At 32.7% G+C, this 144,179-nt stretch overlaps 11 protein-coding genes, 1 non-coding gene and 1 pseudogene across 19 annotated transcripts; 9 read left to right on the plus strand and 4 right to left on the minus strand.

Moving 5' to 3' along the window:
• Positions 1-4,497: 4,497 nt before the first annotated feature.
• LOC133789607 (putative invertase inhibitor) lies at positions 4,498-5,355 on the plus strand. Its single transcript, XM_062227401.1, has one exon. The coding sequence runs from the start codon at positions 4,498-4,500 to the stop codon at positions 5,353-5,355; it is 858 nt and encodes a 285-aa protein (XP_062083385.1).
• A 6,118-nt stretch (positions 5,356-11,473) lies between these two features.
• LOC133789351 (serine/threonine-protein kinase-like protein At5g23170) lies at positions 11,474-12,759 on the plus strand. Its single transcript, XM_062227203.1, has one exon. It carries the CDS (start codon positions 11,527-11,529, stop codon positions 12,679-12,681), a length of 1,155 nt encoding a protein of 384 aa, XP_062083187.1. The 5' UTR covers positions 11,474-11,526; the 3' UTR covers positions 12,682-12,759.
• A 7,080-nt stretch (positions 12,760-19,839) lies between these two features.
• Positions 19,840-22,907, plus strand: LOC133790286 (zinc finger transcription factor YY1). The gene is made up of 6 exons (XM_062227884.1): positions 19,840-20,133; positions 20,942-21,000; positions 21,127-21,326; positions 21,673-21,762; positions 21,968-22,111; positions 22,272-22,907. Exons 1-6 carry the CDS (start codon positions 20,048-20,050, stop codon positions 22,815-22,817), a joined length of 1,125 nt encoding a protein of 374 aa, XP_062083868.1. The 5' UTR covers positions 19,840-20,047; the 3' UTR covers positions 22,818-22,907.
• Positions 22,908-26,719: 3,812 nt separating this feature from the next.
• On the minus strand, positions 26,720-29,502 carry LOC133789352 (peroxidase 59). The gene is made up of 4 exons (XM_062227204.1): positions 29,241-29,502; positions 28,613-28,795; positions 28,349-28,511; positions 26,720-27,246 (listed from the first exon to the last, which is right to left on the minus strand). The coding sequence occupies exons 1-4, from the start codon at positions 29,472-29,474 to the stop codon at positions 26,822-26,824; spliced, it is 1,005 nt and encodes a 334-aa protein (XP_062083188.1). The 5' UTR covers positions 29,475-29,502; the 3' UTR covers positions 26,720-26,821.
• Positions 29,503-32,629: 3,127 nt separating this feature from the next.
• LOC133790288 (probable plastid-lipid-associated protein 12, chloroplastic) lies at positions 32,630-36,076 on the plus strand. Its single transcript, XM_062227886.1, has 11 exons — positions 32,630-33,015; positions 33,110-33,163; positions 33,276-33,350; positions 33,495-33,614; positions 33,783-33,974; positions 34,082-34,165; positions 34,263-34,355; positions 34,866-34,919; positions 35,012-35,091; positions 35,176-35,283; positions 35,829-36,076. Exons 1-11 carry the CDS (start codon positions 32,710-32,712, stop codon positions 35,896-35,898), a joined length of 1,236 nt encoding a protein of 411 aa, XP_062083870.1. The 5' UTR covers positions 32,630-32,709; the 3' UTR covers positions 35,899-36,076.
• Positions 36,077-36,550: 474 nt separating this feature from the next.
• LOC133790287 (uncharacterized) lies at positions 36,551-40,110 on the minus strand. Of its 8 annotated transcripts, none has more exons than XR_009873982.1 (6): positions 38,275-40,110; positions 37,852-37,916; positions 37,693-37,745; positions 37,526-37,595; positions 37,204-37,309; positions 36,551-37,080 (listed from the first exon to the last, which is right to left on the minus strand). XR_009873982.1 is itself a non-coding variant. In XM_062227885.1 (2 exons), the coding sequence occupies exon 1, from the start codon at positions 39,834-39,836 to the stop codon at positions 38,289-38,291; it is 1,548 nt and encodes a 515-aa protein (XP_062083869.1). In that variant the 5' UTR covers positions 39,837-40,110; the 3' UTR covers positions 37,765-37,916; positions 38,275-38,288. The 8 variants fall into 8 exon arrangements, 1 of the variants encoding a protein (XP_062083869.1); XR_009873983.1 differs by having other exon boundaries at positions 37,204-37,364; XR_009873981.1 differs by having other exon boundaries at positions 37,204-37,375.
• A 2,601-nt stretch (positions 40,111-42,711) lies between these two features.
• Positions 42,712-64,663, minus strand: LOC133790289 (callose synthase 9). Its single transcript, XM_062227888.1, has 52 exons — positions 64,474-64,663; positions 63,307-63,511; positions 63,035-63,132; positions 62,741-62,904; positions 62,313-62,409; positions 61,936-62,046; positions 61,712-61,834; positions 60,976-61,065; positions 59,813-59,910; positions 59,580-59,697; positions 57,622-57,747; positions 57,229-57,305; positions 57,078-57,153; positions 56,654-56,776; positions 56,282-56,384; positions 56,057-56,180; positions 55,779-55,968; positions 55,579-55,631; positions 55,370-55,430; positions 55,210-55,291; positions 54,965-55,014; positions 54,626-54,712; positions 54,434-54,519; positions 54,269-54,287; positions 53,471-53,562; positions 53,279-53,360; positions 52,983-53,146; positions 52,654-52,774; positions 52,453-52,550; positions 52,285-52,375; positions 52,040-52,200; positions 51,688-51,797; positions 50,726-50,857; positions 50,552-50,620; positions 50,276-50,453; positions 50,082-50,196; positions 49,505-49,624; positions 49,185-49,300; positions 48,990-49,073; positions 48,779-48,891; positions 47,864-47,916; positions 47,441-47,617; positions 46,817-46,864; positions 46,406-46,564; positions 46,107-46,220; positions 45,918-46,006; positions 45,238-45,396; positions 45,055-45,157; positions 44,181-44,300; positions 43,593-43,643; positions 43,288-43,470; positions 42,712-43,166 (listed from the first exon to the last, which is right to left on the minus strand). The coding sequence occupies exons 2-52, from the start codon at positions 63,506-63,508 to the stop codon at positions 42,930-42,932; spliced, it is 5,697 nt and encodes a 1,898-aa protein (XP_062083872.1). The 5' UTR covers positions 63,509-63,511; positions 64,474-64,663; the 3' UTR covers positions 42,712-42,929.
• A 1,200-nt stretch (positions 64,664-65,863) lies between these two features.
• LOC133790290 (callose synthase 3) lies at positions 65,864-80,063 on the minus strand. The gene is made up of 43 exons (XM_062227889.1): positions 79,834-80,063; positions 79,535-79,753; positions 78,886-78,986; positions 78,653-78,777; positions 78,481-78,574; positions 78,214-78,324; positions 77,960-78,076; positions 77,742-77,834; positions 77,162-77,253; positions 76,816-76,942; positions 76,364-76,501; positions 76,203-76,279; positions 76,032-76,125; positions 75,450-75,575; positions 75,252-75,369; positions 74,353-74,687; positions 74,216-74,268; positions 74,062-74,122; positions 73,579-73,660; positions 73,418-73,467; positions 73,246-73,332; positions 72,871-73,005; positions 72,681-72,775; positions 72,486-72,570; positions 72,241-72,401; positions 71,971-72,094; positions 71,766-71,866; positions 71,545-71,677; positions 71,311-71,462; positions 70,450-70,559; positions 70,220-70,345; positions 70,019-70,087; positions 69,694-69,883; positions 69,457-69,619; positions 69,220-69,339; positions 69,022-69,140; positions 68,857-68,940; positions 68,448-68,560; positions 68,089-68,318; positions 67,195-67,989; positions 66,798-66,848; positions 66,494-66,679; positions 65,864-66,391 (listed from the first exon to the last, which is right to left on the minus strand). The coding sequence occupies exons 2-43, from the start codon at positions 79,722-79,724 to the stop codon at positions 66,143-66,145; spliced, it is 5,862 nt and encodes a 1,953-aa protein (XP_062083873.1). The 5' UTR covers positions 79,725-79,753; positions 79,834-80,063; the 3' UTR covers positions 65,864-66,142.
• A 14,325-nt stretch (positions 80,064-94,388) lies between these two features.
• On the plus strand, positions 94,389-94,495 carry LOC133792835 (small nucleolar RNA R71). The gene has a single exon (XR_009874307.1). It is a non-coding gene; the product is annotated as a small nucleolar RNA R71 (small nucleolar RNA).
• Positions 94,496-105,808: 11,313 nt separating this feature from the next.
• On the plus strand, positions 105,809-113,469 carry LOC133790291 (putative E3 ubiquitin-protein ligase LIN; annotated as a pseudogene).
• A 3,489-nt stretch (positions 113,470-116,958) lies between these two features.
• Positions 116,959-118,679, plus strand: LOC133790292 (delta(12)-oleate desaturase-like). Its single transcript, XM_062227890.1, has one exon. The coding sequence runs from the start codon at positions 116,976-116,978 to the stop codon at positions 118,104-118,106; it is 1,131 nt and encodes a 376-aa protein (XP_062083874.1). The 5' UTR covers positions 116,959-116,975; the 3' UTR covers positions 118,107-118,679.
• A 15,274-nt stretch (positions 118,680-133,953) lies between these two features.
• LOC133790293 (delta(12)-acyl-lipid-desaturase-like) lies at positions 133,954-137,177 on the plus strand. Its single transcript, XM_062227891.1, has 2 exons — positions 133,954-134,109; positions 135,773-137,177. The coding sequence occupies exon 2, from the start codon at positions 135,784-135,786 to the stop codon at positions 136,939-136,941; it is 1,158 nt and encodes a 385-aa protein (XP_062083875.1). The 5' UTR covers positions 133,954-134,109; positions 135,773-135,783; the 3' UTR covers positions 136,942-137,177.
• Positions 137,178-139,269: 2,092 nt separating this feature from the next.
• LOC133789353 (uncharacterized) lies at positions 139,270-140,508 on the plus strand. Its single transcript, XM_062227206.1, has 2 exons — positions 139,270-139,513; positions 139,598-140,508. The coding sequence occupies exons 1-2, from the start codon at positions 139,271-139,273 to the stop codon at positions 140,291-140,293; spliced, it is 939 nt and encodes a 312-aa protein (XP_062083190.1). The 5' UTR covers position 139,270; the 3' UTR covers positions 140,294-140,508.
• The last annotated feature ends 3,671 nt before the right edge of the window (positions 140,509-144,179 follow it).

The following is a 144,179-nucleotide window of genomic DNA, read 5'->3' on the forward strand; positions in this document are numbered from 1 at the left end:
ATTATTTTATTCTTTATTTGGCATTATATACGTAATTTGTTTATTTAATTATTTATTTGCTAATGCCTTAAGTAATTAAATTAAGATAACTAAGATTGCTTTTTTACACACCCAATCAAATAGATAAAGTATTTTAAAAATAACATAAATAAAGTCATTTTCAAAACATTAAATAGTACTTAAAAATAAATAAATAAAAAATAAAAAGAAAAAAATGTGAAGTTTTATCATTTTTAATGGCTCTTTAGCATAATTATTTATGAGTGGTATTGACTAATAGCTAAATAAAGTACAGCTCAATCCACTCATATAATGGGAGTGCCCAAATCAAATTGATTCTTTCTTTACTTTGTTTATATAATAATAATAATAATACAATATAAAAATAAATAAAATAAATAAGTGGATAATCAAGAATTGATCACTAATTAGTGAGATCAGCCAGGCCAGGCAGGTCTTCCACTTTTTTGATTAAACTATATTTTAATTTGAATAGATAATCATCTCTAACATAATCATATCTAATTATATATAAACACACAAACCCTACCCAACCCAACCCAACCCACACATCTTTATCTCTATCATCTTCTCCATTTTTTAAATCAAACAAATAAATCACTTTTTTTAGACCAACCCTTCACTATCACTCAAAAGAAGAAAAAAAAATATATATACATTATTCAGATATAGTATTTTGGATTTTGTCTTAAAAAAATATATATACATCTCGTTACATAGAGTAAGATTGACGTACTTAAACTTCTAATAATTAATAATCATCGATAATTAATGATTGTCGATGAATAGTCTCATTAATCTTCAAATGAAACAAATTTTGGACTCAATCAAAATATTTCATATTTCCTGTTCTCAATCTCCAAATAGGTTTTTGATCGAGTACACACCGACACAAGAGCACTCTCAATAATTTCTTTAAAAATGAGAATTGTCTATAATTATAGAGAAAGTTATCAAAATTACCTTCCAATAGCTCTTTTATATCAATGCTCCATTTTGGAATTCCTTTACATTCTATATCTCCTTCTTTATATTTATAAATTTTTCAGAACTCCTTTAAATATTTTATTTTTCCTCTAAATTTATTAGTTTTTTTTATTAATTTCTATTATTTTAATTAATAAAAATGTTTAAAGATATAATATTTAAATAAATATGGTGTATTGTAAAAAAATTGAGGTAAAATTAAAAAAAAGATTTTAGTGATGTATTTCGAAAAATAAAGAAAAGGAGGTGAGAGTGTTCTAAAAATGGAAAACTAAGGGCTTGATTGGTATCCAACTAGGATACAATTTTATGATTTTGAATACTTGAAATTAGTAGGACTCATCATAATCTTTGATTGGTAAACTTTTTTTAAAAATAAAATTCAAATCTGTATCTAAAATTTGTTAAGGAAAATTGAAAACGAGAAAAGTTCGTTTTCTCAAGTTGGTGAAATTCTTTTCCTAAATTCTACGTATTCAGTTTCTGTTATTTTTTCAAATTTAATACCAACCACAGATTCAATTTTTTAAAACTAAAAAATAATTTACTGACATTGAACAAATCATATTTTCATAAAACATATTTTTAGTCACTAAATTCATATTTTTATTTCAGAATCCCACTTTTCAAATATACAGTTTTCTAATCACAAATCAATCATTCTCTACAACCTAAAACTTTTATCTAGTTGAAATTTAGGATATGTTGAAAGGGCAAAATAGTAATTTCATAATTAGAATCTACATTAATTTTACTGTAGTGCCTGCTGGGATAGGACAGTGGTCACAGCCAAGAATTACTGTTCATGCATCATACCCTCTTTGTTTGGTTCTCCATTTTAAAAGGGATTCTTGATAGAGACCCATCCCTTTGCTTTTTTAATTTTTTTTTTTTATATCTCAAATTTTTATTTATTCATTTATTTTCCAATCACTCTTAAATTCCATTCCAACTAACAAAATTGATTGAATTTTACATCACTATCCAAAATCTTGGTGTCACAACACAAGTCAGTCAGAACCAAAGAAAAACAAAACAAAAGAAATCTGCCCCACTTGGACTCCTTCCCATTAAAAGCCCAATAAATTATTGGTTTTGGTACATTTTGTAAAAATTTGGACCAAACTATTTTTAGCACATTTCAAAATACAATAAAAAAAAATTTAATTTAATTTAATTAATTATTTTTTAAAAAAGGGATATTATTATTCATCACCATTTCCCATCATTGATTTTTCCGGTGATGATATCTTCATTTCTTTCTGTTCCAAATTAACTTTCCCCTTTTAACCTTTTTACCACCATTTAATTACTTTTTTTTTTACCAAACAAAGCAAAAAACAGTGAAAAGAAAAAAGAATCACACTTAATGACAAAAGCTGCTATTAACATGAATATTAATGCCATGGGAGAAATAAAAAAATTGAAAAAAGAAGGCTGCAACTTTCATTGACTTTTCAGTCTTATTAACTTCTCAATCAGTAAAAAAAAAAAGTAAAAAAAAAAAACAATAATTGGTGAGTTTTTGTAGGTACATTTTGTACTACTATATATTATGTTCTATATCAAGAAAGTTTCATATGTCATTTTCAGCATTCAAATTCATCCACATGCACACACAGCTAAACATGAGGGTACACCCTACGCCTTACTGTGGGACCGATCCCATTTCTCCTTATTTATGTCTATTCATTATTGTACCATGTGAGTTAAAATTTGTATTATCCAAGGGTAAATAGTAAATACTATTAAAAATATACATGTATTGGAAAATTCTCTTGTAGTTCTCCTTAAAAGATGATTTCAAGTGTACCTCTGTGTGTTTTTTCAGGTACATTCGATTGCTAGAATTCCAATTTTTTTTATGTGGTTGTGTGTATTATAGTTAGGGTTTATATTTTTTTAGATTTGTATTTTTTTTTATTGATTGTTTGGATTTTGTGTTTTAAAAAATTTAGTTTTGAACCCTATATTTTGTAAAATGATTCAAATTAATAGATTCTAAACTCAATTTTGATGAAGAAAAAATTGAATATAACAACACAATTTTTAAGCAGAATGATTTTATTTTATTTTTCTGAATTGATAGTTTGATTAATTATTTGTGATTTCAGTTGAGAAAACTTTGACCAAAATTGTGTTTAGGGTTCTATTTGAACAATTTTACAAAATATATGGTCCAACAGGTAATGAGACAAAATACAGAGTCAAAAAAGAATAAACCCTTATAGTTATAGGAGACATCCCATCGATTTTTGAATTTTTTTGAAAGATTTAAGGTGTCAAAAACAATGTTCAAATATTTTTGTTGCAACAAAATATTTGAATCTGATTTCGACATCATAAATTATTTAAATTTTTTTTAAAATGAGTGATATGCTTGCAGGGGCTGACCCGTGAGCAATGGGGGCCCAAGGAAAATTTTGGTATTTTTACAATATTTATATATAAAAGGTATTTTTGTAAAATTACGAGGCCTTTTTGTATTTTTGAAAATTGGGGCCTTTTATTTGGGGGCCCTAAGCACAGGCCTATGTCCAGAGTTGGCTTTGTAACTACAATGTATATCATTATATAAAAATATTATGATTATAATTGTCAAGTTACCAAAAACACGAAGGGGTGTATACAAACAATAAAACTCATTATATTATAGGGCAACCGTTTTTATTTTTTTAATAAAAGAAAGAATGTATTTTGATATGTACTATAGATTTTGTTTAATGTATTTATATTGAAATTTAATATACTCTGAGTTCGGTTTGATATACTTAGACTTTTAAGGATTATTAATTAACCATACAATCAATTTAACTATTAACTCAATAATTGTGGTGTGAATAGAATATATCTCTTAACAAGAAAAAATTTGGTAAACCTTATATCGTCCATATAAATATAGAATAAGTGAGGTGATAAATTTTTATAAACTAGTCTTTTAAAAGTATGAAGCACGTTAGAAAAAATTATTTTGTAAAAAATTATATAAGCAAAGTAACATTAAAAAAAAAAAAAAACTATTTTACTAGACGTCCTTTGTACTTGTATGTGAATACCAATCTCATTACAATACATAGTAATAATTATGTAATATATTTACATATGATAAAATTACATTATATATGTAATCATTTTGTCAATAGTAATTTACATATATATATATACTTATAATTATATAATATTGCGTGCAACTATACGTGTATATGTAAATTACATCAACATGTACAAAATTATTTAAATGAGATCGATTTTTGAAGAAAACTATTCCCACTTAATTGAAGTAATCATTTGTTGTTAAATAGTATTTTTTTAGAAGTGCAACATATGAGTGTGTGGTATATATATATATATATATATATAAATTATAGTGAATGAGTTTCAAGTATATACTTTTTTTTTACATAAAAATGCTATCAATGACAAGAATTAATATATTAAGAATTGTTGGCTATAAAAATATTTGATGTCAAACAATTTTTGTCTATTAAAATGCACAACAACAAAAATCACCATTACCGGCGGAGGAGCCCGCCGGTAATACATGGTATATCCGCCGGTATTTGTTATTACCGGCGGAAATCCGCCGGTAAAGTCCCGCCATTAATAAACGGTCGGTATTATCACCATTACCGACCGTTTGACACTACCCGCCGGTATTGCACTATTACCGGCGGATTAATAGAGGCGGGCGTCCGCCGGTGTTGTGCAACGCTGACACCGTTTGACCGGATTATTACCGGCGGGTTCATCATGAGAACTCATATTTTTCCTTTCCTCAATATTTTACTTCCTCTTTCCTTCTCTTTCATCCTCTCAACTTTCCATCTCTCCCTAGTAGCTTCTTCTTCTTCAAATCTCATCCAAGGCACCTGCAAAAAGTGTTCCGACACCGACCCAAATCTCAGTTACAACTTTTGCACAGTCTCCTTCGAGTCTTCTCCCGACGGTCGCCGGTGCGCCGATCTCCGAGACTTGGGTCTCGTCTCGATAAGATTGACCAAAAACAACGTGACTTCTACTAGGCATTTCATAAAACACCTTCTCCACAATGACAATAATAAGAAGAAATTGGACCCTTATGTGAAGGCTTGCTTGAGAGACTGTATGGAGCTGTTTAATGATGCGGTGTTGACAATCAAAGTGGCTGTGAAGGATTACAAGGCGAAGCGATACGATGACGCGAATATAGGTTTGAGTTCGGTGATTGACGCTTCATCGACGTGTGAGGATGGGTTTAAGGAGACCGATGAAACCAAAAAGCACGTTGTTTCGCCTTTGTCGAAGAGAATGGCAGGCCAGGGCCTCCAGGCGGAGGCGGAGGGCTGGGCAGGAGTGACGCCGGAGTGACTGAGGGTATGGAGTGAGGAGGGTAGGGCGAACGGAGTGGACGGAGGGTTGGAGAACGTCGCGCGGTGGAGTGGCGGTGCGGTGATGCGGCGACTGCGAGTCTGAGAGATGAGGAGTGAAAAAAACTAAGAGTTTTTTAACACACATCTATAATAGTATTACCGGCGGGTCTCCGCCGGTAATACATACATCACCGGCGGGGTCCGCCGGTATTACTCCGCCGGTAATACAGCATCGGCGGAGGTCCGCCGGTATTACTCCGCCGGTAATACAGCATCGGCGGAGGTCCGCCGGTATTACTCCGCCGGTAATACAGCATCGGCGGAGGTCCGCCGGTATTTCACCGCCGGTCTTAAACTATTACCGGCGGGTTCCGCCGGTATTACCATAACCCGCTACCCCGGCCCGCCGCTATATCCCTTATCCCGCCGGTAAAATGGTCGCCGGTATTAAATTTGAAAAGTCAGTTACGGGTATTTTGTATTAGCGGCGGACCCAGTACTCCGCCGCTAATATACTGCACATTACCGGCAGAGTTAGTCCGCCGGTAATAATTCCGCCTCTAAAATCTATATTTCTTGTAGTGATGTCAACGGTCCATTACAAACACAAAAAAAGACAGAATTATAAATGATAGTAATTTTGTAACAAAAGTCAGAGAAATAAATAATATTTATTACTTAAAATTGAAAATGATAGCTTTGCTAATATTAGTTGCAAATTGGTATGGTTAGTTAAATTTTTTAAAAATGTTATGAAACTCTGCAGTGCAAATTAAGCAACAATAATTCCAAGTTGAAAATTGGATTATATTAGAGGAAATTAGATTGGATATGTAAACAAACAATAACCAATAAGAATATAAATAACAATTTAAAGATATATAAATTTATTTTAAATGACAATAGTATGATCTATTTATTATGGTTCTCTTGTGTTTCTATTGAGTTTCATTTAATATTATTAGTAGATTATCTTAATAAATTATATATATTAAGAGGTGGAACTCTCCTTCATTACAATAAGGGTGAGCTAAAAAGGGAGCCTTGGCCCATAATAATTTTATTTTAAAAGTATATAGTATTTTTTCTTATAATTTATATTGAATTTTATATTTCTTTTATGAGTAATGATAGAGACACTCTTAATTTGCACATTCAAATTATATACCATAATGCGTAAGCAATCTCAACCATGAATATTTTTAAGTGGGGTCTACATAGTATTTAATTGTATGATTGAGATTACTTACACATCGTGGTGTGTAATTTGTATGTGCAAATTGAAAGTGCATCTATCATTACTCTTTCTTTTACTATTTATCGTTGACTTGAATATTTTTGCTTTCGCAAAAAAATACTAAAGTAAAGAAATGGGTACACAAGACTCATTTCGTACTTAAGTTACGAGTTCGCATCTTTTTTTGATAAAAAAAAATGATTCAATCCTATCACAAACATATCTTTTACTGAATCGGATGGCGTTCTAGGAACCATGTCTTTGACTTTCGATTTCTTTTCGACCAAGTCAAAGATCAAGTGCTTGTTCATGTAAAGCTCTCATTTATAATATGAGTAGACTCTTGAAATAATATTTTGATTTCTCTAATTTAATTTTTATTAGAAAAAGAAAAAAAATAATTGGAAAAACAAATTGCACAAACATGTAACATTGTAAGAAAATTGTATTGAAGGCTATAAATTAGTAATTATAGTATGAAAATTAATAGCAAACAAATTTGAGATTAAGAAAGGTATGTTGTGAATTTGGATTTAGAGAGGTCACAAGTTTGGGAATGTGGTGAGGTAATATGATTAATAGAAATCTTCACCTCTAAATTTCGTCTCATTGGAAAATGCATGAATATATTTTATATTTTTGGATAATAATATTTTCATATTTAGTTTGATGAATAATTATAGTAGTGGGGTCAATAAACGGAAAAAAAAAATAATGTTAATCCTTGAAGCCTCACATGACGTGTTCCCTTATCCAAAAATTTCAAATACGGGCCCTTAAGCCCATTGTTTAATGGGCTAGTAGTTATCAAGAATTTGGTTTAAAATGGGCTTGGGCTCGGGCCCACTAGTTCAGCCTCATAACCCAGCCCAAGGTAGAGTATGAAGGTCCCATGGTATAAGGTGTTGAAATGGAAAAGAGGAAGAAATTTATGTTTTGAATGAGAAGTTGGATTGGAGTAATAAAATCCTAAAAAATGGTATTTTTAGAAAATATAAAACACAATGAAGAATAAAAATAAAGAAAATACATATTTACGTGGAAATCCCGAAAGAAAAAAATAACTAACAAGAGAGAAAATTCATTATGTCGAAAAAAAAGATACAAGAGTTTGGAGGATTGTTATAAAAACCAAATTTTCTTCTATATTTTATTTTACCACAAATTTCACGCTATAAGTTTCTTGAGCTGGGCTTTTAGAATTCGGGTCACAAACACAAAAGTAGTGAATTCTCTTGTCTATATAAAAATTATGAACACTCAAACTACAATGAGAAACTACAAATCCCCATATTTTAATGTCTTTGGTTTTTATATATAAAAAAAGAGTAGCTATTTTTATTTTTATTTTTTACAATAAGTTAATTTCGTATTGCATTTAGTATATATATTTAATGTAATTTTATTTATTTATATATGTAATCATATTGTGTAATTATGAAATGGTATTTTTGTAAAGATTTGTAAGGATGGTTGTACTTTATACAAGTCAAGTAAAAATATTGTATTTAAATAAACATAACAAAATAATTGATTTTCTACCAAATTCATATTTTTGTCTAGTTTAATGTACAATTTTATATCTAAATAAGTGTTTATTAATATCAAAATTTTAAAATAACATTTTACAAATTAGTCTCTCTCGCTAAAAAAAATGTTTAACAAATTATACTAATTATTCTTTTTGCAAATTGAGACAACACTCCACTTACACACGTTATTGCAAATAATTTTCAACATAAATTATTTTGTGAAAGTGATATTTTAAATGTCTATTTCTAAAATTAAAAAAAAACTAATTATGTAAGTTTTTATTTTTAAATTAGGTGTATAGAAAACATGGCAGCAACAATTTTGATCTGCATAGCATCATTAGACTATTTTTCTTCAAGCACATAGAAAAAAAAAAGGAACAAATTTGTACATGACTAGCTCTCATAATAATGGATTTATACTTTTTTGGACCCTGTATTTTTTTCAATTACCTGTTTGGACTCTGTGTTTTAAAAAATTCATTTTTAGACCATATATTTTGTAAAATGGTTCAAATAGATCATTAAACTCAATTTTGATGAAGAAAAAATTGAATATCACAACACAGTTTTTAGGCAGAATAATTTTATTTTTGTTCTGAATTGTTAGTTTGGTGAATTATTTGTGATTCCAGTTGATAAAACTTTAGTCAAAATCAGATTTAGGGTTCTATTTAAATAATTTTACAAAATATAGGGTCTAAAAAATAATTTGTCAAAACACATATTCAAAAACAAAAAAATCTTGAATAATTAACCAAAATAAGATAAAGAAATATATATTATTCTATCTTAAAGAAAAAATTAATAAAAAAAAGTAATAGAAAAGAGAGAAAGTAAAAAAGTAGATGATACATATATAAAATTCAAATTATTTTTCTCAATATATATATATATGTAAATATATATTCAAATAATTATTTAGTATGGTTTTGAAAAGAACAACAAGTTAAGAGAATGGAGAGCCTTGATATACTACTCCCTTTTTTGACGCATGCTTATGAGTCATGAAGATGCTTTAAAAGTGAAAAAGAAGATCACCTTCACATGCATGGTTATTACTTATTTCAATTTTGAACTGACTTGAGAGGGAACTACTCACTTCAGTTGAGACCTCCTTTTATACATCTTTACAAAAATATATCATTATGCAAAAAAAGAAAAAGAAAGTAAAATCCCAGTATAGAGACTGTACTACAACATCTCTTTTTGCAATTAAATATGGTATTTTTCTATATTGAACTGGCTTTTGATTCATATTATTACAAAAGGGTATAATGATATGCATATAGATATTACGGATAGTGATGTGACCGTTTGTATCGACCAATTACATTTATTGAAATTGAGACTCACTGTTTTAAAAAGCAGTACCATATCACTGTGTGTAATATTTATGTCTATATTTTAGATGCATATATCATTACTCGTAACAAAAACAATCAACTCTTGGCATATTCAAAAAATGAATGGCATGATACAATATTATGCCAAAATGTTATAATTAAATATGGTATTTTTCAATATAGAACTCGCTTTTGATTTATATTATAACAGAAGAGTAATGATATGTGCACCCGAAATATGCACGTAAACATTGCATAACAGCAATATGATAATTTTTTCAACCAATTATATTTATTTAAATTGGAACTTTTTGTTTTAATAAGCAGTACCATGTCACTACATATAACATTTGGGTGCGCATATATAACCAAAAACAATCAATTCTTGTCATATTAAAAAATTATGTCAATGTTGTTAGAACTTAACAAAGATAAGAACAGTTCAACATTATATATATATATATATATATGAAAATGTAGTTGCCATCCTCAACTATATATATTCTATTATTTTACATTATACATGTATATGTATAGACAAGATTTGATACGTATAAGTTAGTATTTCATTGAATGAACTTTTTAAAAACAGAAAAAAGAGTGAGTAGTGGTGAGACTCACCTCACAGTCACCACTAGGGTTTATTCTATTATTAGTGGAATAATCTTACCAATAAAATGATGGAGTGCATGTAAACATAGATTTGAGTCACTTGACCAAAACAAAACCACATAGCAGACATTTTTATCATAATTAAATAAGATTGTTGCTATTTGACACTTTGAAATATCCAACACTACATGAGGTGACACTCCATGATTGATTGACGATAACTCGAAATATTTGTTAAATTCAAATAAGTGAGACCCGATATTTAATTGCACCAATAGCATTGCCACTTGCCAATTCTCTTAAACAACTATATATGATTTTTTGGAATATAAAATAATAAAAATTGGATTTATGAAATTAAGGAAAGAAAAGGTTGGTGGGAACCCATGATAGAGAAGCTAGCTAGTTAATGGAGGGGACATCCCTCTTTGGTCAGAAAGAACCCTACTTTGGTTCTCTTCTTTTTCCTTCATTCAATAACATTTTCTTCTTTTTATGACCTTTATATATATATATATATGTATATATATATATAGCATCAATTATTATTTAGTGTAGTGGCATGAACAATTTTTCTAGGTATCCAAATGCATTATGTTATCTTTTCGATTTTATTTTTTTGTTCTTAGAAACTCATGATTCAACATTTAAGAATATCGATCGAACTAGATAGTAATATCTGAATAATTTGTTTGAAAATCTAGGGGTACGTGTGAGATTGGATTAGACTAAATGATATTCCCTTTTGCTTTATGAAAAGAAAATATGCCCCAAATATTTTTATATATATATATTAATTAATTAGAATTTTGTATTTTGATAAATTATTTTTTGTATATTGTATAATTATTCAAATAGGCTCTTAAGCCGATTTTAATCAACCTTTTTGGAATTAAAATTATAAATATTTCACCATATTAACAACTCACATAACAAAATACTTAATTTTTTTTCATTAAAATTAAATTTAAAGATGTATTTCAACTATTTTACAAATGGGTCAAAAATTTCAACTATTTTACAAATCATAAATTTCAAAAATAATTTTGTCAGGGTCAAAAATTTCAACTATTTTACAAATCATAAGTTTCAAAAATAATTTTGTCAGGGTCAAAAACCTACATTAACCTTCGTTAAATAATATTATTTATAAACCCTACATTAAGTAATATTATTATTATTATATATTTTTATATATATATATATATGTAAAGATATATCTCAATCACCTTTTGATGTCTCCCAAAACCTCTTTATTCTCTGGGCATCTCCAATAAAGCTTTTTGTTCAGCTTAAGATCACGTAGTACAACACAACACACACACACACACACATATATATATATATACATTACTATTATTATATATTAATAACCTTGATCATCATCATCATCATCATCATCATCAAGATCGACATATACAAAGGTTTAAGCTTTAATAATAATGGTTGAACCAGAGTTATTTGACTACGACGAGCTCTTAAAAGCCACAGACAACTTCTCTCCATCCAGACTCATCGGAAAAGGCAGCCATGGATACATCTACCTCGCCACTTTCCTCAAACTACTCGCCGCTGTGAAAAAACCTCTGAGCTACTTCCATGGCGGCCTCCGCCACGATCATAATAATAACTCATCAAAGATTATCGAGAACGAGGTACGAGTACTATCCTCCTTATCCCAAAACTCACCGCCGTTTATCATAAACCTCCTCGGAACGAGTCACGACTCGGTTCAAAACTTCCGAGTTATGGTGATGGAGTTCATGCCCAACGGTTCACTCCACGACCTGCTCCACCTCGTCAAAACGCCGCCGTCTTGGCCCAAACGACTCCAAATCGTTCTCCAAATCGCCACCGCGGTCAGCTTTCTCCACCGTTCGGGGATCGTCCACAGAGACATTAAGTCCGAGAACGTGTTGTTCGACTCGGACTGGGTCGCCAAGCTCGCCGATTTCGGACTCGCCGTCGCCGCCGTGGTTTCCGATCACGGAGCGGTGGTGGTTCCAGCGGGGACGATTGGGTACTTGGACCCGTGTTATACGACGTCGTCTAAGCTCAGCACCAAAAACGACGTGTTTAGCTTCGGCGTTTTGGTGTTGGAGATCATAAGTGGCCGTAACGCCATGGAGATCAATAAAACGCCGACTGATATAACCGAATGGGCTTTGCCGTTGATCAAGAAACGACAATGGAATGAGTTATACGACAAGAGAGTTCAGTCTCCCGATGATGACGTGGCGAGGGCGGTGAGGCAGCTTGCTTACGTGGCGGCGCGTTGTGTGTCGTTGGAGGAAGATTGTCGTCCGTCTATGGTTGATGTCGTTGATGGAATGAGCTCGTGTTTTGCGGAGAGACCAATTCGTAGGTTGTTTTTTCCCATTTGGAGTAGTCTTTTGAGAAATGTTATGTTTGTTCGGATTAAGGGGCAAAATGGTAAATTGGCAAAACGGTGTCGTCGGATTGAATGTGAAGAGGAGCCTCCTCCTCCTCATATTGATGATGTTCTTGTTTCGAAAGGGAATAAGAAGCTTGTGTTGTTGAGAGACCTACTTTTGGCTAATCATGATGATGATGATCATGTTGATGATTCCAATTAGGTATATTATTTGTTTATACACATAATTATTCTTATTATATGGTTAGAAAAAACAGAATGAAACACATTTTTTTTTTAATTTTGTGTGTATATTATCAAATTAGTATCATGAAATGGTGTAAATTCTTCGTCAAAAATTACTAATACAATCAATTAGGGAATTATGACTTATTAATTTATTTTGAATTAAAATAAAATAATAATATTCGTGAATTATTAGAACTATCGGTATTTTTTTTTAGTTTTTATTTATTTTTGAATTATTCTTTACTATATTCTTTAAATCATTATCCTATATTCATAGAATAGCTAGAGTTGGATTAACAAATCAAACCAATGAGATATGATCATAAAATTTTGTGTGTACATTGTCAAATTAATATCATGAAAATGTGTAAATTATTCGTCAAAAATTAATAATATAATCAACTAATGAATTATGACTTATTAATTTATCTTAAATTAAAATAAAATAATAATATTCGTGAATTCTCATAACTATCCGTATTTTTTTTTTGAAATTATTCTTTGAATTCTTTGCTATCCCTAATAAAGGAGACTAAATCATTATCCTATATTCATAGAATAGCTAGAGTTGGGTTAACAAATCATACCAATGAGATATGATCATAAAATTATTAGAAGATTTTTGAAAAAAAAAACATGAAAAAATTTGGTAGCAAGTCCAAACAGAAGATTCCCAAAATATTAGGTGGGCTATAAGAACATTAGAAACCTTTGTATATTGATGTGCTGTCATTCCATTTTGATGGGCTTTGATTTAGATTTATTTTTTTAATTTATTATTTCTCAAACTATATCTCTTATTTTAGCTCATTTTATAATTTATTATTATTACAAATATTATATTGTGTAATTTTTTATTTTTATTCCTTGTTGGTTTTTCTAAACTTCCATTCCATGTGGTGGGTTTTCTAAGATATGATTTTCATATTTTATTTTCTAATATCAAACTCAATTGGTCATATTCATTTGTTATATAGTAGAAAGCAAATAAAACCATTGGTATTTTATTAATTTATTGATATTGTTATCCTATTGTTTTTTATACTCGAAAGTTAAATATACTTGCTTATTAACAACTCATTTGTTTCACACTATCTCCATTTGAAAATTGTTGTTGACTTTTATTTTAAAATTAATATTTAAGATAAAAATAAAAATAAAAATAATTATTAATGGGTTATTATTAATTACAAGACAAACACTCGTATAAAGTCTCCATTGACCAAGTCAAAATCAGAATGTAAATTCATCGAATTGGTTGGCTCCCATGAATCAAGTACAATAGTTTTAATTATATGTTCAATTATTTAATTTATTAATTAATTTTATGGCCCACGAGGACGATGGTACTATAGTCAAATTATTTATATGGTTCTTCGATTTGTTTATTTTCATTTGTCACGTATCACTAAAAAGCCAAAGCCTTCAAAAACATAAAAACAAATAAAACAACAAAAAGGTGTGAGAAGAGACCATTTTAATCACTTTGGTTGTCAAAATTATTATGTTTAACTATTCATGTTATAAATGATGTGTATTTTACTGTGATTATTGTAAAAGGACACTAGTGATGATTACGTTATATATCACAATAGGTAGAATTTAATATCGAGTATCATATATTTTAATTTAATAAATAATAATATGTATTATTAATAAATAAAGAACACTACTGGTGCTTAACACAAAAAATATAACATATCACTATTTGTGTAATTTAATATCGAGTACCATATATTTTAATGTGACAGTCAGAATCTCGTGATCCGTAAGGGGAAAGATCGGGTAAGCTGTGCAATCCCACACCGCCTGGAGAAGGTCAAGTGTGATAATTCTAGGAGTGTGTAGATATGAGACTGCACAGTTGAAGATGACTTAAATGGATTGATGGGTACTACCTATATCAGGAAGATGCATCTTCTTTTCGGTAGCCCATCACTTGAGAACTCCATAGTTAAGCGCGCTTGGCTTGGAGTAATCTAATGATGAGTGACCTCCTCGGAAGTTTTCCCAGGAAGTGTGCAAGTGAGAACAAAGCATGCTGGAAATACTCGTGTTGGTTTGTAGGGCTAGTCGTCATTCCAGAAAGCAGTCATAGTGATAAGGGGCGTCACATTTAATTTAATAAATAATAATAAGTATCATTAACAAATTATAGAGTATTATCTTATGTCATCTTACACATCTTAAGATATCAAATAACAACACTCTTTTCATATACGTAAATACCAATTTGTCCACTATTAGTCAATAAAATTATTTATTTCAATTCTGAATTCGAAACAATTCGATTTGGAGTCCGTACACAAAAATTTAAGGCCATTTCACGAATATATTTGCAGTGAAAAAAAAAACGTAAAAGCATGCATAGAATCATTTCAATACATATATTTTTATAATATATCTCAAAGAGCTAATTAATTTGTCATTTTACATTATTTTTTTTATAAATTTGGTAGGGTTATAGAGATTGTGATTTTATTGGTAGCTAGCTAGTTACATTTTATCAATGTATGGTATTCTTCTCAATATAAATTTAAATGAGGTAAAACATAAATTTTGCTTCAAATTAACAATCCTTTTATATAATTTTTTTTGTTTTTTTATATTTTGTTTTGAGATCTATTCTGGTACACTAGATCTTATTTGACTATTTGTTACAATATAGGACTGAGTATGTAATTCCAATTGATGTTGCTCAAAATTAACCTCTTCTTTTATTTATTTTTGTTGTTGAAAATATATATATAAATAATATTTGGTAAATAATTCTTATTTTATTTTTAGTTGTGTGTTTTATTTGAAGACATATCTTTGAAAAGAACACGACCTTTCACTTCGAAGTGATCATGTGTCGTTTTTTTGTTTTACTATTTTTGTTCCATCAGAAAAAAAGTATATACTAGTTCTCATTCTAACTATGTCTCAAAATTTTAGCTACAACTCACATCTCAATTTATATATATATTTATATTTATTGGAATTTTTTTATCACTTTTGCCTTTGTTGTATGGACATTTTTTATTTTTATTTTTGGCACTTTGAGAAATTATAACTATTTTTTTTTACATGATAACGCATTATAATTAGGGATAATTGCGGCATAAGTATCTAATGTTTGAGTTTTGTATGCGGCATAGACCCAATGTTTATTTTTAGTGGCAAAAGTACTCAAAGTTAGTAAAACTGTAATTCCGTCAGTCTCCTCCGTTAGGCAGACACGTGTCACGTTTTTATTGGTCCAAATCATAATTATTTTTAAACATTGGGTACTTATGCTGCGTACAAAACTCAAACATTGGGTACTTATGCCACAAATATCCCTAATATATTATTGAGTTGGACCAATCACGAAGTGACACGTGTTGGTCCAGTCATCACGAAACGGAACCTGACGGAGGAGGCTGACGGAATTACAGTTTTACTGACTTTGAGTACTTTTGCTACTAAAAATAAACATTGGGTCTATGCCGCGTACAAAACCCAAACATTGGGTACTTATACTGCAAATATCCCTTATAATTATAACATGTTTCTCGTTAATTTTTGTTGCGAATTTTTACTACTGCGCAAGTATACGCAATCGAATAAACAAGTAATAGTAGTGGAAATATATTATCGTTCCGTCAGGGAATTGATCTAATAATTACCAATAGCAAACTTTTATTTCTATTTGACTAATGAAATTTTAATGACAATTAACAACGATCAATAAACTAAGAAAACACAATAAACTAAGAAAGCACAATTTAATTAACGAAATTTAATATGAGCGAAAGATTAGAGTATTCTAATTTCATCAACCTTCAATTCTATTCAATCAATAATACAACTAATATGTTTCTGTGATCTATGGTTATAGCAAGTTTACTAATGACAATTCTATTCTCTCTCAAGATATAAAATATTCAGTTTACCTGCGAATTTTCTACATGTCTGTGATAATTCTACACATAAACCGCATTAAGAACAAAAACCTAATTGCTACACAAACCAATTTGATACTTTCGTTCTAAATTGAAATCTATGTCTATTGTCTAAAGCTATTCCAATTCTCACTTTTCAGATATTGAATTAAAACCAATAATCATGCAACAGATGGCCAATCAATTACAAGCATTAAACATAAGAACAATAGATAACCATAAATTCAAAGATTCATAGAAATTGCATTAAAGACGAATAGAATATCCAGTGACTACATTAAAATACTCTAAATACGAATTTAGTTCATAATATTAAACTTCATCATCCAATCTAAAATTCAAAAACATAAAAAAATAAACACAAACGAATTAAACGTGGATTCTTCTCTGTTTCTTTCCCTTTGCCGTCAGAATGCCTCCTCCCTCCTTTTCCTTTCAGATCTTCTTTTTATAAAAATCCAAAAACCTACGAATTTCCATGAAAATTTCCAAAAATGCCCTCGTGCCGATATATCGCCCAAGACAGGCGATATATCGCCTGGCGAATGTTCTCGATAAAAACGCAAGTTTCTGATGTCGTTTCTGCAAAGCCAAAATTTGGAATTCCTCCTTATGCCGATATATCGCCCAAGACAGGCGATATATCGCCTGTACCATATTTCCACATATTGGCCAATATTCGGCTACTAAAACCAACATTTATCCAAATTCTCGAACAAATCAGAATTATAACGACAAACTGCACAAGTTCACCAAACAGATTAAATAGAAACTTTCTCTTGAGAAAAACAACCAAATCAATCTGAAAATGTTATTAATAAGCATATATTTTATACGCTTATCAATTTTCAAAAAAATTCTTAATAAGTTACGGTGTCGAAATCAAAGTTCAAATAATCAGTTGCACGCGTGTCTAATTTTTTTTATACACGTGGAAAACAATATTATTTGAACTCTGATTTCAGCACTGTAAATTATTAAGAATTTACTCAAAATTGACGAGATGCCTACTATAATTATCATGTACGCTGTCATACAAAAAAATTGCGTTATAATTTCTTCAAGCATCAAAAATAGGAAACGCCACTATAGCATGGGCAAAAATAATGCCCATAACTAAAAACTCCCTTTATTTATTATTTTATACATATGAACTAATGTTTTTTTAAATATTTTTTTTTATATAGCAAGATTTGAGCAATAAATTTGAGACATCTTGAAAAGTATAAAGACTAGAATTTGTACACATATAAGTTGAAAATGGACACATATTAAAAGATTTTTACCATATATCTGTTTAGCCTATATTTTTTAATATTTAGAAAAAATAAGACGAAATTACAGATTTTATGGATTTTTATAAAATCTTTGCAAAAATATGACCTTTTTTTGTATATGACCTATTTTTGTAGAAAAAAGTTATTTTATGGTTTTTATTAAAATTTTTAAGTCATGAGCTTTTTTTTTGTACAAAAATTAGTTTAAGGCAAAATTTTACTATTGATAAAGTTTCGTTAGCTACCATATTTTCCCATAAATTTTTAAGTTTTTTTTTTCTAATTTTACCATAAAATTTGATAAAAGTACAATCTCCATTTTTTTTTTCCAAACTATAGATGTAAAAGCCATAAAACTAAAAAATCCTCAAAAGAAAAAAGGGAAATCTACAAAAATGTACTAAAAGTTAAAAAAAATCTGAAAAATACGGTACATTACAAAAATAAAGAATTTTTGGATAAAAACACGGAATTGCAAAATTGTAAATACAGAGTGACAAAATCATAAATAAAATCTGTAAAATACAATTTCTTGTGATCAACGTTTACAAACTAGTAACTATATGTTACGAACTTGTAAATATCTGTTACGTGTTTGTAAATAATATTTACAAAATCAGTTATAGAATTGTAGACAATTGTTATCTATTTTTAGTTCAATAAGACGATTCATAGATTAGCTAAGTATGAACTTATAGTCGATAATGAATTTACTTAATTGGACAACTTTCCACCTTGTATTTTCACCATTGTACTTATGGATTCTATTCAATGAGCATAGATTTTTATAAAAAAAAAAAAAACACAACTTAAAATACAACTTGAACGATGTTAATCATCCCAATCATTTTATCAACTTTTGTGTCAATACAAAAAAAAAAAATTATTAAGGGCAATCAGTGATGATCAGCATTATAAGAATGTGACATACTATTATTGGTTAAATATAATATTAAATCTCACATATTTTAATTTAATAATTATTATAGATTATTGTTAACTAGTTATTACTAGGGGTGCACATATGTCAGATTTTCGAGTGCATCGGGTTCGAGTTTTATGGGTTTCGGGTGGATGAAAGTGGTACCGAATCTGATCCGAAATTTTCAGATTTTGAGGTGATTTCGGGTTTCGGGTTTGGTTGGGTCGAGTTTGGTCGGGTCTAGTTTGGTCGGGTTTCGGGTGGGATTGGTCTAAAAATGGGCTTTGGGCTGAAAATGTGCTTTAGTAAAAAAATTCAAAAATACCATTTTTTTTACACTTTTTAAATTTTTGTTTTCACATGTTTTTTTTTTAACTTTGTTGTTAGTTTGTTAATGTTGATTTTTTACAAATTGGGTCTTGATAATTTAAAAAAAACATTATTTTTTCAAAAATTAATTTTTTTTAAAATTATTTTCGGGTTCGGGTTACACCAAAACCTGTGTGCTGTTAATTTCAAAATCCGAACCCAACCCAAAATTTCAAAATCCGAACCCGACCCAAACCATGTCGAATTTAGATCGAATTTCACCCGAATTTGACGAATTTTGCAAAAATTTGAGTTGGTCGAATTTGCAGTTTTTTTTTTTTTTTTGGTAAAATGTTCACTCCTACTTATTACATATATCAATTCTTTTGTGTTGGGTCTTGCTAAAATAAAAAATTATATATAAGCGGCTTGAACGTAACTGACTCAAATAATTGTAACTGAATTTTGTTGGTGTCGTTTTCTATGACTAAGGAGAAAAACGACATAAAAAAGAAGTGAACGTAACTGAATTTTGTTGATGTCCTTTTCTATGACTAAGGAGAAAAACGACATTAAAAATAAGTGAACGTAACTGAATTTTGCTGATGTCGTTTTCTATGACTAAGGAGAAAAACGACATTAAAAAGAAGTGAGCGAAGTTTGAGTGGGCCCATGGCGGTCCAGACTTTTGGTTTCGGTTCAGGAATGAAGCTCAAAGCCATAGAAAGAGCCAAACCTTTAACACTTCTCCTTCTTCTTCTTCTTCTTCTTCTTCTTCCATCTTCACCGTGAGACTCTATCACATCACATGTTGAGCCCTAACCCTAACCCTAAACCGAAACCAAAAGTCGAAGCCTGTGTTGGTTCTCTTACAAGTTGACAAGTTTGAGCTTAGGAAAAACCATAATGGAGTCCCATTTCAATCACAATCTTTTCGAGCGGCGCCCTATTCTCAGGTCCAAGGCTCCTGCTGTTAAATGGTTTAGAGAATGGTGAATTCACCTCTTCATCTTTTATTTATTTTTCAGAATTTTAGTTTTGGCTTCCAATTATGTTTCTAGGGCTCAAGTACTGTTGCTCTGTTTCTTTTCGAACATGTTGAGATGGAAATTGGGAAAAGGGGTTTATTTGGGCTTTTATGTTTTCTTTATATAATTTTTTGAAAATTTATTGAATTTTGAGTATTGTTTATCGATTCTTGGTTGTTTTTTTTATTATGTGATTTATTTCGAATAGAATTCGAGTGTGAGAATGTATATGTATTGTCTGCGAGGATTAACAATTAATTTTTTTAGTTTATGGGGATAAGTGTGGTTGTAGATTGGCTGTGAAGGAAATTTTGTTTTTTTGGGATGAAATTTGAACAAGTAAAACTAGATAGTCTATGCCCTGTAGCTGCATCAGGGCACGGTCATGGATTTGAGTTCATTGAGAACTATCTGTTCTGGTTAAAATTGTATGATCATAGTCTTAAGTTGTCTGATAAATTTGAAGTGGCTCCCAAAAGGGGCAGCTCAAATGGTCGGATGTGTTTTGCTCCCACAAAGTCGGAGGTTTGAGTCCATCCTGGGTACCAGGTACTTATATAGGAATTGTTTCTGTTTCTCAAATATTGTAGGATTAGCTTAGTTTCAAAATAATTAAATTTGAAGTGGCAGAGTAATGTAGTAATGTTAAATTTTTAAATAGTATTTAAGCTTGAAATACTGATCCAATGGGAAGATGATAATAGTTTTGATGTTGAAGTGTCTCTTCAAAATGGGTATTTGCTCCTTAGCTAACTGGTTGTCGTTTGGTTAGGGTTCCCCAAGATGTTGTGGCCACTGGTGGGAAGTGCTTTCTCTATAAATGGGTAACAGGTATGTCCTACTTCGATTCGCCATTTTGTCTCCTATTCACATTCGTGTGTTGTGTGTCTTTGTCATAGACTATAATTATGCTTGTATGTTTCTGTACTCACATTCATCTGTATCGTTGCCTATCAGAGGATACATTAAAGTCTTTGAAAGAGAAAGCAAAAGAACCAGAGGTACCGGAACCAGAACCAGAACCAACTACAGAAGTACTTTTTCTTTGCAGCTATGAAAGTTGTGGAAAGACCTTTATTGATGCTGGTGCTTTAAGGAAGCATTCTCACATCCATGGGGAGAGACAATATGTCTGTCATTACGAGGGATGTGGAAAGGTATTATATTGTGTTGAATGTTCTCACTCAAAGCCATTTTATTATCTATTTTGCAATTATTTGGAAATACTGTTTGATTGAGATAGGATTTGGACTTTTTTAATAATCCTAGAGAGAAATGCCTACCCTATTTTATAATTCAAGCAGTAGAGCAAGGAAAATGGTTAGACTCAAGTCATGATAACTAGGTTTGTGGTTTTACAAGGACGCATATTGAAGGTTTATTATACTGCTTTTTTTCATTCTTACTTCTCTTTCTCTGTTATATTGGGTATTTTATTTTTCTAGCCTTGCATTCTCTTGTTGTTATGCAGTAGTTTGAAGAATAGTTTTGTTTTTGTTGCAGAAATTTTTGGATAGTTCAAAGTTAAAGAGACACTTTCTTATTCATACAGGAGAAAGAGATTTTGTATGTCCTCATGAAGGCTGTGGTAAGGTGATAATTTATTCCTCTCTAATCTCTTTTTTCCTTGTAATTTTTTGTCCTTTTGATTTATTGGCCTCAATTATTGAATTGATCATTTATGTATGGCCAGTATCATTCTGGCCTTCATATGTTCCCATCTTTTGTCTGAACTCTAATATAGGTAAGATTATGGAATGAATGAGCATTTCACCCATTTCAAATGTCAAACTTGCAGGCGTTCTCTTTGGATTTCAACTTAAGATCACACATGAAGACTCATTCGCAAGAGAACTATCATATTTGCCCGTACCCGGATTGTGGAAAGAGATATGCTCACGAGTACAAATTGAAAAACCATATTTCGTCTCACCACGAAAAGGTTGTTATCATTTTCCGACATCTTGATAATACATCTTCTACTATGTAGTTTTTACTTCTCGAAGGTTTTTTTTTTTTATATTTCAATTGATATGCTATGGTAGTATGAAATGTATGAGATTTTCTGCTATTACCATTTCTTACCGTGTCGTATTTAGCAGAGTGGGACTGTGGATGTGACAAAGTATACCCCAACTCCACCTCCAGAGAAGCCAGCCAGAACGCCCAAGCCGGCTGCAGGAGTTTATGGCTCTGCATCCTCTGACCGCCCTTACGCATGTCCTTATGAAGGGTGCGACAAGGCTTACATCCATGAATACAAACTAAAACTACATCTGAGGAGAGAGCACCCTGGACATACGTCTGATGAGAATGTTGAGAACCCCGCAATCAATGCTGCTCATGAGATAGATGAAGGCAGTGACCAAGATGCCTATGGTGGAAACCGGGTGCATAATGGCAAATCCCAGAAACAAAACAGGCCGAAGCCAAGTGTGAAGTTACCTCCTGTGAAAATAGCGCAGCGGAAGGGCTCGACTCCACCCCCAGCTAGGGTGAACATAGTGAAAAAACCATGGCCGGTCAAAGAAGAAGTTTACGAGGAAGACAGTGAAGAAACGGAGGAAGACCGTGACAATGTTGAAGATGGTTGGAGATATGCAGAGCACAATGAGGACGATGATGAAGAAACTGAATATGAAGACTAATTTTTTTTTTCCTTTTGTTTTCTTTTTGGTTGAAATTTGTTTGAACACATTTTGAAGTGGCAATATTATTAGGCTTATTTTACTCCTCTATGCTGTTTGAATTATATAAATAAATTATAAATGATATAAGTTAGCTGATCAACATAACATTTACAGACATTTTGGTTTGGTCATTCCGAAGGTAAATCTCATTACAAACCTAAATGATAACTAGGAAAAAGTTTTCACATTTTTAACATTTTAACTATTCTTGTCGTTTATTAGATTTTTCCTAGTTTTTCTCCTCCTTGTTTTTAGCTTTAATGTCGTTTATTTAATTTATTATCGTTTTCCTTTATTGTATTTATTGTAGTTTTGTTGTCGTTTTCCATCTTGTTAGCTTTAATGTCGTTTATTATATTTTTTGCTGTTTTAATGTTGTTGTCGTTTTAATATTTTAGTGTCGTTTATTGTATTTATTGTTGTTTTAATTTTGTTGTCGTTTTATAGCTTTAACCGTACTAATATATATATATATATGTATATTTTTTGGTTTTCAGGTCATCTCGTTATTTTAAAATAGGGTAGGTAACTATTTGATACACTTTGTTTTTGTAAAGTATCATCTTGATACTCTGTGTTTACAAATAATGCTCATTTGGTACCCTGTATTTTGAAATCGTACATATTTGATACCCTGTATTTTAAAATCGTATATATTTAGTACCCTGTATTTTAAAATTGTATATATATTTGGTACCCTAAATTCAAATTTAATCCATAAAGTTTTACCAATTTAATCAAATTACTATCAATCGTACGAGCTACAAATTATATATAACTACTGTCAGTTTGGTCATATTGACAAAATTTTATCAATTAGAATATTAAATATCTATGTTTTCAAAATACATGATACTATTTAAACATTATTAAAAACAGAGAATACTGAAATGATACTTTCCAAAAATAAATAGTACCAAATGAGAAAATTCTCTTTAAAATAATATGGTGGTTTTCTAATTTTTGTGTGTTTGTACTGGTTTACATTTTTAGTGCCGGTGCCGCCACAATATTCGTGTATATTTATATATATATTCATATACATATTATTATTAATATAGAAGATAACGGGTCGTTTGCTCAACTATTAAAAAGTAGGCTGGTGTAATACATCTTCTTCCACTATGGATTTCAATGAGAGAATTCGAGTTTAAGACATCTCTTATTAGGCGTGGTATATAGTTATATATATATTCTCCCAATAGAGACAGATTTAACATCCAATTTTGTTTCTTTCGTAGTAAAATAATACGTGAAGCCCTCATCTTAATAAAAACTTTTCCATGTTAACAATTAATAATTAAACTTTGGTAGTGAAACATGTGTACACTTCCACTATATAATTTGCTTATTCTCTCAATAGAGACACCCAATTTTGTTTCTTTTGGAGTAAAATATTACGTGAAGCTCACATCTAGATAATGAAACTTTTCCATGTTAACAATTAAGTAATAATTAATTAAAGTTTGGTAGTGAAACATACATGTGTAAACCTACACTATATATAATTTGCATGCCAAAATAAGTAAACCGTATATTTTTCTTTTTCTTCTCAAGCCTTTTGAGTGGAAAAAGTCTACCATTTTAGTATTCTTTAATCGACATATTAGTATTGTCAAGGGTACAGTACTCCCAAACAATATAAGAATGCATATGATACACGTGATTAGTGTAATTCAATATCGTGTCTCATTCAAGATAATAACTCATTTGGTGTTGTCTATTTTAAAGTATCAAATAACAACACTCATTAAAATATGATATGAGATCTATTCCTATTTAGAAAAATGCTCATAATTGAATAGGGTTTATACCTTTTTGGACCCTGTGTTTTTTTCCATTATCTGTTTGAACCCTGTGTTTTGACAAATTACTTTTTGGACCATGTGTTTTGTAAAATGGTTAAAATAGAACCCTAAACCCGATTTTGGTCAATGTTTTTTCAATTAAAATTACAAATAATTTACCAAACTAATAATTTAGAACAAAAATATAATCATTCTGCTTAAAAACTGTGTTGTTATATTTAATTTTTTATTCATCAAAATTGAGTTTAGAGTTCTATTTTAATCATTTTATAAAACATAGGGTCCAAAAAGTAATTTGTCAAAATACAGGGTCCAAACAAGTAATGAGAAAAAACACATGGTCCAAAAAAGTATAAACTCAATTTAATATGTAAAAAGATCTAGTTCATAACTCTATAGTTTTGCTTGGCGGGTAGTATATATACTTTCGTACGATTTATTATATATACTGCTTGGCTGGACTTGCTTATGGTTTTATGATTTTGACTTCTTAAAAGCACTTTCTTAAAGCGCTCCCAACAATTTATCTACTCTATCATTCGAAATACTTCCAAAATTCTATTTTTTAAATTTTATTTCAAAGTTTTATGTTACAACATTATCGACTTCTCTATAATTTTTCTTTACAATATTTAAATATTATATTTTAAGATATTATTTATTTATTTAAATAAAATAAGAACTTAGTTATTATGCATTAGCTATTATAGGAAGCTGATGGAGAAGAATTTTAGTGCTCTATATTTTTAGCTTTATTGTGAGTGTTCTTACCAAGCTATATATTATTTGTGGCTGCAGCTAAAACACCTTTTTTTTTTTAATGAAAGTAAAAACTCAAAATCCTAAGAAACCATACTACCTAATAATAACTTTTAAAAAATTAAAAGCCCAAAATTTGATTCTTTGAAAAGCCTTACTAAACCAGACCTTATAATCGTGTTTTTTTCGAATTATCAACTTTCGATTCGTTTAATGAAAATTGTTATTTTGATTAATGGGTAAAAAATAGGTAATCAATATAATGAAAATAATTTAGCTTATTTGATTAAATAGTTCTAAAAATAATCTAAATTAATTTATTAAATTTATGTTTATTTTATTTTATTTATATAAAAATGATTAATTTATTATATATATAAATTATTTAATTATTTCATTTTTATCATATATTCTTTATTAAATTTTGTAGTATCAATTGTGTCAATCCTTGTCAACCGTGAGAATTGTCGAATTGTGTTAGACTTGTAGTATCTCTTCTCTATAATAAGTGTGTAGATAATGAAATTTTTTAGTTTTAACGGTTTTTATTTTTTTTAATGTTAACTTTAACAGAATATATTTTTAGTTTTAACGTTTTTTATTTTTTTAATATTAACTTTAACAGAATATTCTTATATTTAACGGTAGTTTATAAACACTTAAACTTAAATAAAATAAATAATTAAAAAAATTAAGATAAAATATTTTTTAGATATTTTACCATGATAATTATTTTAAAATAATTAATCAAATTAAAATTTGATATTTTTGAGATATTTTATAATGATAATTATTTAAAAATAATAAAATCATACGTTTTATAACTTAAATAAAATTTAATTAAACTTAAACTCTTTTATTAGAATAATATCATATTAAATATATAATATAATCTATTGTGAATTAGCAACAAATTTCTTTTTTAAAAAAACAAGCAAAAAACTTAACTTTTAAAATACACGTATAATATTTAATATTACATTAAACATATAATATATAATCTTTTATTGTCACTCTCAAATTCAAAAATTAAAACAAACACGAACTTAAACAAAAATAAATAAATTATTTAATTAAAATAATATATTTATTTAAAATTTATATGATGTTAATATAAATTTAATAAAAATAATTAATAAATTATATAAATAAAACTAAGAAAACTATATATATATATGTATGAAATTGCTTAGAATGTCCTAAGTAAACCAAGTGAATTTTTTTTCTTTTTTGCCAGGGAAATATAAAAACTATTTTTTCTTATTTTTCTTTCTTTATTCACTAATAATTAAGCATAGTACATCACTATAAGGGTTTGTAACACATTATTACTTAATAATAAGCAAGAAAATTCATATGCATGCATGCATATTCATTCTCATATAATATTCATGATTATGAATTGACAACTCTACAATTCTTCCTAATCTCACTGGCAGATCCATTAGGAGGACTGATATTACCCATCTTGATCATGGATTTGACAAAGTCAACCAAGAAAAGAGTCTGGTTATTGCTGTAGCTCTCCACCAAACTCTTGGTGGCGTTAGCCGCAGCATCGCCGGTGAACAGAATCTGGTCGGAGCTGAGCAGGCCCTTTCCGGCGACCAAGTTCTTGAAGTAGTGGTTGTCGAATAGGTCGGTGGAGTTTCGATCGAGGGCAGTGGTCTTGTTCCCATCTCCACCGCTGGAGGGACATAGGGTTTGCAGGTCACTCAACATGTTCGTCTCCAATGTTTGGTCTGGTGACCCTGTTTCGTTGAAGTCGAACAGTCTGTTGTTGAATGTTGCACACCTTGCCAATCCAATCGTATGAGCCCCTGCATATACACATACATATGTTACAATTTTATGTCCACTGATATAATCTCAAACGTTCCATAATCACAACCGTTAATTATACATTAAATAACTATAAGCTGACTCGTTAAGCTTTAGTTCACCACTACCATGATCACTAGGCCTATCAGGCCCAAGAGCCCAATAATATCTCTTAGGATATTAATGGTGAATATGAAGAAGATAATAAGATAGAGTGGTAGTAGGGAAATTGATAGAAGGGTTGCTCTTGGTTGACTTTCTCTAAACTATTGCACTCGATCTTATGTGTTTTGGCAGATTTGAAAAGTGTGGAAATGACTCAAGATTGGATGGAAAATATGGAAGGTATGTTTTAATTATTGCCTAATTAATGTCCTAAATAGAATGTATTGTTGGATTGATTGTGAGCATGATTGTGTAGAATATATTTTGTGCATTTATGATGCTCATATTTTATTTATATTTCAACATATATATATATATTAGTAAGTATGAGAGTAACGATATCTGCACCAAAATATTAGATGATGTGACTATGTTTTTTAAAACTCTAAATTTAGATTGTCAATGTAATGTTTAGGTAGATATTATTTTAGAAGTGTTGCTATATTTGGGTGTCGAACAACACATCAGGTGTTTCTACACGATTGTTTAGCGATATTCCGTATTAATTATAAATTTAAATTGTGTAGTTCCCGATATTAAATTGCACTAGTAGCAATATATCACTCGTGCCCTTTTTAGTATTTCTCATATTTTAGGTGCACATTGACGATATATATATATATATGTTGTGTATGGTTCTATATAATTTAAATTGGAAGAAAAAGGCATTTTAGAGTATATTGGATAATTAGGTTATATTTCTAGCTATATAAGATTTTTATGCTTTATTTTGTTCTAGTTTTTGGATCACTTGAAAGTATGAGCTTAATGAACAACTTTATACATAATAAAACCTATCTTTAAGAGTCAAAATTCAATAAGTTATAGATAATATAAGAAATAAAGAATTGAAAAGTTTGTTAGAAACACACATATTTGAAACAAATAAAAAAATCTAAGACATGCATGGACTTAATATATTATAGATATATATACCTGATAAAGATACAACGTCAGTCATGTCAAGGCCTAGATTGGCAAACTTGGTAGCAATTGCAGAGAGTGATTCAAATGGAGCAGGAAGATTATCTGCTCCTGTTTTGTTTGGGACTAGTCCATCTCTTCTTCCCAGCAAAACCTTCCATGGACGTCCTCCACTCTGCCATATATATATTTTGATGTTATATATATATATATTTATACAATCCCAGCTATATATATATGTATATGATGATAATTAAAAATGAAAGAAGAGCTTACTAAAACGACAGAATCTTTGGCAGCAATAGCAAGAATATCAGCACAAGAGACAACTCCAGCACATTCACTCTCCACAGCGCTTTTGATTGTGTCAACCACATCGAACCCTCTTGCTGAGTTCTTATTTCCAGCCCCTTCTTTCTCACTATCATCTCCATCCAGCAAAACCGATGCATCACACCCCTACATATACATCATATCATATATATATATATATATAATATGGGAGTGAATCTACATTTTTTACAATTGATGCATTTTTTTTTCTATTTACGGTTATATAAATCCAAATTTTTTACATGATAGTATATATTGTAGCTATCATGAACATATTACAAATTTTCAAGAAATTTTGAATAAATTATGATATTGAAAACATAGTTCAAATATATTTCACATGTGTTTATTTTTTTGTATATACGTATAAAAATTTACTGTTTGAATATTGTTCATGACATTATAAATTATTTAAATTTTTTTGAAAATTTGACACTATTGTCTTAAATGATTATAATTTACACTGTAAAAAATTTGTCGAGGCGTAGAAAATACAAACGACAGCACTTGTAAAAGAAGAAGAAGAGGATGAAAAATACATAAACTATATATTATATTATATGAAGCTCACATTGACGAAGCAATCATGAAAGTGGAGCCTAATCAAAGAAGCAGCCATTCTCATTTCATTCTTGACAGCACTGAGGACCTGTTTTCTGACGATTGTGGTGAGGTTTGGACAGGTTGAGCTGTAGAAATCTGTGGTCAGTTGGGATCTGCACCCAACAAAGCACACCCCAAACAAAGTCACAATCACTACAACCAAAGAAAACTTAGTCTTCACACTCCCACTCATTCTCTCCATTATTGATATACTGCTATATAATGTTACTAATTTTATCAAACAGTTTGCTGTGTATATATAATACAATGCAGAACCACTGCTACTTATTTATAATAGGATTAAATTGATATAAATATAGATATATTTATATATATGCATGTTGATATAGCTTAACTTAGTGGTGGTGACGTTCGGCGGCTGTGACCACTGACCAGGTGGTGGAGGTGGTATGTACGACTCTTGTTTTGCCAGAAAAAACTAAGTTTAAACGTAATATTGCACTATCTCAAATTACGGTACAGTGGGTTTAGTTTATTTAAGTAAGGGATTAGCGGCTTAAATATTAAGTAATAATGTTATATATATAGGGTGCGACTGTTGCACTTTTTTTTTTCTTCAAAATAGCTGCATTTTTTTTTTATTTTCGGCATCTAGATATATATAATCCTAAATTTTTTTTATATGACGGTATACATTATAGCTATCTAGAATATCTTCCAAATTTTCAAGAAATTCTGAATAAATTATGATACCAAAAATAAGGTCTAAATTGTCTGTTGCACGCGTGCTTTTTTTTTCGTATGCGTGTAAAATTTGATCGTTTGAACCCTAATTCGGCTTAGTAAATTATACAGAATTTCTTGAAAATTTGCAGGAGATTCTAAATATCTACAATGTATACTGTCATATAATAAAAAAATTTGAGATTATATCTATCCTGTACCAAAAATAAAAAAAAGATGTACCAATGTTACAAAATAAAAATGGATTGAAGTAGTTCCATATATATATATATATATATATATATATATATGGATACATTGAATATTGAAAAGATTTAACTGAAACTAATGGATGATGGAGCACTGGTGGATTCATGGTTATCAGATTAAGACAAAAATTTGCAGTAAACTTATTAAGTTCATGAATCAAAACATATATATACTTATATATATTGTATATATTGGGCACGTGTACTTATATATATATTTATATACGTAAAAGCTAAAGGACCTTTCGGTTAACCACTTGCATATTCGTTAAGAAATATATATTGTCAAGTGTCAACCATATATATATGTATGTGTATGTATATATAGGCATAATGGATTGATTGTATTGGGAAATAGATATCAGATAGATAAAGAGCACTAAGAGTATACGTGATATGTATATAGTTTTTTTTTTTTAAATGTGTCACAAACCATTTTTCAAACTGTGTCCAATTAATTTATATATAAATGTTTATAAATTTAAGTGATTAAGGGAATATTTTCAGGAATAGGGTTTCAAATTTACTAAGTGTTGTTATTTGACATTTTAAAGTGTCTGATACCACATAATGTGATAATTTATTATTAGTTAGCGATATCTCATATATTTATTAAATTCAAATGTGTGAGACCCGATATTAAATTGCACTAATAACGTTATGACACGTCATTGTGGTGTTGGGCACCAGTAGTGCCCCTTAGCGTTTCTCAAATTTATTATAAAGATATTCAATAATTCTTGGAAGGTGCAACTTGATAGCCTTGGCATTTTGATCTTCAACCCAACAATTTTTCACATGTAATAATTCCCAGTCATAACTATGATTAGCATGTAAAGGGATTTTTTAATATTTTTTTTCTTAATTTAAAAAAAAATATTATTTTAGCATCTCCTAATTATTTTATTCATTTTGCCCCCCTCGACTTTAGGGTATCTAGCTCCGTCCCTATCCTGAGCTGTGGAGCAATCGAAGGATGCCTGGGAGAGACTGGGACGGAGAAAGAGGGAGAAGGAGCTGCGGATGAAAGAGAAATGAGTGACTGTAGATTGATGAGAGAATAAGATGAAACCCTAACTTGAACGAGATTAGATTGGATTGGATTGAATTTGACTGCTAAAAAAATAGTATTTTATGTAATTGACTGAAATTAAATAATAGGAACTTAGACAAATGTGCCAACTATGGAAAATGTGAGTCCAAGGGAGCAAGATGTCAACTAAATACTTTATTTGACCACAGTGTTCTTGACAATCTAGTCACACCATCATAATAAGATTTTTTAGGAGGCAAATTAGTGAGTCAAGAAAGATTATGAAATTATTCTCTAAATATGTAATTGTAGTAGAAGAATATGAAAATTTTGATACAAAAACTTGTTGAACAATATGAAATATGGACATAGATACAAATCTTTTCTTTTTATTATTTTGGGATATTTGGGATACAAATCTCTTCAAGTATTCAATTTATTATGTTTGTAGCACTTAAGTACCCAAGTTATTTTTTTAGCGGTGAAAGTACATTCCGTCTATGTTTTTGTACAATTTAGTACAACCGTTAATTCTCACTGTTAAATTCGATTGTGACACGTAGGTGAAAGTACCTAATTAAATTGATATTTGCAGTGAAAGTACCTAATTTAAGAGATATTTGTGGCGAAAGTACCAAAGTTATAAGTAAATTTCAAGTCATGGTGGTTGACTTAACAGTGAAACAAACAACTACACTAAACCGCACCAAAACATGGACAAAATGTACTTTTGCCGCCAAAAAAATAATTTAGGTACTTAAGTACTACAAACACAATAATTTAAGTATTTTCGCCACAAATATCCCTATTATTTTTCCTCTCCCTCCATTCAAGAGCAGGATCACTCCTCTAGCTATATTTCTTCGGGTTTATACTTTTTGGATTCTCTGTTTTGTCTCATTACTTGTTTGAATTCTGTATTTTGACAAATTACTTTTTAGAACTTTTATTTTGGAAAATAGTTCAGATAGACATATAAATCCAATTTTGATAAAAAAAAATTTAATATGACAACACAGTTATTATGTATGATAATTGTGCTTTTGTTCTAAATTGTTAATTTGGTAAATTATATGTGATTTTAATTAAAAAAATTTGACCAAATTGAATTCAAAAATCTATTTGAACTATTTTACTAAACACAATCAGGTTATAAACCCTATTTCTTCTCATTTATCTCTTCATAATAATTATATATTTATTTTGGAGGAGACACTAAAAAATTCATATCTATTGTCGTTTTAAGTCCATAAATGAAAAAACGACACGTCGTTCGTAACATATGTTGTCGTTTGACATGTATCAATATATGGCGCCAAATGAAAAAGCAGTAAGATAAAAAGGAGATAACGTCAAACCAAAATAAGATTCTTATTCAATAAAACCCATACAAACCACACGAAAACCCCTCTCTCTCTCTCTTACTCTCTTTCTCTCTCCTCAACTCAGCCATGGCTCTTCTCTGCAGAGCTCCAGCTCCATCATCCACACTACTGCCACCAACTCCAACCATTACTACTAAGAATAAGTCCACATTATTATTCTCCATTGGAATTTCTCATCCGCCATTGGAGAAATGTTCGTCGCTTGTCATGATCGGAGCAATTGGTCGCCGGAGCAAGCTGATTCAGACTCGTCGGTTCGCTCTATTGGACGAGCAAGATCAGGTTTCCTTTACTCAAGAAGAGAATTCGCTCATTGAAGCCCTCGTCGGAACCCAAGGCCGAGGCCGATCCGCTTCTCCTCAACAACTCACTGTACTTTACCATTATATTCACCATAGTCTTCTTCTTCTTCTACTTCTCTCTCTCTCTATATATATATTCCTGTGATTCTGGATTGAGTTTTCAGGATGTGGAGCGAGCAGTACAGGTTTTAGAAGGTCTAAAAGGTGTGCCTGATCCGGTTCGTTATCTTTTCTCTGTATATATACATATATATGTATAATTATACATAAATTTATGTATAATTCTTTGTAATCCATACAATCTTATTATGTGTTCGATGATAAGTGCAGACAAGTTCTAGTTTGATTGAAGGACGATGGCAATTGATGTTCACCACAAGACCTGGAACTGCCTCACCAATCCAAGTAAGAACCTCAGAATATGAAAATTTATGTATGAGCAATTCTAAAACGTTTAGGAACAGAGTCCAATTTGGCAAAGAAAGAGTATCGTATTTTGAATTGTTCTTCAATTTTGTACCAAATAATGTTATCATGTTATTACTGTAGAGAACATTTGTTGGGGTCGATTTCTTTAGCGTAATTCAAGAGGTGTACCTTCGATCAAATGACCCTCGTGTGTCCAACATTGTGAAGTTCTCTGATTTCATTGGTGAGCTCAAAGTAGAGGTATATATATTTGTCTTCTTTCTCTCAATCTTTTATCGAAATTCAAGTGATGATGATTATTGAACTGTGTTGTTTGTTGTTAATCAAGGATTTTGCATTTGTAATGCTACTAATTCATATTTGGCTTGTTTTACTCCTAATGTGTATTTCGTCCAATTAATTACACAGGCAATAGCTTCTATCGAAGATGGAAAACGAATACTTTTTCAGTTTGACAGAGCAGCATTTTCTTTTAAGTTTTTGCCATTCAAAGTTCCTTATCCAGTCCCATTTAGACTTCTAGGAGATGAAGCAAAGGGATGGTTAGATACCACATATCTCTCTCCTTCTGGGAATCTCCGTATCTCAAGAGGAAACAAGGTAAATAGAAACTTCATTGCTCATTACTTTGATCGAATCTCGAATTCGGAGAAGCGCGAGTTGCTTGTGTGTGGCTAAGACTCCAGGAACATATCTCTGTAGTGCAGGGAACCACGTTTGTGTTACAAAAGAAAACAGAAATCAGGCAAAAGTTGCTCTCTGCCATATCTACAGATAAGGGAGTTTTAGAGGTGATGTTGCTAAGTAAGCCTTTTCAAGTTGTGTTAAGCAATGAAATGTAATGGTTATTTACTGCATCATCATCATCTGAGTAAGTTGCTTCTGCAGGCAATAGATGAGCTTATCTCCACATATAAGAAAAATGGTAGTGGTGAAATAGAGCTTCAAGAGGGAGAATGGCAAATGATATGGAGTTCACAGGTAATTTCAAGTTGATTATGGATTCATAGAAGCTAGTTGTGATGTATTATATGTCCATTTAAAGATACATCAGTTAGATAGAAAAGTACAAATTTGGTATCATAGCTGAATAGGAGGGACTTTACTGAAAAAGGTTAAGAAATTGAGACTTCACTACGCACACTCAATCACTTAAAGTTGAGCCTGCATTTAAGCCAGTCTCAAGTGCCATAGACTTCACTACATTTTAATAATAAATGCTAGGAGAAAGAAAGAAACGAACACAATTGTGAAGAGATACGTACAATGAATAATTGTAAAAGCGAGATGAAATAGATATAGCAAGAAGGATAAAGCATTTCATCATTTGTATTTAGAGGAGTGATTTTGCTATAGTTAGTCTGACAAATGAGTTGACTGCTCTTGAATGGTGGGACAGGAAAAATAAAAACAGAAGATTTGAATCTGTGTCCATTTCATATTGTCCAACAAGTTTTTGTACCATACCAAAATTTTCACTTTATGTTGCAGACAGAGACTGACAGTTGGTTAGAGAATGCCGCCAATGGTCTAATGGGAAAGCAGGTAAAATGAATACAATGGTTATCATATTTAGAGTAACTTTGTTGACTTACTAAATTGGCTCCTAAACAATCTCATGCTGCTGATGTGATTAGATTGTTAAGAACAACGGTCAAATAAAGTATTTGGTTGACATCTTGCTAGGACTCAAATTTTCCGTGGTTGGCACCATTGTGTAAGTTTCCTATTATTTAATTCTAACAGAGAGTAAAACCATTTTCTGTTCCTAAATTTTACAGTCTCAAATTTTGGTTTGCAGGAAGTCTTGCACAAACACATTCGACATTAATTTAGATGATGCAGCCATAGTGGCCGGTGGCTTTGGGTATCCCTTAGAGCTTGGAAGCAAGTTTGTCCTTGAGCTACTGTAAGCCCACTTTATTATTATTATTATTATTTCTCTAATATATACATATTTTTTTAAGGGAAATTCACAAAAATACTTGAGGTTTTAAAAAAAAAATACTAAAAATACAAGATCGGTAAAAAATTACAAAATTACAGAATGGCATAATCGTAAATATGAAGTCTTTGTTTTTTGTAAACAAAGTCAATACAGTATTTTTGTAACAAAAATTTACAAGTTTGTAACCACAATTTTGTAAACAATATTTACAGAAAATTGTAATCGCAAATGTAACAAACTGTTATCTTTTTTTTGTAAAATTTCGTATTTTTCATATTTTTTTTAAATTTACGGTGCTAGTTGTAATTTTTTCGATGACCATTTAACAAATGTGTTTCTTTAAATTTGGTTGTAATAGTATTATCAAAAGGGGCCCTATATGTATTCGTCAGAGTAATACTCATATCCTGTCCATTTACAATCATAGGGTTGAGTATAGATTGATTTTCAAATTATAATCACGAAACCACTATTTGAGTCCTTGTTTTTATTGACCTTTGATGCAGATATAGCGATGACAAGATCAGAATCACTCGAGGATACAACAAAATCATTTTCGTTCATTTACGCACATGATGGGAACAAACCAAAAATGACCAGGTAAAATTACATTATAAAAGGAAGTTTCATGCCCAAGCTAAGCATGATATTATTTGGTACATGTATCATAAACTGACCCCATTCTCATTCCAAGGATGACATTGAGAAAGTAGTCACATTTCAGAGCACAATACCAATCCCTTTTTTCTGTGTTTGGAAAGTCATATTAAACTGTCCAAGCCTTATTCTTTAAGATGTTAAAGACCTCCTTCCTCTGGTCCAGGGACTAGGTGTGGTATAAGGTTAGCCTTCTTTGGACATTTTCTACCACTAACACCAAAATTCGAATAATAATTTTTCCAAAAAAAGACATAAAGGAAACTTTCCCACCTAAAGATTCTTTAAAAAAAAAGAAAAAAAGGGTTTAAACTTTAAGAACCCCAAGTCTATCTCTCTTTCTTTTCCTTTTATTTATAATATACCTTGAGCCACAAGGTTGCAAAAAGTGTTTTGTTTATTTTCTTTTATAACTTTAAACAGACAAAGAAGAACGACGTCAAGTACATGCAGAATTTGTTCTCTCTCAAAAAAACAAATATACAATGAAGCTTCGTAAGATTCCAAAGCAAATCTCACAAATGAGTTAAACGAAAAAAGTAATTTACAAATAATTAATAAAAAAAATATATATATTTTTTTTAACACAAAATTACATTATTCAATAATCTTTTCTTCGTAGTTCCGTAGCCCCCAAACACAAATCTAGGGCCGACTTTAGAGTACAACCATATATACCAAGCTTTATTCCTACCTATACTTGTACATCACGACAACTAGTTTTAGACTAAATGGGAATTTAATAAAAGTTGGACCAAGTCGCTACATATCACAATCTAATTAGAGTAATTTAATTAGGTCAAGTTTTTTATGAGAAGAATTAGCTTTACTAGGCATGAACTTAAACTTACTAAACAAGAAGGGTTGGACAAGTCAATGAGGAATAACTTGGATCAAAATCTTAACTAACATGCTAGAATAAATCTACAAGATCATCAGATTGTCTAATAATCAAAGCAAGGAATATTGTAGAATATTGCCCAACATTTCACATCCCAAATTAGTAAAATATTGTATTTGAACCAGGACTTTTAATGGCTGCTCGGATGAATATTACTTTCCTCCAAAGCAGTGCCAATCATTTGCCTCCACACAGTTTCCCTGGAAATATATGAGTAGATTTGGTCATACTCCAACAACAAAAATATGTTAAAAAAAACATACGAGAAATCAAAATGTTGACAAGTGAATGAAATAATAGAGGTCAAGAAAATACAAGACCACCTCATTTTTTCCTCATAATAGAGGTCAAGAAATTGTCGCCATGCATCGAAACCTTTCTCTGCATGAATGAATGGATTTCCACTCATTTGCCCACTGTTTATTCATGCTGAAGATCTCAAACAGCAAAGTTTTCAGTTCATTCTCAGATGATGATACTCCTCCTTAAGATAAACTACATACTATGTTGGAATCGAAGAGAATTGCAAAGCACAAATGAATAATTCGACAGCAAAACTGTATTTTAACAACTTGGTTAAAGTAACCAAGTCATTTTATTAGCTGACAACATTGGCAAAGCAAATATTAAAGAGTCCCAACATACTTCAGTTTGATTCATAGGATCCTGAGCTTTTGTTGCTCCTTCTTCTCATCCGAAGTGCCATTTTATCCAACTAGCAACAACATTATCAAGTTACTAGCAAAGAGGACCAATATTATTTCTCAATGAGACTGTTTCGTCCCTGGATAAAATCTTGCATATTTACTTACCAGCCTCAACTAGAACTTGCAAAAAGCTCTTCTTGCTCAGACCATCAATCAGACTAGAAAAAAACACAGATATACACAAACAACATTAAGGTCTTCCGTATATTGATCATAAAGCCAAACCAATAGAAGTGTAAAACAACACCATGTCAGGAATACAACCTTTTATAATTCAAACACCAGTAGAATCATTAACCCCAAAATGCAGGTCAGGCCAAGTACCAAGCCTTGTAAACAAGACATGTGAAACAAAAAGGGAGAAATCAGTAGTACATTATCATAGCTATTAAGTAGATAGATCTTACAATTTCACAAGGTTCATTGGTTCATATAAAACTTTAAAGCAAGAAATGCAAGCCTACTGAGAAATTAAAAACAAAAAAACAAAACCCTACATGTTTGTTTATTCCCCTATCATTATTGTTAAGGTAGAATGTGGAGAACAAAGCCAGTTCTTTCCTCTCTTTAAGGACATAACAAAAGAACATGCAATCCTCATTTACATAACAAAATGCATATTATGTCCAGAACTCGAAAGCAAAATATTCCGAATCCAATGGTTATCTGTTCAAAGATGCGACTTACATTAATGCGGGACATCAGTCACCGTCACCAATGCTCTTCTTCTCTGAGCAAGTAGTAATCTCCACCTCCTCCTCCTTCTTCTCTGCCAAGTTACCCTTTAATTCTTCTTCTCCTTCCTCCTCGTTTCCGGTCATTGCTTCATCTGGTACCTCCTCCATCTTAGCAGCCTCATCTTCATCTTTGGTCTCAGCAGCAGCAGTAGCAATGTCACCCTTTACTTCATTTTCCTTAACAATCACTCCTCCATGGTGTCCAAATTCTTCCATAGAAACATCCCCTACACGTTCAGTTTCCTTAGAATCTCCATCAAAATCCCTGCTACCTTCTTGTCCAGACATATATTCAATCACTTCTTCATTGTTCTTTCCACTCAGACACATATCAGGGGCACCCGACCCTCCCTCACTTTCATTATCAGACTCATTTTCCACCACTTCTTCATGAACATCTCCCACCACAGCATGACTCTGCCTTTCAAGAAACTGCAGCCTCCTCCTGAAATCACCCAACTCCCTCTCCATCAAGAAAAGCCTTTCTTTCAATGTTAAATTCTCTTCTTCCAATTGAGCTATATGGGTATCTTGATCATCCACTCTATTCTCCAAAACATTGTTATAATCCATCCCACTGTAGTTCGGGTATATCATCTCAAATCGGCTCAAATCATGGTCCAATCTCCTCTCCACCTCTACATGTTCCTCTACATCACTCTCACTCGAACCCCCACCACCTTCCTCATCATCTTCATCATCATTCCCAGGTGAACGCAGCCTAATCAACCCTTTCATCGACCCATACCCATCAACACCCCACTCCTCTTTAGCCATATCGCCTAAAATCTCCCTAGACGGCGAGAATATCGGCGTTGGAAGCACCGCCGGTGTCACCGGACAAGGAGACACCAACGAAGCAATACCACCAGATTTCTTAGCACGGATTATAAAAGAAGTAGTGTTCCTAGGCGCATAAGGGGCAAATCTATTGTTAAACTTCTTCTTAGGGTAGAATTTCCTCGCTTTTAATCGATTCTGTGACTGCAATTCGTGAAGAGTAGGGGGTTTGTACCCTCCTCCTCCTCCTCCACCGCCACCGCCACTACTGTTCGGACCACCAGTCATGGTCATGGAAGCATTAGGAAGAACAAGTGGTTCGTTTCTTCTTGGATCTAGTCGCTTGTCCGTACCCTTCTTTCCCTTCCAATTGTTTCTTCCAATATTTTGAGAAGAGAAATTTGGCTTTGCAGAGTTCTGAAACTTCTTGCTCGGGTCCAAAGAAGGCTGTTGCTGCTTCTGCTGATTTTTCTGTTGCTGTTGTTGTTGTTGTTGAGGCCAACCCTTGTAGCCATGGCTTCTATTCATCATCGGAGGTTGAGACTGACCCGCCGTCATCATCTGAGACGCCATGGCTTGCGACTGACTCATCAACTGAGGCTGAGACGACTGAGGTATCTGGTTCATCATCTGCGATTGGCTCATCATCATCTGCGGTTGCTGGTTCATCATCTGCGATTGATTCAGACCCATCATTTGGGCCTGATTCATCATCTGAGATTGATCGTTCATTTTCTCTTTTATTTTCTTTCCCCCCCAAATTGAAACCCTAAAAATTAATCTTCGGCGCGTTCAATCAAAGTTCGAAAGCAAAGAACGAGAACGAAAATGTTATTAGGTGAAATTTTAAGATCGGAATCGAAATTATGCCTTTACTTTTCCTGGACTAAATCTTTGCCAAAATTTTCTCGGAAAATCAGACTGTTTGTTTTGTCTTTCTCTCTCCAGAAGTGGGAGAGAATTGGGCAAATCTTGATTTCTATTTTGTTGCCGTTAAAGTAGTGCTAGGCGGTTCCTAGGGCTCGTTTTATAGAAGAAGGGACTTGGGTTGGCCGTTGGATCTGTATCCGAATAATACACGGCTCAGATTAAACACGCATAGTGACACGTGTCAACCGACTGCTCACGGATTTGAAGGGAAGGTTTTACAGGATTTAATTTTTTATTAATTTTTTTTTTTTGCCAACAAAGTTTTATTTTTTTTTAAAAAGCAAGGATTTAACTTTCTTTCTTTTTTTTTTCTTTTTTCTTTTTTGTGGCAAAGGATATAAATAAATTTTAACTGGGTAAATTAGAAATAAGAAAACTACTCCAAGTGTCATGACATTTAAAAAGTATACATATGTTAAGTTTTAATTTTTAAAGCTAAAAAATTTAGTAATTAATTATAGTAAAATAAAATTAAAATTGATTATTAATTTAAAAAAAAAATCAAAATCAGATAGTGAAAGATTAATTTTAGTATATTTTGTAAAACAAAAGATTATCTAAAGCGAAAGTATTTTCACAAACAAATATATATTAGGTGCAAGCAATGTGGCAAGTTTGCTTAGCTTTATTTTAAAAAATTATTAAATTAACAACTTACATAATAATAGTAACACCATTACTCACATATTTTTTTTTTGTTTTTATTTAAAATTCCTCAAATTACTTGATAATTTAAATAAAATCTATATCTCTACCATTAGATAAATTTTTTTTTTTTCTAAAAAAATTAATTTTTAATATTTTTTATATAATTATATAGTCTTCTAAAACTTAATATTTTTTTATAAAAACTCAAATTCAAATTTCCAGTTAATTCATACATATGTAATGTATTGCTCATATTTTTCTTTATGAAATGGAATCACTTAGAGAACGATTGATGGATATGACTATGCATATTTAAGGAACATTTTATCTCACAACAAAATTATGAAGGAATAAAGTAGTAGCGTATTTATTCAATCATAATAACAGAGCTTTATTCTCAAAATAATAATAAAAAAAAAGTAGTGACTTACAAATAGACTATTTCAGTTTAACCCTTATCCAAATGTATAAAGAAAAACCCTTAAAATAGTCACATTTTAATTCTGTTATCTATCTCTTCCCTGTAAATTTGGTCATTTATGAATTTTCTTACATATTAATTTTTACACATCTTTAAATTAATACAAGTTCTTTTTATATATATATATATATATAGAATATTATTAGGATATTTTGCAAATTAATCTTTTAAAATATATATATAATATTGGATATAGACTACAATATTTGAAATTAACTGACAACATATTGGTGATTAAAAAAAATTATTGACAATTTCTAAAAGAGATATTGGAATCATTTACAAGAATACTCTAATGAAAATATATCATTCAATAATCCTAAATTTATATTAGGTAAATATAAATTTACAGGTGACCATTATTATAAAAAAAATTAATGAGTTTATTTTAATTAACAAATATATCACATGATGCTGTCCTATCGACATAGCCAGTTGTGGCCAATATTAACTTACTTTTTTTAAAATGTAAATCTAGTGAGTAATTGTTGCCACAAGTAGGCAACATAATTTTCTGCAACTGTTAATAACTGTTATGGACAATGACATAAATAAATATATAATATAAATTCAAATGTTATAAAATAGACTCTTGATTGGTCATAACAGTACTTTCTCATTATAAAAAAAACAATTGGATATTAAAATAATTTTAGTTAGAAAAAGGCAATTGTTTTTATTCATTTTAAAAGAGAATATAAAATTAAAATAATCATAAAATTGATATCAACTTTACCTAAGCTAATATACCAACTATACAAACGCAATTTAACATGTCAAAAGAGGAAAAAAGGTTAGGTTGGAAGGCACCCCACACGTGAACATATTTAATGAATAAATGGGCCAATTTTTTTTTTCAGGACCCACATATTTGGGCCTAATTCATTAATTATATGTCATATTTATATAAATATTTGTTTGAAAAGACACGTGAACCATTATAATTTACAAAGCTTCAAATGGGCAGATAATCTCTTATCTCTTAACTATGGTAGACATTATCCAAGTTTAATCTTAGTTAGGAGGAACGTCATTCTCAAAAATGGAAAAAACAAAAAAAAAAAAGTCATTCACAATAATTCGTCCAAGTTTTATTAATAAATAAAGATAATTTACTGATTTAGTAACCTCTATTTTCAATAATGCATCTCATATTTTAAAAACATAAATATTTCGTATTATAATTAATAAAATTTTATTAATATAACCGATTGTCAGCAGTTATATATAATTTATAACTCATATGATTAAGAATAATTTGATTAAATTTTATTAATTAAATTTAAATTTAGGATACAAAATATTTATAATTTTAAAATCTAGAATAATAAATATGTACGATTTTAAAATGAAAGATATTGTATAATTTCAAAATACAGAGTACCAAATGAACATTATTTGTAAACACAAAGTACCAAGATGATACTTTACAAAAACACAGCGTACGAAATGGTTATCTACCCATAAATAAAAAGAAAAAAATTCAAAATACTTTGCACTGAACATAAGAAGCAATGATTCATTTTTAAATAAAAGAATACGAGTGTCTCTATCAATGACATATTTATAATGAAATGGAAATGGTACAACAAATTACAACTACAATACAATAAGCTTTGCTACTTCACAATGCCTCTAATAGATTAAAAAAAAAAATGAAACCCAAAAGTTTCTATCAGAAATTGGCAAAATTAGAATGAGTGAGTTATGTTTACTTACAACAACAAATACAATACGAGCAGAAAAGGAGGATTGATTGGTTTGTCTCAGATCCCAGAATTGGGGTTGTTTCCAGCAAGGATGAGAGAGATCTCCAAACCTCGGCTGAAAGCCTGGTTGAACATGAGTCTGGTTTGGAATGTTGACACAAATGGGAACCATGAAAAGAATGCAATTGGGACGAATATGATCATCCCCATACCCGCGTCGTATAATCGAGCAATGGAGCGGACTGACTTCCACAGTCCCAATTTTTTCATCAGAGGTTTCCAAGCGGCTGCGATCTGGAGTACGTTGGACAGTAAGAAGGGTTAATAATCAAAGCACGTGTTCGTGCTCGGAAGAGAGCGTTGATAGGAAGAGCTTTAATTCGAGAAAAGAAGGGTTTGGTGAAGAGAAACTCACAGAAAGAAGTCCCCATCCGGTAGGTACAAATGCCAGGATGCAGGCAAATATGTCTGGGACTGTCAAATCTGTTAATATGATTGCGACGGTTATACCAGCGAGTGCTACCAGAAAGGAAATGCCTTGGATGAATCGCAGTAGGAGCTGGAAATTAACAGATATTTTCTGGCTGAACGTGAACACCTGTTGAAACCAAAATCAAAAGAATCTCAAACCGAAAAAATAATAATAATAAAAAAAAAAAAAACACACACACACACATCTTCTTAAACTGCAAATAAAATATTTGGAAGTTAAATCCGTACCTTGAAAAGAATTACTAGAACTGCTAACACTATCCATGAAAAGCCGTAGACCTGAAAAAAAATGAAACGAAAGCGGTGAGCATGATGAGGTTAGTAGGAATCAAAAGCAGCATTTTTTCTCAACAAAAATGGAAATTCAAGCCCTAATATTGAATGTTACCAAAAGTTTCAGAAATCCACAAACAATTGTTACATAATTTTCTGACAAGGGAAACACATTCAAATTAAGTAAGGTACTATAGCATGCACAAGGGCAAGAATATTTATATATATATATATATATTTATCTTGTTAGCTAGTCACAAGCACAGCTCCTAGTTCTGTAGTTTTATATACAGGAGCTCAACACTTTTCATCTTATACAAAGCTTGGGTGTGGTAATTTGAAAGAGAAATATACATTTGGTATTTTATATGTGACGTTGCAAAGCTAGATAGAAGAGTTTTTTTTTATCGAACTAAAGCTAAAAAACTAAAATGAAATTATTATAATCAACATTGACAACCCAAAAAAGTTGACAAAACTGGATGCCAGTTTAAAGAAAGATGAATCAAGAATTATCTATATATTAATGAATAGAGGTAGTACCGAAAGTGAGGTATTGTTTCCTTGCAAATCTAGCTTGTAGACAATACCAAACTGGAAGATGAAAAACCTTAGACTCAGAATAGTCTCAACAATCCTTCCTTCAAAAGTCCGAATATGTGCCTGTGGATGCAATGAACCATTTCATAATTACCGGCAATCGGGTAAGGAAAACAACCAACCAAGTAATAAAGCTACAGAACCAAAATAATGCAAATATTAATGTTCTATGATTAATGCAGTGCAAAAGTATTGCCAAGAAAAATGGGAAAACATGAAGGGGCCTGTGGTAAAAATTTTATTTTTGAATTTTTTAAACACAAAAATGGAAATATTATTTTATTTTTGTTTTAAAAAAAAAAAATAAATAATAAACGGCTTTGATAACTTTTATTTTTATTTTTTGTTTAACAATATGATGTTTTGATTTGGAGAAGAGAAGAAAAAAAAAAAAATGGAAAAATTGAAAATTGTTAAAAAAAAAATTTGAAAGTGAAAAAATTCTATTTTCAAAATTTTAATTAAAATTTAAAAATATAATAAATAAAAATAGAGTTACCAAATACATTTTATGTTTAATTGTCAAATTTTTAATTAATTAAATAAAAAACTATTTTTTTTTTTTAAGTGTTACCAAACAACACCAAAGCTATTGAATGGAAAAAATTATAAGGCCACTGGCATAATACCATGCTTCCTAATCTTCTGAAGGGTTATATTCACATCACTGGCAGCAACACTATTTTTCTTGGCCTAGTTTTTATTTTAATTTTTTTTAAATGCTCTCTACCTCTACTAACAAATCTTAAATAAATTTCTAGGGAGCTCCAGAGCAAAGGCAACAGGAAAAAGATTGATCTGAGATCAGAAATAGTACCAGTTCCTCATCCCACCAGGCTTCCCAGCTCTCTTCTCCCTTAACTCCAATTCCACCTCTGTAAAGAAGCCAATTTGCCCAATCACGGAAATCTTCCACAACCCTACAAGAACATTATAAAGGGTTATATAAGGGAGGCCGCACCGCAGTTTAAAGTAAAGAACAAGGAGAGCAGTTACTTACTTCTGCCATTCAAATCCAGAAGGATTGAACAAATATGGAGCAAAAAGCCAAGAAAGAGCCATAAACCAACTACTAACAGATAGAAGAATGTACGCCACTACACCGCCTTCATTATAACCATATGCAAGGTATACAATCAACAAGAGCGCTACTTCCAATCTGATGACAGGAATAGAGAAAATCAATAAAAATAATCCTTTGGGATTGTAAACTTTCTATAAAAACAGATTACTTGAAATTGCATCAAATTATTATTTATTTATTTAAAACAAAACAGATCTTCTTGCATTATTTAATTGAAAGAAATAATACAAAGAAATTGTATCAAATTTTAACACCACCTCATCAATCCGCCTTTCATAATGCAGATCAATAATTATTATGCATTAAGATATTGTCCCAGTAAATATTAAAAGCAACAATAATGATACTGTGAGCTGTTTTTAAATAAATGAATATATATATCTATATATATTATGATATAAACTGACAAAATAACTAAATTTCGTACTATCGCAGACTTCTACTTCGATCATCAAAATAATATTAATTGTATTATATATGATAGTGACACTACCTCATCAATCCAAATCCCACCTAAAACGAGTACGGAGACAATCCTTAACACTAAACAAATAATTTTCCCCAACTGAAGAGAAAGAAAGAAAAGAGACTAGTACCCTTTCACAAAATGACTACGGGAATAAAGCCTGTAGTTCTCTGCAAATTTGATATGCTTGACCACGAATCCCCTACCAGTTGCATGGTACTGTTGAAAATAGCACAAATTGAAGTCAATCATGATAAACAAATAAACCCTAAATGATAACAAAGGAAAATGAGCTTGAAAAGAACCAAATAAAGCAAACCTTAGCACCACCATGAAGAATGGTCCGGCCAAAGTAATGTGTCCTTGTGCCAAGAGAGAATGTGAAGAAAACAGAGCAAAGCTGACACTGCATTGTAACAAAACTAACTACAGCCTGCAGCAGTGAAAAGGAAACTTAGTAATAATAATAAAAATATCATCGCAGATAGGCAGATAAATAATTATGTTGGTGAATAAAAAAAGAAAAAAATAACTTCCTCATTCACAATATCATGTGGAAAAACCCTTTAAAACAAAAGTATGTCACAGATAATGATTGACCAGGAAATCTGAAACTACCTTTAGGAAGCCTTGTTCCAAGATGAAGCCTAAAATCATTGGCACAGCAGTAAAGATACCAATTTGAAAGAGAAATTGTGTATTCATAGCAGTTGTAAGTGCAGTATTATCCATAATCCGGGCTCGCACTTGAATTGTTTCACCAACTCCAGATAACGCCTGAAAAAAGCACATCTCTCGTAACCACGTATGCAGAATACATAACTTAAAATGTATTTTCCTGATATGAAGTTATCTAGCATTTTCTGTAGTGTTATATGTATAACCCTAATACTAGAGGTACGCTATTACTTAAGTTGAATGTTTTTGCATATGATCTTTACTTTTTCATCTTAATTATTTTTTAGCTAAACCAAATATGCTCAAACATATAGTACTGTGAATAATATGAAGTTGCCAAATCAAACTTACCAAATAAGCTTTCCCATAGAGAAATACGTACACAGTCAGCACTGTCAACTGCAGAAACAAAAATAGCACAGCTTAGTCAGACGTGAGACCAGCTGCTTAGATGCAGAAATTGAGTACATTAATATGTGGAGTTTTAACAATCAATCACAAGTGACAATATCACCTGGAAGAAACTGCCTATTGATTGTATGTCCCAGTCTAACTCACTCTTTCGAAAAAAAAATTATGACATACAAACATAAAATAGATAAATTCTGGTATGTCATACATATTTATTTTGCAGCTATAATATATATAATATACATCATCATGTCTAATGAAGAGAGAGGGCGGGAAATACAAGTGAAATACCCTTCTAGGTAGCTTAAAAGTGACATAGGAAAGGAATATCTCTAAATTTCAATCTGCCCCTCAAGAAAGAAACCTACAGAATCTTAGCCTATAAGATTCTAGCATTTCTTCTAACCCAATCACCCAGAAGAGAGCCTAGCAATTCTAGAACAAAACACACTGTTTCTGACCAACAAGGAGGAGTCTCATGGAGAAAAATCCACTGAGCATCAGCTTCCTTTAAGAGCCATTATTGAAGTACACAATCAGACCATTTAACAAAAGACAACCTACCATCGTACAAAAGTAGAATCCAACAGTGGTAAAGTAGAATGACATCATCCGGAAGAAATCAAACTGCTGACCAAGCCTGTAGACATCACGACTAAGAACTTGTTCACCATTTCCCCCAGCCACTTTCCCTTCAAATAGAGCAATTTGATTGAGCCCAACATCTCGTCCCTTGCCAACCTGTTTTTTTTATTATTAGTTTTTTAGAAGAAAGAGAAATTGTATTGTCATTCAAGAAAAAGAATACTAGTAAAAAAAAATCAATTAGAACAGTCTCCCAATCCCTTGTAAAATCAGAAGAAGGAAAAAAAGAAACCGTCATTTAATTTCTGAAACGTCTATTATCAAATTCCAAACTGCCACCCAGAACTTCATTTAACTCTATGGACACATTGCATCTTTACATGAGAAAATGAATTAGCTTACCTGAATATACTCATGATGAGTTATATTTCCTTGGCGTAGAGTTGAATTAAATCCTACATTTGAAGACCATGTAAACATTAGAAATTTAAATTCACTTGCATGTCCCTCTATAATTTATACATAGCATAAAAGCCATTTGAAAAAACAAAGTTTTGCTCTATACGGTCATATACTCTTATTTCTATGTTCCTCTTGCAGATAAGTACAAAAACTCAATACTCGAGACTCTAATGAGAGATGTCAAAATACTTATAGCCAAGGCTGGTAACAACCCCCAAAAATTCAAATATGTATCACATAATACCAGGCCGCATTATAAGAACTAGCCTTCACAACCTCAGCTATATATTATTAGCTGTTAGAAATCAGCCAAAAGGATCTCTGTTGATTTTAACAGAGATAAGTTCTCTTTTAGATTAAAAAAAATATCATAAGATTAGATCCTAATCTTTAAAAATTTATTTTTTCTGCCTTGTTTCTAGAATCTGTTTTTTCGGTCTCTCTGGAAAGAAGCATAAAGAACCATCGCTAGAGTTGGGAAACTTTCTCTACTGCTGAATCAGGAAGCACTATTGTAAAAACAAACTAATACCCATTTTTGATACAGGATATCATGTTGTCTGTGACTAGATTTTTGTTTTATTTCAAACAAGAATCTTGCCAAAAGTGTCGGCCCATGTGATGCGGTTCGAGACCCAACTCCAATACCTTAAATTTAACATACTTAACTGCCTAAAGAAAAATTTATGAAACCTAGAATGATAAGATTTCCAGTGATTACACCTCATCTAAAAAACCTCCTGGCAAGAACAATGTTGATATACCATCATACTCCTTACTTGGGAACCAAATACAGAAAATTGCTCAAGATGGAAAACCATGTAAATGGGACTCTCCTAAATCTAAGAAAGTTACCTGCAAATATATCTTCACTAATATTGATGACACGAGAGGCCTTGCTGATACCACCCCGTGTTATATGAAAGACTCTATCAAAAACATCAGGATGTCCATAATGCATACGGACCCTAAAAAAAAAGAAATCAGGAGTCACCTTAAAATGATCTTAGATATCAAAACATCCAGGAAGCAGATGAAATCAATGGCATAGTTAAAATGGACTTACTTCAAAGGGGTTGATAAAACACGCTGACCTAATGTTACAAAGCTTGTCTCTTGGTTTGACATGAATGAGGCTAAAGAAGAGACACTGCCACATGATCATTTGAACAATTATGATGATGCAACTGATCAACAATATATCTATATATTTCTATAAATATATTTAATATATGGATTTCAAGGAAGAAATGATACTTACCTTCCAGTAAAGACATGCTCCCTAACACCAAGAATTGTAGCAGGACGAATGCCATGATCACGATGGAATTCTTCAAGTAGGTTTCTCATTTTCAAAGCTTCCTCAAAATAGTTATCCTAAAATACATAAACAGCTGAATTACATTACAAGCAGAAGAAAACATGGTACTTTAATTCAAATAAAAAGAAAACTAGAGCCACATCCTATTGAGAAGAACAAGCATGCACAAACAAGGATTGAGAACTTGTAATAAGTTACGGTCATTTAACCATTTTAATTTTTTCTTAGAACAGCAGGAACCTAAAGGATAAGGGTGTCACCTGATTCATGTCAATTGTTTGGACTGCATTTCCACGAGTGAATACAATTGCATGATTTTGATTCTCAGGTTTTCCTTCACCAAGTTTTGGATTTCCAGGCAATTTAATAGAGTAGATTTCCTGAAAAACCGACCAAGTCAACAGCAAGTAAATAAAAATCAATCAATCAACAACAATTGTCTTAGCAGTAACAATAAGTATAATAAAAACTATTAATGAATTTGTAAGTGTGGAAATTTCATCATGTGCCCTTCAGATCAATAAATGTATTGTAAGTGTCATCTTCTATTTATTCTACTCTGTTCACATTGGAATTATCTCATACATTATATAACCATAATGGCAGTTTGGTTAGTGTTGAATTTAAAATTTAAAATCAAATTTGTTAATTTTGATTTGTTGTAAATTAGCCTATCAGTCATCTACCAGAAAAAGGGAACCTGAGAATGGAAAGACAGGGATATGAATTCTTTGTTGAATATACGTAGACAAATAAAGTGCTTTAGATTCATAGTTATAGAATTGAATGAGCCAGTACTACCCCATATGCTACTTGACAAAAATAAAGACAACCAACCTTGTCCTTCCCATTGATATCACCCTTAACCAGCTTTGAGTAGTATTCCTTCTGTACTTTACCATCCTTTAGTGTTTCAACCTCATCAATAAAAGCAACACGAAGGGCTTCATTTCTAACAATTGAAGTAACATTAAAATGATTAGTCAGACAGGGTCAGAAACAGAACAAGGATAGGAGGGGTCTGAATTCACCTTTGCATAAGCAATGCAATGTCAGCAGCCTCAGGCTTATGCTCTTCCTTCTGTTTTCCATATATTTGACATGTTACTACATATGTAAACTTTAGGTCTGCCTGAGCTCGTGCTTCAGGAGATAACTCAAAACCTTGAGTCTCAATCTCATCAGTATTGGATATTGCAGTCTCCAAATCTAAAATTGACACTATGACAAGTAAATGACAATGCAAGAAAATTTGCACATATAGATATATATATATATATAAATACATAATTAAATAAAATACTAACCGCCAGAACTTTTTCTCTCTAAATAGGTCTGAAGCATCAAAGCTTTCCTATAGTACATCATCCCACGAACTGCAAAAATAAATTTTCAAAGCTTAGATAGCATCCCCAACATTGAGGAAACAAAAAGAAATTTTCTAGAGCAAACAAAAATATCGACATAAAGAAAACGTCTACCAGTTCTGGCCAAAGTTTGACCACGGTAAGAGGCCCAAAAGCGAAGCTCCAATATATCATTTGGGGTATCTAGTTCTGATTCATGCGAATTTTCATCACGACCGATTCGAGCAAGAAAATTCCTCCACTCATCTGCATGCATAATATATTTTAGATTAATAATGTCAGGACAAACTTTCATTATGAAGAATCTATTCTTTCTGTGATAAATAAATACGACACAAACAAAAGAGAAGGGACTGGTCGAACAAAATGGAACAATAAAAAGGCTAAGTTGCAGATGATTGCCAACAAAAAAAAATACATAACATAAAATTGTTAGCACAAGATGAACAAGGCCAAACAAATAAAGATCACCAAAAGTGTGAAATGCTATGGACTTCGCAGGTACGTCTAATTTTTATTTTTTAGAGGAAAGAAGGAATATAATTATGGGAGAGACGGTGTTACAAAAGAAAAATACATTTTAAATACTCAGTATTAAAGATCCACACAATAATGAAGGCATACTACATCAACATTCATGGGTGGATACTCCTCAACAAACTGGAGTTATCGATAAGAAAAACAGACATCTTCTTAAGCATAAGATCTCTTATGATACCTCTACAAATGTCCTAAAGCATTTCTCGAGTGATACAGTTCCAAGTTTCATACAGCAGCATATCTAATAAACAAAATGCAATCATGTTTTACAATACCGAACACCATGTCAAACACACCATTCCTATCATGTTTGTTACTAGGATGTTACAGTAGGATTGAAACCTGAACTCTAGAACTTTTATCTTGAGATATTTGCTCTCCTAGATTAAGCTTATCTAGAAAAATATTTACAGAATTGATTTTCTCCTATATGCTTTTAATTCTATTGTATTTTGATAAGCTAATAACAATAATAAGTCTCTCAAAGACTTCACTTAAAGATAATATTGTCAGCCACTTTGCTGAATAAATTGTACCTGGGAATATTTTTTGGAGGTAAAACAATATTGATATCCCATCTTCATTTCTCTTCAGGAGTTCATCCATACTATAAAGCACTACCTCAGAATAATACGGTGTGAACACACTGCAGAACATATCAGAGGATTAGTGCAAGAATCAGTAATCACAAGTAGGATTCCTAATAACATACATGTGTGTAGAAATAATTATTCTTACTGTTTGTATATAGCAATATAATAACTAACCTATTAGTTTAATCCTAGGTTCCTATTTGTATAGTTCCTAATTTTGTGTATAAATAGGTGTAATTGTTTCAATGAAATAACATCAAGAGTAGAGTTTCTACAATATGATAAAGCATATTACCTGAAGGACAGCATCTCATTAACTGGCTTTGCAACAGGCATCTCCATGAAAAGAGAATTTGTGAAGAACTGCAGCCTACGCCTTGCCTCCAGATTTCTTGGAACATTTGCGGCAGAATCTTTGATAGTTAGCAATGAATAGAGTCTTTTGACTTGGGATCTCTGCATATGGTCCTCAATTACATTATCCCACACCAAACAATTATATACATACAAAAGAAATAAGGAAAAGATGCGTGAACATACCAACTCGGGGTCCTTGGGCCACTTTATCTTCTGGAAGAGACGGCCTTCCTTCCATGCTTTTGATATCGACATATATATTTCACGGTTTTCCCTAAAAGACAACAAAAAAGATTGGATAAATCAAAAGAATCTTTGATGCAATAATTAGAACTAGCAAGTTTAACATACCCCATATTAACAGAAAGGAGATCCAGACGGACAACATCATACAAATCTTGAACAGCCTTAACTGCTCCTTTCTCCTGATCAGATGTTTCTACCTCTTTCTGTACATATACGAATTCATAAGAAATGTTCAATTAGTCAACCACTTCTTGTACAAGATTGCACCAGCAGACTACCAAAAAAAGTGCGAATAAGAATACATACCAGCATTCCCATTAATGCAGTTACTCTTGTTATTAGAAGTGGCAGCTTAGTTAAGTTCAAATCAGAATGAAATTTTTTCTGTGCTATGATAGTTTGAATATCCTTATATATCGTTTCAACCCTGAAAATAAACAAAAACATAGGTAACATATAACACGTGTGTATAAACAAATAGAGAGAGAAGTTTTTTTTGTTTTTTTGACAAATCAAATTTTAAAAGAACAGGAGACACCTAAAACAGAACAGTTTGGATTCTTCTATTCATCAGTAATAATACATAGCTGCATTTGCCTATAAAGATATGTTTGTCTCGTCTGAAAGGAACCTACCACAACTTTCCTTCATCTTCCAATATTGTTGTCAAGATATGTTCAAGTGTATTAAAGCACTCCTGTACTGCATACATCATATATTCATCTCTTGAAATTCTATCCCATAGTTCGTCATCTGGTGAGTCTCTAAATTCAACAGCAATGTCCTTGGCGAGAATTATCTACATAAGTATACAGTGGCAATATTCAACTCAGTCAATTTGACATAATGTTGAAATGCATCATTGGAAAACAAGCTTTTTTCCAGTTATGAATACATAGTATTATGTACAAGAAATTTGACCACTAATAACCTTGCTAGCAAGAAGGAAGAGGGGCCACTGAACCAAAGCGAGAGTTCCAGAATTTCTAGGCATTGAAAGCAATTCCATTTCTCTGTAAAAAAAAATGTCAAATAAATAAGTGGGGCCTAAAAAATGGCAACAATATATATCCTGCACATGCAGAGCTTCAAATAAAAATCGGTACAAAATTCTAGTGCTCACTGGTTTGTTATATAATCTTCTTCCCTGAGATTTGCTATAATTTCATTCCAAAACGGAGAGAACCGTGCAGCATTAACCTTCTTCTCAAAAACCTTCAAACAAACATGTCAGTGCATGTAAGATTATCCAATGAACCATGATTTTTGTTGTGGGGGGTGAATTGATGGGTAAGAAAAAAGAAAAATATAACACAAAACTTAAAATATAACGCATCTGATCTCCGCTAGCTTGTCCAACAATTTTAAGAATAAAAGTGTCATGTAAGAACAACAAAATCTATATGTAAAGTCGTTTTAAAAAATAGACAAAACAAAACCTCTACGTGACTTTTTTTTTAAACAAGAAACAAGATCAACACTTGGTGAAAAGGACAGTGAAATGTCATATAATTAGTTATACTATCATACTTTTGTACAGAAAAAAAACTCAATTCTTTTTCTCAGATAACCAGACGTCTTGCATCAGTCTTAGTTTGACTCTTCTCACACAATTTACAACAAATCAGTTTTAAGTCCATATCTGCAAGATATTGTCTATTTTGGTGTGCAGGATACATTTCTCTTTTCCATGTAGACTAGGGATACATTTTTTATATATACATAAAACACTGATATCATCAAAAGTACAACTACTACTAGAAAAAGCTATAAGATAATTAATTTGTTTTTTAAAATGAACACTTTTCTTTAGAAAAAAAAAACTAATAATAAAATAATAATTGAAAGTACTACTACTCAAATGAAAGCTGTAAAAAAACTTCAATTATGAAATGCTAGTAGATCTTTTTGTATAACTGACCTGTCCGTGCTGAGAAGTTCTGCAAAAGAAAAAGAAAAATTGCATTTAGATGGTAAATGAACGAAAGAGAACATACACAATTAAGTGAGCAACAATATACACTCAGTTTGCCATCAAATGTAAAAGAGTAACAATAAGGATGAAGGTCTAATGAGAAAATTCAACCTGTTGGAAAGAGGTACATGAAGGGTGCTCATAAAAGCTTCTGGAAACTCTTCAAAAAGTTTGTGAACTGCTTCCAAGGATCTAATCTGGAGATGATAACAGAAATTTTGAAGTTTTAAAGTTCTGGTCAAACATATAAAAACAAACAATCACACACAAGCAGAAACAACTAAATCAGATCAAAGTACTCACTTCTCCTAGGCGATCTCTGGCCCCAAGCAAAAAGCCCCATACAGCAGATATGACAGTGTAGAACACGTGGACATCTAAGAGATAAATCTGTGACAGCAGAAAATAAACAAAGAGCCTCCTATCAATAAACTAAATAATTTTTGTAATTAAATAAATTGTAATGATTTTGATTAATATGTTTACTTAATTATCATCGATATAATGATTCTTATTCTCATCTCTTCTATCCCCATTCATTTATCTTCAAATTTATTATGATTACAATTACGTTGAAGTAACTGTGCCATAACATGTTTGACAAATAACTTTTTTTTAAGACCTAAAGAAGTTCCAACTTACAGCAATTACAGGAGACCATAAGCAAGCCACAGTCAGAGCATTATGATTATCTGCAAGCATAAGTATAAGTACGAGCACATAAATAAATATGATCAAATAGCACAAATTTCTGAATTCAAACATGCAAAAACCAACATATAATAATCAACGAAAACCACAAACATCAACATAGGAATACCATAATAAACAAAACCAGATAATATAAGCACTTCACATTTCCATAATGAAATAGCTTAGCCGCTTACGTTGAGATACAAAATCATGCCAAGAATATTGTATGGTATCCATCTTTATTACTGTCCTAGTTGGTTTTACCAATGGCCTGATCTGGAAGAAAGCAAAAATAGAATTCACAATATTAACAAATAAACATTACTGCCAAAGAAAATATTGTTCATAACTAACCTGTAGGAAATAAGCAAATGAAAACTTCGCACTCAAAATCACAAGCCAAAACAGCAAATACCTGCAAAAGTTAAAATATCCATATTGACCTTCCATTCAAATTAAAAACAACTAATTTTAAAAATCATTTCAAAGGAAAAAAAATGATTAGTTAACCAGAAATAGGAAACATATATACAAATGAAAAGGCAGTGATTAGCAATTATTACTTGATAAAATCAGTGGTCCTTTCATACATTCCACGCCCAACATAATAGCGTTCCTACAAAAATGATTAATAATAATTAATAGACCAAAATTGAAAGTAATGCAGTGAACAATAGGAAAAATGATAGTCAATGCATAATTAAATAAAGATCAAGTCAACAGAATTATCTCATTTCATATGATAAAAAAAATAGAACACAACCTGGCGCATCCATTTGACGAAACGAATTAAAGGCCAGCGATCACATTGATTAGTCAGTCGGTGACAGGCAGGAATTCGCATCATGAAACTAATGAAAAATTGGATGCCACCATAAATGGCAATGACAATCAAGTATAATCTGAATATAACACCATTTCCATTTGGTTTACTCTCTTCCTGAAGCGCTTTCCTGAATTAAAACAAAGATTAAAGATTAAATTTGACTCAAAGAGTTAAGCCCAAACAAACCAAAGACAAAACAAAGATTGAGTGCATACACATATAGGAGAGATACAACAACTGAAGCAGAGCCAAACCAAATAAAACGAAGAAAAATACGAGCAACAGCAAGCCTCCGTGATGTAGAGTATGCCCCAAACATCATGATAACATCTAGGATACCTAAGAGAAAGGGCAGAATTTCTTATTATAAGAAATCTAATTTGCCAGCTAAGTAGCTAACAATAATAAAACGGCATTGCCTGCACGAGATAAAGACATACTCTCGAAAAATTTCATTACAACAAATGTTGGAGCAAGACTGAGAACCTCCCGAAAGGTCTTCCCATTTAGTTTTTCATTATTGAATGCGATAATGGCAAGTCCCTGACAATCAGAAACAAAGTAAAACTATTAAAAACGCAAAAGACTGCAGAGTCCTAGAGTTAACTAATTTTAGCTGATATAGACTACAATATCAGAAGCTAAAACACAGCAAAATACAACAATAAAAAGTAAAAGAATGGAGAATACAAATCAAAGAAATAGGAAAGGACTCAAACATGAAGTTTGACTAATTAGTGATAGCAAGTTACAACAAAGACTATAAGGTATCGATAAATTGGCAATTCAGTGTAATTTGTTAATATGTATACCTGGAACATCATCGCAAGGAATATCCATAGGCGATGAAAGCTATGATAGAGATGAAGAAAAGTCCGGTGCTCAACAAACGAAGTTTTCCCTCGATGTTTACTTCTGCCTGATTTAAGCATATTCTGTATTAAAACAAATCAAAATCAGCAGCAAATGTTTATGAGTAGGTTTAGTTCATAAAGGTCAACACAGAATTAAGAAGTAAATTAAGTTTACAAGTTTAGTGTAGAACTCAGCAACCGATAGTGAAAAAACATAAACCAATACTTCTAAATTTAATGTAAGATAGTGTTGTTTTCAAGAACCTTTTCATTATCACTTCACCCAGGAATAAAAATGAACTTTGAATGCCCATACCTATAGTAACATCTAAATGCAGTACAAGTGCCAGTAACTTCAATAATTAGGGAGAAAGTAACCAACCTTCGAGAGTTCTGGCTTTTGAAAAAAGGGTGAGCTTTTGCGCCATGGCCAGCCAAGTTCAAAACAATGAAGTGACCTGAAATAAAAGTTGTTAGCACCGAAAATGTGAATAATAACTAAAAACAAGCATTGCCACAAAAAAAAATCTCACCAAAAATGCTCATTAAAATCATCATAATTGCGCCAGGCAGAGTGTGGTGCTTTTCCGTTTTTATTACTTCTTGTTTCCTGTGCACTTTTAAATATGAGAACTTCAACAAAAACATTATAAACATTTTATAAAACAAAGAATCATCCTAAAACAAAATAAATAAAAAAATAATAAAGAGGAAAAATAAAATGTTTACATCACTTTCTAGTAATAAACCCAAAATCCCAATCTTAGTTAGGAATACCAACACCCAAGTTAGATAAACACAATTCTAACTCTTAAGTAAGAGTTATAAAATATAAATTAGAACTTGAAGCAAGAAAATCCTTGTTGGATATTAAAAATTACTACTTTTAATTTCAATTTGATAATAATATATTTACTTAAACATACCGCTTCCAAAACATCATAGAGAGGAAATATAACTTGATCAAGGAATGAAACACTATCCCCAGACTTGCAACTATTGGCTGGCTGTGGAACCTGCTGCCTTAAAATTTCATCTAGTTCTCTTGCCATCTGCACATGAAATGTATGGTTCAAAGGAAGGAATTCAGAAGAAGAAAAAAACACTTTATTAGCAAGAAAACAGAACCTGCAAAACAATTTTCAAAACAAATATCAATGTTTTCAGTATAGCAAAATAACATAGCCACATGCCTCATATTATAGGCATGTGACATAACAAAGATGGTTTGGTTTATTCAAATGATTTGGTATGGATGGAAATTCTATGGTAACTGCAATTCTAGATGTAGGTATGGGAATTTCGAATGCCAGTAGAATGCTCATTATTATACCAGCCCTAAAATCTTTTCAAAATTAATCCCTCTGGTTAAAGATAAGAATTTCCATTTCTTTTATAACAAAATCTATTCTATTTCATTTGCGTTTTATAAGGAAGCTGTTTGATAGGGAGGTTACCAGTCTCACTCAGTTATTACATTTGTTAGAGAGGGTGGCTTTGCCAGCAATTTTAGAAGATCGGAGGGCTTGGACCCCTGACGTTAATGAAGTCTTCTCTTGCAGGTCGGCCTTTTGGAGGTTAAGTTATGCTCAATTGGGTTTAGTACAGGAGTGGGCAAAGTCTGTGGAAAAGTGTTTCTCCCTCGAAAGTTAAAGTGTTTGGTTGGTTGGTTTTCAACAATAAACTAAATGTTTATGACAACTTGCAAAGAAGGAGCCCCTACCATTGTTTATCCCCTGGTTGATGCATTTGCTGTAAGCAGGCAGGGGAATCTACTAGCCATTTATTCATGGAGTGTCAATTTTCAAGAGAAGTGCGGGGAAAAGTCTTAGCTGAGTTTGGTATTCTTTGGTGTATGCCCTCTAACTGTTCTCAATTGTTTTTGACTCGGTTAGGGGGCGGCAAGCAGGTTTCTCGTCTTTGGCAAACTACCTTGTTAGCCACTTTTTGGGCCTTATGGCTAGAAAGAAATAACAGAATTTTCGAAGATATTTTTAATTCAGTAGAGACTATTTGGGATAAGATAAAATTTTGGGTGGCTACTTGAGTGTATAGAAACAAATGTTTTGCGGGGTTTGCCTTCTATGACCTTGTTAGAGATTGGGGCAATTTCTGGATTTAACTTTGGGGGTGGGGTTTGTTGTGGGGTTTTATTTTTGTTCTAGTTTGTAACCACGGTATTCCTCCGCCATAAGTGAGGGCTCTCAATTTTATTGGGAGGGGGTCAGCCTATTATGACCTCTGTCTCTTTTTTCAAAAAAAAAAAATCTATTCTATTTCATTTCAACACTTAAAGCCAAACACATTATCAAGATGCCACCATAACTTGAGTCCCACCAAATATTAACCTCGTATTCCGCCAATCACTAGCAAAACAAGACCCAAGTTTTCTGATCTCTTTTCCCCTAGTAAATATTATTTTTATATTCCACAATTTGGTTGAAAAGAAATAGTCAATTTTTTAAGGAACAGGGTATGATATGGTTTCTTTGTAGGGAAAAATTAAATATTTAACTTTTCCCTGGCCTTCATTGGTGAAAAAAAAATAAGGATCTCCCATTACTTCTTTTTATAGGAATCAATAACAAATTTGAATGATTTTTACCAAATGATTAGAAGAGCTGAATCCAAAGAAACCAACCACCATAGTAAAATTATCAAATATGAAACTAGAATGAAATACTCTACAGAATACAAATGTCAGAATCAATACCACATATCTTCTTCAATTTGTGTACAACCAAGAAAAACTCACGCAACTTCAATTAGAGAGAACAAAGAGAAAGAGTACATAGAAACAAATAATGCATTCCACTATAGAAGAAAAAAAAGTTAAATTCACTGTTCCTAAGAAATTGCATACACCGCTTGAGGGTTGACTTACATGATGAAATATGTAGCACAAGCATTCTGGAATGAATCTGACATTGGCTGCTTCACCCCATATCAGAAAGTACAAGGAAAGAAATAGTATTTTCTTTTCCTTGACAATAACTTCAGAACTGAATGCCATCAAAATATTTTACAAGTGTCAATCACCTTATTCCAAATAAACATATAACATAAAGTTGAGTAGCATCATATGAATAATATAGAAAAAAAAACTGAGACGCATACTTGTTCCAAACAGGCTGAATGTTCAAGTAGTTGCACCACTTTATATAATTATCAAGGGACTTCAGGAATACATTTTGCACTGCAGCTTCATCCAATTCCTGAAGCAAAATCAAGAAACATATTGGTATAAAAACACATAATGAATTTCAGAGCTCAATGATAATTAAAGGAATCAATGAAATTAATATCCAAAGATATTCAATTAATAAAAAACACCGTCACATAAATGTTTTTGATATACTCCATTGAATATACCTCTTCTAACATTATAAAGGCTAGAATTTTATTTATACATTGTAAAAACCTTATAAAATAAATAATTCTCATGCATTGGTTCGGCCCAACAGGTAACTAAAACTCAGGGCCGGTTACCAAGCCAGGCTTTGGGTTTCTAGGCTTAAAAGGCAGCACAGCTCTTCGGCCCTGTTATTTAGTACATTTTTTGCTTGAATTGGACAGGTTCTTCAGGCTGGGCCGAAATTTGAGCACCCTATAAGATATACCACAACTTTATTACACTATGTTCTTTAAGGGCGCACTCAATTAACAGCCCCTCTTCCTACATTATTATTATTTCTTAACTAGGCTCTCCGCCTAACTCTACAATATTTGGAGATACAAAATACAGACTAGGAATGTATAATATGTAGGTACCCAGAGAGATCAATATCAGACTTTGTAAAAGCAAACCATATGCTTGACTATTTGAGCTACCCCTCTTGGGTAAACCACTCATCCTACATTATGATATCCCTTATAAGAGAAAATTTAAGAATCAACCTCAACGATAATAACCAGTCACTTTAAATATATATAATCTACTCTAGTTTACACTATTACCAACAAATTACATGAACATTACATAAAATTTCCATAAAATACGTAATTCTACCTCTACATAGAACTCATCCTCACAAGTTTATGCAAATAATAAACTAAGCAACAGCTTTAAAAGAAAAAGAAAAACTCTACATAGCTAGTTGTGAAACCAAATCAACATAATCTCAAATACATTTCACAAATCTCACTTCAGAATTTCAGAATAAGACAATTTAGTATAAAATATTTAGGTACACCACATAATTATTAATGGCAATCTAAAGACATTACAAGGACATACTCGCATAGCGAGATATATCAAACATTAAAGAGATTAAACTTACAGGTTCAGCTTCTTCAAGAACACGAAGTTGTGATTGCTCATTGGCAAGAAGGTGAACAATATGTTCGCGCTGATTAGAAACACTGTCTTTCTGACACAACAAACTTCAAACATTAGGATTAAGAAGCATTTGTCTCTCACAATAATGAGTTTGATTTTAGAGTTCGTAAACAACAAAACATTTAGTCCTGTATTATGATATAAAGATGAAGACCATAATCCAAAATTACCGAGCCAAGCAATTTTTCCCACCTACTCACTTCATGAGAATCTTAAAATGGACAATCATAAGAAGAAATAAAGGCAAAACAAGAATAAACTCTGTGATAATGATGGACTATTCCACACCCCTTGCATTCATTGATCATATTAATACGAGCAAGTTTTGTTTCAAAAAAGAAATAAGAATCAACTCATCTCTCCTAAAGTACAATATATTTAACAAATAATGAGGTTCTTATGAAGAAAAATAACACAATCAGAATGTTTAAGCATATATATCAGAACGTGTATGATTGCATATATCAATGTGAAAAACATATAGAAGGATTCGGACATTTCCCCACCATATAAATAAAGCAAGAACAACAAAACAATAAATTTTTCAAAGGAAAAAATATAACAGTGTCTGAACCACCTGCCTGAAACTCATAGCAACCCCATGCAACTTATAGTACAAATAAAAGAAAATACACTAAATCCAAATCCAATATACCACTTGATCTAGACGTACAAACCTGAAATCCAAAAATGTAGTGCAAAAAATCAAGAACATCAGCTTTTCTTGTAGCAGGGATGGGAAAATCCTCGGGCAATTTTGGCAGTCCCCTATACTTTAACACTGAGATTGCTGCTTGAACCTGTTCATCAATTTCTTGTTCTATTCATAAATTTTTTATTCCAAAAGGTGGTACAAACAACAAAATTTTGGACTTGAAACATAAACTGTTAAACTAATTACCTCGGGGAAAAACCCAATACGATTTGTTGGGCTAGGAGCATCAAGTGGAATAATATTATAAGCAATTAAGTCGTCCGTCATAGCTGCATCAGTTTCCATCACACGTCTCAGCTGCATAAAACAAACCAATTGAGAGATGCAAGATTAAATAGGATGTGTCCCATTTATGTTAGTTTCAACTTTCAATGAAGAAGCTCAAGCAGAAACATATCCCTCCTTTGTAGATACATATCATGCAATTTTTTCCATATATTTAGTCACTAATTCTTCACATGATTTTTTTTTAGGGGCTCAACATAAATGGTTCACAGGATTTTGGATGTTCAAAAATAGTGATAGTAAATCATTACAACTGATGACAAAGAAATACAACCAACCTCATCAGGAATTTCCTCAGTCAGCTGCTGAAGGACTGTGCCTAAAACTTTTAAAGTAGCAAAAACTCTTTTCCTCTTGACTGTCTTTCTCTCCAACCTGGAAAAAGTAATCAATAAATAGATCAATATGATGGCCATGAAAGAAAAACTGAGAAAATACCTTTAACACCAAAGGTAAAGGGCTGGCCAAAAAACAGAGGAATATACAAATCAAACTTTTCCTAATAGTTAAAGGAAGGTTTTCAAATTAATAATAAGCCCAGGGACAAAAATAAACAAAAGGAGAAAATTGAAAGTCACATTCATATAGTTATGTTTTTCTCCTTATAGGTAGATTAGAAAATAAAACTACAGTATTAGCATAAACGGAACAAAAGCAAATAAATAAAAGCGCCATCTATTTGAGTTCAAATGGGTGAAATACTTACTCGCCCAAGTCTCCACTGAAAGCCCCAGTCTCTCTTAAATTCAACTCTTCTTCTCGTAACTTTTCCACGTCATTCTGCTCTCGATAGAGTCTGTAGAAATCTTGCAAAAGAGCAATGTCTTGGCTTCTATCTATAACTCCTCCCTCCTTCTTTGCTAGTTTTTGCTAAAATTTTGGAAACAATGAAAAGTAAAAATATGGAAAATACAATATTATTGTCGAAGTGTATAGAATGCAAAACAAACAGACTAAAAATCTGGAAGTGAAGTTTATCCATTTCAAACAAAGCACACACCTTAATGACAGACATCAATCCGGTTTTAAATTGTAGAACTCCTCTTCCTTCACTGTCAGGATCCAGGTTTTGAGCCAAAGAATAAGCATGTTCACACACTGTAGGTAGACAAAAAAAAACCAAGAAATTCACAATGCTGTAAACTGACAAAATTTAGCTTAATAAATACTCAGTTCAGTTTCTTAACAACTCAAAATATGATAGAAAACCATGACAGCATATAAATGAGTTCCAAATTGTACAGCCAGGAAAAAAGAAAGGGGGAAACATACAGATCCTGGAGACATTTGGATTCTTATTTTGGATCTCATCTGCAGCACGTAGAATTTCATCAATATCCCCATTGTTTGCAAGGGATGATGGAACATTTCCTGCAATCCCATCAATAGGCTGCCCATACGCATCCTTCCCAGTCCGTTCTCTTTTCAATGCTGCACGAACTAGACGCTCCCATAGTTCGTCAACTTGAGACATTTTCTATAAAAGAAACACAGAAAATATGACAAAGGGTCAAACTGAGAATTAAAAAGAGAAAGAGAGGGAGAGAGAGAGAGAGAGAGATTATGCCATTCTAAATTAATTCTAATGCCTATTCACCTATAAAAAGAAGACCTTATATATGAATTCTACAACCAGAACAACTTCAACATCAACATATACAGGTTCAATTGGCAACAACTATTTTTGGCCAAATCAGCTCACAAGAGAGAAAGAAAAACTTATAGTAGTATACCCTAAACTCGTAGCCATGCAGTAACTACACACTTTTTCTGGTAATTTTTAAAAATAAAAAGTGATTGGTGAAACTTCTAAAGAAAAACATTTAATTTATGTTACAACCATTTTAAGATCATGACTATAATATAAAATTAAAAATGATTTACTAACCCAACTCTCAATCTCTCATGCTGCTACATAAACCTAGTATACAGAAAAATCTCAATACATTAACTGAGCTAGTGTGTTCGTGCTTGCATAACCATTTCAAAGTTCTACAGATTATTTGAATTTGCATCAACTAAAATAAATTCAAAGTTTCATAAATAGCAACTAATTCACTACATAAATTATCAAATAGTTTTCTGAAAAAAGTACACAAATTAGGTCAGCTGGCTACTGCAACCGCATAAAATCATAATAACGCAACTTCAACTCACTCTGAAGTACATTTCTGTTCAACGATGTGTTTGGTCAATAAGAAAACAAAAACATAAGCAATGTGCAATCAAATTAAGCATGAAACACTATATCGTAAGCAATGTGTAATCAAATTAAGCATGAAACACTAAAGCTATCAAATTATCCGATTAAGTTAGCATATCAACGTCCGAAACAGGAAACAAAACGAAAGACGAGTAAGGATCCGATAATCGAACACTCCATTTTCGAAACATGAGAATCTCAGGCAACCTAAGAAGAAGAAGAAGAAGAAGATGTACCTGTAACTAAACCAGAAATGAAGAAACCCTAGAGACCGAGTCGAATCGGTCTTCAAGCTCGGACGAAGAAAGCGGTATCTCTTTCAAAACGAGCTCCTTTCCTTTCCTTTTCTTTCTTTAAAGCTTTTTTATAAATGAAAAAAGAAAAAAGAGAATGAAATGAGAAAGAAGTTGTTTTGAAATGGGAAAAATTTAATTGAGAAGAAAAAAAAGGCTCGGGATTCTAATTCTCTTACAGTGGGACCGGTTTTACCGGGAATAGCCGGTGGTGGGTGGTGGAGATTGGGATGGTGGGACCGGTTTTGACCGGTTATTGCCGGTGGTGGATCAGACACGGCAATGCCTGAAAGAGAAAGTTGGTCCTTGTTGTAACCGCAAAGACGCGGAGAAGAAAATTAATAAAAGGAAGATTCGGGCTTACGTACAGGAAAAGGGCCTCCGCTTCGAGGTTGACACGTGGCAAAATCTTTGCCGTTTGATCTTGATCGTCGGGAAATGATTGGACCGGGTCCAACGACAGCGTAGACTCGGGTAAGAAATTTTATAAGCTGATTGATTTTTTTTTGGGGGACAAAAGTTAATTGATAAATACGTAATAAAATCACTTTAGTGTTGTTTTTTAATACAAATTAATATCTTATTGCATTTGCAGCAATATCTTATTACAGTATTAAATCAGAATTAGTTCATCACAAAAACTCAATTATTTAATAATTATTATTGAAATAGTCCCTAAATTAGTTTCTCGTGTACTCTTTTCAGTATTACAGCAATTCTCACTAAATTATACTTGCAAAGAAGTTGATATTTATTTAAATCACTGTACAAAGAAGTAATTTCACGTTTACAAATTATAATGATACAAATAAACTATCACCCATATATGACCACTTTGGCTACGAGTGATGAGTGTATTAACCATTTATACTTAAACCATTATCATTTTATAAAAGGTCCTGAAATAATTAAATTAGCTTCTATAAATAATAATATATTAGATATAATTAGTATAATAACTAAAATTAATGTAGCATGAAAATTGAATTGCACATCATAAACACTTAGAATATTTTGTTATAAATAATATTCGAGGCATTTTTAGCCAAGTAATGTAATTTCAAAACTTTTTATCTTAGGATATTAATAATCAAATTTGTAGAATTGGCTAAAAAAGCAAATTTGGTGTAACGTCTCGAATGATATTTAGCGTATTGGGAGTCAATTTTAATTAATAGGTACGGTTGGACAGTGTCCCACAGCATTATTATGTTATTTAGTAACTTTGTTAGTAAAGTATGTGAGACACTCAATAGTTCGGTGGATTTTACCTCAAATTTGTCAAAAGGATATATCAATATGAATAAAATTTCCCTAAACTACATTACACTAATTTGGTCCAAAACCAAAAGGTTACACTGAATATAAACAAGGTCACAAAGGAATAATTAAAAACTGAACAAAAGTCCCTTCCATTGTCTTATATATATAAATATAACATATATATATATATATATATATATAAAAAGGGAGGAAAATGGTGGTGGGTGGGGCTTGAGCTCAGTTAGATAGCCTAACGAAATAAACAAAATTGCAGCCCACAACTCATAAATCCATAAATTAGAATTACAAATATGAACAAGGTATACATACATACATACTAGTAGTAGTACTACTCCTTGTTTCGGGAGGCTCGATCTTTCCTTTGGCCACCAAGAATACGAGAAATCTGAAGACCTCTACTGAATGCTTGGTTGAAGAGCATACGAGTTTGGAATTCCGACACAAATGGAAACCACGCCAAGAATGCAACCGGAGTGAACAGAAGCAAACCCATCACGATCTCGAATCCTCGAGCCAGCGTTCGGACTGATCCCCAGAACCCAGCTTTGTGGACCACGGGTTTCAGGGCTTGTGCAATCTGGAAAAACACAAAGAATGTTTTATATTAGTAAAATTCTAATCTAGAAAAAACCAAACCAAAATTTTTATAGAAGAAAGAAAGTCACACTAGAATACTGACCAAAAGCATCCCCCAGCCAGTTGGCATGAAAGCAAGAATACACACTAGAATATCTTGCACTGTCATGTGAGGAAGGGCAATTAGGGTGATAATAATGCCCACAAATGTCATGAATATTAACCCCTTGATTAGCCGAAACATGAGTTGGAAATTTGCGCTGAACTTTCGCCTCCCGACAGACACCGTCTTCAGATTAAAATAAAAACAAAGTATCAGTCTAGAGTTTATTAATATGTGGTAAACCAAATTTAGTAATTCACCATAGTAACTCTATAATATAAATGGAAAGAAAAAAAGTACTCACCTTCATTACAAACAATATTACAAATATCACCAGCCACGAGATGCCATAAACCTGTCAATAAATGAGTTATGACGTCAGTGTTTTATTTAATAAATTAATTTAGTTATAGAGATGGACTAATAGGAGTTTACAAAAATACAGTGAAAGATAACAGAAAATATGGCTTTTCAGTAATCAGACTACTCAGCATAGTTATCCGGTGCTAACCAAGAACGACACTAATATTGTTCTACGACAGGACACAATAACATGGTAGTATATAATATATATGGAAATAATGAAGTCCACAAAAACAGGGAGATTAAAAAGATGACTTAATAATAGGGCATCTCAGATTACTCAGCATAGCTATTAAGCTAAATAAAAAAAGATGGAGAGGAAGGAGGGAAGTAATTACCAGGAAACTTTTGTTCGATGAAATGGTCAAGTGATATACAAGCCCATACTGATAAATAAAGAATCGTACAGCCAATAGTATCTCAACTACTATACCACGGATACCAGAATGACGGAGATGCTCTTGTTCCTCCTCCCACCATGATTCCCAACTTTTTTCAGGCGGAACACCAATACCTCCTCTATTGCTTATCCACTTGTTCCAATCAGTCCAATCATCAACAATTTTTTGCCACTCGAAGCCAGAAGGATTGAATAGGAAAGGTGCGAAAAGCCAGGTGCCAACCATAAACCACATGGATATAGTAATTAAAACATAAGCAACATCACTTCTATAAGGCTGGCCAAATATCTGGTACACAATCAACAAAATCATGAGCTCTAGACCCTTGACAAAATGGCTACGGGAGTAGAGCCTATAGTTGTCGGCAAACTTGGCATGGAACACGACAAATCCTCGACCTGTAGACCTATATTTTGCTCCTCCATGAAGTAGAGTCCTTCCATAATAGTGGGTTTTTGTTCCAAGCGAGAATGTGAAAAACACAGGGGCTAACTGAAGTTGCATCAGTACAAACTCACTTAGTGCGGTTCGGAAACCTCTTTCCAGACCAATTTCCATCAACATAGGTAAGGCCATCAAAAATCCAATTTGGACAAATGATTGTGAAGCAAGAGCAACTTGAAGGGGTTTGTTATCTCGTACACCTGGTTGAGTACTTAAACCCTCTTCAAGCCCACTAAGAACAAGATAGAGACGACCATAGAGAAACACATACACAGTAAGCACGGTTACCTGGAAAAGGAGGACACATCGTTGGATCAGCAATGTTAGCTACTAAATTCTAGTTAAATTTCAACTTCAACTAGATAGGGTAAATTATGTAATATATACCAAAGTACTGAAGTAGAAACCAATTGTGGTGAAATAACATGACAACATCCGGAAAAAATCGAAACGATGTCCAAGTCGATATATATCCCGACTGACTGTCTGCTCTCCATTTCCATTAGCAACTTTTGCTTCAAACATGGAAATCTGGTTGAGACCCACATCTCTCCCCTTCCCTACTTGTATGTACTCATGATGAGTTACATTTCCCTCCCGTAACGTAGAGTTGAATCCTGCAAAATAATATACATCATCAGGAAGACTAAGACTGACATTTTTTTTTCTTTATTAAAATAAGATAAAACAAAGAGCGAAACAAAAAAAGCATTAGGATTTTTTTCTCCATTGAATATGTCCTGTACCAGCAAATATGTCTTCACTCAGATTAATAACCTTCGACGCTTTACTGACACCTCCTCTAGTAAGGTGAAAGAGCCTATCAAACACATCCGGATGACCATAGTGGAAGCGAACCCTATATGAGCAGAAACAAAGAACACGTGTTTACATAGCTTCAAAAACAACAAAATAATTACTAAAAGCAGGAAGAGAAAATACCCACGAAAACTCACAAACTTTTAAGTGAAGTATACATTAAAGTTTAAAATAATAGATAACACTGTTTTGCAAATACATCGGAGCACTCGTAAACATCAAAGAATTGCATGCAATGGTACAACAAACTCCATGTCCACATGATATCGGAAACTAATAATAAAATACCAACAATTATGATCTTAAATTACAAGTCATTTAAAAAGCTTAACTTACTTCAGTGGGTTAGCCAACAATCTCTGACCAATAGTAACAAAACTGGTCTCCTGATTTGACATGAACCAAGCTAGAGAAGAAACACTACACCAGATAGCAGAAAAATTAGAATGACGATCCTTGTAAATTTCTATATTAAAAGCAAACATAAATGTATGAATCTACCTGCCAGTAAATATATGTTCCCTAAGTCCAAGAATTGAAGGAAACCTCACACCATCATGCTTCTTAAGAAATTCTTGCAGCAAATTCCTCATTTTTAAGGCTTCTTCCATGTAGTTATCCTACAGTTTGGACCCATTAAAAGACCTGCACTGATCATATGCTACAAATGACCTTTCAGAATAGTAGAAATTGTTTTACCTGGTTCATGTCTATTGTTTGCAAACCTTCCCCACGCGTGAAAATAATGGCATGATTCTGGTTTTCTGGCTTTCCCTCACCCAAGATAGCAGGTCCTGGAAGCCTTATTTTATATATAATCTGTATGCAGACAATAATTAAACTGAGTGAAAAATATTATAAATGATTTCATAGAGCCTATGATTAATATCAAGCATTGCAACATTCTTATGTGTTTGCTATTCTAGTGACCCTCACCTGGTCAAGATTTTGAACCGGTTCATGTGAATCAATGGACTTTGTTGGGAAAGCAGCTTTTACCAGAGTTGAATAATAAAGTTTGGGGTTTGTTCTTGAAGTTGATCTATCTTTGCTAGGTTGCTCAACCTCATCAATGTATGCCACGCGAAGTGATGGATATCTGCAGCACGGAAACACTTACCAAATTAACTTTTGTGACAGATAGAAGTTTAAGAATTAAGCTTGAAAACATACGTTGTCATTAGCCTCAAAATGTCTTGTGCACGAGCATCACCAGACCGCTTGTGAATACCATAGAGTTGGCAAGATACGACATATGTGAATTTCATATCAGCTACTGCTTGACATTGCGCCCACAGAGATCGTTCTCCTTTATGTTGATCCTCTGAATTCAACTCTACAGCCTTATAGCCCTCCATTAAATCTAATGAAAAGGAAAGAAACATTCTTAGCAAACTATCTATTAGAAAACTCGATTAAGCAGAATTAAGAATAGAAATACTAACAAAGACGCAAATATAATATTATATATATTAAAATTGCAAGACAGAACAAATACCCTCATCTCTGGCCATATCAAGAAAAGCCTGAAGCTCCAATGCTTTCCGGTAGTACATCATACCCCTCACTGACAGAATTACATGAACTTTAGTGAATGTTATAAAGAAAGTATGAACATGGAATGGAATATAATGTCACAAGTAAAATTTATAGGATATACATGCACATAGAGAAAAGAGGACATGTTTGTAGAATGTACCAGTTCTAGTCAAAGTCTGGCCTCTGTATGAAGCCCAAAGACGAAGTTTTTCTTCGAATTCTTCAGATGATTTTAGTTGCTCCTCGTTACTGCATTCCACTCGCTCAAGAAAGTTTTCCCATTCATCTGAACATATTATTCCACTGATTAAGTAACAGCAAAATCCTTTTCTTTTGTTAGCTAAAGAAAATACAAAATGCATGAGAGTTTATTGTGAATGAAGGAAAAACCTGGGAAGATCTTTTGCAAGTAAAATAGTATTGAGACACCATCTTCATTTGGCTCTTCCAAATCACGCAAGGAGAAAAGAACCTCCTCTGTATAGTAAGGAGTCAAAACCCTACAAGCAAAGTCAATTCATCAGGAAAGATATTGTATTTCAAAAGAAAAGAGATTAGATGTTACAGAACATCTAATCAGCCAATGGCCGGTAATATTGCGATCTAGAGTGCTTTCGGGTCACATCTGCCTCTAAAAGTGGTCTAACAAGAACTTAGACATCCACTATAAGGTCCAAAGTTCGACTACATTGTAGCTGTTAGCATTTAGATTTGCTATGATCACTGGAGCATATGCAATAAGACTACATCATAACAAAAGAAAGCAAAATGAAAAAGAAAAGAGCAAACTTAAGGTTGCTTCTCTTTTCTTGCTGGAAAGGGAAACTGTTGCATCAAAGTAGTTCCCTTTAAGATTTCCTACGGTGGAAGAATCATACCGGGTAGCAAAATATGATACTTTCTTGAAGATTGACCCGAACAAAATGATAATATGATGCAAAAAAGATCATACAGAAGGCACATAACAATGAGTTAAATTAATAATACTGTCGTAGCAAAACAAAATTATTTTTCAGCTTCCCAAGTTTCAAGATAACGATCAAAGCACAATAATCTAGAAACAACAAATTCTCTTTCGAAAATGTAGAAAAAGAAAACACATAGAAGATAAAAAGCTACATCTCAAAATTGGGAGAAAATATCTTAAATGACAAGTGGCTATAGAAGGATATGGCATTTAATTATGCAGATATATACAAAGTACATTGGGTTGCACTAAACGGGAAATGTAAAATCCATCAGGGAACTTACGAGAAAGAAAGCATATTGCGAACTTTTGGGGCATCAGGCATGTCCATAAACAATGAATTTGAGAAAAAAGACATCCTTCTTCTTGCTTCCAAATTGGATGGCACATCCATAGCAGATTCCTTTGTGGTAAGCAATAGATACAACCGTTTTATCTGTGTAAAATATACATAGAACAGAAATCTTAGGAATTATTCAAAGACAATCTTTATCACACTGTATCTAACTTATGCACACCTTTTCCTTCCATGCTTCCGTCAGAGGATTGATAGGAAAATAAATAGCTCCAGCCGATGCAAATAACTGATACTGTTGATCCAGTGGAATCATCCCCTCATTGCCAGCTCCACCATGAATTGAATCCACCAAACTACTCAGCAAAAGATGAGAAAATCATTACCAAAAAAAAAATGATATAGCATAAAGTGCAGCTATGGAGAGAAAATAAAATGCAGCACCTTGATATTTGATCCTCCATCATTATATCTCTGGTCACAGTCTCCAACATGTCCTGGAAAACAAGCACGACCGAATTGCTATCGTCTGACTTATTTTCCAACTGCAAAATTAGTGCTTACGTCATGACCCCTCCAAATGGTTATTATCAAATTGACTGAGAAAGTGAGAATATGGATATATTTACACAGGAAATTCAAATCTTACCAAAAATTGAATAAGCTTAACGAAGTGTCCATAAAGTGTAGGGAGGGAACTCATCTTGAATTCAGTAAGTAGATCACCATCTTCTATGTGTTTGTCAACCACCTTGAATATATACTCAACAACCCTGGAAAATCAATCAGAGAGATTACTGAACAATGTGAATGATCTCAATAAAAGATGGTCCTTATAAGCACGACAAAAAAGAAATCGATTGACAGACTAAAGGAAATATCAGGACTGTAACAATTCTTAAATGATAAGTAAACTTACTCTTTTTCACGCTTCCCTTGTACCAGGAACGTAATAATGTTTCTGAATGAAGCATAGCATTCACAAACAGCACAAGACATGTAACTGTCGGCCTCAATTCTCTTTTTCAGATCTTTATCTTTTCCATTGCTGTCCTTAGCCATGTCTAATGCTATCGGGATCTAGTGAGCAGATAAACAATGACAAATGGATTTGAGGAATTGAGGATTTCAAAATTTTCTTGTGGTAAGTAAGTTGAAACAAACCTTGCTGGCAAGTAAAAATGGAGGCCACTGTATAAGATCCAGATCACGGTCAGCCCAGTACGGAACCAGCAAAAGGTCCATTTCCCTGATAATTATAAAAAAATAATTAGGCATGTGTACAGTAAGAATAACACTACCACTGCATAATGAGCCACTATAGTATATGTCATGCAGGATAGACTCATTCTGGATTACCTGTTGCTTATAAGGTCTTCCTCTCTAAAGCTACTTATGATTTTGTTCCACAGCTGAGCAAACTTTGCTGCCCCCTTCTCTTTGTTAGATGGGATCTTCATTGTAAACAAACAAAAAAGGACATTATTTTATCCAGAAAAAAAAATACAAGCCTAAAAATTCTCGACTAAGAGAGGTCCAGCATGTAAACCTCAGCAAATTTGCGAGAGAGGGTTGCCCTCAGCCCTTTCTTCTTTGGCTCATTCTTTTCTACCGGTACCAAACGGGCATTAAAAGCACCAGGAAGGGACTCAAAACGAGATCTAAGCATTCCCAGTGTTCGAATCTGGAACCAAATTTGAAGCAACATTTACTTGAAATCTTTATAACAAGCATTTACTTGAAATTGAGATGCTTAAGAACCAAGTTTAATGGGGTCATATCTAGCAACCAAAACATTTATTTAGCAGTATTAAAGATTATCTTGTAATCTTTTGGTGCAGGAAGAAAAACCCCCAAGCAGAGATTACAGCTATTAAATGGGGAAAAAAACTACAACAAAATTCATAAGAAAGAATGTATGAACCTCTCCAAGACGACGGAATGCTCCATAAATACCACCAAATAACGTAGAGAATATTGCATACCAAATCTGGGTATCCATAAAATAGACCTGCAAAATTTTGCTATGTCAGTAAACTAACTAATGCATGCTGATATGACAAGAAAAATATAGATTGGGATAACAGAAACCATACAAGAATAATTGGAGCCCAAAGTGCAATAACAACACCAATATTATTTTTTGCTGCACAATAGTAACATCAAATCAATATATCAACTTGATCAAAGAAGCTAAAGTATAGAAACTGCATTCAAATACAACTACACATATATATGAATACAGTAAACCCATTACCACGGGGAAAGAACTCATGCCACTGAAAAGTAGATATATGTACTTCCATGATAGCTTTTGTCGGACCTACTAGAGGCTTTATCTGCATCCAAAACAAATATGTGTATATTTGTAAATCAGCATGGCACTAATCAGATGTTCAAGACAAAGGCATATGGTTATATAATGTTAACAATTCTGTAGCCGTATGGTTATATAATGTTAAAGGAGTCTCTCTGATTTTATCAGAGATTGGCAAAAAAATTTGTACTTTTGTGTAATTTGTTGGCTTCTGTTGTTAATGTTGGTTCCTGTTTAGTGGGTGTCTTGCAATCACTTTTCCTTGATTAATCTTCTATTGTTAATACAAATTTAAGGCTTTGTTTAAAAATAAAAGATCAGATGAACCAAGGCAACTCAAAAAAAAAAAATTTCAACTTGTTTACTTAAACTAGTAGAACAAAGAAACAAGACTTTGAAGGTGAATAGAGTATAGAAAGAAACCTCTATATAGTAACTGAATGCCAGCTTTGTGATTATAAGGAGAACCCAAAACATAGTATACCTGAAAATTTTAAAACAGATTTACCAGATATCATATTGAGCATAGGGGTCATATTAATAAACCAATTCCAGTAATCAGAACATTAATTCGTACTTGAAAAGAGAAAATGTACTCTCATGCATTCCCCTGCCAACATAGAGGCGAGGCTACAATTGAACAGAAATTCAACATGTAAGTGGCGATCTCAAAAATCTGAAAGATGTGAAAATAAATAGCATAATTTTGCTTACCTGAGACCACCACATCATTAGCATCACAATTCTATAATTTGATCTCTCAAGGAAACGACGAATGAAAGGAAATAGAAACAATACTCCAGCCAGCATATTTGGAGACAAGTAGATAACAACAGCCAAAATAAACAAAGAAGGCGAATTTGAATTGTTTCCAAACCAACTTTTGATGGTTTGAGCAAATCCAGGAGGGTTTTCCCAAGTATAAGCATAAGTAACCGGTAGAACTATCACCCAAGCAGCAGCTGAAACAACCTTCAATATATACCGTAACTTGACATGAAATGACATACTCCGTTGTGCTTTCCAACTAAGTATCACATCAAGAAAAGCTGCACAAGTCAATACAACTAATTACACAATGGACAAGTTAAAATCGAACATCAACTTTCCATGCAGCAATGCCATGAAAAGTACTAACAAGAATAATGTTCTTCTGGTTTCAAGAGACTCACAGTTGAAAAATTAGAACAAAGATAGGATGGTACTACATAATTTGACCTTCTACCCACTCTTTTTTGTACGATACCAGGTAGTTGGGTGGAGTACAGTGAAATTTTGGCTTCTAACCATTTCTAATATTCTAAAGATATTTAGTTCTTTGAATCCTTTGAACAAAGGATGTGTTTGTAATGGATTTTAATATTTCGTTATTCTCCTTGTATTTCCATAATGCTCAATGGAGTGTCCCCAATCGAAATGATGAAATTCAAAGAAATCTTAAGTTCAGCAAACTCTTAAGCACCGTCTTAAGATTCCATTTCTCATACAAATCTATTGTATTGTGCAGAAGACGTAAATAGAAATTAGGCATGTCATTAAACATATGCCATAAATAGGTAAAGAAAAAAAAACAACACTGAACACATGCACACAAGACACCATACTTTACTTGCCTTGCCCAAGCTTCATTATTGCAGCAGTTATAAAGACACTTAACACTTTCTTGAAAACATCACCACTAAAGATTGCACCAGGTTGTCCAGTACCATTCCATGCAATAATAATCATAGCCTTGTAGAAAATACCCATTTTTAGCATCATGTCACAAAATTAAAGATAAGAAAGAAACATGACGAAAACCAAGTTAATACCTGCAAGCATAGAATAAAAAAACTCCACATACGATCAAAGCTTCTGAAAACATGCCAAAATGACCGTATCTCAACAAAATTAACTTTTCCAACCCATCGATCGCTGCTAATTGGCCTGCTGCTATCCTGTGCACCATCCACCAAAAAAATATGGCTCTAATTAATGAAAAAACACCATTCTAATTGAACAGGACTGACTTGACAAAACAATGTGCCCAACTCATTGAACAGGGAAACATGGAACTAAAACAAATGGAAAGAGAATTCTTTTCCAATCATTTGGAAAACCGTAGGCATGTTTGCATTATGAACTGCAGATTTCATAAAATAACAAAATTCTCACTACATCTAAAATTATAACAAGTTCATGAGAACTTCCCATCAAATGCAAGAAGGGGAGGGAGAAAATGTTGAAGTAATATGATAAAATCTGGAAGAAAAAAAAAACAGAACTAGACAGTAACTGATCCTCGAGGACCTGAGCAAAACAAATATTAACTTTGGGACGACATTGTTCAAGAGGACAAACAAATACTCACTCAAGAGTACAAATATTAATGCAAAACTAAACTGAGTGCTTACCCCATTTCTGTTGGGACGACGTTGCTCAAGAGGCATACAAAAGAAATCAGCATCTGCCCGCATTGGCCAACCTAACCGGAAGCAATCAACTGACCTGTAATGCATTGCCATGAATTAATTAATTGGACTCATATCTAATGAGGAAAATTATAATCAGACTAAATGCACTACCAAAAGTATTCATTTAAATCATCATAGTTCCTCCATTGCGAATGCTTTGATCTTCCTCGTTTACTCCTTTCAGCTTCCTGTCAAGCAAAAAATTATAAAGTGACCGTCCATTCAAACATCTAACCTAGAAAAAAATATATAAAAGAAAATTCATAAACTACCTCTGCAATCACTTCATATATGGGAGTAACAACTTTCCTCAAGAAAGCCTCATCTTCACCTCCATAGGCTGGCTTCACATTCTCACCTGTCATGGGACTGACATTCCCGGCTAGCATACCATACAATTCAAAGGCCATCTAAGAACCGAAACAGAACAAAATAAGATACCATCCATTATGCGTTTGATAGAAAGAAATCTTTAAAATTTAGCACCGATTCATAGAGATACAGCATTGAGTTTCTATTTATTTTAAAAACTGTCAATTTAGAGGGTAGTTGTGTAATTCTACATTCAACTCAAAGAATTTACGTTCTTCCAAAGTAAAGGGAAAAAATTGAATGTTAATCGCTCTACTTTAGAACAAAACTACATGTTTCAGTTCAGCTTCTAAAGCACTATCACTAGAGCTGTTGATATATTTATAATTAATATATATCTAAAGAGACATACATGATGATATATATAACAAAGGCATTCAGGCATAAATCTTAAATTTGCTGCCTCCCCCCATATTAAAAGATACAAGCCCATGTATAGAAGTTTGCGCTGTTGAACTTCTTGCTGTATGGTTGGCAACCTGCAGCAAATCCACAAAGTTAGAAGAATTAAAAATAAAGAAGAAATCAACTAGCACACAAACTTAACAAAAGCACAGCTCAACTATAAAAATATCATAAATACCTGTAATCTCATTAACTAGATTACAAAAAATACAAATTTGAGGCATCCTTGATGAACAAAATACATAGTCAATCAAAAAATCTATGAAAAATAGCTCAATACAAAAAACACTCACCAAAGGCTACTTTTACGACCCAAGTACTTGCACCATTTTTTGTAGTTTTTAAAAAGCTTCTTCATCACTTCTGTCAGTGCACAATCATCCAACTAACAAAATAAATGCACGCATTATCAGAAACTATAAAAAAATATATATATAAACTATTGACAACCTTTATGCTCTTTCTTCTACAACTTTCTAGATAACACTAAAATCCAGAACTTCTATGCAAAATAGGCTCTAGAGTTTGACAACTTGGTGATAGAATCCGCAAATAGGAGACAGAAAACTTCAGTTTCCCATGTGTGACCACCTATTATCCTCCTTTAGTCATTATCCATGTGAGGAACACAAGTAGTCTAGATGTGCCACATACTCATAACAGGAAGCAGTAGATTGAACATGGCCAGTAAAAGGCTAGTAGCAACACATATATTATGACAGCGGTATCACAGAGGGTAAGCATACCACTGTAAACTTGTCTATAAAATATGAAAAGTAAACAAAATAATTTACTAACACTTTTTATTCACTATTATTTTCATAAAACCAGGGAAAGTTCACTAAGCAATTATATGCACTAATTTACACAAACCTTGGGTTGTTGATCAGGCTTCGGAAATTGCCGAATGTGGACATTAGCAAGTAATAAAATCAGGTGCTCTCTTTGATTTGCCACACTATCCTTCTGCAAATTGATTAAAACAGCCAGAGAATGTCAATTGAGCATCAATGTGCGATGGACTATGGTCTCGCTATGCAAAACTATAATGCAGCGTAAAAGAACGTTTTAAGTTTTTCAAAACACACAACCTGAAACCCAAACATGGACTGAAGCCAGTCGAGAATGTCTTCATCTTTTCTCTTGTTATAGTCCTTGGGCCAAGGAAGACCCCTGGTGTTACGGAGGGCAACAACAGCAGCTTGAATCTGTAAATTACATACAAATTAAAATAAACCATAGAGGCAATGCATTTGTAAAGCCTGAATGCTACAAGTACCTCTGGAATCTAAAATAAGAATGTTGCGGGCAAAGCAACTGTAAAGCCTGAATGTTACAAACATACCTCAGGATATCTCATAATTGCCTGATTTGCACTGTCAGGATCTAGAGGAAGAATATTATAGGGGACTAGAATCTGAGTCTTCTCTGCAACTTTATCTTGTGCTTCCAGAATCTGGATTTATCAACCGTCAGAAATTAATCATTAACATCTAAATGAATTAAAGAGCCAAACTGAAGCTCATGAAAAACAAAATCAGAGATAACTTTCAACAAAGAGTGAGACAAGAAACTATGACAGCTTTAAGGATCGCAGGTAAGTGTTTATAACCTCTCGATCAACTTCCATGGATTGCGTCATATTAACTGCCTTTAAGACTTCAAAGAGAACATTAGCAGTCTGATATGCCTTGGTAAGCTGTGCACTATAAAAACAGCAAAAGATCGATCGTCAAGTAATGCAAAAACCGAAGCAATCGTCCCAGACGTAAAATATAACCCACCGGTCAGCTTTTTCTGCAGCATTTTGCAAAGCTTGGATATATTTCTTGTAGTAGTGCTGATAAAAACTTTGCATTTCACGTGCATCACTTTTTTTAACCCTTCCCATTAATGTTGGATCATTCTCCTGAAAATCAGAGTCAAAATAGCTAAGGATACAAAGACAACAAGCAAGAAAACCTACGAACACAAATAAATCTGGTTTAAAACAGCCATCAAAACTCAAAAAAATTACCCTTTCGAGACGTTGAAGGAGAGCAGTTTTAAATTGTCGAACACCACGCCCACTTGATGTGGGATCCAATCTATGAGCTTTCTCAAAGGCATAAAACCGACCTACAACAGAATGTGAACAAAGTTTCACACCAATGAGAATGAAATGCATACACATAAAGGGAAGACAATTCTCACAAGACATTAGACATTACAAATGAAAGACCAGCCTATAATAGAAACAAGGATGAAAAGAATAAAGCATGCTGAAAGGAGATATTTAAAGACCTTAAGCAAAATGAAGTACAGAGGTGGAATAAGATGCATTGACAAACTATGCCTAGACTCATTATTAATAGACCATTGACTCCATTTCCATCACAGACCATTTGCCAAGATGGTCGGTAGTGTACATGGCCAAAAAAGAATTACTAACACTACGTTTTCAGAAATGTACCATAGTTTCTTGCTATATACACTTGACATTTGAGCTAAAACCATTGTCAGCAGATGTAGACAAAAGTAGAAACAAGATCATAATTCAATATTATATATATGAAACCGCACCAGATACAACACAAACATAATCGTGGCTACACTAGCACTTACTTTATCTAAACAAAAACGATACATTTGAAGCAAACTATATCACTATAACAGCATAAACTTACAGAGATAAGCGACCCTAGGATTGCTCGACTCAACCTCATTGGCAACACGGAGAATCGGAGCAATCTCAACGAGCGAAGACGGCACAACCTCACTGTCAAATATAGACTCTCCAAGGTTACCGGCCGTCTGTGTCCGCTGGATCCGCCGCTGCGGCTGCGGAGGCTGATCGGACCTCCCTCTAGACGCCATTTACGCTCAAACTCCAATCAAAAGCTTCCCTAAACATTTCAGCACCAACAAAACAAAGTTCAGAAGCTGGAAAAGACAAAAATAGCAAGAAGAATCACAGCGATATAACCTTGAGAAGTATGAGCGAACTTGAAAACTTGATTAGCTGCAACCGAAACCATACAATGCCGAAGAAGAAGAGAGCTTAATCCTCTTCACTGACCAGAAACCCTAGGAGAGAGAAAGAGATTCAGATAGAGAGAGAGCAGTACTTAGTACAGCTGAAACTTTAAGCTACTTAGGTGCAAAGGAAGAGCTATGAGAAAGATTTTACTAATATCGCTTTGGCGCTACCTAAGTGGCGTGGCAGCCTATTTTGCCCAAAAAGACTCGATGAAAAGAGTTCACTAGTGGCCTCATATTCTTGAGCTCTGCTTCAATAATTAGCCTCGACGTTAGGAATATTCACCGTTGTGCCATTGACAGTGAGCTTTCATGGGTGTGTTGTAGTAAATGACGTTTTTACCCTTACGTTAAGTGTTTGCTTTCTGGTAAAAAACGAAGTGCGGGGGTATTATTGTAAAATCATTACTTTCCCGCTTTTAACGACTGACAGTGTCGATATCGTAAGAAAAGGAAAAGCCAAGGGTGGATTGGGAAAGAGATTCAAATTTCAAAAAAGTAGAGATTCGAAGAGATCCAAAGCTATGAAACCGGATTAAAAGCAGTCCGTTTTCGGTTCACGAAAAGACTCTTTTACCCCTCCAACCAAGACATCACACCAAACTGCCCGCTCACCCACCGCAACTGGAATCCGAACGAGGCTATAATAGTAAATAGACAATCCGCCGATATTCCGATTTGACATCCAAAGTTAATGAGACGAGAGTAAGTAAAACGAAACGAAATGGGTAATAAAGTAATTTCAAACAAACAGGATTAATTATCCTGGGGAAAATAGAGGATAGGAGATGGTTGTCGGTTTGTTTTGTCATAAAATAAGCATTTAATTTTGGTGTGTGGGACCCACAAATGTGTAGGATTTTTGGACTGATGCAAGGAACGTGGTGATGATGATGAGTAATAGAGCCTAGACTAAGCTTCATCAGAACGAAAAAATAAGAATGAGATGAAAAAAAATATATTGGAATGGAAAAAAAATAAAAATTAATATGAATTAAAAAAGAGAAAATATTATTTTGGTTGTGTTAATGTATTTTACAAAATAGATCAAAATAGTATTTATATTTAATTTTGATTAAAAAAATTTAATTATAAGATTATTTATCGTGTTATTAGTAATACGATGGGTTTGGAAAAATTGAAAAAATGTTCGATGAGCTGAAAATAAAATATTATATTTGAAACTTTTTTTATCAAAATTTGGTATAAAATATTATTTTGTAAAACACATTGTCTAAATTATCATTTAACAAAACACTAATGGTGATCACGTATTTGGGAAAAACAAAAAGGCCAAATTAATATTTTTCCATTAAAAAATTATTAATATTTTTAATTTTATATTGAAATAATTTTTTTTTACTTTTAAATAAAATAATCATTCTATTAAAATGGTCCACTATTTTCCTAACATTATAATTTTCTAAAATATAACCAAATAAAATAATAAAATAAATATTTATTTATTTTCATTCCTGATTTGGTTTGGCATAACTTAACAAAGCAAAGACTTATTCAGCCAAAAAAAAAAACAAAGCAAAGCGAAACCACCGATTATAGTAATGGGAATACCATGTAACATGAATCGGACCCTTTACCTCGAAAGTGAGACCTTCCCTACATGCTTGCCATTTTGCTCAATATAATATAATAATGAATAATTATAATAATTGTACCTATTATTATTAAATGAAATAAATAAATAAATTTTGTTACATGCTTTCCAGCTGCTATCCCTTATGGTTTGCAGAAAATAATGTGGGAATTTTTTTTTTTTCTTTTATACAAGGGTAGGTAAATATTTGATACATTGTGTTTTTACAAAGTATCATTTTGATACACTGTGTTTACAAATAATGTTTATTTGATACCTTGTATTTTGAAATCGTACATATTTGATACTCTGTATTTTAAAATTGTATATATTTGGTACCCTAACTCAAATTTAATTAATAAAATTTTACTAATTTAATCAAATTACTCTCAAATATACAAGCTACAAATTATATATAATTGCTGACAGTTTGGTCATTGACAAAATTTTATCAATTAGGATACAAAATTTCTATATTTTCAAAATACAGAGTATCATATGAGCATTATTGAAAACAGAGAGTACTAGAATGATAATTTGTAAAAACAAAAAGTACCAAAAATGTAAATTTCCTTTATGCAATGTTAAAAAGTGTAATTTTTATTCTCTCAACAAACAAAAAAGACTTGTAAATTGTTTGGTAATGATAGAGAAGTGAAATAATAAATTACTATTTATATATGAAATTATTGTATTGTCTCAAAATTACTTTTTAATAATTGTTTAGAAAGTTTATTTGTAATTTTCTGACAAAGAAAAAAGAAAGTTTATTTGTAATTTTAAATAAATGAGAGTGAGGAGTATAAATTTGTTAATAAATAGTAGATTGAGAGGGATTGTAATCCTTCCATCTCTCATGTCCATTTTATCATGATGTTTTTATGATTATTTTTAGGGGTGTTTGTTTTGAGTAGTTGAATAATTTTGAAAAATATAGAAAGGCGTAAGATGGAGTTATTATTAAAGTTAAGTGTATAAAATAATTTACTTTACTTTTAAAATACATGTGGGGCCCATGAAAATTGTTAACTTTATCTTCTAAAAATTTGAACCAAACATAATAAGTATTTTAGATTCTCATTCAAATATTTACTTTACCCCATACCAAATATCTTTTTCTTATAGCTAAGTATGATATCTTATTTGAAATTAGATTTTAGGAAAGAAAGACATAAATGAATTCTATAAATAAATTTGTTTGGATTCCAACAAAAAAAAATTGTTTTAAAAAAAATAATTAAATTTAATGTAATTTTATAAGATTTAAATAATTATAAGCATATTCATAAAAAAGAAGAAAAAAATCATTTTTTTATTATTTTCTCTAATAAAACTTTCCTTGCTAAAATGTGAGTTTAAATAAAGCTTTATGATTTGCAGAAATAATGTGAGTATTTATTAGTTTTTTTTTTTTTTTGTCTATTATATAGTTAAAGAGTTAAATTTTAAAAAATAAATTACATTCAATATACTGACACTTTAAAGTGATGTTTTAATGATTATTCTTTTGGCAAGGAATTCTGTCTCTATTTGTAATAATTAATTAATGTCAGGTTTACGGTTGTAACAGGCATTGGTTAAAAAAATAAAAAAAAGAGAGGCATTAATTTTAAGAATTAATGAAATTTGAAGGTTTAAATGAAAAAATAAGGAAATTTCAAACAAATTTATGTGAAAGGTTGAACTGTCCCATCTTGCATACACTATATTAAAAGTTTAAAATCCCATGAACTAAATAAAAAATAAGCCTTTTTAAAAAAATATATATCTTGAAAGCTACAGTTATAATGTCAAAACATCGTATTTGTTTAACAAGATCTGTTGAAAAACTAAGTACCCAACAAATATAGGAAATTAAAAATAAATAAATAGCAAAATTCAACAACAACAAAAATAAAAGTGCTCTAAGTGTCACCAATTTTGGTATGAAGCTGATAGTTATGTAAATTAGAGCATCTCCAACCGAAAGATGTATATAATGTCTTATATTTGACACAAAAAATTAATATATTATATATTTAATATAATTTTTAGCATTATATTCTAATGCACAATTATAAAAAAATATAGTAAAATTTAATATTTCTTTAATGTTAATTTGATACTTACTGAAAATATATAAAAGATAATCATTTTTCTTTATATTTTATTATTGAAAATATAAAATGATAGTAAAATAATATGGTAAAAAGTATAGTATTTAATGCAAATAGAAAAAAATAATATAAATGACATAAAAGTAAATAAAAAATGTAGCATTTATGGTGGTGCAAAATATGCATCATGTTATATTGTGTGTCAAATTTAGCCCAACTTTAGCATGCGTCAAATTTGGCACGACTTTTGGCATACTATTGAGCAGATTTTTTGTAAAGTGAGCTATATTTTAACAATGCATCACTAATTTTGCATTCAACTATAGATGCTCTTAAAGCTTCATAATGGATTTATAAATAAATAAATTAGTGTAATTAAAACATATTATCACTAAATAGGATGCATCATTGGATGAAATAAATAAATGATGAATGCTCATTTGGTACTTTGTGTTTTATTAAAATACAAATTTAGTACCTTTTGTTTCTGATAATTATCAATCGGTACTATCTCTTTGTAAAAACAACATAGTTCAATACCCTCCGTATGTTTAAATTTTTAATATACACATATTACCCCTCATTTTAATGATTTATTTGATTTAAATTGTTTTGATATTTAAAATATATATATATTCAGAACCAAAAGCTCTCATACTAATAGCATTGTATCTATACTTATTGACTATATTTTTTCTAAACTTATTATTCATGTGGGACTTTATTTGAACTCCCAACAATAATTAATGAGTTAAAGAAGTTTACTTAATTAATCATAAATATCATCCATCAACAAAGAGGATAGAGAAAAAGAAACTGCTTCCTCTCTAATAATATGATCGGCATAGAACCAAGACTCTCTCCTTAAGTGATGAGCAACTTTGTTTACAGATCGTTTAACAAAAAATAACTATATATTACACAAACATGCCAGTAAACAATTCAATCCCACTCTTGAGTTTAAACTCAACCAAAACTTAAACCATAATAGAATTTCACTTAAAACAGGGTACGATTCCTTACCTCAACTGTGAATTCACGACCTTTAGTTGCTCTGTTGCTAATTTTTTACTACTGCGCAAGTATACGCAATCGAATAAACAAGTAATAATAGTGGAAATATATTATCGTTCCGTCAGGGAATTGATCTAATAATTACCAATAGCAAACTTTTATTTCTATTTGACTAACGAAATTTTAATGACAATTAACAATGAATAATAAACTAAGAAAGCACAATTTAATTAACGAAATTTAATATAAGCGAAAGATTAGAGTATTCTAATTTCATCAACCTTCAATTTTATTCAATCAATAATACAACTAATATGTTTCTTTGATCTATGGTTTTAGCAAGTTTACTAATGACAATTCTATTCTCTCTCAAGATATAAAATATTCAATTTACCTGTGAATTTTCTACATGTCTGTGATAAATTCTACACATAAACCGCATTAAGAACAAAAACCTAATTGCTACACAAACCAATTTGATACTTTCGTTCTAAATTGAAATCTATGTCTATTGTCTAAAGCTATTCCAATTCTCACTTTTCAGATATTGAATTAAAACCAATAATCATGCAACAGATGGCCAATCAATTACAAGCATTAAACATAAGAACAATAGATAACCATAAATTCAAAGATTCATAGAAATTGCATTAAAGACGAATAGAATATCCAGTGACTACATTAAAATACTCTAAATACGAATTTAGTTCATAATATTAAACTTCATCATCCAATCTAAAATTCAAAAACATAAAAATAAACACAAACGAAATAAACGTGGATTCTTCTCTGTTTCTTTCCCTTTGCCGTCAGAATGCTTCCTCCCTCTCTGTCCTTTTTTATCTTCCTTTTATTCTTTTTACAAAAATCCCAAAAACCTACGAATTTCCATGCAAATTTCCAAAAATGCCCTCGTGCCGATATATCGCCTATGATGCTGCGATATATCGCTTGGTGAATTTTCTCGATGAAAACGCGAGTTTCTGATGTCGTTTCTTCAAAGACAAAATTTGGAATTCCTTCTTGTGCCGATATATCGCCCAAGGCAGGCGATATATCGCCTGTACCATATTTCCACATATTGGCCAATTTTCGGCTACTAAAACCAACATTTATCCAAATTCTCGAACAAATCAGAATTATAACGACAAACTGCACAAGTTCACCAAATAGATTAAATAGAAACTTTCTCTTGAGAAAAACAACCAAATCAATCTGAAAATGTTATAAATAAACGTACATTTTGTACGCTTATCACACCCCCAAACTTGACTGATTGCTTGTCCTCAAGCAAACAAAAGAAAGAACAAAGAAACAATCCAAAACTAAAAAAAAACTATTGACTTAACTTCACAGAAAAATTTAGACTTAGACAAGGGGCATAATTTTTCTCAAAAATTCCAATTCCTCTTCAATCGCTCAACCAATGCTTCAGATCATGTGACTAGAATTTCAACATATCAATAATTTCTCCAAATACTGTCATTCATGCACATACATATTTCATTTAACAAATGCCATACAAAACATAATTTTACAAGTATCAACATCCATTCATACCACAAACCCATCAAAATTCACCATAAGCTTGCTCAATTAACTTGTCTCCACTAATATAAAATCTGTATCAAGTAGATCAAAAGGACTTTTATAGGCTCATAACATTAGACTTAGGTAAAGGTAGATAAATAGTCATTTAGGCTCGAAATTACCATAAGCATATAAACCTCAAAACTAGCCAACTTTCTCTTCACCACACCAAAAATCACCCTTTTATACAATTAGAGAGAGAGAGAGATTACAACACTTTCATCATTTTCTTATTTTCTTTTTGTATCATTTTTTCTATACTTATCACTTTTTTTTTCTTTTCAAGTCACACTCCCCCAAACTTAATATTTTCTATATATATACAATCAAGGAGTGTGACAAAGTGATTTGTTTATTTTTTTTTTCATAATCTCAAAAACTTCTCTCTCTCTCTTCTTTTTTGTACAACCATACTACATTCAAATCATACCAATACCTCACTATTTTCCATTCTACTTTCCCACAATTTATATGCTTATGATAACAAAGGAAGAGGTAAAATAATGAGGTTAGGAAAATTTAGGCTCAATAGTATAATCAAGAACAAAAACCAAAGCTTTAGGCTCAAAAAGGGTAACTAAGGATAAATTTTTATGGGTTAGCTAGAAAGGCTCAAACGTTTACAAAGAAAATTGCCTAAATCATCCCTACTCAATACTTCATTTAGCATTTCGTCTCAACAAATCAACTGAGCAAGTTCTAGCTTATTTCAACATCCACCATACATACCAATTCCCACAATACTTATAACTTATATAATGTAGAGCATAAATTAAATAAAACACATATACTACACAAATGACAATACTCAGATCATTTATCAACAGGTTAAGCACACAGTCTACATATCCAAAGCATCAGTCTAACAACATCAAGGAATTAGCATATATCATCATTGAAGCCCACCTGTCTCAGTCAATAATAGTTTTGTACAGTCATCCAACATTAAAATCAAAAATCAAAAAATCAAAAAAATCAAAAAAAAAATCAAAAGAAAAGTAAATAGTCCCCCAAACTTGAAATAAACAGTGCCCTCACTGTTTCACAAAATCCAAAGGACCTGAACTAAAAGAAAAAATAAATAAATAAATAAAATAAAATAACTAGAAAAAAAAAAAAAAAAAACCTGACAACCGAACAGTTACTCTTCATCGTCGGAATCTGGAGGCGGCTGATATGGCTGGCGCAATTCTGAAGGGCATTGGGGAAAATCATTGAAGCCCGTATAGCGCGCAAATGCCCCACAAAAATCGGCCATGTAATTCGTCATGTGGAATTGACGATCTCGAATGTCCGCCTGACCATGCAACAACAGCTGTTGTTGTCTCTTCAACTCTTCTATGTCTTGTTGCATGGTACTATACTGTCGAGAACTAGAGCCTTCAGTAGCCCTAGAAGTAGATGGTTTCCGCCCCTTTCTCTTCGGCCTTGTGGTCTCAGGTTGCTCATCGGTCGGTGGCAAGGACAGCAGACTCGGATCAACAGGCTCGTATCCCAAACCAGTGGGTCGAGGAACACCCCCATAATTCTCATCCTGATGTAACACCGATTGATGACTAATGATTGGAGACTGTTCACATACTTCATTAATGTTCATTGGGACGCCTTGATCCTTACAGAGACTGGTAATTAATGAAGCATGCCCATGACCACCAGATGTGGCCCCTCGCGCTATGTAACTGATACTCTCAGCAATAAGCCGCCCAACATTAATCGACTTGCCCGAACAGATACAATAGAGCAAGTAAAGACGTTCAGTGGTCACCTCCATTTGTTGAGTGGAAGGCATGAGAGTACTGATGACAAACTTGTTCCACAACCGCCCATATGGACTCAAACATGTAGCCCTAATTGATCTTGGAGTAATCATGTCACTCCCCATCTTGTAGGTGGAACCAGGCTTCGTCATTTCCCATAGAAGCAAATCGTAGTCCTTTTCTGCGGCCCCTGCGCGATAATCATCATCCCAAGGATCATTTAGGCCGTAAAACTTATTGATTTCTTGCGGAGAATAGCACACCTTCTTACCCCGAACTAACACTGTGTGATCATCCCGCTCGACAAAAGCGTTGGCATAAAACTCCCTTACCAAACTAATATTAGCCAAAAGCTTTGGCTCACACAACTGCTTCCAATTCCGATTGATAATCATCTGTGGGAGTATGCCATCCAATTCACTGGGCCTAAAGTGAGACTCTACTATCACTGTTTTATTCTTTACTATCCATTCCTCGAATTTATTTTGCGCAGTGGGATTAACAAAGGTATGGGCAATATTGACATTGGCTCTTTGGACGGTAGACATGGTTTTTGCTTTCTTGGGAGCCATAGAGTAATTGAATCACAAAAATACAAGGTATAGTCTCTAAACACACTGAGAACCCAAAATCAACTCAAAAACACACTAGAATATCCAAAATATTCCAAAACCGTTCACTGAGTAATTTTGTCGAACACCTAGTGTGCAATCAAGGAAAAATGGCCAACAATACTCAAACAACCCACAATCTTCCCCAACTGTATACAATATGCTTCCAAGATGATGAAAACAGTAAACACATACCAATCTAACAAAATTCCCAACAATTCGTCCAATGCCCCAAAATAACAACAACTTCTTCAAATTTCCTCAATAGACCATCAAACACAAAAATGTCAAGAATGTACCTTTAAAATCTTGGAGAATGATGATAATAATGTCGTGAATCACAGCAGTTGTCGGCCCCTTGAGTGCTTGATGAAGATGATGCTTGAAAGAGAGGTTTTGCTTGAGAAGAAAAGTGGGAAAGATAGGAAATATTTGGAGGGTTTCGGTTCTGTAATACAGGAGGCGAATTGGGGTTTATGCTGATATAAACTGAGATAAACGGGTCATGTACTCCCCACGTGACTATTTTTATTTTCAAAAAACTCAACCAGGCGATATATCGCCACAAGCTGTATGTGAACCACGCCTCTGACTTGCATGCCGATACTTCGCCTCTTCCATCCCCGATATAGCGCAGCCACAATTCCTTAAGCCGATATATCGCGATAATGAGGCGATATATCGCCACTCACACTATACCAAAACGGCGTCTCTGACTTGAATGGCGATATTTCGCCACCTACACCGCCAATATGTCGCCTCCCATTTTGCTATAGCCGATATATCGCATAGATGAGGCGATATATCTCCTGGGACCGAAAAAATTCCAACTTTTAAACCCAAAATCCCCTCCAAATCGGTTGTTCAGGCGATATATCTCCTGGTATAGGCGATATATCGCCTAAACACTGTTCAAATTCATCAACTTTTTCAACATTTTTTTTTTCTTCACGTTTTTCACGGTTTTACTACACTAAAAGAAATTAAAAATAATAATAATGTCAAACAGAAAACGAAAACGAAAATACATTACAAAATAATGAGGTGCCTCTCAAAAGCGCTGTCGTTAACGTCATTTAGCCGGACGCTGCTTTCCTTTCCTTCAAGAATCCACCAGAGTAATATTGACCTTCGTCTCAAGTTCTCCTCCATAGTAATGCTTCACCCGCTGTCCATTAACTTTAAACGGCGAAGAATCACCTTGTTGAATCTCCAAAGCCCCATATGGAAAAACTTTTGTAACATTGAATGGCCCCGACCATCGAGACTTTAATTTTCCCGGAAATAACTTGAGACGGGAATTGAATAGCAGCACCTTATCGCCCACTTGAAAAGTCCGATTGACAATATTATTGTCATGCCATTTCTTTGTCTTCTCTTTGTAGATTCTTGCATTCTCGTAGGAATCATGACGCAATTCATCTAACTCATTCAGTTGAGCTAACCTTAATGCTTTCGAAGCGGCCGAATTGAAATTCAACTTCTTTAACGCCCACTGTGCCCTATGCTCCAATTCAAATGGCAAGTGACAAGCTTTACCATATACAAGACGGTAGGGAGAAGTACCAATTGGCGTTTTAAAAGCTGTCCGATAAGCCCATAACGCAACATCAAGCTTATTCGACCAATCCTTTATATTAACTTGCACCGTCTTCTCTAAAATCAGCTTAATCTCCCTATTTGACACTTCCGCTTGCCCATTTGACTGCGGATGATATCCCAATGCCATCTTGTGTTTAATTCCATACTTCTCCATTAAAGAATCAAAAATCTTATTGGCGAAATGAGTCCCTTCATCACTTATAATCGCTCGAGGTGTGCCAAAACGAGAGAAAATATTCTTTTTCAAAAACTTGACTACCACCTGAGCATCATTAGTTGAAGTAGCAACTGCTTCAACCCACTTACTTACATAATCCACCACCAATAAAATATACAAATTACCGAACGACGGTGGGTAAGGTCCCATAAAGTCAATACCCCAAACATCGAATAATTCAACCTCCAATATATTAGTGAGAGGCATTTCATGACGTCTTGAGATATTACCTACCCTTTGACAACGATCACACCGTTTCACATAGTCATAGCTGTCTTTATACAGAGTAGGCCAATAGAATCCACATTCAAGGACCTTTGCAGCAGTCCTTGCTCCCCCAAAATGTCCACCAGTCGGCGATGCATGGCAATGAAACAAGATGTCCTTCATTTCTCTTTCTGGCACACATCTTCTGATAATCAAATCCGGACCTTGTTTAAATAAGAAAGGATCATCCCAGTAGTAGTTCTTCACATCATGATAAAACTTTTTCAGTCTCTGCCCAACAAATTCCAGTGGCACTACGTTGGCTGCCAAATAATTCACATAATCCGCAAACCATGGCACAAATTCATCCTCCACTGCAAATAATTGTTCATCTGGGAAACTCTCATTAATCTCTCCTGCAGCAAGTTCTGACTTATCCCCCAACTCAAGTCTTGATAAGTGATCCGCCACCAAATTCTCTGTACCCTTCTTGTCCCGAACCTCCATATCAAACTCTTGTAAAAGAAGCACCCAACGAATAAGTCTGGGTTTAGCATCTTTCTTAGCAATAAGATGCCTGATTGCGGAATGATCAGTATACACAATAACTTTGTTCCCCATCAAATACGGCCTGAATTTGTCGAATGCATAGACAATGGCAAGAAGCTCCTTCTCAGTGGTGGCATAATTCAACTGAGCGCCATTTAGTGTTCTGCTGGCATAATAAATAGTCTGAAATACTTTGTCAACACGCTGCCCCAGAACCGCACCCACTGCAAAATCACTTGCGTCGCACATTAACTCAAACGGCTGGTCCCAATCCGGTGAAATTACTGTAGGCGCCGACACCAACTTCTGCTTTAGTATCCTGAAAGCTTCAAGACACTTCTCATCAAACTCAAATGGCACCCCATTCATCAACAAAGCCGAGAGTGGCTTAGAAATCCTAGAGAAGTCCTTTATAAATCTTCTGTAAAACCCCGCATGACCAAGGAAACTTCTCACTCCCTTAACTGAAACTGGAGGCGGCAAATTCTCAATAGTAGCAATCTTAGCCTTATCGACCTCAATACCATTCTTAGACACCTTGTGCCCAAGTACTATGCCTTCATTTACCATGAAATGGCATTTTCCCCAATTCAAGACTAGATTCGCCTCTTCACATCTTCTCAGCACAGCCTCCAAATTCGTCAAACAATTGTCAAAAGAAGACCCCATCACAGAGAAATCATCCATAAAGATCTCAATGCTCCGTTCCACCATATCAGAAAAAATAGCCATCATACACCGTTGAAAAGTGGCAGGGGCATTGCACAGACCAAACGGCATACGACGGAATGCAAAAGTACCATATGGGCAGGTGAAGGTCGTCTTTTCTTGATCCTCAGGCGCAATGGCTATTTGATGGTACCCTGAATAGCCATCCCGAAAACAGTAATACTGGTGTCCAGCCAATCTATCTAACATCTGATCAAGGAACGGCAGTGGAAAGTGATATTTTCTGGTGGCTTTATTCAGTTTACGATAATCTATACAAATCCTCCAACCAGTTACAGTACGCGTCGGGATAAGTTCGTTATTGTCATTCTTCACCACTGTAATCCCTCCTTTCTTAGGGACTACCTGAACTGGACTCACCCAACTACTATCTGAAATAGGATAGATCACCCCAGCATCTAACCACTTCAAGATCTCCTTCCTTACCACCTCTTTCATTGCTGGATTCAATCGACGTTGTGCTTCAATAGAGGGCTTACTGTCATCTTCCATCAAGATCTTGTGCATAACTGTGGATGGACTTATCCCCTGAATATCTGCCAACGTCCATCCAATTGCCAACTTATGAGTTCTCAACACCCTTAACAATTTTTCCATCTCCTCATTAGAAAGAGAAGAAGACACAATAACTGGTAAAGTCTCCTTCTCACCCAGGAAAACATAGCGAAGATGTGCAGGCAATGATTTCAATTCCAGCTCTGGAGGTTTCTGAACTGATGGTAATGGTCTCTCAGGTCCTTGGCCCAAATCTTCATATTTTCGATTATAAATTGGCCCTTTAGAATTCAACCACTATACACACTCTTGGACTTCACTGTCTAACTCAGCATCTATATCCCCAATTGTCAAGCTCTTCTGAAGTGAATCCTCTGTAAGATTAATTTCAGCCACCGCTTTCTCTACCAGGTCAACTCTGAAACAGTTGTCATTGACATTTGCAAACTTTAAGGCCTTAAACACGTTGAATACTACTTCTTCGCCCTGAACTCGCAGTGTCACCTCACCTTTCTGAACATCAATCAAAGCCTGCCCAGTAGCTAAAAATGGCCTGCCCAGAATGATTGGTACATCCATATCCTCCTCCATATCCAGAACGATAAAATCAGCAGGAAAAATAAACTTATCCACCTTCACAAGAACATCTTCAATAATTCCCCGTGGATGTTTTACCGATCGATCTGCTAGTTGTAGAGTGACGGTTGTCGGTCTTGCCTCACCCAAACCCAGTCGTCTGAACACAGTTAAGGGCATCAGATTTATACTCGCCCCCAAATCACACAAAGCATGCTTACATTCAAACTTCCCAATTGTACACGGTATAGTAAAGCTCCCCGGATCTCTCAACTTTTGGGGCAACTTCCTCTGCAATATCGCACTGCACTCTTCAGTGAGCGCCACCGTCTCATACTCCTCCATCTTTCTTTTCTTTGACAGAATCTCTTTCATAAATTTGACATAACTAGGCATCTGCTCTAATGCCTCAGCAAATGGAATATTGATGTGCAGCTTTTTGAATACCTCTAAAAACTTAGAAAACTGTTTATCAAGTGAAGTTTTTCTAAGCCTCTGAGGATATGGAACTTGAACTGGCTGACTATCAACAGCGGGAGGACACTTGTTTGAACCCTGGTGGTCTTCAGTAACCCCATTCGCTTTATTATCTGATTTCTCACCCAACTCTTCATTTCGAATCACTGACTTTTGTACACTGGGCTGTTCCACTTGCTTACCATTCCTCAACGAAATTGCTTGACAGTTCTCTTTAGGATTTACCACAGTATTACTAGGCAAATTCCCTTGCGGTCTGTTATTAAGCATGTTGGCCAACTGACCCACTTGTGTCTCAAGGTTTCGAATAGAGGATCTGGTCTCAGTCATGAATTGAGTCTGAGTATTAGTGAGGGTCAACAAGGCTGCTTGCAACTCATTAGGCTTTTCTGGTTGATCTTGCGGTCTAGGCTGGTGTGACGATGAGGCCTGATTCATAGGCTGTTGTGGCATGTGCTGCTGGTATGACCCTTGAAACTGTGACTGTTGGCCCTGATTATTTCTCCATGAGAAATTTGGGTGATTTCTCCACCCAGGATTATAAGTATTGGAGAACGGATTCTGATAAGGCCTCTGAAAATTACCAACTGCCTGTACCTGAGCCTGATTAACTGGCAGATTACCACACATGTTGGCCGTTGTACACTGTTCATATAAATGAGGCCCTCCACATATTTCACACCCTGGTTGCATCTGTATAGCCTGGGCTTGAGCTGAAATCTTGTTTTGTTGCAACTGCTTTGTCAATGAAGCAACCTGAGCAGTTAAAGCAGTTATAGCATCTAGTTCATGTACCCCAGCTACTTTTCTCTGTGAAGTATCTCGTTCGGCAGGCCACTGATAATTGTTCATAGCCATCTCCTCTAACAATTCATATGCCTCATCAGCCCCTTTACTCATGAAAGCACCGCCTGCTGCTGCATCTATTATAGTGCGAGTAGTACCGCAAAGCCCATTATAAAAATTGTGGACTAACATCCACTTCTCTATACCGTGATGAGGGCATTTCCTGAGCAGGTCTTTGAATCTTTCCCATGCATCGTACAATGACTCTCCCTCATTCTGATAGAAGTTATTGATTTCCCCCCTCAACTTAGCAGCTTTTGCAGGAGGAAAGAACTTTGAGAGAAACTTCTGAGCTAGTTCCTCCCATGTATTAATTGAGTTGGCCTGTAGAGAAATAAGCCTACTTTTTGCCCTGTCTCTTAGTGAAAAAGGGAACAATCTCAGCCTTATTGCATCATCGCTCACCCCATTAAACTTAAACGTTGCACATAGCTCAAGGAAATTCACTATGTGCAAGTTAGGATCCTCATTGGGGAGACCACCAAACTGAACAGAAGTCTGGACCATTTGTATCATCGCCGGCTTAATCTCAAAGTTATTGGCAGTAATAGTCGGCGGCCTAATGCACGAGTGTACTCCTGTGACAGCAGGGAGCACATAATCTCTTAATGCTCGCACATTTTGGTCCTGAGCGATATGATTCTGACCATCATTGTTGTTAACCCCGTCTCTTTGGTTGGCAGCCATTGATGCTTCCAACCTCTTTTTCCTTCTGTTTTGTCTGCAGGATCTTTCGATTTCAGGATTAACAGGAACAAGATTTGCAGATCCTTCACGTCGCATACAAAAGATTCACCTATTAAAACAGAATGCGACAACTTGGATTAGTTCAAATAATAAAAACAGCCAAATTAGAATAAAAATTAACTATCTTGATATTAATAGAATATCAATTCCCCGGCAACGGCGCCAAAAACTTGTTGCTAATTTTTTACTACTGCGCAAGTATACGCAATCGAATAAACAAGTAATAATAGTGGAAATATATTATCGTTTCGTCAGGGAATTGATCTAATAATTACCAATAGCAAACTTTTATTTCTATTTGACTAACGAAATTTTAATGACAATTAACAATGAATAATAAACTAAGAAAGCACAATTTAATTAACGAAATTTAATATAAGCGAAAGATTAGAGTATTCTAATTTCATCAACCTTCAATTTTATTCAATCAATAATACAACTAATATGTTTCTTTGATCTATGGTTATAGCAAGTTTACTAATGACAATTCTATTCTCTCTCAAGATATAAAATATTCAATTTACCTGTGAATTTTCTACATGTCTGTGATAAATTCTACACATAAACCGCATTAAGAACAAAAACCTAATTGCTACACAAACCAATTTGATACTTTCGTTCTAAATTGAAATCTATGTCTATTGTCTAAAGCTATTCCAATTCTCACTTTTCAGATATTGAATTAAAACCAATAATCATGCAACAGATGGCCAATCAATTACAAGCATTAAACATAAGAACAATAGATAACCATAAATTCAAAGATTCATAGAAATTGCATTAAAGACGAATAGAATATCCAGTGACTACATTAAAATACTCTAAATACGAATTTAGTTCATAATATTAAACTTCATCATCCAATCTAAAATTCAAAAACATAAAAATAAACACAAACGAAATAAACGTGGATTCTTCTCTGTTTCTTTCCCTTTGCCGTCAGAATGCTTCCTCCCTCTCTGTCCTTTTTGATCTTCCTTTTATTCTTTTTACAAAAATCCCAAAAACCTACGAATTTCCATGCAAATTTCCAAAAATGCCCTCGTGCCGATATATCGCCTGGTGAATTTTCTCGATGAAAACGCGAGTTTCTGACGTCGTTTCTTCAAAGACAAAATTTGGAATTCCTTCTTGTGCCGATATATCGCCCAAGGCAGGCGATATATCGCCTGTACCATATTTCCACATATTGGCCAATTTTCGGCTACTAAAACCAACATTTATCCAAATTCTCGAACAAATCAGAATTATAACGACAAACTGCACAAGTTCACCAAACAGATTAAATAGAAACTTTCTCTTGAGAAAAACAACCAAATCAATCTGAAAATGTTATAAATAAACGTACATTTTGTACGCTTATCATGCTCCTAATCCCGTTCCTAGCTCCAACCTTCAATTTTCTTCAAAATTCAGAAAAACCCCCACCAAGCTTCAAGAGAGAGGAAAACGAGAGAAAGAGAGATAGTTGAGCTGTTGAGTTTTGTTTCCCTCAGCTTCTGAGGGATTCCAAGGCTAAGTCTATCTCCCTTGACACGAAAAGATTAAAATGCCCCTAACATTTACTTAGTTCTTTAATGCCCTAGTGGTAATGTCATCATTTGCCACATTTTCTCGCAAAGCCTCAAGTTCCACTTAAGATTCCCAATTAATGCCACCAATTTTCCAAACACTAATATTTTTCCCCCAATAACAATTTATACTTTAATATCCCGGTAACTTACCAAATTACTAAAATACCACTAGGCTCACCCCAAGCCGGATATTAATGCCCAATGCGACTTTTCAGCCGAATTGCTCACTAGGATTGCCTCATGCCACACATCTCAAATATATCCACATAATAATGTGGTTTTACTCACAAAGCGCATATATTCACAAATATACCATCAGCGGGTCAAAATTACGAAAATGTTATTTTTAACAAAAACGGGCTTATAAGTAGGGCTGGCAATTTTCGATACGACACGATGACACGACTCGAAAGCGACACGAAATAAATGGGTTTGGGTGACACATTTAATTTTCGTGTCATAATCGTGTCGACACGTTTAACACGTTTATTAAACGTGTCATTTTCGGGTCAACCCGCTTAACCCGAAAATGACACGCTTAAGACACGTTTAAGATTATATAAACATTTTAATTTATTTATATTATGTTTATCGTGTCAATTTCGTGTCGTGTCAATTTCTTGTCGTGTCAATTTCTTGTCGTGTCAATTTCGTGTCGTGTCATTACACGTTTAATTGTGTATTAATCGTGTCAGTTTTAGATTTGTGTCAAATGACAAATTTATTAAACGTGTTATCGTGTCGACACGTGTGACCCGCTAAGATAATCGTGTCGTGTATGGGTTTGGATTTATGACACGAATAATAATCGTGTCGTGTACGGGTTTACTCTAATCGTGTCGTGTCATAATCGTGTCGACACGATTATGACACGATAACACGAATTGCCACCCCTACTTATAAGCACATTTCATACACTTAAACATGCATAAATATTCATATCATCATACAACTCATATATTTCACTTAATCACACATATTGTAATCCTCAAATTTCCTAATAAGGTATAAAACCTTGATTAGGAGGCCGAGAAGGCCATAATTGATTTATTATGCTATTAAATGATTATATGCATGTGTTAGGTGTATTAAATATGCATGCGAACCAATTTATAACTAATTGGGTGATTTTCATATTTTGGCATATTTGGCATATATGTGGCATGCGTGTGATGCTTCGTTATTATTTGGTTATGCTATGGTTACTCAGCACGATATGATCCTAGGAGGTAAGCTAGTGGAAAAGTCACAATGAGATTTATACTTGACTCGGAGTGAGTCAGGGGATATTTAGCACATTATCGGGTTATTGGGTAATGGGAATAAATATTTAATGATAAATTGAGAGTTACTAAGATCAGGGGGAAATTCTTGAAGTTTTGACTATTTTACTCCTTGGGGCGTTTTCGGGACCTCGGGCATTAGGATTTGCTTAAGGCTACTTAAGCTTGAAGTAACCTGTTAAGAAATAAAAGAACATTCCGAACTTTCTCTCTCCGTCAAAGTTCCATTTTCGTCTCCCGATCGTATTTGCGAATGAAACTTGAGTTATAGGACTCGGATTAAAGCGAGGATTGAGGCATAAAGATTCTAGGGAAGATTATAAGCTTATTAGCCGGAGGATTTAGTTGGGAAACGACATAATCGAAGGTAGTCCAAGTTTTAAGTTCTAAGTTTTTTAAGTTTTTAAGCTTGAATTGGATTTTGTGTTTTGATGAGTTTTTTGATGAATTGAAGCTTGGGTTTTGTTGATTTTGGATCATGGGGATGTTTGGGAACTTTGATTTTGGGATTTGGAGATGTTTAGGTATGTTTTTGGAAGGTTTTAAAATGTTAAAAACGAGGTTTTTAGGCTAGTTCGTGGTTGGGCCGCAACCTTGTTCTTGGGCGTCGCGGCACAGGCTCGATGAAGAAGGTGGTGGTTGCTGATGGGCTGTTAGGGTCGCGGCGCTAGGCTCAAGCAGAGAAGGGTTCTGCCTCTGTATGGAGGTGGGCCGCAGCGCTTGGGAGGTGGGGTCGCGGTGCTAGAGGGCATTTTTTCCCATATTTGGTTTTTAGTCGTGGGAACTTAACTCTAAAGGCTTGGGATCAATCCTACTACCCTGTTGAGTAGGATTCGACTTCCCGAAGGCTAGGTTTGGGTTTGGAAGTATTTATTTACTCATTTTGATGAGGTTTTATATTATGGTTGTGACTAGGTTTTCACTAGGAGCTTGGAATCAAGATCGTGCTTGTGGCTCGTTTATTGGTAACCTGTGCTTGGACCAAAGGTAAGAAAACTACACCCAATATGTGAAGCATGTGATGCATAAGATACATGAGGTTAGAGCAGGGCATGACTGTTGAAATTGAGATTGATCAGAGCTTGAGTCTCTGTATTTGTGCATGATTATAATTATGCTTCTGATTATTGATTAAGCATGCTAAATGCCTTATATCTGAATATATGTTATATTATTTTATAATATAATGTAAAATTATATTATATTATAATATAATATTTTAGATTAAATAAATGTGATAAAGTGTGTCACATATTGTAACATATAATAGAGAGTTACAATATTTAGATATATGAGATATATCCAAATAATGTAACATATTTGGTGTTACAAATTTGTAACTTCCAAATATTACCATTTATTGTGTAAATTGTTGTTACACAATATTAAAATGAATTTCATAAAACCATATGTGATATGGCTGTTAGAGATATGATTTTAACCCCAATAATGTGTTTTGGGGGTTACAAAATCATTTGGGAGGGTTTGGAACCGTTTGGAAAAACAGCACATTTTTTGTCTGAATTTGGTCAGTGGCCGCGGCCACCAACATTCAGTGGCCGCGGCCTGTGGGTCAGAGACTAGTGGCCGCAGCCACATGCCAAAAACTGACCAAATTTTCAGTTTTTTCAATCTTTGTTGAACGGCTCAAAAAATCCAAATAACTCCCAAATCTCTTTTTTAATTCAATATTAAACCAATTAAACATTGGTAACAGCCATGGGGGTTGGTGGAATTTGAAATTCAAAGGGTGTCTCTAAACTCTATAAATAGGAGCCTATAGCTCACTTGTAAGACACAACTTTTTCTATCCACTAGAGCACTTGGCTAGAAACACCTTGAGGCTTGATAATTCCAGAAAGCTTTTCCAATATCTGAGAGAGATCCCTTAGTGCTTGAGTTAGGGGGAAATAAGCTTTTGTACAAAGGTTTTAAACCTTGTTCAAGTTGGTGATCCCCAATCCTCTTCACTTAGGTTGTGTAAGTGAGAGTTTGATTGTGTTTCTGTTCTTCTTTTTATTTTATTGCTTTTCTTCTTATTTCTCTTGTTCTATTTACTTGTATATTTTGTTTAAGAGTTGTAATCTTTTCATTTGGTCTAAACACTTTATTTTACTTGTAATCTTTTGCTTAGAGTTGTATTCTCACTATTATCTTCTTCATCATCATCTTCTTCATTTCTTTAGTTTATTTGTATTTTCAGTTATAGAACTGTAACCTTATTTAATCAATCTATATTTACTTGTAATATTATTGCATAGAGTTGTAATATTATAATCATTTCCATTGAGGCAAAACATTTTATCCTAACATATTTGACATATGATATATGTCTGTTTGTATTTCCTCATTGAGGAAGCACTGACTTATTAGTCAGGGATCGGCATTGGTATCAGTATTGACTGTGAAGTTGTGACTTACTAGTCAATTTCGACAGTAGTACCGAGCACTGGTCGTATGGCAATGACTTATGAGTCAAAGACGGTTGTAGCGTGTTTAACGCAAGCCGATAAAGATTAGATCTAATCGACATCTACATTGAATGACTCATCATGAGCATTGATGCCGGACCGACCTCAAGTTTGATGAAAACTAAAAGCACTTGTCTAGTCTAAAGGCTAGTTACTTAGAGCCAAAGTCGGAAAGGCTGAGGTGACCTACATGTCACATGGCTAGGAGGGTATGAGACCTCCGAGATAGACTTATTAGTCATCTGACCGAGATGGACTTATCAGTCATCTGACTGAGAAAGACTTATCAGTCATCTAATCGAAATAAACTTATTAGTCATCTGACCGAGATAGACTTATCAGTCATCTGACCGAGATAGACTTATGAGTCATCTAATCGAGATAGACTTATTAGTCATCTAATTGAGATATACTTATTAGTCATCTGACTGAGATAGACTTATTAGTCATCTAATCGAGATAGACTTATTAGTTATCTGACCGAGATAGACTTATCAGTCATCTGATCGGGATAGACTTATCAGTCATCTATTTAGAGAGTGACTTATTAGTCAACTGATCAAGGAATGACTTATTAGTCATCTACCTCAGAGCGAGAGACTTATTAGTCATCTACTCAGAGCGCAGGACTTCACAAACATGTATTTGTATCTGCTTGCATGCATGGGTAGGGTTATTACTGCTAGGCATGCCTATTATGACTTAGCAACATGTTATTACTTGTTCATGAGTATATTGAGTTTTCTTGCTGGGCTTCGGCTCACGGGTGCTATATGGTGCAGGTAAAGGCAAAAGAAAGTTGGACTATCCTTGAGTTGGAAAGCTTAGGTGACGATGTGTACATATGCGGCTGCTCGACCACCACGACCGAGGGTTGAAAGAGGAACTGGGGTCAAACCCTATTTTGCCGCTTAAGTCGGCTGGTTGTAAATCTTTTGTTGTAATTAACCTTTAAATTATATTTTTGGGATCCCAATGTATATGGTAAACATTTTAGTGAAACGTTACATCTTAACAAAAAAAATTAACCCTAAACCGCTAATCATACTTAGTTACACAATTATGCCCAAATGACTCGATTAGCGAGTTTAGCACTGTTTAAAAGGCACACCATAACGATCCCCGGAGTTTAGGGTGTTACACATATAGTAAATTAAATTCACTTATATAATCATAATTAAATCACATTAGCACATAAAATCCAACAATGCACTCCTAGCACACTAATCAGGGCATTGAGCCTTATTAGCAAATTTGAAACGTTACAAACTATTTTCTTTATAAGGATATTGTTGTTTTTATATATTTTCCATGTGAGACTTTTTCCACGTGTAATAGTCTTAGAGTAAGACCAAATGAAACATTCACTGGGAATGTCCTCAAATTAAAATATATGCGAGAAAAAGAATCTAATTCTCAAACATAGGTTTGGAATGAATTGAGAAAAAATGCATTCTTTTATAGGCAAAACAAAAATGCTTGTTGGCCATTGGATCAGGTGAGCCCTCCAAGCCATATATTAGTCTGTAGGGAGAAAGTACATCATGGGTTTAAGAAAGGGCAATAGTAGGGAAGCAAAAGTAAAAAAAAAGGCATTCACATTTACTCATGTGACAGAGAACGGATGTTGCCCTTCGATGAAATGATAAGATTGGAAATGCTAGCAACATGCCTTCCCAGATGTTGTGCATGAAACCTAACACCCAATGATAAAGGTAGAAATTAAAACCAAGGGCCAAAATATATACACATATAGGAAAATTTATAGTAAGGACATAAGCCTATCGGTAGGTACGTTTTTATTTTAGCATGTAAAGAAATTATAACTTAATATTTTTTTATATGACATTGTACATTATAGTTATAGTAGGCGTTCAACAAGTTTTTAGGAAATTTTGAATAATTTACGGTACCGAAAACAGACTTCAAAACCATCTGTTTCACGCGCGTATTGAACAAGCTTAAAAATAATATGTTTTTGTGTTTTTCGGAACATGAATAAGTTACAATCTATTTTTTTTATATGACAGTGTGCAATATAGTTCTTTAGAATCTCTCACAAATTTTTGTGATATTCCGAATAATTTACGGTATCGAAAATATGAAATAAGTTGTTTTGAAGCGTGTTTTATACGTGTGTGAAATAATTTGTTTTGAAACATATTTTGGGCACCATAAATTATTCAAATTTTTTTAAAAACTAGTGGGAGGTCTTAAATAACTACATTGTACACTGTCATATAAAAAGATTTAAATTATAATTTTTTCACATGCTAAAAATAAAAATGTCCCTACTTATGAGGATAGAAGGTATGTCCCCACAGTAGAAACTTCATACAGACATATATATATATATATATATATATTAACGAGTCAAACACATCATTTTTTAAAGAACCAAGGATTATAATAAAAGAAAATGCTATATAAAATTTTTTCCTAAATTTTTGGGAGAACAAGCCCCTACACCCTACAACATCCATTTTTGCTAGCGCCTATACAAGAGAGGAGATAATCAACCCATGGCCAAGGGATGACCTTGAGGCCTTCGATCCATTAGAGGGCGCATACTCAAGAACTCTAACCCTATGATTAGTAGAAAAGAAAAGTTGAAGGAAAGAAAATTTTGGATGGAAAAGTAGAAAGAAAAAGAAAAAGAAAAAAAAAATTTGTTTAGTTGGAAAAAAAAAAGTGAGTGGAAGAGATAAATGAAAGGAAAAAAATTAAGTGGGTCCCACCAATTACTTTTTATCTAGTTTTGGATAGAAAAATGAAAATAAATATTTTTATAATATGCATTTAAGTAAAATTACTTATTTATCTTTGTATTTAATTCAAAATAATTAATATAAAATTATAAAATTGTAATTTCACTTTTATTTCTATTTCCTTTCCACCCTATATACCAAACAACAAAAGAGAAACAATATTTATTTTCTATTTTTCATTCCTTTTAACCAACAAAGAATATGTGTTTTAAGAGAGAATTCACCTAGCTTAGGAGGTAAGCACATTAATGGGCCCAAACTAGGCCCAAGATCGTGTGATCCTTAACGAGTCTGGATTGGGCTTGACTAAACCTTACCATTAGGCTTGGGGAAAATACCCCAACAATTATATGACAGTTCAAAAATAAAAAAGTTCAATAAAAAAACATAAAAATTATGCTAAAAATAAATTAAATTTGTATCACCACTTAATTAATTTATTTTTCTTTACTTTTTGTGCATGTGCAATGGAAAGTACTTTATTGTATTTGCATCATCCCCTGCCCTAGTGGGGTCAACGATCGTACGTCAACCACTTTTTACATTGTGATATGATAAATTTATTACCATTATTTCTTTGGCACTTTGTAATAATTAATATGTTTTGTGATATATATATATTTAAAAACTTCACATATATACCTATTATTGAAATTTACTATTATTATTTAATAATCTTGGTGGTAGTTGAGTTATTTTCTTTGAGATTGTTATATAAAATACTCATTTTCGCTAAAATATTATGTTTTTAGAGTCAAATATATATTTTTTTAATTTTACGGTTTTAAATTTTTTTTTACAGTTGTCTTTATTTTTTATATTATTTTCAAGTTATTTTTAAGTTTATTTTGTGTTGATGTTTAGTTGTTTTAATATATATATATATTGATTTTTTATTTTTTTATTCTATTTTTTTAATCCAATGAGTTGTTTTCAAATTATTTTTCTAAAAAATTATATTTTTGTAATTATGAAACTTTGAAAATAATATTTTTCAAAACTTGAATGCATATTTTGAAGAAAAAAAAGTACCATAAAAAAGTAAAACAAAAAATGTGTATTTAAGAAAAAATCTCCATTTTTTAAAGAAGTGTTTTTGTTTTCGGAATTTATTAGTTGTGCCCAATTATCTTTACAAAAATTCCAAAATATATTGACCAATCTTTCAAACATTTTAAGATAAGAATTACATAACAATTTAACATGTATTCGTGTCAAACATTATTTAATTATTTTATATTTTTAAAATATAATAAATTATTAATGATTTACACATGATATTCAATAATTTAAAAAAAAGAACAAAATAAACTGTGCATTTTTCTTTAAATTAAGTAAGAAGAGTTGTACCCTTTGTAGTCTAACCATTTGGCATGCTAATTTTCTCTGTTTCCATTTCATCTACTTTATTTGGTTACAAAGTTATTAGAGATCACATTGAGGTTGCATTTTGTTTGGGCTAAAAATTCAAATTTATTTTATTACTTAATAGATATTATTTGCATAAATAGTTTTATTATGCTTTTGTCGAAAATTGAAATAATTTATGTATTTGGAAATAATATTCGATATAATAATTTATTTTTTATTCAATTTTATTCGAGGTGAACTCTGTTTTTTTTATATTATTTTTATATTCAACAATAAACGTGCTTAATTATATGTCAAATGGAAACTAATGCTCAAGTAATAGTTCTTAGATACTTGTATCTTTGTTCCAAAAACTGGTAATAAAAACACTTTTAGCTAGTTAATTGGCAAATTTCTTTTTTAATAATATGAAAATTTAATTTCTCTTTAATATATTGCAACCCTTTAATATATAAAATGAATATTGACGACACAAATACTTTAGTTCATACTTCTATTACACTTAAATACCTAACTTATTTTTTTGACAGCATAAATACCTAACGTTTATTTTTTGTTGCAACGAGTTACTTTTTTTTCGTTAACAGGAAAATACAAAATTTTTTAATTAGGGATATTGACAGCATTAATACATAAATTTATTTAATTTTTGCACTTAGATACCTAACTATTAATATTTGTAGCATAAATAATAAAATAATAAATATTTATTTTTTAAAATTATTTTTTTTTGTATTATTTATGCTACAAAAATTAAAAATTAAGTATTTAAGTACAACAGTTACATAAACTTAGATATTTATGCCGTCAGTATCCATACTTAAAAAGTTTGGTATTTATCACTTAACTGGAAAAAATAACGGTCGCAAAAAAAAAAAAAAACCAATAAGTACTTATGTCGTCATAAAAATAAGTTAGCTATTTAAGTGTAACAAAAACATGAACTTAGATATCTATGACGCCAATATCCCTATATAAAAAAATATATTATCAAATGGGACTTTGGCATAGCAAATAAGCTCTCTTTAGGCATCACTAACCTTTGTTGTGATATCATTAAACTACCAAAACTAGCACCAAGCCAAAATAAGGACTAAAGGGACGGCAGTTTTTGTAGCTGCAACACTGGAAATTTTATTATTATAAATTAATGAAAAAAATAATAATAAAAACAGCAAAAGACCCCATTGAAATAGTCGTAGATACCCAAATTTTATTCACATATTCTTGACAAAAAATATGAGTATTTTCTGTCTTTTATTTGTCACCATTCACTTGTCACATTTCAACTCCATAGATAACAAGCTAAGCTAGCATTGTTTTGTTGCCTAATGTGTTACCATTGTCCATATCTATCATTCACTTCATTATTTTATTTCATTTTTTTCTTCTTAATTGTTTGTCTTGTTCGATCACTTGCAGTCCTTTATAGACAACTCCACCTCATTGTTTTTCTTTAGCCAGCATCTTCATCATTCCTTTTTTTGTTTTCTCCTAAGATTCCCTCATTACATTCTCACTTGAGTTTTTCAACTCAAACTACTTCAATTATATTATATATATATGTAAGCCTATTTGAGTTGCAGGCCTGTATTTGGCTCCTGAAAAACTCTACTTGAAGAAATTCATATATGGTTCTGAATTTTTGGCTATAATTGGTAAGTAAAAGAATAGTTCTAATACTAACTAGTATAGTTATTATTCATATCTTTTTGAGTAGTTAAACTATATGTGTTTTTTTTAGGACTTTGGTTTTGGTATTTGACATTTTTCTTTTACTTAGGATTAAGCAATGGCAGCCTCATTGGAGGATCTTCTAGCAGAAGATGGATTCAAAGGAAGAAAATCCTTCACAAGGTCAAGAACATCATTTAGATCAGAACAGTCACCAAGTATAGCAACTTACCATGTCCAAGTCAAGAAAGATTCCATGCCAAGGGACAGAATCAGAACTCAGAGATCAAGGTCTGATGTTGCTCGGTATAGTAGGCACGGTGAATCGCCAAGAACTGAAGGTGTTCCTGGTACAAGGCCAAGAGACAATCTCGTTAGAAGAGAAAAGAAAGAAGTTGGTAGATTTGGAGCAAGAGAATCAAGGAGTTCACATGAAGAGAATGAGATAGTTGAGGTTGGAGATGAGGAGAATGAGAGAGTTAAGGACATATTTTCGGATGAAGCTAAGGAATGGGAGCTTAAGAGCCATGGCAGCAGGAGAAGTAGTATGAGACATCAGGCCGGGAATTCTGATAAAGGGTCATCAAATGGAAATGTCTTTGAACAAAGTCAAACTAAGAAGTTGAGTTCTGAGCAGCCTGCTCTTGATGAAGTTGCCATTCAAGCAATGGTTTCGATCTTAAGTGGATACATCAAACGATTTCTTAAAGACGAGGAGTTTCGATCAACAATTCGCGGTAGTTGCTTCTCTACTCTTGATTTTCTTGAACTAGGAGGAGGACAGACTGAGAGCAGGGTCATAGCCACACTTGAAGAAGCCATTGATACAGTAGAAAAGTGTGTAGAAGAATCATCTATGAGCACAAAAGATATGAAGAAAGCTGTTCTGCAGCTTAGTGTTATTGTGGGAATGAACTCAAATGATCAAAAAAATGTGCTATCAGCTTGTGCTCATCTCTACCTCAGTGTGATATACAAGTTCCAAAACAAAGATAGAGTGGCTGCAAAGCATCTTTTGCAAGTTTTCTGTGATTCGCCGAGTCATGCTCGGACCAAGTTGCTGCCTGAGTTATGGGATTATCTATTTTCTCCACACCTTTCACACTTGAAAATTTGGTATAATCAGGAAGCTAATTCTCTACTTGACACACCAGGAAAGCCAAGAAAAATGAAGCTTCTTGACAAAGTGTATAATGAAATAGTGGATTCTGGTACTTATCAATTTGCAATTTACTACAAGGATTGGCTCACTGAAGGAGTTGAAACCACACCAGTCCCTTCCATTCTTGCTCCATCAGTTTCGATTAGCGAAAGTCGAAAAGGTAATTCTTCAGAGCTGTCTAGTAGTCCTTCTGATCCTTTTTCACCTCAGCCAATGGTCAGTAAGACACTCTATAATGCTATGTTTCGCCGTCCAAGTAAACCGACATCTGAAGATAGCAAGGAGATAGAGAACTCTGATGATTCTCCTGTTGTCAAACATACATTAACAATTAAGGAAACAGATCCAGATGTAGAAGAAGAAGAAGAAGAAGAAGTAAGTAATACTGTTGGTATTAGTATTTTCATTAAGCTTTTTTCTTCTTAGCAAACTCAGTGCTAGTTTAAGATATTGTAACCCTTTTCAGGATAATGGACTCATGATAACATCAAAGGAAAATTGGAGTGTTCTTGATGAAAGAGAATCAACAGAAAATGAAAAATTTGTCAACTCAGTGACATGTCAAGAAATATCAGAAAACACCCAGATGCTGCAAAATTCACCACCACATACAGAAGAGAATGAGCTTACACTCAAAAGACTAGCAAAATCTGTTTTTGAACTGCAACAACCAGACAACACCATTGACTTTACTACTCCTACTCTTACAAATGTACTAAAATTCTGTCTATTTTCTATATGAACTTTCTATTATCACTTTTTATCATTACTGACTTACTTTGTTTCCAAGTGCAGCTAACCAAAGCAAAGCATGGTTCTGAAGGTTAGTTAGTAAACTTTTAGTCTTTCTATACAGTATTTTCCCTTTAAATTTTGATACTCAAATAAGTCAAATTCATGCTTTTTTATTTCTTTACATAGAATTGCATGGGGATGACTTTGAAGACTTCATCTGTCCTCTAACTAGGCGAATATTCGAAGATCCTGTGAGTATAGAAACTGGCTATACATTTGAACAGAAAGCCATCAAAGCCTGGTTTGATCAAGGAAACAAAACATGCCCAGTTACAGGAAAAGTCTTGGAATGCAGACTAGTCCCTTCAACAAACTTAATATTAAAGCGAGTAATCGAAAGCTGGAAATCCCAACATTGTAGGCATCTCTTGGCTTTGGCTTCCCAAGTAATAGAAAACTCAGGAACAGAAGAAGAAAGTGAAACAACCATTTTCATCTTAGAACAGCTTCTCACTGATTTTTGCCAAGAGGAGCGAACCAACAATGCTAAACACCTTATCTCGCTAGGCGGCTTGCAGTTTCTTCTGCAGCAACTCGAGTATGGAAATCTGGAGACCAAGACACGTTTGGTAGGACTCTTGTCATGCTGCATTGAAGCAGATTCAGGCTGTAGGAATCAGATAGCTAGAGATATTAACAAGAAGTGTCTGCTTGAGCTACTTCACAGCAAGCATATTAAGGCAAGAACAAGGGCGGTTTTGTTGATCATTGAGCTGATTTGCCTCAAGAGGTATGTTATTAAAGCTTAATAGCAAAAGTTTTCTTTATTATTAGATATTCATACAACATCTTATCAATAATTTTGCATACAACTTAGAACACAATAAACAATTAAAGAATATAGTAAACATACCTAATTCAGAGCCATGGAGAAAACGTGAATTGTTAGTGCAATACTAACCAACTAAGCCTCAACTAGTCTACTATAGATACTAAGTCTATAAACAAGAGATCACTAAAATTAAATAGGCTAAATCAGCAAAGAACTATTTATCAACCCATATTTTATAAAAAATTAAAATAATAATGTAAGCCCAAATAAAAGTCCAACATTCTTATCCAAGATAGGTTGCTCAAACGGTCAAGCATGTGGTTTGCTTCCACAAAGTCTAGCTTCGAGTCTCTTTGTACTTCTCATCATAGATTAATTTTTGGAATAAAACAACGGATTTAGTCTGAGATTCGAGTCCCTCATGGCTACCTATGTAACAATTATTATAGTTTTCTATTGCTCAAATATTCTACCATTAGAGAGTCATTTCATTTAGTCTCACACTCTTGTGCTTCTCATCAATGATTGATTATCTTTGGAATGTGAATTTCTTTGTGATTGCAGGAAAAAGGATGTTATAGAATTTCTTAGTGGATTGCAGAATGAAAAAGAAGGAATAGAAGATACAATGCATATTGTACTTGTTTTCCTCCAGATTTCTCCACCTGCCCAAAGACCCTTGGTTGCTGTGCTTTTGTTATACTTGGATCTTCTGGTATGCTTCCACCAAAAATGAACCTCTCTTTCTCATTTTAGATTCTATTCTAATCAAGGCAAAACACTCTAAGTAGTTCTTTGCTTGTCTAGACTCTAGACAATATTTTGAAGAAACTTTCTTAGTATTCAAAATCATTGTCTTTTGTCATAAAACTGAATGATCAAGGCTGTTATTGGCTGCAACATCTATTGTGTTTCACAGGTAGAGCCTAGGAAGTACAGCATATACAGAGAGGAGGCAGTTGATGCCATCACAGATGCACTTGATCACAGCTTGACTGATGAGAAAGTCAGAGAAAGTTGTTGCAGAGCACTTCTTATGTTAGGAGGCCAATTTTCTTCCTCTGGAAAATTATTGACAGAGACTTGGATTTTAAACCAAGCACGGTATTTCAATGGCAATCCACTAGAGAATGATGAAGATACTTCATTTGTTGATGATACTTATTCATTGGTACATTTCATCTCACTTATTCTTTTCACTTACTACAACAATCTTAATTATATATATATATATATCATTGTTATGACACAATATAGTGTTGAAGAATACACAATTTGGTGGTAGTTAACTCCTACAAGACTAACCTATGAGAATAGAGTGTCCAATTGGTTATAACTTTATATAACATAAATACACCTGGCTGAGTTTGATTTATTCTTCTTGATTGGGTTTGTTAGTTGTTGGACTGTTTTGCTCTTGGGCTTGTAGTTTTCCTATATATAGGTCCTCTTAGTTGTATCAAATATAACAATTTTCCTTTTCCTTTTGGATATTCAGATCAAGTTTTGTAAGGCCCAAGTGGCATTTTTCTTTTTTGGTTTTCTTGGACCCGTAGGTCCAATATGGTATCAGAGCCAGGTTATATACCCGTAGGTCCAATATTATACCTTCTTTAGGCTATGTTTGGTAAGAAGGATATGATGGATGAGGAGTTTAAGAAAGATAGAGAGGATAGTAGCTCTCCTTTATATTGTTTGGTATAGGGATGAAGTTAGAATAATGGAGAGGAGATTAATTATTAAAATTACCATATTATCCTTTGTAGCATAAATATTTGTTACTTTTTTAAAAGGATAATAATGATATTTTATATATTTTGGTTGTCTTTTTCTTGAATCTTTCCAAAAAAGGGAAAAATTAAATTTTAATGGATTCGAGGGAGACCTTCTCCCTCCATCTCTCCTCTCCCTTCATCTCTCTCCCTCCACCCTTCTCTCCTCTCTACCAAACATAGTGTTAGAGTCAATGTCCACGACAGACCACTCTACAATGGCTTGCTATGAATTTTTTTTAGGTCGCCTATTCTACAATGTAGGTCCCAAAAAGGTTGTTGGCTCTAAATACTATTTGCCACAACTACTAGAGTAAAATTCACTGCCAAAAACAAGCATATGAGAGAAAGAGTATCCTACGTAGTTATAAATCACCGACCAATCCCATACTTAGGGGTTGGTTGACTGGGCTTTTGAAAGTCACTTTTAAAGCTCTAATATGTAGCTGGTTGAGTTTCCAATGTGATTTGACTTTTAGCTCTAAAAAGCTCTTTTAAAAGAAGCTAGCTTTAGACATTGGTTGACTAGGCTTCCAAAGCCACTTTTTTTTTTTTTTTACTTTTTAGCTAAGAAGCTATTTTGGAGGTTGGTTTGATTCCCTGTATAAAATACTTTTTTACTTTGAAAATGCATTTTTCAAAAAGTAATAATAAATAGGAGGTTCTCCAAAAAGTAATTTTAAAAAACTAAAAGTTAAAAGCTAGAAGCTAGAAGCTAGAAGTTAGGCCAACCAAGGCCTTAGTGGCTTCTTTTGAGCACCTCCAATGCCGATGCTAGAGGTGTTGCTATAGCCAAATGTGGGCCCCCATGTCAGAAAATGGGTCCCCAAGTAAGTGGCCAAGAGAGATTGTCAAATTTTGACAACGTTGCTTCTTATTTTTTATTTTTATAAGAATGTGTCACTCTTTTGTTACTAACATATAGTAAGGAAATTGTTTATAATTTAGTGGTTTTTGATGTGTGACACTAATGTTAGGATTTGCCAACACTCCTCTTTAGCTTTATATTTTAAAAAAGATTAACTAACATATGCATGTATATTGTATTATTATTATTATTATATATAAAAAAAATAGGAAGATGAGGAACAAAAGAATGAAGAATGGCTAAGAAAGTTGTCTACATCATTGCTTGGTAATGGAAAGAGGTCATTTTTAGAAGGCATTTCAAAGTGTGTTGGATCCAAAAACTTGGAGGAGTTGGTAAGGGTGTGCTTAACCACTGTGGCATGGTTGAGCTTTTCATTATCTTCAATTTCAGATTCTGAGCTTCACATCTCAGCCTTCTCAGTTCTTATTTCTGGCCTCAAAGAAACTTTGGAAAATGGTCTAAAAATTGAACACAAGATCCTTGCCTCCACTACTCTACTCAGTTTCACCAAAATCTCAGGTCAGTTTTACTTGACCCCATTATTATAAAATCATGCATAAATATATATATATATCTTTTATATAAAAAAGTGTGTTGATAATGAAAATTTTTAGTTTTAACGATTTTTTATTTTTTTAATGTTAACTTTAACAGAATATTCTTATATTTAATAGAATATTCTTATATTTAATGGTAGTTTATAAACACTTAAACTTAAATAAATTAAAAAAATTAAAATGAGTTATTTTTAAGATATTTTACAATGATAATTATTTAAAAATAATAAATAATTAAAGAAATTAAAATATAATATTTTTCAGATATTTTATAATGATAATTATTTTAAACATATAATATATAATCTATTGTTGTCACTCCCAAATTTAAACATTAGAACAAATGTAAACTTAAACAAAAATAAATAAATTATTTAATTAAAATATGATATTTATTTCAAAATTTATATGACATTAATATAAATTTAATAAAAAAAATTAATAAATTCTAAAAATAAAACTAAGCAAACGCGCATATTGCATGTTGCTTGTATCTAGTATATATATATATTATACTTTATTATTCAAGACACAAGAGTCTAATATACATCTCAAATTTTAAAAAATTCTATGCTTTTACTCTTTGCTTGGAATTTAGATATTAGAAAGATAAGATTATATCCTATTTTGTTTGGATTCAAACAAAAAATGAGAAGATATACTTTTAGAAAGAAAAAAATGTACAAGTTAAATTCAATGTGATTTTCCTTTCAAAAAAAGAATTAATGTGATTTTATAAAATTTAGAACAATTCTAAATATATAAAAAATAAAAAAAAAATTCAAGAAAGCCCATTATAAAATTTTAAGTAAACATTTTTTTTTCTTTTCTCTCTATTACTTTCTCTTACAAAATTTTCAATATTATTTGCAATACTAGTTGTATGTAACATGCACACTCATATTTTTTATTTATTTATGCATAATAAACTTGGCCTCCCTACTCAAATTCCTTTATTTATATACATTTATATATATATATATATATGAATATATATATTTATGTGTGTTTGATGTAGCAGAATGCAGAGTACTTTTGATGTCAATGGCAGAAAATATTACAGCTCCTTTGCCAAGCCTGGCTGAAGAGACATGGACTGCAAAAATGCTCTATTCCATTATATCTGGGCATGAATTGTAACATAAAATATATAAGAAGAAAAAAAACCTGATATATAATTTAATTTTAGGAATTAAAAAATATATATATATATATATACATATTAAAAATCAATCATATGTAGTACCTTCTATAAACTACACCTTTTATATTATTTTTTTTGGGTGAAATATCTTGAGAAATACAACATTGTTGAGTAAGGATATAGAGATACTATATACAGTACAAAGTATAGAATTTTATTGTCATCTTTCTTTAGTAGCTAAAAATTAAAATTTTACATTCTTATTTTTTCAAACACATGCACATATAGTCTATCTCAAGAGGCATTGAAAAAGTGTCATATTTATCACCTGTTGTTAGAGAACTTTGGGTATTCCCAATTTTGGTTGCATACAAATTACTCGTGGTTATGACCCCTTGGTAGTTTCGCCGATTTAATATTGAGTACCGTCACTTGATTGTAAGTTTTTTAAAAGGCGAGTTACTATATTTATATTATATATCAGTTTGGGGGAGATCTGTTATTATTACGTATTATGCATCACTAATGTGAGTTTTCATTGTAATCGGATTGGTTAGCATAGGGGTGAACATTTGACCCTCAAAATCCGAAAATCCGCTCGACCCGAACCCCGGGAACTCGAATTTTTGGAAAATCCGTTCATTTCGGGCTTAATCCGATCCGAACTCGACACATGTTGGGTCGAGTTCATGTTTAAAATTTAGTAACTCGAACCAGACCAAATTTTTTTGAAAAAATGGTATTTTTGTAAAATTGGGCTTTTTGGCCCAAAACCCAACAGGCTCAGATCAACCCGAACCCAACATGAAACCCAACGCGAAAAATCAAAACCCAAAAAAATCCGAAAATTTCGGATCAGTTTTGGTACAATTTTTCTTTACTCGAAACCCGCAAAACCCGAACCCGATGAACCCGAAACCCAGAAATCCGACCCGTGTGCACCCCCTAATATGTAGGTCACTTCTTGTGAGATTTGTAATTATTTTTTGAACTTTTTAGACGGATTTGTTCCATTTTAACTAAATGATATTCCATTTTAAATTCTAAAACAATAATGATACCAATTTTAGGTAGGGAATGGAGGCCAAAAATGATCAATTAGATTAAACTAGAATAGCAAATTAATTAGGCAATACATAATTAAGATAACTTCTAAAGAAAAACCACATTTCAATTCTTACTATTAATTTCAATTGGCTAGAGAGTAGTTGAATATCAATAGACTACAGTTAGACTTTTGCTTATTTAATTTTGTGATTGTTTTTTATATATACATCAATGTTGTTTACTTGATAACAAATTAATGTTTATATTATGAAAATGTGTAATTTAGATATATTTAAAATTTTAATTTTTTAAACCGTTACAAAATTTGTTCCTCCTAAAATTTAAAAGTTGTTAAATAATCCCTTCCATATATCAATTTGGCTCTATCCCATATAATAATATAATTAATATGATATTATTTTCTTTGGAATTAAAAAATAGTTAAAACCAATAACAAATAAGTGAACAAGTGGAGTCAATCATGCAACAAAACCCAATTTCAAACAAGAATAGAAGATTAAACAAGGCAAGTAAAGAAAAAAAAGAGTGGGCTAGCCTAGTTCGTATAAATGTTCAATGTTGGAAACTTGTTACATTGTTACAATTAAATATCTTTTTTTTTTTTTTTGACAAAAATACGTAATGTTCAATAAATGTTAAAAATAAATAGTTAATTTTTTTTCTTTATGACAAAAATACTCAAACTTATTTATTAGAGTTGTTAAACATGTTGACTAAACAGATATGTGTCACTTTGTAATTGGTCTTTTTCATAATTTTTTTCAAAAATATTTTAAATTAATAAAAAGTAAAAAAAAATATTTTTGATGACAAAAATATCCAAATTACAAATTGACATATGTAAGTATTGTTTTAGGAATTTTGAGTATTTTTGTGGAGTGTTGCTATTTGGCATCTTATGGTGCCCAACACCACATGAGGTGACAACTTATGGTTGGTTAGTGATACTTCATAATACTTATTAAATTTAAATATGTGAGAACCAATATCTAATTAAACTAATAATGGTATAACATCTTCTTGTAGTATTGGACAGGAGCGATGCCCCTTAGCGTTTCTCATTTTTGTGATATATAAAAAAGATTAGAGATTTACTTTTAACATTTATTGAATTTCGTGTTTTGCATTTAAAAGACCCAAAAAGAAGAAAAAAAAGAAAGATATGGAGTGCAAACAAAACCAAACTCTAAAAGCATGGTCAAACTAGACAAAACTAAACTCCAAACAAGAAAATATCAGCTTAATTAGGCAAGGACAAGCAAACAAAATAGTATGGTTAGGGACGTGGCAAAAGAAACACCAGATAATTCATATGAGTAAATATTACGTTTTGTTTTTGAAGTATTATTATTAGTATTAAATTGATCTAAATATTATAATTAGTTTGTTAAAGATTTTTCTTTACTTGGATTATTATTATTGATACTTTGTAACAAAAGTCAACTATATAATAATGTAACTAAAACATTACAACAATAAGTGTGTCAAACTTAAATATATATGATAATTTTTCTAGGATAGTTTCACTTTATACCTATTGGTGAGACTCTTTTTTGTTCTTATTTTGTAAACAGTTTTCGGCGTAATTTTTTTTAATGATTATGTATATTGTAGTTGTTTAGATCACGTACAAATTTTTAAAATTTTTTAAATAATTTACAGTACCCAAAATTAGGTTCAAAGATGTTGCTTTATACGCGCATAAACAAAATTAGTTAAGCGTGCGACAACATATTTGAACATAATTTTCGATACGTTAAACTATTCAGAATTTTCAAAAAATCGTGTCGATGCTCTGAATAGCTACAATATACACGATCATAAAAAAAAATCGCGCAAAAAACTATTGAAAAATCGAGAACAGTTAGAGTTCCACCGGTAGGGCGAGAATTGTCATATATATCTCTTTTATTAATAAGTGTGTAGATAACGGAAATTCTTGGTTTTAATAGTTTTTTATTTTTTTTAATGTTAACTTTAACAGAATATTCTTATATTTAACATAATATTCTTATATTTAATGGTAGTTTGTAAATACTTAAACTTAAATAAAATAAAATAAATAATTAAAAAATTAAAATAAGATATTTTTTTAGATATTTTATAATGATAATTATTTAAAAATAATAAATAATTAAACAAATTAAAATAGGATATTTTTCAGGTATTTTACAATAATAATTATTTAAAAATAATAAATAATTAAATAAATTAAAATATGATATTTTTGAGATATTTTACAATGATAATTATTTAAAAATAATAAAATCATATATTTTATAACTTAAATAAAATTTAATTAAACTTAAACTCACTTATTAGAATAATATCATATTAAACATATAATATAATCTACTGTGAATTAGTACCAAATTTTTTTTTAAAAAAAAACTAGCAAGAAACTTAAATTTAAAATGCACGTATAATAGTAATATTATAATAAATATATAATATATAATCTTTTGTTGTCACTCATAAATTAAAAAACTAGAATAAACATAAACTTAAACAAAAATAAATAATTGATTTAATTAAAATATGATATTTATTTCAAAATTTATATGATATTAATATAAATTTAATAAAAATAATTAATAAATTTTATAAATAAAACTAACAAAAACGTGCATATTTTGCTCTTGTATCTAGTATATATATATATATATATGGATTCATATGGTTTTCTTTTGCTCATTCTCCATGAACGGCAACGCAATGGGAGTGAGCAGCGTCCGAATTCTTGAGCGAGTGCCACACACCACACCACCATTCACACTAAGCCAAATCAAGAAAGCCATTCCACCCCATTGCTTCAAGCGCTCTCTTCTCCGCTCCTTCTCTTATCTCCTTCACGACCTCTTCTTCGCCTCTTTGTTCTACCACGTAGCCACCTCTTACTTCCACCTTCTCCCCCACCCACTCTCATACTTGGCCTGGCCCCTTTACTGGATCTTCCAGGGCTGCATTTTTTTCGCCATTTGGGTCATTGCCCACGAGTGCGGTCACCATGCATTCAGTGACCACCAATGGGTGGACGACACGGTTGGCTTCCTCCTCCACTCGGCTCTTCTCTTCCCATACTTCTCCTGGAAGTACAGTCACCGCCGCCACCACTCCAACACCGCCTCCATTCACCGCGATCAAGTCTGCGTTCCAAAACCCAAATCCCAAGTGCCTTGGTTCTACAAATACTTGAACAACTCACCGGGGAGAGTCCTAAGGCTTGGTGTTCCATTGTTCCTTGGTTTGCCTCTCTACTTGGGTTTCAATCTATCAGGCCGACCATACCGCCGTTTCGCTAGTCATTACGATCCTTACAGTCCAATCTTCTCCGAAACCGAAAGGGTTCACATATTCATCTCAGATATTGGAGTGTTCATCACCACATTGGCACTGTACCAACTTGGCTCGACCAGAGGGTTGAGTTGGGTTGTGTGCGTGTATGGGGTGCCATTGTTGGTAGGGAATGGGCTCATTTCAGTGATGACGTACTTGCATCACACTCACCTCGCGTTGCCCCACTATGACTCGTCCGAGTGGGATTGGTTGAGGGGTGCTTTGTCGACGGTCGACCGAGACTATGGAGTTCTCAATAGGGTTTTCCATAACGTTACAGACACTCATGTGGTGCACCACTTGTTCTCCACGTTGCCACATTACAATGCAGTGGAAGCCACCGAAGCTGTGAAGCCCGTGATTGGAGAGTACTACTGTTTTGATGACACTCCAATAATTAAAGCTATGTGGAGAGAGGTGAAGGAGTGTGTTTATGTTGAGCCAGATGATGAATCTCCTAACAAAGGTGTTTTCTGGTACAAGAACAAGTTCTAATCTAATAAAGTTTATATAAGTGTGTCAATATATATAAAAGACAATTTTTCTACAGGGATTCACCTTATAAGCCCTACTGTAAGGGCTCTCAGTATTTCTCGACCCGTAAATAGTTTTCGGCGCGATATTTTTTTTATGATCATGTATATTGTAGCTATTTAGTGCATCTTGCAAATTTTCAGAAAATTCCGAATAGTTTACATTACCGAAAACTAGGTTCAAATATGTTGTTTTCCACGCGCATAAAAAAAAATTAGTCACGCGTGCAACAATATGTTTGAACCTAGTTTTCGGTATTGTAAACTATTCGGAATTTTCTGAAAATTTGCAGGATGCTCTAAATAGCTACAATATACACGGTCATAAAAAAAATCGCGCCGAAAACTGTTCACAGGTTAACACTGAGAGCCCTACCGGTAGGGCTTAAAATGAAGCCCTATAAAAAAATTCCCATATATATAATATTCTATGTTGTGTGAGAGTGTGTATGTATCCTTTCATGTGAGAAAGAGTTTATCAAAAATAAAATATTGAAGGAGAGAGGAAGAGATTCCTGTCCCTTTGAAAAATCAATGTTGCTATTTGGCACATTAACGTGCCTTGGCACCCATGATTGGTTGGTTAGCTATACCTCATAATATTTATTAATTTCAAATAAGTGGGACCCGATATTGAATTAAATCAATAGCGATATGCCACATCTTTGTGGTATTGGGCACCACTGGTGCCCATTAGCAATTCTCTTGAAAAATGGAGAGATTAGAAATAACTATAAGATATACAATATATAGAGAATTGTTAAGGGGCATTATTGGTGCCCAACACTACAAATATGTGACATACTGCTATTGATGCAATCTAATATCGGGTTCTACTTATTTGAATTTAATAAGTGTTATGGAATATCGCTAACCAATCGGGTGTCACCTCATCTCACGTGGTGTTGGGATTATATATATCTTGATAGAATTTTAGGAATTAATATAATTAATTTGGAGATATATAAAAATGATTAATCATGCAAATTACCTTCTATAAACTTAACCTCTTTAGATTTTTTTTGGGTGATATATCTTGAGAAATTCAACATTGCTGAGTGAGGCTTTAGCTGTTGTGAATTAATATTTTAAATTTTATTTGGTTTAGATTTTTGAGGGGAGGGTCCTCAAACTCAAAACTCTACAAAACAATAATGATACTATATATGGTAATAAGTATAAGAAATGAGTTAGTTTGATAAAACAAAACTGGAACGAATGTGACAATAATTATGAGAATTACCAATTTTTACACATGTGAGATATCATACTCTCAAATACAATGCAACAAAATCAAATTTCAAACAAGAATAGATAGAAGCTTAACCAAGGCAACTAAGGCAAAAAAAAAAAAAAAAGTGTGATTAGGTGGAAAAAGACCAAATAGTTCTTATAAATAAATATTAGATTTTATTTTTGTAGTATTATTAATTTTGTACGTAAACAATGAAGCTAAGTCATCCTTTTGTGTTTTTGAATGTAAAAGACTAAAAAAAATATGACTTCATTTTCATATTTGCTAAGGCTAAGCCAATGTTTTTTAGAGTATTTATAATATATGTTCGTAGTGTGACTAATAAGTCTGTTTATGAATTAATTGCATACGCTTTTAAGGTAGATAATAAATTTGTTTAGATAAATAATTTTTTATTATTTTATTTGTGAATTATAATATAATTATTATCACTGAATTATTCATTATTGCACAAGAAAGAAAAGAATCAAATAATAATAATACAATAATACTAATATAAAGGTAGGCAATCTGAATCCATTTTTGTTAGAATTATTCAATATCTTTTTCTTGATTTGACAGTGTTGTGTCCGAATTTTCTTGAATTTAATTATTTTTTTTATTAATTTTGATTTTCTAATTCAAGATATTTTTTTCATTTAAAAATATTGATAAAAAGATATTTCTTTTTTTCTTTCTAAAGGTGCTTTCATTTTCTCTAATATTTTCATTCAAATTTAAGAAGAGTGACTTAATTGGAATGAATCAATGATAAGAAAAATAAGGTGAAACGTAAGAAAACTAAACTCCCATCAAGAAGATACGACGTGGCAAAAGAAAGACCACATAATTCATATAAGTAAGTATTACATTTTGTTTTTGTAGTATTATTAATATTAGTTAGTTTGAAAATCTGACATTGTTAGAGATTTTATGTTGTTATTAATTTTTATATTAGGAATCTACTACTAGATTATGCCTATTACCATTGATTTTCCATTATTGCTTGGATTATTTTTACTCTATTATTAGATATTTAATCAATAAGTAAAATATAATAATATATAATTAAATAGTACAAGTGTCAAACAATAGTTGCTTAGAGCACTCCCAATGAGTACTCTACTCTATATTACAAAATATCAACAAAACATATTTTTTTTTATAATTTACCTCAAATTTTTACATTATACCATACATGAGCTTTTTTATTTTCCTCTACATTATTTAAATATTATATTTTTAAAAATATTTTATTCATTTTAAGAAATAAAATAATTAAATATAATAGTATCACATTCGTATATATACAAAAGTTTTGTAAATAATATTAAAATATTTATAGCTTGATGAATAACGTTTCATTATATATAGAGAAATACTAATTATATAGTGTACGCCCTGGTTTTCCCACGGGCTGTTTAGCAGGACGAGCCTCGGACTAATCAGGTTTAGTCCGAGGCTCCCGCAGGCCGGAGGTCCTATTTCCAGGACGGACCCTTCTCAGCTCGAGGGGGTCCTGTTTCCAGCTCGCATTTGTTGCCCAGGGGCTGAGAGTGACATCCGAAGGCCACGGACGGGAGCAGCTCGGGCTACGAACTGCTCAGGTCACGAGCTTCTCAGGAAGCTCTGACCCTATGGGAAGTCAACACACGCAAGATAAACGTGCATATTCCTGCCATCACGTGCCCGATATCCCCCTGACTTCTCGGACACGCAGCAGGAACGTGCGTATTCAGACACCCACGGATGGGTTGGGCCGTGCGACCCATTATCTCCTTCCATGCTGATTAGACCCACTTGTGTGTCAGGTTTTAGGAATTAATCATGAATGTCATAGAGTTGATATGACAAATGGTAAGGTCACGGGATGACCTCCCTACCAACTTCCAGGTGCCTTCTCCTATAAATAGGAATACCCTGGGAGTTGATAGGGGTTGGAGAAAATAGTCTTTGAAGAACTATATACTTTGTAAACCGAATACCCAGAGAATATCAATAATATGGACTAGTGGAGTAGAATGATTTTAACCTTCAAACCACTTAAAAACGTGTCTTGAGTCACCTAGTTCTTTCCAAAAGATTTCATATCTGTGACGGTTCTACTTTTAGTACTAATCTCTTTCTCTTCTTCTCTTAATTACCTGTTGCCGAAGAACCGCGTCAACATATAGGTAAAAAAAAAATATAAGTTTACATCACCCATTGGAAGACTATTTAACTATTTTTTCTCTATATATTATAAAGAATAAGACATTTTACTTCCTCTATTGAGAGTGCTCACCATTTTTGAAACAAAGTTTATTCATAATAGACATTGAAAAGGTACCTAAATTATTAGGTATATTTTAATGCTGGTTTTTATTAATTAAGTATATGCATTTTTATTAATTGTACAAGTAGTTGCAACTTTTTCTTAAAAAAAAGAAAGAATTTAGGTATATGTGTGTTTGCAAAGTATCGTTTTGGTACTCTTTTTTTTTTAAAAAAAAATACTCATATGGTACTCTGTATTTTAAAATTATACATATTTGATACCCTAGACTCAAATTTAATAAATAAAATTTTATTAATACGACTAAATTGTCATTAGTTATATGTAATTAAGTAATTACATTTGAATTTGGAACTTATATAATTGAGAACAATTTGATTTATTTGACAAAATTTTATTAATTAAATTTAAATTTAGGGTACCAAATATGTACGATTTCAAAATATAGGATACCAAATATATATAATTTTATAATACATGATATCAAATGAATATTATTGTGAACACATGGTACCAAAATAATATTTTACAAAAAAAAATAAGGTCTACCCTAAAAAAAAAATAAGGTCTACCCTAAAAAAAAAAAGTAGTTGCAACAGATTTTGTAACAATAATAAATGTTGTAAAAAAGTCCAGCTGAGATTCTAACTCTTTTCACATACTAGATTATTGGCTTTTGTTGATCAGATCGAGTATTTGCTTCTTCATTATAATAAGTCAGGTAATTCAATCTTTAGATCTTATGCCATTTTTTCCACACTTTATCTGAATATGTTCTTCTACAAAGATTAGCACATAATAATAATAACATTAATTAGTATATTCATAGGATTTTGTTTAGGTTAGGCATCTTTTTTCCTCCAACCGTTAGATGCATATCTGTTTTCGGTATTTTGAGAAATTACAACTCAATTTATTTATTTATTATATGACGGTATACATTACAGTTTTAGTATACATCCTATCAACTTTTGAGGAATTTTGAATTATATATAGTACTAAAAATAAGATTAAAATAATTAGTTGTATGCGTGTTTGTTTTCATTTTATACACATATAAAATAGATTGTTTGGACCTTATTTTCGGCACCGTAAATTATTTAGAATTTCTAAAAAACTAATAGAAAATCTGCTATAACTACAATGTACATCGTTATATAAAAATATTTGGATTATAATTTTTTTCATACTAAAAATAAAAATACTCCCATCAGTAACAACAAAAGTGATATCTCCACCTAAAACACTCCCTATATATATATATTTAAATACTAGTTTTTCTGTATGTGCCAAACATACCCAGTGAAGGCGTTTAACTGAAAAATAACATATTTAACTTAGTAAAATAATTTCATACTTAATATGGTCTAATTTTTTCCAAAAAAAAAAAAGATTACTTTTTCCTTTTTATTAATTGTTGATGATTTGAAAATTTAACAATAACATAATTTCTAATAATTTATGTTAGCGAGTTCAATGATATAACATTGATATCAGCATGAATGTAGAAATATCTTGGCAAGAGGACAAAATAATTTAACCCAAACAAAATAAAGTGACTTAAATCACACATAAAACTAAAGTTATATGTCTTCTTTTTTATTTTTAATTTTAAGAAAATAGGATTTTATTTTAATAACATGGTCAACTAAACAATGCACATTATAATGAATTGCCTTCCAAGCAAATTCATATGACAAATAAACGGTTATGAAGTCGCTTACAATGTTTGACCAAGGAAAAGTTATCATCCTTAATAATAATTAAACAAATAAAATCATTCAAAAAATTAAAAATATTATTATTGAAAAATAATCAATGATCTACCAGATCTATAAAAAATGACGCAACACCTCAAGTCATCTGAGTGGAGGTGGTCCTATACACAATTTGTTATTTTAAAAAAAATTATATATAAAATGATATTTTTCAAATTTTGGGGAGCCTTTGTACATGTAAAAAAAATTGTATTTTAAAAAAAAATTGGGGCTCATTATGTGGAGGCCCTAGGTACAGGCCTGGTCACCTGTGCCCATGACCGTGCCTGACTATAAGAGCCCATATCCCTATCAGACTGCTCACCATTGCTTGCTGAGATCCCATCATTTTACCCATCGAAGCAAGCTCCCCACCTCACCACCCTCGACAGACCCAAAGCCAGCCTGATGGAGAGCCTATTGTTTCACCCATCAGAGAGTAGGCCATTGAAGAAACGCTACAAAGCGAGTAGCTGAGAAAAGCCAAAGTTCGCTTTGCCGCACTAGCTGCAATGGCCACTAGTCTAGTCGACCAGTATACTAGTGCAGTGCTTCAACCGAGGGGAAGACTGAGAATCTAAGTGTTTCTCTCGGGTGACGGCGCTAAGAGAAACTAGGGCAACAATAAGCAATATAAACTTTTAGATACACTATGTAAATAGTAATTCTCTTAATTATTTCTCCTAATCATTTTGTATAGAAAATGAGACAATAAAAAAAGTGGAGCATCTGTTTATATAAATTTAATAAGTATTATGAGGTATTGCTAGCCAATCATGGGGTGCCACCTCATCTCATGTGGCGTTGAGATCAAAATAGAAGAAGATATATATATATATATATCTTGATAGAATTTTAGGAATTAATGTAATTAATTTGGAGACATATAAAAATGATTAATCATACAAATTACCTTCTATAAAAACCAATTAATTAGTTATTATAAGTAGAGTTACCCATATTCTTATTAAAGACTTAATATTTTTACACTTATTACATGTGAGATATCACACTAGAATACAATGCAACAAAATCAAATTTCAAACAAGAATAGATAGAAGCTTAACCAAGGCAACTAAAGCAAAAAAAAAAGAAGGTGTGGTTAGGTGGAAAAGAAAGACCAAATAGTTCTTATAAAAAAATATAACATTTTATTTTTGTAGTATTATTAATTTTGTACGTAAACAATGAAGCTAATTCATCCTTTTGTGTTTTTGCATGTAGAAGACAAAAAAAGACTGAAAAAATATGAGAAATTGGTGAAAATAACTTATTTTTCAAAGTGGTTTTGTACTCTGTCCTGCTTTTGATAATTTTTTATAAAATTGCTTCTGTCTAAAATTTGACCAGTTGTCTAAATTTTTCAACCAGCTGTCTAAATTTTCGACTACCTATCTAAATTATGAGAAATTATTTTGCAAATAATTATTAAAACTAGAGTAGAGTTGCAAAATGACTTTAAAAAATAGACTATTTTGCCAAGAATCCCAATAAATAAGAGTTCATTTTCATATTTATTAATTTTTATACTAGGAATCTACTACTAGATTATGCCTATTACCATTGATTTTCCATTATTACTTGGATTATTTGTACTTTATTATTGGATATTTAATCAATAAGTAAAATATAATAATATAACTAAATATTACAAGTGTCAGACAATAATTGCTTAGCCACCATTTTTGAAACAAAGTTTATTCATAATAGACATTGATAAGGTACCCAAATTATTAGGTATATTATAATGCTGGTTTTTATTAACTAAGTACATGCATTTTTATTAATTGCACAAGTAGTTTCAACTTTTTCTTAAAAAAAAAAGAATTTAGGTACACGTGTGTTTACAAAGTATTCTTTTAGTAAAAAAAAAATATTCATATCGTATCTCTGTACTTTAAAATTATACATATTTAGTACTTACGACTCAAATTTAATAAATAAAATTTTATTAATACGACTAAATTGTTATCGGTTATATATAATTAAGTAATTAAATTTGAACTCAGAACTCATATAATTGAGACCACTTTGATTTATTTGATAAAAATTTATTAATTAAATTTAAATTTAGAGTACCAAATATATACGATTTCAAAATATAAGCTACCAAATATGTATGATTTTATAATACAAAATGTCAAATAAATATTATTGTAAACACATGATACTTTACAAAAATACAAATTATCATATAGTTATGTACCCTCAAAATTAAAATAAGTAGTTGCAACCGTTTTTGTAACAATAATAAATGTTGAAAATGACTTGTAGTCCAGCTGAGATTCTAACTCTTTTCATATACTAGATTATTGGCTTTTGTTGATCAGATCGAGTATTTGCTTCTTCAAGTCAAGTAATTCAATCATTAGATCTTATGCCATTTTTTTTTCACACTTTATCTGAATATGTTCTTCTACAAAGATTAACACGTAATAATAATAACTAGTATGTATAGGATTTTTTTTAGGTTGGATATGAATATCTGTTTTCGGTATTTGGAGAAATTACAACTCAATTTTTTATTTATTATATGACGGTGTACATTATGTAGGAAAAACATATCGTATATAATATTTGAATAAACGCAATATGATAAATACAATATTTATATCTACTAAATTAAATATACATAAATATTATAATTATAAATAATACAATATAAATAACTTATAATATATATAACAATATTATAATTATAAATAACTTATAATATATATATAACAATATAATATTATAATTATAAATAACTTATAATATATATAACAATATAATATTATAATTATAAATAACAATATATAAATAACTATAATATAAATAGCAATTATAATTAATTTACACAATAATTATAAAGAACAAAATTAAAAGCCGAGGCCTGTGTAACACACAGTTTCCTTAAAACAGATTCGCCGCCTCTACGAGGTTTCGACGTCTATCTCCCAGGATACAACGGTGAACGACAAATAACTCAATTACTTCGCCGAACCAAATATGCCCGAACTCTATCACACTAGAACAGATCTAAAAACTCTAAAGAGTAGAAAGAAAAAACAATATTGAAAATATATATATCACAATCTTCAAAGGAAGACAAATATATATAAGAATAAGTTTTTTGGTGTAAATAAAGCTAAGGCCTAAGATCTATATATATAGGCTATTCTTGAGACAAACTTTTATTCACAAAAGATGTGGGACAAAAACCAAATTTGGTTTTTCCATTCAAATATCCAACAATCCCCCACATGAATGGAAAAACTGACTCAAGAATAACCAACAGATGGTTTGGACCTAGGTGATAGAGTTCAACGGTAGAAGCCTGCATAAGATAGGTAGGTGCTACCCTTTGAACCTTCCCTTGTGTAAGTATATTTACTTTACTGGCTGATCAGTAGACGCGATGTCTTTGAACTGTTCTGCCGTTCGTGTAAACGATGATATACCACACACAGGAATCTTTCCTGACATATATTGGTTCTCAATATTATGTTCGTTTTGGCCCTGAACATTTCCCTGGTTCTGCAAGAGATATTCTAGGAATTGAGCCCTTATTCAATCCCTATAGAAGCGGCCCATCTTCTCTCTCACATAGGTGATTTTCTTAATTAAGAGTAACCCGTATTACTCTGCTCGACATTTCGACGCATAAGAAATCATTAAAAGCATAGCTTAACCTTTTCCTTACGGTTATCACTGTTTCATCATAGGAATGGACAATGAGGATAACCCCCACAGTGATCCAACATAGTCTTTACAGTTTTAGTTGTCCCTTTGAACCTAGATCTTGGGATCTCCAGTCAACTAGGTGGGGTGTCTACTGTATTGACTTTATTCATTCATGGGCTTTAGACCCATTCCCCTCGATGATTTTTCAACCAACTCTCTATTTAACCCTTTGGTTAGCGGATCCGCAATATTATCCTTTGACTTCACATAGTCAATAGAGATAACTCCAGTTGAGAGTAGTTGTCTAATGGTATTGTGTCTACGACGTATATGTCTAGACTTACCATTATACATATTATTATGCGCCCTACCAATTGCAAATTGACTATCGCAATGTAAGCCAATAGCTGGCACTGGTTTAGGCCATTTTGGAATATCTTCTAAAATTGACGAAGCCATTCTGCTTCTTCGCCACATTTGTCTAAGGCAATAAACTCAGATTCCATCGTGGATCTAGCTATTACCGTTTGTTTAGAAGATTTCCATGATACAACTGCACCACCGAGTGTGAACACATATCCACTCATAGATTTTAAATCTTTCATGTCAAATTTCTAGTTCAACATACTCTTGATAGATTTGATCATCTTATCACTGCTTCCAACAATGAGCATGTCATTTACGTAAAGACAAAAATTGACATAGTCATTATCTGTTTCTTTAACATAAATTTAAGTTGATTCTCAACTTCGGTCTTATGGAGAACAAATTTCTCTATAGCCTCGGTTTTGCTTTTTAGCAAATACACATAGCAATATTAGTGCTATTATCGACAAAAGTAATAAGATACTTATTGTCTCCCCTTGTTTAAACAAATTTAAAATGACATACATCGCTATGTATTAATTTTAGGGGTTCATTATTCCTTTCAATCGTTTTGAAGGATGACCTTGTTAGTTTTGCCTTAACACAGGTTTCACACTTATGATTCTGAATCAATGTGGAATTTTGGTATGTGATTCAAGTTAATTAATCTACACAAAGTGTCATAAATTAACATGTCCTAGTCTACCATGCCAAACATAGGAAGACTTAAGCAAGTAATAAGAAGCGTTATTAAATTTATTGATAATTGGTTTAACAACCATTACACTGAGTTTAAACAACCCATCAGTTACATAACCCCTTCCCACATACATTCCACTTTTAGACAGAACAACTTTGTCTGACTCAAAAACCATACGAAATCCATGCTTGTTCAACAGTGAACTAGACACTAGGTTTTTCCGGATCTCTGGTACGTACAGTACGTTGTTCAGAGTCAGCTCCTTTCCAGAAGTCATTTTTAGGATCACACTTCCTTGACCCGCAATTTTAGATGTGGCAGAATTTCCCATGAAAATCTTCTCGCCATTATCTACCTGTTCAAAAGATTTGAACAGACTCTTGTTTGAGCATACATGCCGAGTGGCACCAGTATCAATCCACCACTCCATTGGGTTGGAATTGACTAGGTTTATCTCAGACACCATGGCTGATAGATTTATTAGATCAAACTTAAAGAAAATTCTTAGGTTAGCCTGGAAGGGTAAAAAACCCAACCATTCGTGGTCTAGCCTCTCGTAGAATATTTCTATTAAGTATTTATCCAGCCTCAAATATCTCTACTAGATAATTTCCAAAGAATACTAGAAGAAGGGTCTAGCCCCTGCCTCAGCAGTCTAGTTTCTTTGAAAATATTCAGTTCCCAGAACTTCTTTAGTGAGATTTAAGTTCAAACGAACTTTTCGCAATAACAATATCTTTCAATATATAGATATAGGAATATCACTAATAGATATATTCAAATATTATATTTAAACAATAATCTGTTTTAAGATTGTAGGAAAAACATATCGTATATAATACTTGAATAAACGCAATATGATAAATACAATATTTATATATACTAAATTAAATATACATAAATATTATAATTATAAATAATACAATATAAATAACTTATAATATATATAACAATATTATAATTATAAATAACTTATAATACATATAACAATATAATATTATAATTATAAATAACAATATATAAATAACTATAATATAAATAGCAATTATAATTAATTTACACAATAATTATAAAGAACAAAATTAAAAGCCGAGGCCTGTGTAACACACAGTTTCCTTAAAACAGATTCGCCGCCTCTACGAGGTTTCGACGTCTATCTCCCAGGATACAACGGTGAACGACAAATAACTCAATTACTTCGCCGAACCAAATATGCCCGAACTCTATTACACTAGAACAGATCTAAAAACTCTAAAGAGTAGAAAGAAAAAACAATATTGAAAATATATATATCACAATCTTCAAAAGAAGACAAATATATATAAGAATAAGTTTTTTGGTGTAAATAAAGCTAAGGCCTAAGATCTCTATATATAGACTATTCTTGAGACAAACTTTTATTCACAAAAGATGTGGGACAAAAACCAAATTTGGTTTTTCCATTCAAATATCCAACACATTATAATTTTAGCATATATCTCATCAATTTTTGAGAAATTTTGAAATAAGATTCAAATAGTTAGTTGTATGCGTGCTTGTTTTCTTTTTATATACATATAAAATATACTGTTTGGACCCTATTTGTGGCACCGGAAATTATTTAGAATTTATCGAAAACTGATAGAAAATCTACTATAACTATAATGTACACCGTCATATAAAAATATTTGGATTACCAAAAATAAAAATGCTCCCATAAAAAACACGCAAAAGTGATACCTCCACCTAAAAATTCCCTATATATATTTAAATACTAGTGTTTCAGTATGTGTCAACATACCCCGTGAAGACGTTAACTGAAAAATAACATATTTAACTTAGTAAAATAATTTCATACTTACTATAATCTAATTTAAAAAAAAAAGATTACTTTTTCCTTTTTATTAATTGTTGATGATTTGAAAATTTAACAAATAACTTAATTTCTAATAATTTATGTTAGCGAGTTCAATGATATAACATTAATATCAGCATGAATGTAGAAAGGAAAAAGACATTCTCTTAACTTCTTCAAAGGACAAAATAATTTAACCCACACAAAATAAAATGACCTAAATCACACATAAAACTAAAGTTATATGTGTTTTGTTATTTTAAGAAAATAGGATTTTATTTTAATAACATGGTCAACTAAACAACACACATTATAATGAATTGCCTTCCAAGTAAATTCATATGACAAATAAAGGCTCATCAAGTCGCTTACAATGTTTGACCAACGAAAAATTATCATCCTTAATAATAATTAAACACATAAAATCATTCAAAAAATTACAGATATTATTATTGAAAAATAATGAATGATCCACCAAATTACGAACCAATAAATCAACATCTACTTGAACAACACTTAAATCCAGATTTGAAAAGAATCTGTCCAAGTGTTGTCCAAAATAAGCATGCTGAGCGTGCACAAATAAACTATAAGCAGGTCGGTCCGAGTGGTGGGATCCTATACATAATTTGTTATTTTAAAAAATATTATATATAAAATAATATTTTTCAAATTTTTGAAGCTTTTATACATGTAAAAAAAATTGGGCCTCATTATGTGGGGGTCCTAAGCACAGACCTGACTCGCCGATGCCCATGACCGGGCCAGACTATAAGAGCGCATATCTCCATCAAACCGCTCACCATTGCTTGCTGAGATCCCATCATTCTACCCATCGAAGAAAGCTCCCCACCTCACCACCCTTGACAGACCCAAAGCTAGACTGATGGAGAGCCTATTGTTCCACCCATCAGACGGTAGGCCATTGAAGAAACGCTACAAAATCGAGTAGCTGAGAAAAGCCAAAGTTCGCTTTGCCGCACTAGCTGCAATGGCTACTAGTCCATTCGACTAGAACACTAGCGCGGTGCTTCAACCGAGGGGAAGACTGAGAATCTAAGTGTTTCTCTCGGGCGGCTTGCGACGATAAGAGAAACTAGGGCAACAATAAGCAATATAAACTTTTAGATACACTATATAAATAGTAATTCTCTTAATCATTTTGTATAGAAAATGACAACCACAAAAAGTGGAGCACGTGCTTAACATGGGTGGGGTTTGGGTGTGGATTTTAGATCATAGGAGGCCACTAACTTATCACTCATTGGTTTTAGCTCTTCAATATATACTAGATACAAGCAACGTTCACGTTTGTTTAGTTTTATTTATATAATTTATTAATTATTTTTATTAAATTTATATTAATATTATATAAATTTCAAATAAATATTATATTTTAATTAAATAATTTATTTATTTTTGTTTAAGTTTATGTTTGTTCTAGTTTTTAAATTTGAGAGTGACAACAAGAGATTATATATTATATGTTTAATGTAATAAATATTAAATATTATATGTGAATTTTAAATTTAAGTTTCTTGCTAGTTTTTTTTAAAAAAAAATTTGTTGCTAATTCACAGTAGATTATATTATATGTTTAATATAATTATTCTAATAAATGAGTTTAAGTTTAATTAAATTTTAAAATATCATATTTTAATTTGTTTATTATTTTAAAATAATTATCATGGTAAAATATCTCAAAAATATCCAATTTTAATTTGCCTAATTATTTATTATTTTAAAATAATTATCATTGTAAAATATCTCAAAATTTTCATATTATAATTTTTTTAATTATTTTATTTTATTTAAGTTTAAGGGATTACAAACTACCGTTAAATATAAGTATATTCTGTTAAATATAGGAATATTCCGTTAAAGTTAACATTAAAAAAAATAAAAACCGTTAAAACAAAAAATTTCCGTTATCTACACACTTATTATATAGAAGATATATATAGGTGAATTCTCCTATAGGGGTTTCATTTTAAGCCCTACCAGTAGGACTCTCAGTGTTCTCAACCCATGAACAGTTTTCGACGCGATTTTTTTTATGATCGTGTATATTGTAGTTATTTAGAGCATCCTGCAGATTTTCAGAAAATTCCGAATAGTTTACAGTACCGAAAACTATGTTCAAACATGTTGTTGCATGCGTGACTAATTTTTTTTATGTGCGTGGAAAACAACATGTTTGACCCTAGTTTTCGATACTGTAAACTATTCGGAATTTTCTGAAACTTTGCAGGATGCTCTATATAGCTATAATATACACGATCATAAAAAAAAGTCGCGCCAAAAACTATTCACGGGTCGAGAAACACTGAGAGCCCTACCAATAAATTTAAAGTGAAACCCCATAGAAGAATTGTCCTCCATATATATTTATGAATGAAACTAATTGCCCCTTGAAAAAGCTGCCCATTGAAAAAGCTTGTGGACGGGATCCAACAATAGTACTCATATATATTTATATATAAAAAGTACAAAACACTTAATACCAATTTTAAGAAAAATACAAAACGCACATTAATAAATTATAATATTAAAGACCAAACAAAGACTATTGAAGTGATTACGTATCTCTCGTGTGTTTACTTCTATAGTTACTCATTTGTTGAGTGTGCCAGCTCTATAAAGCTATAACTTCTCTCTTCAAGTTATTTGCATGGTGGGACATATTTTATTAGCTATTTAGGAATTTTGTCCTAAATTATTACTTATACATTATCGTGCTCTTGATTTTTTTGGACAGTTAAAAATTCTCTCCGAACTATTCACAGTATTGTAAAGTGAAACTTCTGTTCAATTTTGTTCAATGTGGCTAACGATATATTAACGTGACTCTTTACTTGCTGATGTGTCTTAGTCATGTCAGCGTCACATGTATAAATATTTCTTTTAAATTTATTAATTTTTGATAAAAAAAAAGTTTTTTTAATATATTTATTAAAAAAATTAATAAAAAAAAATAATATGACATATCATAATATATATTAAACTAAATATTTAAATTTAATTATTTTTATAACTAATTATATATATATTATGATTAATGAAAATGTTTGAAATTCGAAGAATATAAGATTACCCTCTCTTACATAAATCTCATTATCACTATCTTATAATTCCATCTTTTTTATTAAAAATAAAAATACCTTATACCAAACAACCTCTAAATTTTACACATAAATCTCGAAATTACATTTTTCTTATAAATATTAACTCATACCAAACAACTTCTAAATTTTTCAGTTTTTCAGTTTTTCAGTGTTAATAAACTTTGATTACGTGGCAACAATGTCAATTGACATATGGGTGGTGAAAATAATTCATTCAATCCACGTGCCTCTAATATTTTTGGTAATTGTCAGAAAAAAGAAAAAGGTAATATTTTTGGTACATACAATCTTGATGAAAGCCATACATTATTACACGTCAAAATAAGTTGTTACACGTCACCACAAGGAGGAGAAGATGAGTAATACACTTGTCTAGGCATAAAAGAGGACAATTGTCAGGGCATTTTGGTAATTATATATCACAATAGCTAAGACAAAAAAGTAATGACACATGCAGTCAAAATATGCACCTAAACATTACACACAGTGACGTATCACTTCTTTTTAAAACAGTTGGGGCCTGTTTTAAGAGTAATGATATGTTCACAAAAAATATGCAACCAAATATTACACACAGTGACGTGTCACTGCTTTTTAAAACAGTATATCACAATTTTAATAAATGTGATTGGCTAAGCAAAACTGCCACATCACTGTGTGTAATGTTTGAGTGTATATTTTAGGTGCACATATTATTGACTAGCCTAAACTGACACATCACTGTTCATAATATTTTTGTGTATATTTTAAGTGGAAGTATCGTTACTCAAGACAAAAACATCTAAGTGTACAAATACTAGTACTTCTACGTGTGTGAGAGTTGTGTGAGAATCTTTTGGTTTTGGCTTTGAAAACCCAAAAGGGCCAAAAGCTCTTTCTCCTCTCTTTTCAGTTTTCACCATCATCTTCTTCTTCACCTTTAAATATCACTATCTCACCCCACTAACCACACCAAAAAAATTACACTTTTGGCCTCACAGAATCTCTCTCCTTAAAAGTTCTTTCAAGGTAATAAACCTCTCTCTCTCTCTCTCTAGCTATGTTTAGATTTGCATTTTCTATTGATATTTTACATATTAGATATCTATGAAATGCATGCATATTGTTTTTAAGTGGGATTTTGTATTTTTTTAATATTTTATGCTGTTTTTATAGTTTGATTTTTATGTATGTATGTATTTATATTTCTGGGTTTTGATTGCAATGCAGCTCTGTTTTTTTATTTCATTATTGTAAATTTAATTAGATGTTACTGGATCTGAGGTTGAGATGAACACTAACAAATGAAACTGCCATTTTTGTTTTCTGAATCTTTTTTTTTCTTTCCTATTTAAAGAAAAGAGGATTCTAGCCCTTTTTATTTTAGGAAACGACAGCCAATATTATTCTTATTATTTATCATAAGAGTTTGATGATTTTGCATAATTTTCTGCATTTTGTTCCACTCCATGTAAAAAACGACAACTTCCATTAAAAACGATATATTTTCTTGAAAACGACAATAATCTTGAAAACGACAAATTTCCATAAAAACGACAATAATCAGAGGAGAAAATCAAATGATGCTATTCTTTTCTTGATTTGCCTAATCATCAAATTAAATTAATGCTTAGGCAACGTGTAGAACTCGATTACTTATCAAGTTCATGTTTGATGTTCACATAAAAAAAATAAAAAAATAAACTATAAATCCTGCATTTTAAATTTGGAAATGTAATTTTCAAATGCCTATTTATATAAATTTTTTTTAATATTTTAATTGTTTCATTTCATTATCATTTGGTGATTCAATTTACGTATTGCCATTATTTTATTTTGCTTGCATGGTTACTTGCAACATATAAACAATTTTTTTTGGTCTCTGGCCAACTAAAAATAGTATCCGATTAAAAACAATTATATTATGTGATTATTGTCCAAATATATATTCTTAAATTACATACAAATGTATTACCAATCCAAATATAGGGGTGTAAATTTAGAGAACAAACTAGTCCACTTGCAATTATTTTTTTTAAATAAAAAGCCCTAATAAGGGAAATTTCACGTTCTCATACATGATTTGAAAATTGTCCACCACTGCCTGTCTTTTATGTGGTTTACACCTCTCTGTCATTATCTTTTTGCTTTAATATATATATATATATATATGAGAATTTAATGTTTTGGTATCTATATTTTTATATTTTTGCAAATTATTATTTTAGTATTTATGATTTTAATAATACTTATATGGTAGTCTGTATTTTAAAATTATATATATTTGATATCTTAGATGATAAAATTTTGTTATTACAAAATTATATATATTTGATACCTTATATTCAGATTTAATAGATAAAATTTTGTCAGGTATTATATATGTGGATACTAAAAAGTATAGAATAAAACATTATTGAAATCAGAAAGTGAAATGGTTATATTTGGTTATTATAATTGTAGATTTTCTATTTGGACATATGCAGGACCTGGATACTGTACATCTGGCCAATCTTTTATGTGGTTTAGACCACTTTATCATTGCTTTTTTGCTTGGTCATAATTACTAGTCAAGTGTGCTGTATCTTCTTCTTCTTCTTCTTCTGTATACACACACACTTAAATAATGCAGTTGTTTTAGCTCAGTTTGAGTAGTCTAACAGTTCACTGTTTAATTTTTCTTCTTCTTAAGGAACAAGCACAATGGGAGCTGGTGGCCGAATGCCCGAGTCGAACACCAAGTTATTAGAAGGTAGAAAAAAGAGCCCAATTGAGCGAGTGCCACACGCCACACCACCATTCACACTAAGCCAAATCAAGAAAGCCATTCCACCCCATTGCTTCAAGCGCTCTCTTCTCCGCTCCTTCTCTTATGTCCTTCGCGACCTCTTCTTCGCCACCTTGTTCTGCTACGTAGCCACCTCTTACTTCCACCTTCTCCCCCACCCACTCTCCTACTTGGCCTGGCCCCTTTACTGGATCTTCCAAGGCTGCACTGTGTTCGCTTTTGGGCTCATCGGCCACGATTGTGGTCACCACGCCTTTAGTGACCGCAAATGGGTGGATGACACGGTTGGTTTCGTCATCCACTCCACTATTCTTCTCCCATACTTCTCGTTTAAGTACAGTCACCGCCGCCACCACTCGAACACCGGCTCCATCGAGCACGACGAAGCGTTTGTTCCAAAGACGAAAACCCAAATGCCGTGGTTCTCAAAATACTTGAACAATCCACTTGGGAGAGTCCTGACCATTGGTTTTATACTGACCACTGGTTTTCCTCTGTACTTGGCTTGTAATATATTAGGCAGACCATATGACCGTTTCGCTTGTCATTATGATCCTTACTCTCCAATCTACTCCAACAGCGAAAGACTTCAGATATTCATCTCTGATGTAGGAGTTTTCATCACCACTTTCGTGTTGTACAAACTCGTTTTAGCCAAAGGGTTGAGTTGGGTTATGTGCGTGTATGGGGTGCCATTGCTGGTAGTGAGTGGGCTCCTTGTTTTGACCACTTACTTGCAGCACACTCACCCTGCGCTGCCGCACTATGACTCGTCCGAGTGGGACTGGTTGAGAGGAGCATTGTCTACGGTTGACCGAGACTATGGAGTTCTCAATAGGGTTTTTCATAACCTTACAAACACTCATGTGGTGCACCATTTATTCCCCACAATACCACATTACAATGCAGTGGAAGCAACCAAAGCTGTGAAGTCAGTATTGGGAGAGTACTACCATTTTGATGAGACCCCAATAATTAGGGCTGTGTGGAGAGAGGCCAAGGAGTGTATCTATGTTGAGTCAGATGATGAGTCTACTAAAACAGGTGTTTTTTGGTATAAGAACAAGCTTTGATCAAATCAACTGTGGTAGGAGAATTAGTGTTGGTGTTGGTGTTCATCTCTGCTCTGATGTGAATGTGTGTAATATGTTTAAGATGAGAATAAGACTCTTCTCTCTTTGAAAATGGAGAGTAGTGCTAGTGGGTATGCTTAGGTGTTGATTTGATGTGTCTTTTGCCATGTAATGAACCTTGTTTTAGTTTAAATTTGTGTTAAGCGTTTCTGTTTTTGGAGCATCTACAATGACTATATTGCCAAAAGAAAATTAAAATATTAATAGTTTTGTATTCTCTTTCATCAATCTAATCAAAAATATTTTTATTAAAATAAAAACAAATTAAGTAACGTTGCCAATTTTTGGCGCTCTCTCTTAACAATAATCTGACTTTGGGACTACTTTTTTTAGTTGGGACCCATAACAACTATGTCAACCTTTCTAACTTGATCTTAATGGGATATTGGCTTGATGTGATGTGTGCTATGTTTCATTATTGTACGGTTCCTAAATTTGGAAAATTGGGATATGGCCAAATGGAGTAGTACATAAGAATCTTAATCGAATCATTATATTTAAATTATATCATATATCTAATGTGTATATATACATATCATGTGATATCTCGTACGTAGTGTTATATTAAATATTAATATAATAATAATATTTTATAATATTTAAATCTATATTAATATAATTCATAAAGGGAAATTTCACTTTTTATCTCTAATAATACCTAATATTACCAAAAAATCCCAACATTAATAATATTTTCAAATTAATGCTAAGCTTTTCCCTCCTACCGAAAATACCCTTCCCATTCAATCTCAGCCTTCTCTCTCTCAGTCTCGGTTTCTCTCTCTTTCAGTCTCACAAAAATCCCCCAAAAACCATCGAACCCCCACCTCCGTCGAGCCGTCGAGCCGCCATCTCCGTCGAGTCGTCGAGCCCGCATCTCCGTCGAGCTCCCACCTTCTCCGTCGAGCCCCCACCTTCTCCCATTTCTCCGGCGATCTCGAGCCCACTGCAAACTCCCATTTTTCTGTCAAACCCGAGACCCACGGAGCATATTTCCTTCAAAGTTTAAAAAACTAAGGTAAAATCTTGAACCCAAGTCCATATTTGCTTTATATCGTTGTTGAATCTGTGATTTGTGGAATGGGTTGTCCGATTTTGTGGGAAATTTTTTCTGGGTTTGAACCAGTGGCTCGATAGGTTCGATTATGGTTCGATAGTAGGCTCGATAAGGTAGTTTGAACAGTTCGATGATGGATCGATTATGGCTCGATATGAGCTCGACATGAGCTCGATAAGAGCTCGGTAGGATATGTTGAACAATATTACAAGGGCTCGATAGGTTCGATAATGGTTCGATATGAGACTAGACTGTAGCTCGATGGTTATTTATCTAGACAGACAGATTTTTCATAGCTCGATAGGTTCGATAATGGTTCGATATGAGACTAGACTGTAGCTCGATGGTTATTTATCTAGACAGACAGATTTTTCTTAGCTCGATAGGCTCGATGCTGGCTCGATAGGCTCGATAAATTTAGGTTGTTGATATTTCTCGATGGAACTCGATAGTTTTTCGATAGTGCTCGATAGGGTATGTTTCAGCTCGATGATAGCTCGATAGAGATCGATAGAGCTCGATGACAACTTATTTCAGTGTTTTTTTGAAATTTTTTTTTATTCTGTTTTCTTACAAAAAAAATTTCATGTGTTGTTACAGATGCCTAAGTTGCTTGTTCCGTTCAGTGATCACTTTCCTGATCGAGTGACATATCGGGGTAGTAGTACTTTAAATCACATCAAGACCAGGTTTTTGGAGCTCGGGCTGCTTGAAAGGGCTAAGGAATCCCCTTTTAAGCAATTCTTTTTGGCTTCGGAGTTTAATTTCTCCGGAGTCTTGGTGCATCAACTGTTGCTGAGGAAAATCGCCAGCAACAACGAAGATGAGGTGCATTTTTTCTTGGGGTCGAAGTCTTGTAGATTCGGCATGGGAGAGTTTGCCCTGGTGACGGGGTTGGATTTCAGTGCCTTCCCATCACCAGAAGAGTTGGAAGGGCGTAATCTCAGCGATCGGTTGATAAAGGAGTATTTCAACGATGCTGAGAAAGTAAAGCTGTCACAGGTGGACCATGCTTTCAAGACTTGTACGGTTGTGGAAGATGTGTACAAGCTTGGTCTATGTCTGTTTGTTGAGGGGGTTCTGAATGCCATTGAGGGAAAACTGCACATTTGGCGAGATATTCTAAAAATTGTTGAGAATGTAGAGTACTTCTTCAGCTATCCATGGGGGAAGTACTCTTATAGGAGGCTATTGCATTCTTGTAAGAAGGACATGGTGAAGCAAAAGGCCAACTATGATGCCAAGAAGGATGCCAAGGTGCAGCAAGAGTCCAAATACAGTATGTATGGTTATGCCCCCGCCTTACAGTACTGGGCATATGAGGCTATCCAACAGCTTGCGGTGGAGCTTGTTGTGAGCTCGGGAAACATGTTCCCGAGGATGCTTAGCTGGTCGCATCGGAAGAACAAGGATTTCACCAAGTCTGTCATCGCACCGATATTATTGAAGAAGAATGTAAGTTATGTTGTTTTTTTTTTTATCTATATGCTTATATTTTATCATTATTTGAGTTAACCAAATGTTTTATGTTGTTTGCAGTTAATTGTTCTTCCGATGTTGAAGCCTCGGCCAGCAGAAAAAGACTATTACTTGTCTTTGACTGAGGGAGATCTTCCCCTTTATCCTGGGCTTGGCCAGGATCCCTCGGAGACTGATGAGGAGGAGGATGCGACTTTTGAGAAAATGGCAGAGAAAGTTTCTCAGGCTGCCGAGGCAGCCAAGATATTTGTTGATGCTGCCCCGGGGGAGGAGGTTGCAGGTCCCACCCCTCCTATTCCCCCAGCCTCAGCCTCAGCCCCAGCCTCAGTGTCAGCCCCAACACCAACCCCACCACCAGCCTCAGCCTCAGCCCCTGAGCTGGCCGACTTGATTGAGCGGTTGGACAGAGTCGAGGGTCGACAGGAGACCCTCTTGAAGAACCAGTCAGTGATCTTGGACGTACTCAGTCAGAACCTGACATTTGTTAAGGAGAAACCGAGGGGGTCCAATGAAGATTCAGAGTCAGAGTCATTGGATCTTCCGCTAGACTATGTTGATGATCCAACGACGCCCCCTACCATCATTGTGACACCACGAGGAAAAGACCTCGCACTGCTGCAGCTGCACCAGCAGACGAGGCTACACAAGAGGCTACACATGTGCTGGACCCTCTCAAGAAGCCAGATCCCAAACAGTATAGGACAATGTGCAAGTGGCTTCTTGGAGACATGCCCAACAAGACCCCGCGGGATGTAAAGACTGGGAGTCACGGTCCAGCATGGTTTCTGACGTTGAAGACACCCCAGTCGTGGCTCAATGATGGGGTAAGCAATTTATACCTAATTATGGACTATTTTCAATTTTACATGTTTTATTTTTACTGACTCGATGTGAGCTCGATAGGAGTTCGATAGTAGTTCGACATGGATGTTAAAATAGGGGTTGTTCTTTACTATTTCAGAGTGGCTCGATGTGAGCTCGATAGGTAGTTCGATAGGGATGTTAAAATAGATTGTTTTTTTACTGTTTTAGAGTGGCTCGATGTGAGCTCGATATTAGTTCGATAGGGATGTTAAAAGCTCGATGTGAGTTCGATATGAGTTCGATAGTGAAAATTCCCTTAACAAAGTGGCTCGATGTGAGCTCGATGGAGCTCGATAGGGAGTTCGATAGGGATGTTAAAATAGGTTGTCTTTACTATTTCATGATGGCTCGATGTGAGCTCGATAGGTAGTTCGATAGGGATGTTAAAGTAGGTTATTTTTACTGTTTCATACTGGCTCGATGTGAGCTCGATAGGAGTTCGATAGTAGTTCGACATGGATGTTAAAATAGGGGTTGTTCTTTACTGTTTCAGAGTGGCTCGATGTGAGCTCGATGGAGCTCGATAGGTAGTTCGATAGGGATGTTAAAATAGATTGTTTTTTTTACTGTTTTAGAGTGGCTCGATGTGAGTTCGATATTAGTTCGATAGTAGTTCGATAGGGATGTTAAAAGCTCGATGTGAGTTCGATATGAGTTCGATAGTGAAAATTCCCTTAACAAAGTGGCTCGATGTGAGCTCGATGGAGCTCGATAGGGAGTTCGATAGGGATGTTAAAATAGGTTGTCTTTACTATTTCATGATGGCTCGATAGGTAGTTCGATAGGGATGTTAAAGTAGGTTATTTTTACTGTTTCAGACTGGCTCGATGTGAGCTCGATAGTAGTTCGATGGTAGTTCGATAGGGATGTTAAAGTAGTTTGTTTTTTTACTGTTTCATACTGGCTCGATATGAGCTCGATATGAGTTCGATGTGAGCTCGATGGAGCTCGACATCAGCATTTTATGATGGTTTTTGCTAATTTTTTTATCGTACTCTCTTTTGCAGCATATTGATGCGGCAGAACACATGCTTCGTATGCGTCGCAAGTATTTTCCCAATATATATCGACAGAATGCAGTTGTGATGAACAGTTATTTCTCACAAGTGATACCTGCCCGATATGATCAGTTCAAGAAAACAGCCGACAAAACAAAGTATTATTGGGATGCTGACATTATGTCCATGTTGACCGGCATCGAGCAGCAGTTTCTGGCATCTTGGGGAGGAGTTGAGGATGTATATTGGTGCCAGAACTATGGACAACAACATTGGTTTGCCATTGAGGCTTCCATTTCTAGTTGGACTCTGACTGTTTACGATTCAGACAACTCGGTGATTAGTGACGCAAAGCTTGAGGATATTATGAGTCCATGGTGCTTTATGCTACCTTCTCTGTTAATGCAGAGTAAACTGTTTACTGATAGCTTGATGTTGAAGATTCCATCAGCAGGAAATAGGCCGCATCAGTTCACATTGCGTCGCAAACAGAAACACGAGCTCCCTCAGTCAAAGAGACGGTAACAAACATCATCTTCATACTAATTTTGTTTCTAACTAAATTTATAGTAATGTGCACTTAATATATATATTTTTTTTACAGTGGGGATTGTGGTGTGTATGCTATCAAGTATATTGAGCATCTAATGGTCGGTCTTCCATTGGAAGCTATCTGCGATGAAAATATGGAGGTGTTCAGGAACAAGTGGACCACAGACTTGTGGTATCAAAATTTGTTACCTTGATGATTGTATATATACAGAGTCTTTACATGTACAGTTTGTTGTTCACATTTTTTTATAATTTTCATGGGCTGTTATCGAGCTAATATCAAGCTATATCGAACTGTTATTGAATTATCAAAATTTGTTACCTTCATAAAAAGAGTTTATTAATACAACAAGTTCAAATGGGAAAAAAGAGTTTAAAGCCTAGCTTTGCCATAAACATAACTTTTCAGAAAAATCAAATAAAAAGAGTTTATTAATACAACAAGTTCAAATGGGAAAAAAAAGTTTAAAGCCTAGCTTTGCATGTAGCCCTATTGTGGCCAAGACCACCACACATGCTACACTTGCGATGACTGGGAATGATTTCTCCATTCGATGGAGTGCGGTTTGTCTTCCTTCTTCCCACCTTATTCTTCTTCGGTCGACCAACTGGTTGTTTTTCAACGGGAACCCCAACTTGCATTTTCTCTATGTTCTCGGGAACTTCCCAATCATCCTCATTGCCAGTTGGGTAAATTGTTTCTTTGTAAGACTCCCTCCACATCTCAGTAGTGTAATATGGTGAACACAGTGAGTAAATGTTGACATTGCGCAACATGGCCGCAGCCACACCATGAACACAAGGGTAACCCATTATTTGAAACTGACCACAAGAGCATGATTTGGTCATCAAATTCACCTCACCATCACCTTCTGGGTCTACCACATGAAATTCAAACTGTCCAAGAGGATGGACTTTCAAGTACCTTGCATCATCCGCAATGCCTGAGACATCTTTCTCATATGTTGTTGCTAATTTCGATGTGCACTTCTCTACCTCCTCACGACGCGCGGCAAACCATGACTGAATTGTGAAACGAATGAATTCCACAAAAGTAGTGACTGGGAAGGTTCTTGCGTCTCTGGTTTTGTTGTTGAAACTTTCAGCGTAGTTGCTTGTCATTACATTGTATCGATTCCCAGGAAAGTATACACGAGTCCACTTATCGAAGCCAATACCCTCAAGATATTGAGCTATGGCAGGATCCATTTGCTTTATATTATTGAAGAACCTGTGAAATTTTGACTTCCGAAATGCATATGCCGCATTATACATCTCCTTGTGACAGTGATCGGTCTTGAACTTAGCGATTACATTCATACTTATGTGATGGTAGCATGCGCCGTGGTAGGCATCAGGGAAGACCAACTCAAGAGCATGAATAATGCTAGCATGCCTGTCTGAAACAAAAGACAGATTATCAACAACTCCAATGGCTTCCTTCAATTTCATCATGAAATACTTCCAAGAAGCATGATTCTCACTGTCAACAATCGCGAATGCAATTGGATAAATGTGGTTATTCGCATCCAATGCGACAGCACACAACATGTGGCCACCGTACCTTGACTTTAAGAAAGTGCCGTCCACACATATAACAGGACGACATGATGTAAATCCCCTTCTACAAACTCCGAGTGAGAAGAAACAGTAAAGAAAGCGACCGTCATCTGTGACAAAATCAGTAATTGTACCTGGATTCTTTTGCTGCAGCATGTACAGGTAAGAAGGTAACTTGGAGTACGATTCTTCAGGTGTCCCCCTAACATAACCGAGTGCCTTCTCTCTGCATCTCCAAGCCTTAATATAACTCATATCGATCCCAAAATTATTCTTCATATCCTCCTTTATGCTGTTTGGTGGATAGCTAGTGCCATCAGTAGCATATTTGTTCTTGATAAGGTGCCCAATGACAGAAGGTGCTGCTTGACGGTGGTCTTTTTGTCGCAATTCTAGTGAGCAAGTATGTACACTATTATAAACAGTGATCTCAAACATCTCTGATCGCGCTACTTTTTTCCCTCTTATTCTCCAACCACAATCAGGATCCTTGCAGGTGATATACAACACATCAGTACCAGACTTCTTAACCATAAACTCAAAATTATTCTTCATTGCAAAGAGAGCCGCTTTGGTTTTCAATTCCATCTTGTTCTCAAATGTCTTCCCAAGATGTAATTCCCCCAACGCTATACCGGATGAGGGTGATTCAGAACGACTACAAGCTA

Source organism: Humulus lupulus, chromosome 7 (genome assembly GCF_963169125.1).
Source record: "Humulus lupulus chromosome 7, drHumLupu1.1, whole genome shotgun sequence".
NCBI classification, from domain to species: Eukaryota; Viridiplantae; Streptophyta; class Magnoliopsida; order Rosales; family Cannabaceae; genus Humulus; species Humulus lupulus.

Excerpts from the sequence above, each read along its gene's own strand:
- LOC133789607 (XM_062227401.1), top strand. The coding sequence starts at position 4,498 with ATGCACAACAACAAAAATCACCATTACCGGCGGAGGAGCCCGCCGGTA.
- LOC133789351 (XM_062227203.1), top strand. The coding sequence starts at position 11,527 with ATGGTTGAACCAGAGTTATTTGACTACGACGAGCTCTTAAAAGCCACA.
- LOC133790286 (XM_062227884.1), top strand. The coding sequence starts at position 20,048 with ATGGAGTCCCATTTCAATCACAATCTTTTCGAGCGGCGCCCTATTCTC. Across the intron at positions 21,001-21,126 it reads TCTCTATAAATGGGTAACAG|AGGATACATTAAAGTCTTTG; the intron begins GTATGTCCTACT and ends GTTGCCTATCAG. Across the intron at positions 21,763-21,967 it reads CTCATGAAGGCTGTGGTAAG|GCGTTCTCTTTGGATTTCAA; the intron begins GTGATAATTTAT and ends TCAAACTTGCAG.
- LOC133789352 (XM_062227204.1), bottom strand. The coding sequence starts at position 29,474 with ATGGAGAGAATGAGTGGGAGTGTGAAGACTAAGTTTTCTTTGGTTGTA. Across the intron at positions 28,796-29,240 it reads TTCATGATTGCTTCGTCAAT|GGGTGTGATGCATCGGTTTT; the intron begins GTGAGCTTCATA and ends ATGTATATGTAG. Across the intron at positions 28,512-28,612 it reads CCAAAGATTCTGTCGTTTTA|AGTGGAGGACGTCCATGGAA; the intron begins GTAAGCTCTTCT and ends TATATATGGCAG.
- LOC133790288 (XM_062227886.1), top strand. The coding sequence starts at position 32,710 with ATGGCTCTTCTCTGCAGAGCTCCAGCTCCATCATCCACACTACTGCCA. Across the intron at positions 33,615-33,782 it reads TTGGTGAGCTCAAAGTAGAG|GCAATAGCTTCTATCGAAGA; the intron begins GTATATATATTT and ends TTAATTACACAG. Across the intron at positions 35,284-35,828 it reads AAGTTTGTCCTTGAGCTACT|ATATAGCGATGACAAGATCA; the intron begins GTAAGCCCACTT and ends CCTTTGATGCAG.
- LOC133790287 (XM_062227885.1), bottom strand. The coding sequence starts at position 39,836 with ATGAACGATCAATCTCAGATGATGAATCAGGCCCAAATGATGGGTCTG.
- LOC133790289 (XM_062227888.1), bottom strand. The coding sequence starts at position 63,508 with ATGTCTCAAGTTGACGAACTATGGGAGCGTCTAGTTCGTGCAGCATTG. Across the intron at positions 49,074-49,184 it reads GAGCATGTCTTTACTGGAAG|TGTCTCTTCTTTAGCCTCAT; the intron begins GTAAGTATCATT and ends ATCATGTGGCAG. Across the intron at positions 45,158-45,237 it reads TCTGGATTTGAATGGCAGAA|GGTTGTGGAAGATTTCCGTG; the intron begins GTAAGTAACTGC and ends ATGTTCTTGTAG.
- LOC133790290 (XM_062227889.1), bottom strand. The coding sequence starts at position 79,724 with ATGGCGTCTAGAGGGAGGTCCGATCAGCCTCCGCAGCCGCAGCGGCGG. Across the intron at positions 77,835-77,959 it reads AGTCCATGTTTGGGTTTCAG|AAGGATAGTGTGGCAAATCA; the intron begins GTTGTGTGTTTT and ends ATCAATTTGCAG. Across the intron at positions 72,095-72,240 it reads CAAGGGAAGCGTGAAAAAGA|GGTTGTTGAGTATATATTCA; the intron begins GTAAGTTTACTT and ends TTGATTTTCCAG.
- LOC133790292 (XM_062227890.1), top strand. The coding sequence starts at position 116,976 with ATGAACGGCAACGCAATGGGAGTGAGCAGCGTCCGAATTCTTGAGCGA.
- LOC133790293 (XM_062227891.1), top strand. The coding sequence starts at position 135,784 with ATGGGAGCTGGTGGCCGAATGCCCGAGTCGAACACCAAGTTATTAGAA.
- LOC133789353 (XM_062227206.1), top strand. The coding sequence starts at position 139,271 with ATGGTGAAGCAAAAGGCCAACTATGATGCCAAGAAGGATGCCAAGGTG. Across the intron at positions 139,514-139,597 it reads CGATATTATTGAAGAAGAAT|TTAATTGTTCTTCCGATGTT; the intron begins GTAAGTTATGTT and ends TGTTGTTTGCAG.